This window comes from Cydia splendana, chromosome 23 (assembly GCF_910591565.1).
Source record: "Cydia splendana chromosome 23, ilCydSple1.2, whole genome shotgun sequence".
Classification (NCBI taxonomy): Eukaryota; Metazoa; Arthropoda; class Insecta; order Lepidoptera; family Tortricidae; genus Cydia; species Cydia splendana.
In genome coordinates this window covers 9672336-9792944 of record NC_085982.1, presented here as the reverse complement: position 1 = coordinate 9792944, position 120609 = coordinate 9672336, and the positions used below count along the sequence as shown (strand labels likewise).

The window sequence follows — 120609 nt, the reverse complement described above, 5'->3', positions numbered from 1 at the left end:
TAAAAGAAAATGATTATGAATTTATTTGACTTAGGGCTGGATTACACTATGTTTTAATGTTATCTAGTGTGGACATGCCCTTGGACTTAATTGTTACCAAATAGTTATTAATTGTAGATGAGGTGTTAAATCTCAGAAAAGAAAACGTGATGCCGAGCATAGATTACCGAATTGTGAACGAACAACTTTGAACGCAAAGCAAATCTGAAAGAGATTCAAATCTAAGAGTGTATTTTTCCTAGATTTTAATACCTCTTCTACTAACCCTTCTTATGTCTAAGCACTGATCAGTGCGCATGAATATATATCCAAATTCATTCGCACTGATCAGTGCTTTGACATGCTAAGGTTAATAACGTTTTGGTTACTACTAAATAATTATGTTACTGGATAAAATAAATCGGTGTTCGATGTTAAATGTTCGTGAAAGTAGACTGGGACCACTGTCAGATAATTTGCTGACAAACTTACAAATGGTATGTCAGTTAGTTATCTTACAGTGTGAAATAGAAGATTAATGTCGTATATCGATGTTAGTACACTGGTTACCTTCCGAAAACTATCAAATGATCTTAAAATCTTGCTTGGTTAAATATATTTTGTTGTTTTTAAATTCTAACCCGTAAGCCAGGAGACAAATCGTATACCATATTTCAAGCGTTACTCGGGGGTCATTCAAAATAACAAAAATAATGTCATGTAGAACGGGTTGCATCGTAGGGTGACGGCTATAGTAATTGGCCACTACAATAGTACAAGGCTTCAATTGCCTCGTTTCTTTCTGATTTGTTAAGAGTCAGACTATAGCAGTCACCCTAGCATATAGGTATTTGTCTCCATCACTTTGATTTTTGTGTTTGTTTAAAAATATGTATACGTGATTATATTGCCTTTGGTAGTTTTCGGGTGAACCCAGTTGACCGTAGTGCCCCATAATGCCAAAGACTGTACGAGATTACCCCCAGTCTTCCAAGTCCTATAACTCTATATATTCAGAAATAAATTCAATATTTGGAAGACAATTTTATGAACTATTAAAATATTGATTACTGTCAATGTTTGGTCGTAGAAAGAATTGAGTCTATTTCTCACGTAACTGCTTCACGATTAGCTTTTTTTATACACCTTTTATTAGCACATAATTATTTCAAGTAGCTATACTTAAAAAAGAAACTATTAAATTAGCATGTCTGTGTTTTTTAGTGTTCCGTACAAAACATTGTTCACGGAACACTTATGGGATCACTTCGGTCTTGCAACTCAGTTTTTTTTTAATTAAATGACTTCAGAGAGAAACTATGAATCTTATACATATATAAAATATAGATCTCGGACAGAACAGACAAAAAACATCTGGGATATGAATTAGCAAACAGTAGTAGTAGTAAAAACGAGAAAAGGGGATACATCATATGTACAGTCGCCATCAGATATATCGGAGCGGCCAGGCCGCTCACAAATATCTGAACACGCCTCTATAGTCAAGGCGTTAGAGCGCGTGTTCAGATATCGTGAACACCTTGGCCGCTCCGATATATCTGATGGCGACTGTACATACCGTAAAAGTAAAAAACTTTGCCCTTTAACATAACTTTACCTACGCATAGGTTACCGTTTTGGAAATTCACCACCCCCGTGGGAATGAAACAAACCTAATCCCACTCGGAAGGAGTAAGTTGTCAACATCCGTTTAATCCGAGACCTTTATTTTCCATATGATTTTTGGATCGATCAAATTTTTCGTGACCCAGGAGACAATTCATATAGTTTCTTAACATAATTTCATCTCTAAGGTAATATGCTAATGAAATGTCAAATGTGGCCTAATTGTAAAGTTAGACCGAGAAAAGTCTGCAGCGATTTTGACAGCACACGCAGTGCAAGTGTTATTTATGTCATAATTTCATAGAAGTTTGATGATTGATTTATGATTTAAAATAACACTTGTACTGCGTGGGCTATTAAAATCTCTGCAGACTTTATTGGTCTAACTCTAAGTAATAGTTTTGTGATCAAAAATAATGTAGAGTGAGCCAAGAGACATTAAACCAAACTAAAAATTTGATTGACCCATTAATGAAGAAAAAACGAAAATGTTAACTAAGTTTACAATAACTAACAGGCTAAATCGAACTTACACTGACATGTCAGAATGATGCCAATTAGTTATCGTGTCTCTCGCTCGCTCCAATGTATGTACGAACAAGTACGAGCGATATGCACGATAACTGAATGACATCATTTAGTTGTCAATCTGATGTCAGTGTACGTTCGAATTGGCCTGTAAAATAAGAAATATGTCTTATGAAAGCCTAAGTCCAGTGATTTGAAATTGAACCTTATACACGATATATAAAGATAGTTTTTGATTGATATTTTTGAAATCACTTTGTATGTCGACTGACTTTCGCAAGGTCTTGACGCTGTTGCGTTCCGAAAGTGGACTTTATGTTGAAGATATAAGGTTGGAAATACAGGAGTTTGCGAAAGGCAGTTGAATTATGTATTGATGTTAGCTACACAAATAAACAGGGATTATATGTTGTGTAAATAAATGGAAGTTTAAATGTGAATGATTTTTTTCTTATAAGAGCCACCCCACACTAGCGTCTATAGAGCGTCGGGTATTTCTTCTTCTTCTTCGTATTCTTCATTACTGAAGGTCGTGCCTGTCTTGAAATGCCTTCACCGAGGCCTCGACGAGCTGCTTCCACTTCACCCTGTCTTCGGCTTGTCTAAGGGCAGTAGTGACAGTAAGTCCTGTAATGTTCCTTACTTGATCGGACCAACGGGTGGGTGACCGTCCTCTCGGCCTCTTGCCATCCACTTTTCCAACAACAACCAGTTTCTCCAGGTTATCTGGCTGCCTTCGAGCAATATGTCCAAAATAGCGGAGGACTCTTTGGTAACAGATTGTGGATAGTCATTTCAGTCAGTCAGTCGGGTATTTAACAAAGAGTAAACAAAATCTCAAACAAACAAACATGATGGAGAAAACATCGTGAGGAAACCTGCATACATCTGCGAAGAAATTCGAAGGTGTATGTGAAGTCCCCAATCTGTATTGTATTGGGCTAGCGTGGGGACTAAAGCCCAAGCCCTCTCGCGCATGAGAGGAGGCCTGTGCCCAGCAGTGGGACGTATATAGGCTGACTTATTATTATTATTAAACAAAATCTTCCCTCAAATGGCTTCTTAAGCCAGTTGAGGGTAGAGGGTAGGACAAACAATAATAGTACTTTCGCTGTTACTCCTACTGAAAGATACATAAGACTATCCCGTTCTGTCACTTTGCCCCACCACTCATGCCAGATCCTGTTTAAATACTAGATTCATGCTCTCAAAGGAACCTTCACACTTTCGAGTAAGGATTTACATTAGCTCGCTTGCGCCCGGGATCTTGGCGTTTGACTGATGTTTGTGTTTATGACATAAAGCGTTTAAAGGGTTAAACTTTTTGCTCTTGACTACGATACAATGAGAATCCTCACCTCGTGTAGTATAACAGCACTTACACAGTATTGCTGATGGTGATATAGACGTAACGCAGTCGAACATGGCAAAAGTATAATTAATAAAGTAAGTACCTAGACTTAGCTCATGATATTACCGCCATGTGGGATGTTGACTCGACGATCATTGTTCCGATAGTCGTATCAGCGAACGGTCTCATAGCGAAGAGTCTCGACCAACACCTAGAGAGACTCTCGCTGGGTGGTTAGATCAAGGGTCAGATGCAGAAGGCGGTAATTTTGGACACGGCGCGTATAGTACGTCGGTTCCCCACTCTGCGGCCCTGACCACCGGCAGCTTGGGCCCTGCCCCGCTGCCGGCGGCACCATAGGTTAGGTTTTTTATAATGTGTTTATATGTGTTTTTTATTGTTTTGTAAGTGTTTTTATATTTTACTTGTATATTCATATTATAAATAACCTAACTTGAGAAGAAAAATAAATAAAGAGAATAATAAGGTATAATTTTTTGGGTGTATTCTCATTTGTCCCCGCCGGGCACAGGATTATTTTAGATGAAAAATGGTCTATCTGCATTATTGTGGTCTTACTAGTTACTACTATTGATCTATGAAACTTAGAGGCCTCTACCACAGTACACTAAGAACAGTAGTGAATCTAAGGCCGCTCGGCAAGTTATTTGCCTACTCTTGCGTTGGCGCTTAGGGTTGTCACTTTTATTTTTAGTTAAATATTATTTGCATATTATGAGTAGCACTACGTTTCTATTTATTATAATATAATGAAATGTTCTATCAATTCATAAATGAAGTATACATAAAACGCTTTTTAAATATTAACATTAGGAAATGGCAGTTATTAAAAAAATTATAAATTCGATACAGAAAAAAATCCCCCGGTTTCTGCATGTTCGGAACGCTTTATTGTTAGCGGTTAAAGTAAAGTAAATTCTCATCCTTACGTATAAATTTAATAAAAAGGTTTTAGGGAAGCATGGGCAAGTAGGTATTATGAAGAATGACAAGTCCGGGTTTGAGGAGTCGTTATTGAGACACTTTTTTTCTTTCTACTGTACGACTGTAATTTTTGAATTAAGATTTCTTATACCAAACTGCAAATGGGTATTTTTAATATAATATTCATTATATTAACTCAACTATAATATTCATTTCGATACAGTTTAGTCAACTATAATGAAAATGACCAATTACAGCTCGCCGCGGTCAAGAGGGCGAAACAAAACCATAGCTCAAATTAATTATTAATTTTAGGTTGTATAGTAGAAACAATTGGGTAATAAATCAGAAACGCGCGTGTGACACCCTTAATATAGCAACATCCATAGACTACGAAAACCACTTAGTGTTGCTTGTTAGTCTCCATAGGCTACGGTGGCCAAAATCGGGAAAACAACTGTCTAAAAATTGAATTTAGCGCGGAGAAAGTACCAGGGCCTCATGAGTGCGAGAAGGTGTCATTGACCAACCAACGCGGCGGCCGGGGCGCGTACCAGTATTATGAAGGTATCGCGGCTGCTCCCGTATCTTAGCTGTATACCAGTGGTCACCAATTAGTTTCTTCAGGGGTCCGATTTTTTAAAATAATGTGACCATCGCGGTCCGTTTCTACTTGAGTTTATTAAATATGTATTAACATTATATAGGTCGGCGGTCCGCATCCGGACCGCGGTCCGCCATTTGGTGACCCCTGCTGTATACTTTTGGTTTGGTTTGTTTGTATGATTCTACTAGTTTAAAGTATTATTTTTGTTGATTCGTAGAAAAAGTATTGTATACAATAGTGATATAATCAAGCTTTTCAATCTAGTACCTTACTTATACTATTGCCTCTGTTCATAGTCATGATCAAAAAAATTAAGGCGTACCGTCAGAGCAGACAAATGCGAGCGGGCGGGTAGCGTACTCGAATGCGCGCGATCACAGTCGCGGTACGGCCCACACTGCCGCCACCGTATTCCCCCGTATATTATGCTAATGTGTGCGTGGCAGCGCGTGCGTACACGGCGCCCGGCGCGCACGCACACATTCAAGCCGGCAGCGGCACATTTCTATGAAGATTCACTACTGTTCTTATACTGTGCCTCTACACTCCTTGAAACTAATCGCATGATGCGATTTTACTGATTTTAGACATTAGCCGGTAACCGGCTAAGTTGGTGCAATTCAATAGATCGATGAAATGCCGAAATGTAATGTATGTATCAGTAAGGTGTGTAGAGACCCTGACTGAAAAATCTACTTTTTCTGCAAACTTGGCTGGACACTACCGCGTGTATACTAGAAAGGTTGAAATAAAATACGAACACAGTTTGCAGTCTTTTATTTTATGTATTAAAAAAAAAACAATACATACAATAAAGTATGTTCTATTGAGTTGTACATAAATATACATATAACTTGTGTATATATTTCTGTTGTAATGATTTATTGCTGATAAGGCAAATTGTGAACTCATAACAATCACAATGGCTAGTTTCCATGCAAATTTCATACATTCTTTACTGTTTTGGTGTATTTCATATTTAAGGCTAAAAATGTTTCTAATTTTCGCTTTCGATAAATTCTAGCTTAATAATGACTAAACATTTTGAGATTTGCAATTTATTTAATAATGAAGGGTTTTAAATTAATATAATTAAGTTATAAAGGCATTTGATAGCAAAATAGATTATATAATCTATATAAGGTAATTCGCCGGTAACTGGCCACTTTTAGGAACTGGCCACCTTAAACTAAAATTGAATTCTATTCACCTATAAACAGAATTCATTTTAGTATAAGGTTTCAATAACTGGCCACCGTATACTAAAATGAATTCAATTTATAGGTGAATAGAGTTCATTTTTAATTTCGGGCGGCCAGTGGCCAGTTACTGGAGAATTACCCCTCTTCTATTATTCATTATACTTTAAATCATTGTAGTGAATTTTAAGCCTTACAAAGCAGAGGGAATATATTTCCGACCTGATTTTGAACTTTATTTCAAAGTGATAGGGTTCAAATTTGCATAATTTAATAAACGGTTAATACCTTAGAGCATTTAGTAACTGGAGATGTCATCGGTCATCGCTGTCATTTTGTTTACGAAACAGTCTACCGATTTTTGCGGGGGAGGGGACGTCAAATGTATTGCTATTACTACATTATATGTACGTAACGTACAAATAGCCATGTCAGTCCATACAAAAGTTTGCACAGTCAGCAGCAAAAGCTGCTAAGCGAGCGAGGTGTTCAAAATTACCTTGACACGCTCTTATTCTCTTAACACAAAAGTCGCGTCAAGATAATTTTGAACACTTGACCCGCTTAGCAACTTCTGCTGCTGACTGCACAATTGTGCAACTTTTTGGGCAGAGGGGTAAGGTAAAAGCACCAATGATCGACGCTGCACCAATGTTCGACATGGCACTTATGTCAAAGTAATAATATAGTTTAAGTTTGAACAACGATTTTTTTGCTTTATTCAAAATTAATTCCTGTCACTTTGACCTAAAGTACTTATGTCGAACACTGGCTAAAAGTGTCGATCATTGGTGGTTTTCCCTTAAGCACTTAAAGGCGACTCCAGTTATTAAATGCTCTAAGGTTAATACAGCTGAAAGATTATTCTACAACTTAAAAAAAGAAAAAACAAACAGTAAGGTAACGGTTGCTATCAGACACCTTGCAGTTAACTCTAACGCCGTCCCCTCCCCCCGTAGCCGCCCCTCCCTCCCCCACCCCCTCTCCTCTCGGTGCGGTCGTCGTGTTCGTTCTGGTACCCCCTCCCCTGTAACCCCTGGTTTTGGTACGATTGGGTTTGGTAGGTCTTGTAGCCGCCACCACCGCCTAAATAAAAACAAAAACTCAACTGAAAATCTATATCAGGGATGTTGCGGATGCACATTTTTTGACACCCGCGGATGCGGATGCGGATATTTAAAGGCTCACATCTGCGGATGCGGATGTCAGGATTAGGTACTTAAAAAATATTACATTATAGTATTTTTTATTTAAAAAAACGAAACGTTAACTTGGCCGACTTTTCTGGATCTAGATTCTAGACGATTTCGTTATAAGACTAAATTACCTAGCACTTACGCCGCCGCTAAGACGTTCCTGTACTGACTTGTTCGATATCCGCGTCCGCATTAAGCTCCGCATCGATTTTATGCGGATGCAGATGCGGATTTTGAAAATAATGCGGAAGTTCCGCGGTTGCGGATGCGAATATTCGCAACATCCCTGATCTATATGCGTAAGGTCAGCAAAACTTTAGCTTAGCACCCCTAAAGTAAGGACGCATAGCACCAAGAATTTCGTAAATTGACCCGACATTTTCTATCTTCATCGCACGCGCATAAGTACATCGCTGTCCTGCTCGCACAATGGCATTGACCGCCGGCATGACAGCGGGATAGCAATATATTATGATTATGTACGAAATTCTTCGTGCTCGGCGTCCTTACTTTACATAACAGCTTTTAAACAATTTAGTTGAGGTGTCTCAACATCTGTACTTGTGAACTTTTTTATTATATACTTGGGAAAAATACACCAGGCTAAAAGGGGGATCAATATTTTTAAAATCACACTGATTTTTTTTTTCAAGGACCAAAACTTGTGAGTTAGTAGGTAATACCAGGCGTGGCTCACTCCGCGATTTCGTCGCTTTGCTACAGGTAGCTAAAAGTACATCCGTTCCAAACCAATTTTGGGGAAAGCCATAAGCCGCGCGTGGCGCTGTCGCCACCTAGCGGCCACATCTACTTAAAAAAAATTACAATAGGTGGACGACATGCGGAAGATTGCGGGTCACTTCTAGATGAGATTAGCTCAGGACCGGGACAAGAGGCGTACTAGAAAGAGGCCTATGCTGAGCAGTGGGCGATAAACGGCTGATATGATGATGATGAATATATATTTTATACCTGAAATCTGTTCTTTTTTAATGTTTTCTAAGGTTATAAATAGATTCTATGTTGTAAACGCAGATTTTCCATACCTTGGTTCTGGTATCCGCCCTGGTTCTGATAACCGCCACCGCCACCGCCGCGGTTATCATAACCCCTCTGGTTGTCATACCCCCTGCCCTGGTTATCGTAGCCGCCTTGGTGGTTGCCTCCTTGGAAACCCTGGTTGCCCTGAAAATAAAAATGGATTTTATTCTATAGAATATAAGGACGATTTTACAAGTTTTGTAAGAATGAGTGTAAACGTAAGTACAGTTAGCGTCAGATATATCGAAACGCTCAGCTTTGCCTCGGCCGACAATTACATGTGACCTTTCTTACTTTACTGCCTGGGTATGTAATATAGGGTAATTGCGCTAGTTTTCGTCCACTTGACGAAATTTGAATATATGTAAATATTATTGCAATCCTTAATGTCTAAATAATATATCTATCTACATAAAAATGATATAACGCAAGTAGCAAATTAAAAATGAAATATATTATTCGCCAATCCGTCAAAGTGGACCTAAACTAGAGCATGGACGGAAACTAGCGCAATGACCCTACTATTTCTGACTCTATGGTGTATCTGTATCTGACCTGGTATTGGTTGCCCTGGTAATTTTGGTTGTTGTTGTAACCGCCGGGGGGGACCTCGTAGGTAGCGTAGTTTCGATTCTGGTTCTGGCTGAACGCTGCCGGGCTGGGTTGGGGTCTGAAATATAAATAGATAGATAGATAGAATAAAGAAAAGAACAATAGATTAAATGTAGAGGCAGACAACAGGCGGTCTTATCGCTAACGAGCGATCGCTTCCAGACAACCTTTGGGTAGCGGAAACAGAGAAATAATCGAAAAAGTAGGCGTTGCATAAACATTTAACTATGGAGCCTACGTTTACACACACAATCACATTGAATAAACATACACATATACGTCATACAAATAGACATACATATAAATATATATAAAATAGACCGGAATATAGCTAAATATAACAGCAGCATGTCAGCCACAGAGTAACAATAACTATTTATGTAAATATAATGACAGAATGAATAAATATTTGTGAACAATCTCAAGTAGATCGAGCTAGTTTTAACTATAAACTCCCGTGAGACTCGAACATATTAAAATTATTTTAACTCTTTTCCTGGCATAGTACGATTTATCACTGGCCACTGGCTGGTGGATTTATTTGATTTACGCGCCACTAGAATTTCAACTTTAGCATTCCGATTTAAGATTCAAATTAGATTGCACTTTCGGGAAATTTGAGTTGTCTTCAAATGAATCATCAAAGCTAGATTAATTGGAATATATTTGGAGTTTTTGGGAAAACCTTGTAGATTGGTGCGGCCTGGAAAAGGGTTAAACGGGTTATTCGATTCCTGCGCTCGACCAGTAAGTGAATGAATGAATGAATGGAAATATTTATTTTCAGGCAACTATTGGCCCATAGATAAATACCTTAAAACTAGCATACATATTATTACAAAATATATCTTAAAACTAAAAACACAATTATGGCTGCGATGCAGTTCGCAACCCCGCAGTGTCAGGGAGCCGGCCGCGGAACCGCCGGAACTTGACACCCTTCGGCCAAAACTCCTCCTTGGTGAAGGTCGCTAGATGTTCAGTCGGAACGCTCAGCACAAAAGAATTAAAATTCACACTGTGTCGAGATTCCAACTTCACGACCCTCAGGATGAATCCGGACTAAAGGCGTGCTGTCGGTGCTCAGCGAAGAAGATCCTCGAAAATTTGATATAGGTACACAAGGCGTGCGTTTTTTCGACATAAGAATACGGGAGTAATCCGTTTAAAATACTTTTTAAACTTATACTGTCTATCTAATATCAGGTTTTTTTTTCAACAGTCCAAAATGAAAAGTTCATTTGATATTAGCTCTATTCTCTATCACCCTAAGGCCCAAGGTCCAACCTATAGTACTTATTCCGTTTGAGGAAATTTAAATCATATTCAATTGGAACAAAGTCGCATTTGTTTTGTTTCGTTCAATTTTCAAACAAAACCAAAATCAACTCTATTGCCCTGCACTAAAGGTTCAAATTTCAGTGGCAAATTAGGCCAGGCTGGGCCTTAGGAGGCTATCTATATGTATGAGTAGTGTAGTACAGTCACCTGCAATAGTATGTTACTATTCGAAGGCCGCACAGAATATTCCAAGTAAGGCATGGTGACGCGAGATCCAGTTTTTATAACATAACAGCAGGTGTGCCGCAGGGCTCAGTGCTTGGTCCTACTCTCTATAACATATTTACCTATGATTTGCCTACTTCTGAGCAGGTGACCGTTGCTACCTACGCAGATGATATAGCTTACCTCTCCTGTCACAAACAACCTGAAATAGCTAGTAAGCAGCTACAGCTTGTGCTGCATAATACTTATAGCTGGTTAACCAAATGGCGCGTAAGAGCAAGTGCTCATAAGTCAAACCACATCACCTTTAGTCTAAGAAGAGGAGATTGCCCTCCCGTAAAACTTGGAAATGATATCCTGCCACACTGCGAGTGTATCAAGTATCTAGGTTTTCATCTGGATAGGCGCCTTACATGGAAAACCCACATAAAACATAAACGCAACGAAATGATTCTAAAATACAAAAATCTTTACTGGCTAATGGGACGCAACTCAACCCTCTCAGTGGACAATAAATTACTCCTATACAACGCAATCATTAAACCCATCTGGACCTATGGGATCCAACTATGGGGAATTGCTAGCGACAGTAACATAATGTGTCTTCAAAGAGCACAGAACGCCATCCTTCGTGTGATTGCCAATGCACCCTGGTTCACTCGTAACGATGAAGTACACGACTATCTCAGTATGCCCACCATAAAGCAAGAGATCAAAAAATTCACTAATAATTACATTGAGCGCCTTGCAAGGCATCCTAATCCACTGGTTTCAAAATTACTGGACAAGACTGAAACAGTGCAAAGACTTAAAAGGAAGCACATCGTGCAATATGAAAGTAGTGGGTAGGTGGGACGATGGTCTCCAAAACCCAAAATTAATACCTATATACAGCAAAACTGATTATAGTCATTACCGACTGATGGCAGTTCAAAACAGAACAAAAAAAAAAAAAAAAAATTCGAAGGCCGCAAAAATATGTGACAAGCTCGTATGGCTCTACAAATAAGATCGTGTCAGATATTTTTGCGGCCTTCGTTGTGTAACATAATATTGCAGGTGACTGTACCTGATAAATCAACTTCTTATAAACTTAAAAAATATTCTAAAATATTATAAATACATTATAGTAACAAAATACACAGAAACGCATGGGCACATATTTATTACGATTTTCTCCGAAAAAAATCTGTTTTGGTAATGTCAACAACATGGTTATGTATTGGCCAATCATTACGTTCCACAGATTGTACAATGTTACGAAATCTATAGATGGTCAAGCAAATCTTGTCAGTAAAAAAAGGCGCGAAATTCAAATTTTCTATGAGACGATATCCCTTCGCGCCTACATTTTTCAAATTTGCCGCCTTTTTCTACTGACAAGATCTGCTTGACCAAGTATAACAAACAGGATATAGATACAGCAAGTAGTGTGTATAAAAATGCCTTTGATATTATATTCTTATCAAGTTATCAATGATTGATATGCCTTATGATTCATATGCCTCGTCTTCCGAGGTATAGTTATGAATCATTGTGTTTAATTTATCAATAAATTACTATGTACAGTCTACGTCAAAGATATGTTGACATTTTAGCATTATACTTTGTCCCTTTACTGGGCTGACAGTTCAAAAATGACAATGGAATGTCAGTCTTACTCATCGAAAATAGGACAAATGATTGAAGTGTCGTATGTGGGAAATTAATATATATCCGTTAGCCTGGTAAAGGGTTAAGTACTACTACTAACTACCTACTCGAACAACCCCGCATCGTTCCCGGCGAAAAGGTGCCCATCACGCTAGCCGCATTTCCGCGTCGAACCGCGATAGACAACCTCTGCGCTACAAACAATATAAGTATTTATATTTTCTCAAACATGCAATGAAATATTGATGTTATGTTCCTTATAATAGGCTGCGAAGTATGACGTTTCAGGTGCGGCTAGGACAAAAGGTCGTTAATGGAATTTCATACACATCTTGCAGGCCTAGGCCGGCAAAGTCCTCTTTTTTAATTTTCATTTCACAGATATTTGTGACACAGCATCGTGGCATTCATCCATTAAAAAAAACTAGAGGCAGTATTTGCTTTATGGTTCGTAATGACACTCTGCCACTACGCCTATAAAACAAAAAACAATGTTTGCTATAATTTGCAGTATTATTTGTATAAAATCAACATGAACTTAATAAATAATACATTCTATAATTTTATAATTTTAAATTATAAATTTAACTACACAAATAAAAACATTTAAAATATTTCATCTAAACGTTAGCGGTAAAAAGGTCTACTCAAACACGCGTAGTTATATTTTTTTAATTGTTATGGAGGTAAAGTTGAAAAATATTCATTCTGTTTTATTGGATTTATGGTGCGTTGTTAATTTTTTGACTTTAATATAGGCGCTTTAATTTAGTAATCGTAGGCGTTGGAATTGGCAGCGTAAGCAGAATTGATTTTAATAACTTGCTGCCTCTGCCGCCAAGTCAAAGACGAAGTATGTATATGGTTGCTTATGGCAATTTTATTATTTGAGAAACTAAGAAAAATGGCTTACAGTTTATTAGAAACAGTTGTGTGGCATATTTTAAATGAATGTAACTACATATTCGTCAACACTGTGGAAGTTATACTTATTTACTCCGTGCATAAAGCAACAATGTATGTGAAACATGATATCAACATGAAAGACTATGTAAACTTATGTGACGAAAACGACAGTCAGACGGATACAAGGCGAAAAAATCAAAGATACATGAAAATATACGGCTAGTAAAAATACACGACTCGTGTAAAATATACGCGTGATAATGATATAGGTACGTGTTGGTTATATTTTGGGTGTACTTTACTTTTAGTTTTTTCTATAAATAAAACTTGGGTTTCGTGGATTTTTGGTTTTATTTATTTCATTGCATGTTTGAGAAAAGCACTATACATACCTCGGCGGGAAATGGGGTTGCCCGCGCTCAGACCTATCCGTCTATATGTCTTCGGCCGGCAACCCCTTTCGTCCCGGCCTCTGTAGTAATGTACTATTATATTAATCTTACCGTTGGTCGCCCTGCCCCTGGTTGTACCCGCCCTGCACGCGGCCTCCGCCTCCGCGTCCTCCTCCGCCTCCGCCTCCGCGTCCTCCTCCGCCTCCGCCTCCGCGTCCTCCTCCGCCTCCGCCTCCGCGGCCTCCGCCCCCGCCCATGCCGCTGCCGCCACGGCCGCCGCCTCCCTGATTAACATATAACTTGTCATTCATTTGTTATGTTCTCCTTATTTAATAATGCTACATACAATTTTAGAAATTAAATTAAATGGAAATAAAAACGTAACATCAATCAACACCAACTAACTTGTCACAACAATAGGGGGTATTACCAGGCGTGGCTCACTCCGCGATTTCGTCGCTTTGCAACAGGTAGCTACAAGTAGGTACATCCGTCCCACACCAATTTTGGTGGCTAGCCATAAGCCGCGCGTGGCGCTGTCGCCACCTAGCGGCCATATCTGTACTGATCGTAACAGACGCGTCTGGTTAGAGAATGAGTCTTCTGTACCTAGTACTATTATTTACTCTGTGACCATAGTTACATTCTCCTTCACTAATAACAGTCATAACGCTATATAAATATTAGAAATTAAATAAAATGGAACTAAAGACGTAACATCATCAACCAACTAAAGCGGGCATTGCATTATACAATTTAAGCGGGCATTACATTATACAATTTGCAGTGCGCTAGCTGAGTTAGCGCACTAATTTAGTATAGTGTAAAGACAGTTAGCCAGTTAGTGACCCAATCTAGTGCGATCGCATGTGCTCTGCCGCACTAACGCTATCTAGCGCACTAGAACGCATAGTGTAAATGGTTTTAGCGCGCTCAGCGCTTACTGTGTAAGGTCAGTTGTCGGCACGCCACCGACGCACTCGAACACGCGTATGATGGATGTTTCATTGTTTGAGTTATTGCATTTCAGTTCAAAATGACGCAGCCACAGACTAGGGAAAAGGAAGTACCTACTGCTAAAATCTTCTTCAATCATGAACTTTATAAAGACATACCATTTTTATGGGATAAAAAACATAAAGATTACAAAACCAAAGACATTAGAAACTGTGGTAACAAAGTGCATCTCGAAATGTACAAAGAATTCGACCGAAACGCGACCTTCGACCGAAACCCGACGTTCTATTCGAACGATGATCACTGCTGAAATGAAAATAAAGTGTAATGAACAAGCTCTTTTTTATCTCGCCGAGCAACACTTAATTAGCGCTCTGCAAATTGTATAATGTAATGCCCGCTTAACGTGTGACAACTATTGCATTTGTCACAATAATCCCAGTTGATTTGTTTACACATTACATTTATTTTAAAATATTTCTGTGATCAGCTAAATATTTTACAAAGAAAATAAATAGTAAATAGCAAAATAAATAAAATAAAACATAGTTTAACTCTGAAGGTAATACAATAGTTATTGAATAATTTTACGGTTTAGACTCACTTGTTTTTAGTCACTCGCTAAAAACAAGTGTTGTTAAAAACAAGTGAGTCTAAACCGTAAAATTATTCAACGTTAGTATGTCTACCAACAGTTTAAATTCGACAATATTAGTTATTTGTTTTACAAAGGGGCGAAGTTGTTGTTTAACCGCTCGTGCTAATATTGATACCCAAGCAGGAGAAAAATTCCAAAATTTAATTGCCCCCGAGTAAAACACAACATTTTTCACCACACCAACCCGAAGCAAATATTAAATGTAAAATATCAAACAAAATCAAACCAAATCAAATCCAAATCATCATTTAAAAGTCAATTCTACCAGCAAACATAAGAAAACAACTCAAAATTTGCATTTGAGGGGCATTCCACGAGACTGTCGCTTACATAACGCAATTCTTCTAATACTTCTGGAAATGCTGAGTAAGCGATATTGGGTCAGGTAATATTTCATGACTTGGCTAACAAATTGGCAGTATATTCTCGAGATTCACGTATTTTATTGAGGTAGCTGCCATACAAGGCAAAAGCGTTATGTAAGCGACAGTCTCGTGGAATGCCCCTTGATTACTTTGCCTCACATGTGAATACAATGCAACTTTGCTATCAGTTTTTGAATTGCAAAGTAAGCCTTTCCAAGCTGGTGTGGTGAAAAACATATTTTAAAGGTGGTGTGGTAGGTGGCTGGCCTAAATTTTTTCATGAATAATTTACAAACAAGTATCTCGTAATAAATTACTTAGATATCAATGTACAATAATTATTAATGATATGATAGAACAATTCTTGTAACAAACTTCCCCTGTAACTCCGTACTATTGTAAAACAGTGTTTGCAATAAATGAAGGTTTACCTGCGGTCCGGCGGTGCGCTGCTGCCACGACGGCATCTCGGGCGGCGGCGGCTGCGCCTCGTTGGGCCGCCCGCCGCGGTCCGGCACCTACAACATTTAATTATTCTGAGTATTGTAGGTACTTACACAACAATATATAATTTTAAAAATACTTAAATAGTCAAAAAAACATCCATGACTCAGAAACAAATATCCGTGCTCATCACACAAATAAATGCCCTTACCAGGATTTAAACCTAGGACCATCAGCTTCATAGGCAGTTCATAGGCAGCTTCATAGCAGGTCACTAGGCCAGATCCATCGTCAATTTTGATAGTAGGACGGAATTATGCATGGATGGAATGAAGAAGTCATGGTTGGATAAAATTATTGATGGGCTGTTGGATAGAAAGATGGATGTTTATGGGGTTTTCAGAAAAAATGCAACCCAAACGTTGATGGATTTTTGAAAAAAAGTAAATGGTACCTACACTTTTAAGTGAAAATGCTCATATATGGAGGGATGGACGAATGGATTGATGAAAAGTATTTCTTAAATATGTATAAGTATGTATATTTTAATTCAATTTTTTTTATTCAATATGTATATTTTATGTGGAGATCCAATGTACTTACATATTGTAAATAGTTTTAAGACCTCTTTGTAAACCCACTATTGACAAATAAATGATCAATCAATCAATCAATATACCTGCCCAATGATAACTTTGTTGATGTCGCTCTGCGTGTTTTTCCTCACGCTCGCGCTTGACGTTTTCTCTACTAGCAACAACGAGGTCCTGTCTGCTAAGAAGTCTGACAGTTTGACGTCGGGTTTGATTCTCAATTGGTCACATTTAGACCAGGCATGGGTTCAAACCCCGGCTCGTAGCAATACCATTGACTTTGAAGATCGTGGGTTCGAATTGATGAATGAAATTATCGATGGATCGATAGAATGATGAATAGATGAATGAAATTATAGAAGGATGGATGATATAATGAGAGGAATGATGGAAAGATGAATGGAATAATGGCTGCATGGATGGATAGAATGATGGATAGATGGAAGAATGGAATCATGTGGATGGATGGATGAATGGATGAATAATGGGGATTGAACTTCGAGCAACACCGGCTTCCGACACATCGGAAGGGAGGGGCCCAAGCGATATCTCACCGTACAAATCTTTCTGCCATTTTTCGCGGGGGGAAAGGTGCACACAGTCGCACTTCTCACACACTTACATACAAAATCCAATCTGTAATGACGACACAAATACATAGAAAATGACACACGTCAAAGACAAATCTAGCAAACCTCGATCTCTTTTTGTGTACGGACGAGTGACAAGTGTCACAACACGCACACTAACTCATTTTCGTTGAAGTATGTTATAGTATTCTGAGAGATGAGAAGTCGGATTTGTCGCTCGACCGATCCGCAATTTGTACTGAGCGAGCAAAATCGATAAATCCAACAATTACATGAGACTAAAATGTAATAATTGTGTTTGAATGTAATTAAACGTATGATATATATAAAAAAATTACATGTGAAATGTAACACTTTCTTTTTGTAAATTTGATGTCCTCGACCTCTTTTTATAACAAAAAACCGAGCAAACAGGCATTTTTGTGCAGCAGTGTTCACGCGCGCGTCTGGACTCGGTCTAGTGAAAAATCCAAGTGCAACTAGTTTTATTACCCGCGCTAGATTAGATTGACGCGCTAATCTTGTACCTCGGCAGAGGGGAAATAGTGCGAATGCCGCCTCCCTTCCGTGTTGCTCGAAGGGATTGAATGATGGATGGAAGGATGAAAAGTATTTTTTCAACATACCTGTCCAATAATAACTTTGTTGACGTCGCTCTGCGTGTTTTTCCTCACGCTCGCGCTTGACGTTTTCTCTACTAGCAACAACGAGCTCCTGGCTGCTAAGAAGTCTGACAGTTTGACGTCGGGTTTGATTCTCAATTGGTCACATTTAGACCAGGCATGGGTTCAAACCCCGGCTCGTAGCAATACCATTGACTTTGAAGATCGTGGGTTCGAATCGATGAATGAAATTATGGATGGATCGATAGAATGATGGATAGATGGAAGAATGGAATGATGTGGATGGATGGATGAATGGATGACTAATGGGGATTGAATGATGGATGGAAGGATGAAAAGTATTTTTTCAACATACCTGTCCAATGATAACTTTGTTGACGTCGCTCTGCGTGTTTTTCCTCACGCTCGCGCTTGACGTTTTCTCTACTAGCAACAACGATGTCCTGGCTGCTAAGAAATCTGACAGTTTGACGTCGGGTTTGATCCTCATCTGGTCACGCTTCGGCCGGTATGCGGATTGGATGACGTCTTTCTTCGTTTTGAGGCGGTCGGACCACTAGAAAAAAAGGGTTCATTGTATTATTGCCAACAAAGGAATAATTACGACTGATAACCAACGTAGTCAGCAGCAGAAGTTGCTAAGCGGGCGAGGTGTTCAAAATGACCTTGACACACTTATTCTTTTAACAATAACATTGCGTCAAGATCATTTTGAACACCTCGCCCGCTTAGCAACTTCTACTGCTGGCTGTACGGACTCAAGCATTGCGTTATTAACTTATTAAGCGATAACAACAAAGTCGCTTGCTTATTAATTTTGTAGTGTTACTTACTAGCTGATTTCTGTATTTTCGTCACAATCGAAGTGATCTGTTGCTATGCCTACTCAATGCCGACTAGAGCAGCTGACTTCTGTCTTTTATTCTTACAATCGAAATAAAAAGTGCAACATAAATTGCCATTTAATCCTTGACTTTTATCAGTTCTCGCCTCACTCGTAACCCTAATTTGCCTCGTTTTTCACAAGCCTACTAGCATTTCTCTCTATTTCACTCGCAATCGAAGTGAAATGTGGAGCCTAAATAGCCATTTAATTCTCGACTTTTACAGTCCTCGCCTCACTCGGCCTCTAAAACTGCCTGTGATTTATTTAGTCGTATGGCATTAATACAATTCACGGTCGCTTTACAAATTTACAAATTAATATCTAGGTTCTTCACCCGATGGGCTGCGTTTTCGCTTAGCTTAAGTAAGTCCAGAGGATCTCCTGGGTACTTTCTAATTGGGCACTCGTGGACAATGTGGGAGATGGACTGTACAGGTGCTCCACAGTCGCACTTCGGTCGGTGTATCTCACCACCCACGCTTAAACATAAATTCTCCGGATCGCCCGCTTTCAGTGCGGAGTCTATTCAGTTGGCACCATTCCCGTCTCGGAGCCGAAAAACCTCGCGGTTTGTGGGTGGGATCGTAGCTAGCATGGGACGCCCTGTGCAAGTTACTCGAACTGCCTGTGATAAAATAAGTAAACTATATTTGTAATAACATCTCACCTCAAAACTCTGCACCGTACACTCCAACCTAGTGATCAACGTTTCCCTCCGCAGCCTGTATTCATCATACATCTCTGAGAAGGCTGTCTCGAGTGTCTTCCAGTCTTTCTCCGTCATAGCTTTGTTGTATAACGGCTTGCCTACTAGCTGTTGACCTGTGCACAAAAAAAAACGGATAAGTCCGAGTCGGACTCGTCCACCGAGGGTTCCGTACTTTTTAGGGTTCCGTACACAAAGGGTAAAACGGGACCCTATTACTAAGACTCCGCTGTCCGTCCGTCTGTCACCAGGCTGTATCTCACGAACCGTGATAGCTAGACAGTTGAAATTTTCACAGATGATGTATTTCTGTTGCCGCTATAACAACAAATACTAAAAAGTACGGAAACCTCGGTGGGCGAGTCCAACTCGCACTTGTCCGGTTTTACATCATCTGTGAAAATTTCAACTGTCTAGCTATCACGGTTCATGAGATACAGCCTGGTGAGAGACAGACAGACGGACAGTGGAGTCTTAGTTATAGGGTCCCGTTTTTTACCCTTTGGGTACGGAACCCTAAAAATGAACCACCTTACACAAATTGACCTAGTCCCACAGTAAGCTCAATAAGGCTTGTGTTTTGACATCCTATAAATTCAGAATCAAATATTAGAAAAAAGGTAAACAATCTTGATGTGTCTTTTAAATGTAACAATTATGAATCTAATACAATCATTTATATTCTTCTGCTTTCATAAGTAAATTAATTAAACTGATTTAAAAAAAGCCTTTTTCATTTAAAAGACATGTCAAGATCGCTTTACCTTCTTTCTAATGCTAAAAAAGCAAGGGAAATTGGGGGTGGTCTTTGCCTTTGCCCAGAAGCTTAATTTAATATATACCTTCTTTCTGTATTGTGTCCTTGAGTTTCGACTCCAACTTGGAAAATAACATCTCAACAGTGATGTTGGGTGGCGGTTTGTTGAACTTCAGCGCTATCAGGATCTCCTTCAGGTCCTTGGCGGTGGGAGATTCTTGCTGAAAAGAGAAAAACACCATAAGATTTTGGCAAAAATTTCATTTTTGGTACACGCTTTTGTCGCTGACTGTACATTTCTTTCCACAGGCAACTAACACTCATCGAGACAATTCTAAAAACCCCAAACACAATTAGGTTGCGTTGTTTTATCACAGAGTTCCTATGGCTACCTTGTGTCTCCATCATCAGATCAGCTCCATCTTCTTCTTCTTTTGTCGCGACCTTTTCCCATCTATAGTTCGTTTTTTTTAGCATTAGAAAGAACTTGAAAGAAGGTAAGCGATCTTGACATGTCTTTTAATTGAAAAACGCTTTATAAAAATCAGTTACTATTACTTATGAAAGCAAAAGAATATAAATGATCGTATTAGATTGATAATTGTTACATATTTGCCGTAACTTATTTTTAAAATGTGATTTTCCATTAAGACACATCAAGATTGTTTACCTTATTTCTAATGCTAAAAATAACGAACTATACTTGGGGTCGGCCCTCTCGGCCCTCCTTATCCTTCTCTTCCACTGTGCTCGGTCTTGAGCTGTGCTGGCGTCCAATCCTAATTGTTTTAGGTCTTTCTCGACCGTCGTGAGCCAAGTGGCGGGTGGCCTTCCACGTCCCATCCATGTCATCATAATATTGCATTGTCATCCGACTTACATATTTATGCAAATTTTCAGATTCATTGGAAGTCAGGAAGTGAGTCAAATTTAACCTTCATCTAATACCTTTAAATGAGCAATTCTTGTCTATTTATATATATATTTCGGGGATCTCGGAAACGGTTCTAACGATTTCGATGAAATTTGCTATATATCGTCGGGTGACAAGCAAAGGTCACTAAGTACTATCAAAAAATTAAAGTAACAATGCACTTTATTACACTTGTAACACGGTTTATTGTCCAATAATTTCAATGGTGTTAGTTAGTGACTTTTGCTTGTCACCCGACGATATGGGGGTTTTCGGTGGCGATAAATCGATCCAGTTAGGTCTTATCTCTCGGAAAACGCGCATTCTTGAGTTTTTTTATGTTTTCCGAGCAAAGCTCGGTCTCCCAGATATTTTTAAATAAACTGGCAACTTACCATGACAATTTCCATTCCTGGTTTCTCTTTAGGCCGGTCAACGCCTACAATCCTGGCTGCCATCAGCTCTGAGATCAAGTAGTCGAGTAATAGGATTTTGTCTTCCTTCGTCTCCAGGCGTGAGGACATGTGACCTGGACAATAAATACATTTGTAAAGCTCATCACGATGGGCCACCGACGGCCACTCCACGGGACGCATTTATGCGTTAGAGGGAGTGATATTGCTATCTCATACTACCGCATGGCTGCGTCCCTTGGAGTGGCCGGCGCTGGCCCATCGTGTAGAGGAACAATTATAGCTATTTCCATATGTAGCGGCCACACACTCGACGAGTGGTATGGAAAGTAGTGAGGGAAATATGCAGGGCAGCATGGCGGCCGATGACGAGTAGCGCGGCAACACACAGCCTACTTCCCTCGCTTCTTCTTTGCCCTAAGGCCCAGTAGGGCCGGGCCTAGGGCGGCAACATATTAGGGACGGCAGTGAGGCGACAGTCTATAGATGGGTGCTGAGAAAGGGGCGGCTAGTAGTTACTACGGGGCCTGAGGCCTAGGGCGGCCAACACTGCAAATCCGCCACTGAGTATGTGGCCGAGATAATACACCGGACAATGTTTTGTGAGTGGAAACCAATTTGCAGGGCAAAAACATCTATTATTAATACAAATTTCTTAACTATTACGCGGGTCCACAGAGAATGAGCTGCCTCGCGAGGAAACTGCCGCGCGATGCAGCTCGGTCTTTATAGACGTGCCTCGCCCGAGGCATTGCGGCCGTTAGTGTATTTGCTTCGCGCGAGGCACGTTTACACAGAGCTGCTTGGCGCTATTTCTGCAGTTTGAAAAAATATATACTTCTTTATTTATCCAGGCATTTTTCCATGGCTCTTGGGAGCCTGGGGTCCGCTTGACAACTAATCCCAAGAATTGACGTAGACACTAATTTTTACGAAAGCGACTGCTATCTGGCCTTCCAACCTAGAGGGTAAACTACCTATTGGGATTAGTCCGGTTTCCTCACTATGTTTTCCTTCACCGAAAAGCGACTGGTAAATATCAAATGATAAAAATATATCCTACTTATCTATTGATTTAATGTGACCATCATCAAAACATTACACAGGAACTTTACGATCGGCCTGATTCGGTCGCCGCCGACATGTATATCAATTTAAACATACCTGTAACTAGATTCTTATAAGGACACCCCAGCTCCTTCAAAAAGGAACTAAGCTCCAGCAGGAAAGAACTAGATTCATCCGGATCATTCATCATGTTCACCGTCTCTTCAAGGTTGCATAGCTTCTTCAGCTCTTCGGCAAGGATGTGGATAAGTTTGGTGTATTCCAGGGATTTTGGGCCTCCTTCGAGCGCTTTGGCGAAGGCAGCTTCATCGGTGAGAGGGCCGGTGTAGCTGGGGAATAGATATAAATTTAAATGTATATTCTTTCTTCTAAAATAATAGTTTGTTTTCAGCAATTTGTTCAACCAAGTGTTATTTGTACAAAGTAAAGTATATAAAAAATAAATAAATAATAAGTAGCAAGAATTTAAGAGACAAAACAGGGTTTACTGATGTTACATACAAAATAAAACAACTGAAAGTGAAACTGAAATGGAAGTGGGCTGGATATACTATTTTTATTATTATAGCTTTATTTGCTCAGTGCTTTACATTATTTTATGTTAGGTTGTTTGCACTTTTGGTTGCACTGATCCCTGCTGGGTGAAAGCCTACCCTTTACCCTTCCATTTATCTCTGTTTTTTGCTGTTTCCATCCAGTTCTTTCCAGCTAGTTGTATGATAGCTAGGATATACTATTAGAGGAGATAAATGAAGCAAAATTGTAACACTATGGCACCCTAGAGGACATAAAAGAAACAGAGGCAATTTAAAAGATGGTCCGATGAAATCGAAGACATAGCTCACATGGCTGGAAGGACTAAAACATGGACCAGATTAGTGCAAAATAAGGAAGAGTGGAGAAGGCTGGGGGAGGCCTTTGCCCAAAGGCACACAGAATTGGTTATTGTAGATTAAGGAAAACTAAATATACCCCAAAAATCGTGGGTCCATAAAGTAAAGATTTACCCATATAAGTACAGATAAATTCGGCAAAAATGGATCAATGTTTTATAACCTGTACGATTGAGTTATTCGAGAATTTTGCTACTATTTAGCAAACGAGAACTTGTACGTCGATTATAAATAATTTTATCAAGCAAATACACATAAAAATGTGCTAAAATACACAACATACGGGCTAAAACTCACCCCAAATCGTTAAGAGAATCCAATATGTCATTATCCATCTTTACGACGAGTTAAACTTACAAACAAGCTTGATATTTCTGTAGATATTTGCAACTACTGGTTAAGACTAAAAATAAGACCTAATATTTATGATCAGCAGAGTTACTCTAGGACTATTGTCAGATTTTTAATCGGCTAATTTTTGCTGCTGATGCTGTAGGCTTTTCACACTTTTCTGCAGTCAAACTAAGTATTGCCAGGCTAAAAAAAAATATTTCATTTTCAGTAGCTGTCAGTAGTTTATCGTTATAATCTAGTCCGTAAATAGTTTCGTCACACAATATACTATCTATTTATTTATTTATTTAATTATAATCGCTTACTTATAGTATTTTCGTTTATAAATAATTTGACTACATTTGGACAGATATACAAATTTTAAAACTGGCAACAATAATAAACTGTTATAGAAAAACCCGCAATTTGCGTAGAATTTGAAATGATATCTAGATAATTTGCAAAACAACTTGCAAAACATTTTTTCACCTCAGCAGCTCGAACAACGGTACTTTGCTTCTTAAAAACAGTGAGCAAAATGCAATTTTGCTCACTGAGTGAGACAAAATGACATTCAAGTGACCTTTATAGTCAAATGTAATTTCAACATGCGGGGTCTAATACAAGTTCGATACTTGGGTTCTATTATCTCTGTCCCTCTAGGTATGTTCTCACTGCTTAGGGTGAAAATTTTTGTGTACTACACGAGATCAAAGTTATTTACATCTCGTGCGCTTTTGAATCCCTTACTACGCTCAAGATTCTAAATTAGATCTATTATAAAATCTTTCGCATGCACGGGACTCAAAATATGCACTCGAAGAAATATCAAACTTTGATCTCTTGTTGTACAAATAACTATTTTTTTAGTTTATTCCGTTGAGTTCTAAGTTAATAATTCTACTCTTAAACTTAACAGAAGATTTTTACCAAAGCATTAAGTGTGCGATAAAATAAACATTCGATTCTACAATCTACATTCTACACCAAAACCAGTTTGACTTGTTATTGAAGTATTTTATAGCAATTTTAGTATAAATAGTCATGTTTTTAGATTACTGCCAGTTATTTACAGCTCCTAATGGCGTAGCCGACGTATTGTTGATCAACAATTTTGTAGCCAAGCGTGAATCAGTTTAACAAACACGATGGTTTGATGTTTATAGTCGGTTGATAGCTGTTTAAATAATTAAACGATCTAGTAGACAGTAAGAGTAGGACATTATTATTTGAAACGTACCACTTCATCGACAAGGCATTTACTAAAAGGTTAACTGGAGAAAATTTGTAATAACCAGATAGGTAGCTGGGTAGTCAATAGTCATACCTATATGCCATAATATATTATACTATACCTACTACACACCTACTATCACAACATTTAAGGCCCCTGTACACAATGGGCCAGCGCCGGCCAGTCCAAGGGACGCAGCCATGCGGTAGAATGAGATAGCAATATCACTTGCTCCCTCTAACGCATAAATGCGTCCCCCAGACTGGCCCACGCTGGCCCATTGTGTACAGGGGCCTTTACAAGAAACAAAGTTAATAAATAAACATCAAGCTAGGCTAGGTGCCTATGCATAGTTGCATACGATACGCCTATGGTGCGCCTATGTAGGTTAGGTAAGTACCTATCTATACCTAACATTAGTTAGGTACATACCATGTACATACATGTACAATAAGGAACCCTAAAACACGCACTCAACAATGAGTCCTCATGAATACTATCGCCCGGGCCTTTTTACCTGTTTTGTATTCGAGTCTAATTTAAAAAATATTAATATTAATTTAAATACCAATCCGTATGTGTACGTCAGTGATAGTATAGAATACCAAATTAATTTTACCAACGTTAAAACTCTTATTTTTATTCCAATAAGGTTTAGTTTTGCTTAATGCGTATGCATAGATGCTTGGAAGCTGTGTGTAAAAGTGCGGATGTGTGCGTGTGTTACCTGCGCTTGAGTTGTACAGGTGTGGATAACCGTTAACTCAGCAGGTCCAGAAATATATCTAAATTTGACTTTTTCTGTAATGTCATTTTGGACAAAAACCTTCCAGTCTGGACATCAGAGAGAAGAGAATGCTTCCATATGCATACAGGGTTTTTGGTTCATCATTTGCCAAATTGCAATGGCAGACAGAGCTATCATCCGGATCATTAGCTATTTTCTCACAGCTACAAAAAATATGCCCACGAATTTGTTTTGTATTCTTTTTAAATACTTTAGAGAAATTCTAAAGGGTTACTAAAAATTTTAACTATTGGAATTAGACTGCCAGTAGTGCCTAGTGCTAATAGTTAGGACTTACATATTTTAATGGCAAAATGTAATAATTCTTGAAGCAACTAATAGTAATAAAGAGAGTTAACAAGATAATACAAATCTTATCCAATAGGTATACGGTATACAAACCTGTCATTCAGTGCAATCATCAATCATTTCGCTCCTATTTGTTTGTCCTACAATACAACAAAGGCATCAGTGTAGCGTAGGTCGTGACGTAAATAACTGGTACATATTATTTAGAATAGAGATAAGAATTTGCTGTGATTAAATACTCTATCTGGGTATGTTATGATATATGCTGGGTATATCATGACTGAGTTCCGGACCAACGCGCAACGCATCAGTTCTTGAGGAGCTTGGCATTAAAGAGCGGTTGCTTTCTACGGTCAAAACTCGGATCCTCAACTTCTTTGGACACGTGTCTCGGCGAGACGGAACATCCATAGAACGTCTAGTTGTGCAAGGAAGAGTGGGAGGTGACAGGGCTAGAGGAAGATCGCCAATGAGATTGACCGACCAAATTAAAGCCAGTGTGTCGGCCACAGTAAGCGAATGCTCACGGAAAGCAGCTCTAAGGGAAGAATGGCGACATTGGCGACGTGTCGTTAAACTAGTCGCTCAAGTCTACATAATGGCCACGACCACGACCACTCTGTGAAAACTGTAACGAAGAAGGAGAAGAAATATTCTATCAAATATTATATGCATATTTTCCTGATATTATGACATCTAACGTTAATGCATTGTTATCGCAAATTGTTGTTATCTTTCTTAACGCGATAGGTTCATATTCATACAATGAATTAAATAAGCACTAAATTATTCATAATTCACTTGCCGTGCTATTAAAATCGCTGCAGACTTGTCTTGGTCTAACTCTAATACTTTATCACTTAATCTTTGATTACGTCTTTCAAATGTAAGTGAAGCTGAAATCTAGAATACCTACACGTGATAACTGATAAATATTTAAATACAACAACACTGTCACCGATAAGGTCAAACAATTTTATCGATATCAAAGTAATCTGCGATATCGATATCAGGTTAATGTATGATTGTTTTCATTTCTTATCGTTGGTTGATTCAAGCAGTGGTGTTTCAATTTAATTATTTAAATTTTCAGTTAAGTGATTTTATTGGATTTTTAATGAGTGAGACAGCTGCAGTGGTTCCTCCTCCACCCCCTCCAAGGGTTAGAAAAAGCAGTATGTATTACAATAATTTTTTTTATCTCTTTTAATGTTATTAAGGGACTGATTTATTTATTATCCATAGTATTTAGCTGATTTATTAATCTGATTCCATGTTGCCATAATTTTGTTATTACATTGGGTGACTGTTCGTTAGTTTTTACAAAAGTATTTGTAGTTTTCCATCCAACATCCGTTTACCAGTACAGTTAAATTGTACCTGGACCTATAGGATTATATCTATGATAAGTACCTATTTCTAATAGGCATTCAATTTTATTCAAAGTCGTTATTAAAGTAAAAAATATATTTATATGTAGCAGCACTTAAGCATTTGTAAGTGGCGATCAAACCAATCAATGGTTATGTAAGAAGGTTTCTCAAATTTTTAATACCTACGTTTGTAAGTCCAATAAATAAAATACATTTATTTCATTTGTTAAAGCATCAGGCAGTGTGGAGGAGTTAGATATACAGGATGACTCTAAAGGTTAGTTATGTATCAGTTAGAACTTAGTCTTGTAGGACAATTTTAGTCCAGTCATATTCTCTCATCTATTTTTCTAGCTGTTTTTCTATCTTTCTAGTTCTCTCCCAGATTAAGGATGACTCACGCTAGACCGGTCCGTGCCCGGGCCGAGGCGTCCGACATGTCATTTTCTATGACAGCTGTTCGGTGAACACGTGGTGCTTTCCATAGAAAACGAAGCGCCGGAAGCTCCGGCCCGGCCCCGGCCCAGTCTAGCATGTCCACCTTTTTTCTGCATAGAAAAACCGTTTGTTGCAAAAGTTAGGACCTCTTCAATCTAGTTCTATCTCTCTTTCTTCTTCGGTGTCTTAATTTTTGGCGTTTGTTTGTTTTCTATTGTAAGTGCTCTTTTATCGAACACCGACAGTTCTTTGATATTTATCTTTTTCCCTTTCTCTTTGATATTTATCTCTTTCCGGCATATTCTTGTTTTGGGTTCAGGTAGTTATCTGTTTATGTAATTTAGGTATTATGAACTGGTTAAGGTTTTGCGTCCCTTTTTCTGTCCCTAATCTCGCTCAATTGCCTAGTTTTTTTTATTAAACTGTTGTTCGTCTGTTTGAGAAAGAATTTATATGATAAGAGATAAGAGATCTTTATTTGCATACCATAGTACAGATGTTATATACATGGACCCTGGAAAGGGTGTAGCAAAAATTGATGGTTCACAATTTCACAGTTTTGGTTATTATTACTACTGACTTATACTTAGGTTCGATATTATAATACTTATACATTTTCTAAATTGCACTTTTCTCCAAAGTAATACTTATACATTTTCTAAATTGCACTTTTAAGTTGTAACAGCCTCTTCTAACGAATACTTTTAATCTTATTACCTATAAACAAGGACTACTACATTACGTTTTAAGTACTTATTACTGTTTGTATTAATATAAAATATATTATAATATAATACAAACTGAAACTCTAGGTCCATGGGGTCCCAGCGCGCATAAGTTGTTCGCAGAAATCGCGAAGCGTCTGGTTGACGTAACTGGTGACCGAAGAGCTGGCGGCTACCTCGCACAACGTATCAGCATTGCGATACAGCGAGGAAATGCCGCCAGCATCCTTGGTACAATGCCTCAAGGGCCTATTTTAGATTTAAGCTAGTTATTAATTTCGTTTAGTAGTACCACTGTATATATATTGTATGTAAATAAATGTTTTAAAAAAAAATACAATTAAATTTATATTATATGTACAAGTTATTATTTATTTATTACATAGTATCATCCTCCATAAATTCGGCTATTGAGTAGTAACATTTATCCATCAGCATAGTTTTAAGGCGGTTTATGAAGTTTGAGTCTGTTTTTAAATATGTGGGGATTTTATTATAAACATTTATGGCTTTGTCGTGTGGTCCGTTCTTGTATATTTCTAATTTAGGCTCCGGGAGTTCTATGTAGTGTTGACGTCGAGGGTTTTGACAAAATTGGAATAAATGTAGGTTTTTTCGAACAAATGTAGCTACTTCCAAAATGTACAGAGAGGGGAGGGTCAGTAAGTTAAGATTTTTGAAGTGTGGTCTACAGCTGTGGGGTGGATGTATATTTACTAGGATCCTGATACATTTTTTCTGCATGATGAATACGTTTTGAATGTCGGTGCTGTGGCCCCACAAAAGAAGCCCGTAGCGTAGCCATGCGACTGCTTGCGAGTGAAACGCCGCCAGCGCACACTCTAAGTAGTGTCCGACCGAAGGTTCGGTTTCGGTTTCGGTTTCGGCCAGTTTCGGCCAAAAAATCATGTTTCGGCTGTAGTTTCGGTTTCGGCCAAAAAACGGCCGAACCTTTCGGCCGGGCCGAAACTTACGTAATGGTAATTCGGACATAGACCAAAAGTTGGGGAATAAGTAGGACAACAATATTAATACCTACATATACTGATTCATGTATAGGTACAGAAATTAATTGGTTTATTATAAAACACAATTCCACTAATGAGGGCGCCACTCGTCGACCGGCCAGAGCCAGAGCCAGGCCAGTCTTAAGAGGCTGTCAATACCTATAACGCGCACACTGTCTAATCGTATCGGAGTGAATGAGATAGCACTGTCGCACGTAGCCGTTGGCCGAGTATCAGTTAGGCCCGAGTAGAACGAGGTCTTTTTCGCTCTTATTCACTCACTTATTCAGTCATTTTCCTATCTACCTCTAATGGCAAATTTTAAGCGAGGCTAAAGGCTACGCTCAACTAGTGCCGCAAAGTTGATTTTCTCAATAGTTAATATTTTGCGAGGCTGAACAGCTGACTATTGATTAAAACGAAGAAAAATCCCTTAAAAGTGTCCCCAGTACAGTTTTTCATGCGAATGCTCGACCTTAGCCTCACTTTTTACACCAATTTACCTTTGGTTTGTGTTCCACATGTCCTCTACTTTAGCTTAGCTTTTGGCCTCGCTGCGCCATGCTCGCTTTTTAATACAATGGACATTGGTTGGAGTCTGTGCTCAACTACTTATCCTGAACCTGAAGCACAGCTTTGACTTCGCATGAAAGTTCGCCTCACTGGGGCACTTTGGACTTTTAGGCCCAGGTGAAGATCGGTACCCGGCCTTGCGATATTGTTAACATAAAATTTCGCGCTCGCTGCGCTCGCGTTTTTGGTTGGTTTTTTGGTTGACCCTGTATCTACATGTTAGCTTGACTGATGAATAAATAGAGTTAGACTGAGAAAATTCTGCAATGATTTTGATAGCATACGCAGTGCAACTAGTGCAAATGTTATTTATACGTCACCATTTCATAGAAGTTTTGACGTTTAAAATAACACTTGCTCTGCGTGTGTTATCAAAATCGTTGCAGAATTATCTTGGTATAACTCTAGTAATTTTCTTAAAAAACTGCTTAAGTAACATCAATTTCAAGGACATTGTGTGTTGACAGCCCCATAATATGCGTGTAAAAGCGGTTTTATGACATTTTTTCAACGATTTTAACAAGTCTACAAAAGTTTCGGTTTCGGTTTCGGCCGAAACTAGAGCCAAAGCCGAACATTCGGTTTCGGTTTCGGCAAAAAAACATGTTTCGGTCGGACACTAACTCTAAGCTAGTGCTACACTTCAATACGCTAAGTGCATACACAAATCGGGCAAGTTTATTTTTAATTTTTTCTACATGTTTTTTCCATGTCAAATGGCTGTCCAGTGTAAGGCCCAATAAAGTGCAGTCGGGTACTTCTTCAATATTTAGGTTGTTTATTACAGTGTTGAGATTTAGCGGTTGCTTTTGTCTTGGTCTGAATTGGATGAGGTTGTGATCGTTGAGCCAATGAGTTATTGAGTTAAAAGTGTATGTCCATATAGATAACATTTTCAAACTTCCAGTATTCGTATTCAACATACAAAGATATGCTAGAGTTAGACCAAGAAAAGTCTGCAACGATTTTGATAGCACACGCAGTGCAAGTGTAACCTATTGTAAACGTCAAATTTAGACGTACAAATAAATGCTATCAAAATCGTTGCAGACTTTTCTTGGTCTAACTTTATACTATTCTTTGGTCTAACTCTAACACTCGTTTTGTATAAGTCAAAGATCTTGTATAATACACTTTCTTTGACTTCGAATCGAACGCACAAAAACAAATTATTACAAATTCATGGAGTCCTGCTACCTAAACGGACACCATCCCGCTGTCCAAACAAGTTTTCCATACACGTTCTCTGTCCCACAATCAGAGCCTACTCACACACTCGCCAAAACAACCACCACAGCCACACTCCACCGCGCTGGCCGACGCGGCGCACGCCTACGTCCGCGCCGTTCTAATTTCAAAATAAAAAAATCAAAACGTCAAAGCATTCGTTTATTTTTAATTTTAAGGAATGTGATTGGTGAACGTTGGAAAAATATTATGTGCCATAAAGTGTAGTGTTTAAAAATGGGTTTCGGGAAATTGTTTTTGGTGTTCGTTTTTGTGAAATGTGTTTATGGTCAAGAGCAGGGCTGCTACGGTGCTGGTAGCGTTGCTGGTGCGGCGATAGGTGCCTTTATAGGGGCACTTCTTTTGGTTGCTGCGGCATATTATCTGAGAAAGTTGTATTGGAAGTCGCGCAAAGGTAAGGAATTTGCGTCTAAGTTATGTACTTCGAAGTTGAAAACAACATTCTATTCAAATCAGAGAACAGCCATACCTACCTAAATACTTATAAGAAGTTTAGGTACTTGGTCTATGTTAGTTTTTGTTTATGCACAAGTTGACGTTCCAAATTTGAAATTTGACTTAACTACGTACCTACCGTGAATACCGTGATTCACATTTCTTCTGTACAGTACTACACAGATGAAAGGACATTTTTACCTGATTTTGTAAACAAAGAAATCAAGTATGGTCACTACTACTAAAATTAGTAACATCTGCATTCCATATTATTAGACAAATCAAAGCGCTTTCGCTAAAATTTGCACTTCAATCGGCAAAAAATACGTTTTTTAAATTACATGAAGCCAAAAAATCCACTTATGATCAAGTAAAAGTGAATGTCGTAAAAAAAAACCACTTCAAATCGGCACCGAAAAAATACCTACCATATTTTTTTATCGCATCACATGTTCGAGCCAAATATTCCACTTGAACTTGGGTTTTCGAAAGCAATGACCTTAGCTTCAGGGAAAATATTTAAACGAGTCATCTCGATAGATTTAAATAACGCTCGATTCCTAAACTGGAAACCGGCTCCATCGAGTCGAATGTCTTACGACTTACACGGATTCTTTTTTACTCTTTAAAATACCTACCTTTTTCTTAAGTTGAGCGTCGGTATTTTTTAATTTTTGGGTTCATGTAATCATAGCTTTTCATTTTTTCGAATTAATTAGTGGGTTCATGTAATGTTACATTTTCTAATCTCCAAAACGTAATTCAAGACCAAAAAAAGTAAGAAAATGTTGCCACTGCAATAATTTGTTTGTAAAATAGTAAATTCCTTTTGATAAATAATCACACTAAGATAATTTATTTATTAGTAATTTTACTCCTACTATTTAAAAAAGTACTTACGCTAGTAAAAAGTGGCAACATTTTCTTACTTTTTTTGGTCTTGAATTACGTTTTGGGGTATAGTGATGTCATTAGTCGATATGCATTTGTCGATGCTTTTTATTTCCTCTGAGGTCATTCCTAATACGACTGTAGACTTCCCCGCATATTCATTCTTAATATCTTTGTCATCAAGAAGTAGGTACGTCTTATGTTTTACTTGTTCATGAGTCAGTTTGTAATCTTCCTTGATAAATTAAACTAATAGTCATAGGTACAGTAAAATAGAATAAGATAACTACGCAAATAACGTAAAAGATAACATGGCCTAGCGCAAAACGTGGCATTATTTTTACGATTTATTAAATACAGCCACCTTAGGTATTTTTTACTGCGTTGATAAAAATAAATAAAATAAGTTACTGACTTGAGTGACTTTGAATTACAAAGTTACACGTTTTCGTATTGCGCAAAGCAGTTTTTACAACGGAAGTGCAAAAGGAAATGCATTAAAGTAGTTCTAGCTACTACTTTGTACGTTTAATCACCTGATTTTTTTTTCCGCTTGCTAGTTAAATCTTTGCGTTAGGATAGCCACTAAATTCCGTTTAAGCACACTTTGCACCGGCTTTGACGTGACAAAGTGTGAAAAATCCATTATATACGTCATATTTTCATAGAAGTGAACTCACAAATTCCACATTCAGTTATTAGAGTAATGTCAGTGGAGAATACGCAGAATATAACACTGTCTTTTTCTTCTGCTTATTATATATAATTAGTTATTATAACCCCAAAAAGGGATGAGTATAATTTGATGGGATTTTTATAAATTTGACATTTACTCACAAAAAAGGTTTGCCAGTCTATAAGTTTTGTCTGGCTACTTATGAAATAAATTTATGTAGGTAGATAGCTATCTTTCATTTAATGAATATAGAAAATGAGCTAAAACACTCGTCAAATTATTGTAATATATTCGTTTTATGTTGACTGTAAATTACCAAGAATGACGGATTCCACCGATGAGAAGTGCATTCAACATGTTAAGTGGATAGTAAATAGTTATGCTGTGTCACAAGCACAGCTTTCAGCTAGGTATTAGTCAAGTTAATAGTTTCATTAAAGTAAACAGTTTCATTAAAGTAGGTAGGTTTAAAATTTACCTATTTGATTAAACATTTCTAGACAGAAGTTAATTAAATAAAACAGCCAAAATACTAAAGATAATTATATATGGTTGACCTTGATCTCGACTTTTATGTCTTAAGAGTTAATACTGCACTTACTACTTAGCATTCCAAGCACTTAAATATGAATCAAAATTTATTTGTTCAACTTACGATAATTCGTCACCACAAATTTGCTAATAAGTGATGAGTTGATGACAATGTACATAGGTATATTAAGGAGCGTAAAATTCGAATTGACGAATACACATACGAACACACACATTTTATATACTCATCAATAAAGGTGATATCGCAATGGCTAGTTATTATGTGAAATTAAAACATGGCTGCCTGTGCGTGCTTGGCTTAGTACTTACTTATACCTTCTTAAGATAAGACAGGTAAACTGACCTACTCTGGCGTACTATTACATAGTTCACATACCTGAACGGCATATTAACTTAACGCGAGTTGTAATAGTGGAAAATTCTGTACATATTTTTATAGTTAAGTCACATTTTCTGTTTGTTCTATGATTAGCAAATAAAGTGTGCACAGCGTAAAAGATTGTCAAAACAATCAATTTTACAGCTCCATTTTGTATCACTCAGTTCTTGAAAGTAGATAGTAAATCATAATACTTATAGGTATCTAACCTAATAGGTACATAATCTAGGTATGTATCAAACCTAAACCTTGAGCTTAGATAACATTTGTTAAATAAATAAGAGAAATAAATAAAATAATAAATGTAAGTAATCGCGTCTAATTTATTTTCATAATTTAATTTTACGTTTCGCAATAATTATAGATACGTACACAGTTAATTGCAAGGTATGTAATTAGGAAAATAACTTGATACCAACTTCCAATTTTTTTTAGCAACTAGGTAATAACGGACATAAAGGATATTGTTTGTCTGAAAGTTACAAAATACCTAATAAGTCTTTAATACCTATCTTCCTCGGGTATACTAGATCGATATCTATTATGATTCCTTTAAACGTAAGTTTTTGATGTAGTACGAATATTTAATAAAGTAGACTTAGGCAACGTAGGGTATTCAGATACATAAGTCGTTTAGACTTTAGACTATACCAATATTTTATTGTCTTTGACTATACATATAAAACCTCTAATAACTTAACCTCACACCGAAATATAAATGTAATATTTTGTTTTTAAGAATGTTTCTGTTTCCGTCTAAAAAATCTAAACTCGACGAGCTCCTTCCTATTAGATAACTATTCAAAAACCGGCTCTATTTGTCAAAAGTCGCATGCCGATGGCATAATAAACAATAACATAACACAGTGTATTCCAAAAGTACTTGCAACTCACGTATACACTTTCCCTAGTCACGTATATCTAATGACTGGAAGCGTGAGGCCTGGCACATGCCATTAGTTAGGGAAAGCAACCAAAACTAACTTGGTAATAAACTCCTACGCAGCCGTAACGGTTAATTTGGCGACGCTGATATTTAAATTGATTGTGTTAGGTTAGGTTGGTAAGATGTTAGTTTCGGTTACTGATATTGTTATTTTTTGCTGTTTCACGGGTAATTCTCTTGAATTTTATTGAATGAAATAATAAAATATTCATAAAGCTAACATTCGTCTCGGCTAAGTCAACTCTGCACTAACTTTGCAGCGACGAAGTGTGCAAGTACCTACCACTATTTGACGTTCAAGATGGCACTCTGCTCGGTAGCTTGTTCTGACTCAAAGAAAATGTAAATGTAAATTTAAAATTGTAGCTCGAAATAGATTGAGTATCTAATGAGTTAGTCAATTAATTCGGACAACTCACGATCGGCTGTAGAGGATAAACAATTTAATTACTGCTATCCATAGTCATGTACTAGTTAATTAAAAACGTAGAAGGCTAATTTAACAGAACAAGTAAAAAATGTGCTGTCGTCTCGCAGTAGGCTTTTGCTAAAAAGAAAAGTGAATGGCTGGTTATGTCGTGTTAGGTAAGATTTTGTTTTTACAACAGTATTTTGTCATTGCCATTAGTATTGCGGAACAGATGTCTCAAAGTTAGAGAACCTTTTTTTTTTATTGGACAGAAGAATTGGGAAGCACCCAATACCTAACAGTGAATTGTAGTAGAAATATTCTACGCTAAGCCAAACATATGGAAATTCTCTTAGAAATAAAAACTTCAATCACGAAGTCTTACAAGATGTGTGAGTAGAGTGAAAGGTGCAAATAACAGATAATAAATAGCACAGCAGAGTAGAAATCTCAGTAGCATCGTATACTAGATAATCTAGAGAGCTAACAAACTAGACACGGGTATCTTGTGTAAATACAGTAAATATACTAGACTACTTAAGATGAATGGTGAAACGTTAACGTTAACGTTATGTAATGTATGTATGTAAGTATAAGAATTACTTATGTGGTAGAAAAGAAATAATACACAGTTTACAAAGCAGCACTGTTTATACTTGTGTCGTCGTCGAAAAAATGACTTTAGGAGAAAAAAGATGATTACGACTACACACATTTGGGGTCATCCATTAATTACGTCACACGAATTTCTAGGTTTTTTGACCCCTCCCCCCCCCTTGTCACATTTGGTCACATTTGGCAAACCCCTCCCCCCTAGTGTGACGTCACATTTTTTCTACGAAATCGCCAAATCGAATTAAGTAAGTACCTAAGTATTACTAATATTTTATCAAAATATTTTTGACGATATAAATATTAGTAATTTTATAACCCAAAACTGCTTAGGAAAGAAAATTAAAAGAATAAAAACGATTATCGTTTTAAAAACTTGTTATTTAAATGTACAGCGAATAAAATAATTAAAAAAAAAATCGGTTACTGATGAAGTTAAAGTGACGTCACAAAGTTTGTGTCTCCCCCCTCCCCCATGTCACAATATGTCACATTTTCTTGACCCCCTCCCTCCCCCTAAACGTGTGACGTAATTAATGGATGACCCCTTTTGGAAATAGACAAAATAAATTAAAATCTAATTAAATTAGTTTAAAACATATACATATGTACATAAAAGTAGTTTAACGTTATTTACACACATTCAATGTCAGTTCAAGCACAGAGAAAAAAGGTTTGACGAAGTAACTTGAGGCAAAAAGTGTATAAAAACAACAAAAAACAAGGTAAGTACAAAGTTTTTGAAAAGATAAGTTTTTAACACTTTTTCAGCAATAATCCCGTTTATTCTATTGTTATCGAATCTACTGGCTTACCGAGTTTATAAAATCGATACCGCCGTTAGAAATGCGTAAACAGTTTGCCAGATTTTAAACCTGTCATTGTTGTTTGTTTAAAAAAAAAGTTCGCGTAAATAAAAATCCTGATCATCCGAAAATCATATTGTATGAACGCAGCGTAACGTAATTAAAAATGTGGAAAACAAAACGGAAGCCAGATTATTCAAGTTCCGATAAAAATGAATCGCATGTTATTCTAACTCGCTGGCAGGAAATTCTTCGGCCAACTGTCAGCATCAGCAAACGGTGAATGTTTAACACTTTCTGTTTACTTTTCATAAGTGGTTTCACTTGTCATATCCGCTGGAGACCCGTTTTGTGTCAACAGACGAGGTTCCTATACAAAATTATGAAAAATATTTGAAGCCAGATGTAGTGAAAGATTATCTTGAAAAACATATATTGCTTATAGGTGAATGGTGAAAAATCAAGATTTGGTTTTAGTGGACCAATATTAGTTATAAAAAGTTAATAAGTATGATAGTTCAGTTACCTACTTGGAAAAATAATATGAAAATATTTTTAATCGCTAAGCTTACTTTCCCTCTGGGCTACAAGGTCAGATGGCAGTCGGTTTCGTAAAAACTAAGGCCTATGCCAATTCTTGGGATTAGTTGCTAAGCAGACCCCAGGATCCCATGGAAAAAAAGCCGCGACAATGCGAGGACTACATATTATAATGATTGTTTAATCAGCGTAAAAATGGCGAAAAGCAAACGTTTTCATGTTTATTCATTAATTAGGTACATAATTTACGTTCAACGAACTTTGTTCATCTACTAAGTAGTCGTTTAGAACTTTAGATACATCAAATCAATCAGTTTTTATTAGATAATCAATTAATTTAATTGATTGGATTATTCCATAATATCGTGGTGTGGTTAGGTAAAAATATTACTTGCATAAAAAATTACAAAAGAGAAATCGAATACTGGTACAGTCGCCATCAGATATATCGGAGCGGCCAAGGTGTTCACAATATCTGAACACGCGCTCTAACGCCTTGACATTAGAGGCGTGTTCAGATATTTGTGAGCGCCTTGGCCGCTCCGATATAACTGATGGCGACTGTACTTAATAAAAATGATCACGCATTCGAATAATTATTATTTAGCACTGCTACTTGTACTACCTAACGGTATGTAGGAGTCCCAAAAAAACTAGAATAAATAAGTACTATAAATACCGATCACCTGCTTAAAGCGAACATGCCAAAAAAAAAACATACCAAATACGACTGAAATGGGTTTTAAATAACTTGTCATTGGCCAGTTACCTTAAACGGGGTGAGGTCCTATTTCATATGGCGATCCGGTTACTATACAGTTATGCCGGCTTCGGACCGGACTAAAACACCTTTCGAAGTTACGAAAAAATTACGCAGACGGAAATGTAAAATTCCGTCAATCGCTTAATACCTATATGGTTTAGTATGGCCAGACATCGGAAATATGAGGACAAAATTAATGACAGGTAGGGAGTACTAGAATACATTTTAAGCTAGTTAGCTTGAGTTAAAATAATAAGCTTAAGTTATGGAATATGATTATTTGTTTTGTAATATAAGTAAATAAAAAATAATAGCATTTTCTGTCACGGGGTAATCCCGGGGTAGATTTAATAATCTAGAATACCTATCTGTTACACCAAAATTACATTAATTATAAAATACATCACATAATTACATTACATTTACACAAGTTACATAACACAAAATCCTATCTGTTTATATCTACCGAAGATCACGCCATCGCCATGTAAAATCGTTTACCAATCGTTTAACAGGTCGTTTTGAAAAATTCTCGCATATAAAAACCAAACAAAAGGGTTTTAACACAAAGATTCTCTTATAAAATATTTTCTGTACAAGTGTAAATAATAATAACAACTTCAGCATTTGATTGATCTTTTTTGATACAAGATAAAAACTTCCTCTACTACGTAATTCATTTTTCATTTTGGATTAGCTAGGTAGTTGATTTAGGAATGACCCACAAAATAATATCAATTTTAGTCAAAACTTGAAAACTTAAATGGTCTTATTTATATGTTGTTACTAGTGATGTACCGACTATTGATTTGGCCGACTAGCCGACTAATCGGCGCTCGAATGGCCGATTAGTCGGCCGACTAGTCGGCTAGTCGGCCAGATCATTAGTTTCGTATAATTTCAGGTGAAAAACAATAGTTTTGCTCCTTTGGTTGCGCTATTCATCATATTAGCTTGGCTAAAAGGTGTTCTCTACATGTTCAAAGACCTATCACAAGAATCCTCGTTCAATTTCTGTCCTTCTTTTATTTTGCGATCCTGAGAAGACCGTGAGTACAACTTGTAGGAAGTATTTCCAATATTTCTAAGGCTCTATTTCCCGTACGTAGTCGACAGTTAAGAACCTATCCCCTGAGGTCAGCGTCTTTACGAAGCAACGTGCCCTGTTTATAAATCTCTAAATTTTGCAATAACGTTAACAGTTACCAATGGCTCCACCATTAAAAAAAAAACAAAAACTGAATAATAATAAAATCACTATAGAACTTAGTCATGAAATTACACGAGAATCAGTTGAGATCGACCTGTAGAGGAAAACACCAGCCCACCAACATACGGTAACGATCAAAGGGTCAATTATATGAACAAAAGTCTTCGTCTGCACCCTGAATAGCTAGTTAATAATAAAATAAAAATAAAAAATAAAAAAATAAAAAAGCCTTTTATTTCTCGCCAATATAACGTACAAACACATAAAATTTAAATAGTAAACACAAAAAGACGTGCTTAAAAAGTCGTAGTACCTTTTCATAATTATGTCCCTATTCTATCATGCAATGCATGAATAGCTAGTTATTTTGGTAAAATAGACATAAAGCATATGGCAAATATTGACTGTTGATTTCTTTTTTTTCTGTTTTCTTTCACTAATAAAGTGCCGACTAATCGGCCATTTTTGCCGACTAATCGCCGACTACAAATGTGGCCGGATAGTCGGCTTTCCCGACTAGTCGGCGACTAGTCGGTACATCCCTAGTTGTTACCCTTACTATAAATCCTTTGATACTGGTAAAGCCTGGCCAGTAATATAATATGATCATTTTCAAGAGGGCGCTGTTATTCTCATGTATAGGATGACAGTTCAGTTATAGTATGAAAAAATTAGTACCAGTGAAATTCCGCAACATTAACAATATATTAGCAATATGTATATTTTGTAAGCGTCCATATGCTAAACAATACTCAGGTGGAACACATAGCTACTTCAACTACTATGGGTATCGTAAATAGTAATTTCGTTCCACATAGCAATTTAGCATCAAGGTTATTCGCAGTCGATATTATGAATAAGTCGATTCCAAGCTAGTTTACGCAGAGTGAAAGTAAACTGAGATAAAAAATCTAGACCAAGATAACGTAACGTGACTGCATTCAATCTAATGAGATAAGATGGTGAGAATAGGTGAAGATATGTATTTGTTATTGTTGGAAAGAAGTTGTTATGATTGAAACGAAACGCAAGAATAGGTATGAATTGTCTGACAACCTAATTTTGTCAGTAGCAGTAGATTACAAAAAACTATCTGTCATAAATTTTTTGTGGTGATAGTACTAAATGTTAGAAAAAGACAGCATGATTCCCTCATGATTGTCTCTGCCTATGATCCACTGACAATCGACTCTTGGCATAACTATAGTCAAAATGAACTGCTGTTTTATCCCAGACTATGTATAAATTTTACAGGCAAAAACGAGTAGGTAGGTACTTGATAAAATAATACATCGATAAATGCACTATCGATAAGTTTTAAATTAACAAATAGACAACCATACAATGCGCTGCGGCTTACCGATGGAGATGTTTCAAAAATAAAGTCCTAAAATCACAGAAAACTACAAAGAAAAGTATCAATATCAAAAGAAGATAGAAAAGAAATACATACCTACGTCCTGTATTTCGCGGTAGCTATTATCTTCTTTAGTAATGTTACATAATATCTAAGATGTATAACATTTTGGTAACATCGATATCAGAAATGTCGATATTTCATTTTGTCAATCACTCGTTTTTATCAATGCTTAATTCAAATAAATATTTTTCAAAGCGCATATAGTTATTTACGATACAAGTGCAGAAAAGAGGAAATTCGAAACGTGTGGCGATAAATTAAAACACGACCGAAGGGAGTGTTTTAAATCGACATACGAGTTGCGAATTACCTATTCGCACGTGTATCGTACAACGTTTTACAGTAAGTACATATGGCCCTTTAAACTTTTGACATCGGACGAAAAGTGATTAAATATAATTTTTAGCTGCCTTAAATTTCAAGAAGAAGGAAGTTCCTGGAGCTTCGCTTCGACATTAGCAAAAAAATCAGTTTTCAACTTTGCAAAAACAATACTCGACAATTTATTGGCAGTTTACCGGCCGTCGATCAAAACGTCAAATTTAAAAAAACAAGAAGCTTCATAAATCAAATTCAGCGCGGTTCGAATTCCAAATTCAAAAGCGCGTCAATAATTTTGCCAGAATAAAAACAAAAGAGTCAAATGTTTTGGGAAGGGGAATAATCCCTGGAATCTGAAGGACGAGTGCTGACGTCACTGATACGATGCAGGTACTGGGGATTATAGTGCGGCTGCGTTAGATTGGTATAGTTCTACTATTGATCTCAGGCGGATGGTAAAAGAGTTGCGCGGTTGTTTTCTATTAATAGAAGGTTTTGGGATTGGGACTAAAACTAGTTTATAAATTTTTACTCAATGAACATAATACAAATCAACTTCAAGCAGCAAAGCCTTGAACCAATCCGTAGCTGATCATAATAACTTCTTACCAATAACCTCATTTATAGATGGTATACAAGGTCAAACTCAAAACATTTAAACATTTACTAACTTGGCACACGTTTGAATATTTTGATTTTGAGTTGTGTGTGTTTTAAATAACAACATTTATGTGGATATGGCCAGAGTAAGTAATTTCAAGAATATTACCTTGTGCTGCATGTAAGTGAACTCGTTATGAGTTTCAATGGGGATGGCGCCATCATAGCTTGCCCCTTTTCTATGAAATTTGGCCTAAAGGGCTGGCATCCATCAGGCCATAAAATTCCATTAAAAAAATAAAAAAATTACACAATTGACAGGGCTACGCTGGCGCCCGTTGCTAAATACTTCGACCGGCCAACCCCATTGATGTTTCGAAAGGTTAATTTGATTTGAGTATTAAAAGTATAGGTACCATATATACCATACCGTGCAAACAGATTACAAACTGACTCCTTGATCTCTAAGTTTTTATCATAGATAGCATCCTTTTCACGTATTCGCCAGCAGTTTTACGGCAAAAATAAAGACGTAAACACGTAAGGTTACAATTTTGTTTATCAAGCCTCTCAAGTGGATCGTATTACACTGGAATTTGCTAATATTTGAACAGCTAACTTGACACTCCGTGACTCACACGAACTTGAATGTTTGATCAAGTTTGATGATCTTAAATAATGATAAAATTAATTAGTAGTTACTTAGGACACGTTTCAGATCCGTATACTTAATTGTGTATTGGAAACCAGATTTCTGACAAGTAGTTAATGATCGAACGTTATATATCTGCTACTGTAGTAGAAACTATTCCCCGATTCTGGCCCCACCTCTCAGTGTAGTAGAAACTATTCCCCGATTCTGGCCCCACCTCTCAGTGGTCACCGATCCTGACCCCAGGGCCGATCCACCGCCCCCGGTGAACCTAAAAAAAAAAAAAAAAAAAAAAAAAAAAAAAAAAAAAAAAAAAACCAAATAGCCCCCCATTTGAATTGATTGCGCTAGGTCTCAGCAGTGCCCGGCACCTCCTTCAGGTACTTACGAAATACGCTAATTAAACAATACACCTTGCTCACCACGGTAACAATAGGCTTATCGACCCTTTTCTATTGTTCGATCTCGACTCGGGCGCGTTATTGTGTTACCGAGAATACTACCTGGACCCTTCACCCACCGACGTCTTCATTCATGCCTTCTTTATGTGTGTATTATACTGTAGGTGTTTGTGATAGGTATTAGCGATAGGTATTTGCAATAGGTATTAGCGATAGGTATTTGCAAAAGGTACTTATTTGCGATGCATTATCTTATTATCTTACAACCTCTTGGAGCTATTTCGATTTATAAGGAATACAGTTCTAACCTAACCTAACCTAATTAGATTTTACACAAGTAATCCGTCGGTAGCCTAAACTAACCTAAACCTTCTTTTACCAAACCTAACTTGACCAAACCTAACTAAAATCAACCTAACTTCTCATTTCAAACTAACCTGATTTCACCTAGTCTTCGTTCAAGTTATGTTTTAACCTAAATACCTAAACTTACCTATCCAAACTAAAGCATCCTACATATCGTATACATACTTACCTATATTGTGCATATTGTATTGTGTTATTTTATTTAGTTTTACCTATTTCTAACTCATTATTTTTGTCTGCGATAAATGCAATTCAACCTAATGTAGCCTTTTTTTATTCTTAAACTATTCTATCTTCTTAAACTTAGTATGTAAGTATGTCTCATTATCTAATACTATATATTTACTATACATTTTTATGTTATTTGTAACACGATAGAAAGTAAACTCGTAGCTACTTGTTTCTTTGTATTATTAAAATAATAACGAGGCGTGTGAGGCATTTCTTGTGCACTTGTTTTCATTGTTATAACAGCTTAATTGCTTTATTGATAGACGTGTATTATATTTTATGCTGACAATGGATTATTATGTGGATATAATTTGGGTTTGAGTACAGGGAGCGTCTGTTTAGATGAACTTGTTGAGACATGTTACTTTGTATGATTTTAAAAAAATAACGAGACGTGTCAACTGGTTTCAACATGATTTAGTCTAATACGTCGGCATTTCTTGTGTGTTGGTATTCATTGTTATAACAGCATAATTGCTTTATTGGTAGACATCTATTATATTTTATACTGACAATGGATTTATTGTTTCCTATTATGCTTTTGAATTTCGGTTTTAGTAAAGAGAGCGTCTGTATTAGATGAACCTGTTGAGACATGATTTGAACGATACTGTATCCTGCTCACTATCACAGTATAAAAGCCGAAGAGAAATGGCTTTGAGTAAGTATTACTGTCGTGGCAGTCCTCTGTATCAGAGCTCCTTGTATCTACTGCAGTATATAGAAATATAGTGTTAATTCAACAGTGAAGTGTTTAAGTGTTTATAGAAAGACCCAACAATGGATGTAAGTATGTCTTTTATTACCGTAACTTACTTTGTTTTGTTTTCACTTGTGTTCTTTGTGTTTTAATTATCAAGATTGTAGACAGTGTGTAAATTATTGTTTTATATTGTTTCAGTTCACTGAAAATACTTTCAAGAACTATTACTACCCGGATGATAATAAAGACGAATCAAGCGATGAAGAGGGTACGCTTGGTCTCAAAGTTAAACAAGCCATCGCAAAGAAACGTTCAGGAAACAATATCGATAGCTTCTTTGAACGACCTAAAAAGCAGTCTAAAGTTGTGAAACGGTCTTCAAATGTGAGCAAAAGTTCACCAGACGGTGTTGCAAACTTGTCATCCGGACAAGACGACGGGGCCTATGCATCACATTTGATTAAAATCGAGATATATGATATGCATAAAATCAAAAACGTCCCACCCATGGAACACTGGAAGCATGCGGACTTCAGATTGAAATATTTTGCGTTGGAAGACGATTTGGAGCTACAAAATACGCGAAATATTATTTATAACATAACAAAGCAATTAGCTTCTAAGGACAGTAGTGTGAAATATTTTATAGATAATAAGAAACAGTGATAGTTATAATTATTAATGATAGTAGTAGCTTAATGATTGTGTTAACGTATTTCTCATTTTTTACCTCTCCTTAAGTACATTTTCCATGTAACAGATTATTTTTATTGTATCACATTACAACAAGTTTTAATTTAATACTTCTCATTTGTAAAGATTGCAGTCCCCACTCTTAGAAATCTTATACCTGTAGTCAACTATTTAAATGAAAGAAAGCACTGTATGATTTCTCATTTCATAATGGACTCTTTGAGTTGTGATGTCTACGATCTTGAACTTATCAGACTCTGTGAAGAAATAGAAGAAAATGAAGATCTATGCGAGGCTGCCCGTCTTGTGAGCCAACTACATCGAGAGGCGTAAGTAAAAGTATTCCTGTTCATACATGTTTATAACTCTTAACCAGTACCTGTTTAACAAAGGATGGGTTCCTCCTAACTTGTTGTGACCAGAACTTATTGTTAGGATAAACGTGGGGTGGGAGAGTGCTGGTTATATAAGCGGGGTATCTTGAGTTCATATCATTCAGTGTTTTGGTGCCGTGCTTGTACTGTGATATCCTTTTCCTTATTATCATATAATGGTGTTTACTTACTATCATATTGGTCTCACTTTGCCTCGTGATAAGATTGAGGAATTAAGTAAAGAATTTATTTTAGCATATTTTCATAGAAATATAAGAATGTGGTATATATCAAACAAATTACCTCACTCGTTACTGGAAGATTCTGATATTATACCGTATTATACACCATGTGATGGGCATATCAAAAATTCCAAGGGGAATACTCAGTCATCAGATGTGATTGATGGAGTTTTGATGATGCGGGCCTATTGTCAGCAGTGTCGAAAAGACTTACGTTAGTATATACAACCAACCGTTTTAGTAATTATTTTTATTTTATCTGACATTAAGATATTTATGTTTATTATGTATTGTTATAGATCTTCTCAAATAGGACGGGGAGTAAAAAGGACAGCTGCAGTTTTGGAGACCGAAGAATTCTTGGTGAAGAAAAACCGTTCAGCAGCTGCTGAACCTGTAGCATCAACATCATCCGAACCAGTTCCCGATGTCATTGTGAGTACAAATAATAATCATGAAATTGAATGTTCTGTGTGTAATAAGTTTGTTTCTAAAAGATATTTTAAAAATCATTTAAATAGTAATCTTCACAAAAATAATGTTTTAAGGGCTGACATTGAATGGGTTAATGTTCAGTTAATTGAAAATGCTTTTAAGAATAGGGTGGCCACTTACAGAATACTATTAAATGAAAATGTTCACCAACCATTTACTCCCGAATCCATTTTACTAGGAAATAAAGATAAAATCTTTGCATTATTGGATCGTTCCCTCACTGATCACCATGCTTTAAAAGTAAACTTTATTTTGAATGCGGATTTTACTCAAGAGAGCAAACAAGTAAATAATACATTTGATTTCCAATTATGTAACAATGTAGTTGATGTTAGCAGCGACAAAGATGATATTTTCGAGTCAGTTGTTAAAGATATATTAACAAAATTATTTAACTTTGAGAGAAAAGACAGTGGATGGAGTTTAGTAAAATTTAATTATCTAGATGTCAATGTAAACAAATTTAATCCATTGCGTGGTTCTTCCTACATCGAATTACCACGTGATATTCAGAACAGAAAAGCAGTTATTAATGTAAAAAATAATGATCATGAATGTTTTAGATGGGCTGTATTGTCAGGCTTGTATCCACCTACAAGTCATCGTTCAAACACTACGAAATCGTATATAGCGCATAAAAATAAATTAAATTTTAGAAATTTAACTTTCCCACTTAAGGTTGGAGATATTCAGAAATTTGAAAAAATGAATGATATAAGTATAAACGTTTTTGGTCTTGAATACAATTCGAAAAGTAAAAAACATGACGTAGTAGGCCCATTACACTTAACAAAGTGCAAAAAAGCTACCCACTTGAATTTATTGTACATATCCAAAGACAGTAAGGGGCATTATTGCTATATCAAAAATTTATCTAGGTTAGTATCTAAACAATTATCAAATACACAGCATGCTGCACATATTTGTGATGGTTGTTTGTCGAACTTTACAACTCGCGACAATTTAATGAATCATCAAAGAAACGATTGTTTCCATGTTTGTACACATTTACCTTCAGAACAGGATAAAAAGAAAAACTGGTTCAATGAAAACGTTTCCTCCAATATACTTACTTTCGATAATTATGAACGTAAATTAAGGGTACCTTTTGTTATTTATGCTGATTTCGAGGCCTTTCTAAACCCGATTCAAACAGGTACAATTAATCCTACTACATCCTCAACAACAAATGTACAAAAACATGAGGTATATAGTTTTGGATACTACATTAAATGTTCTTATAATGATAAATTGTCAGTGTACAGAACATATAAAGGCAAAAATTGCACCCAGGAATTTATGAAGTATATGGAACAAGACTTAAAGGCTATTTGTAGGAGAAATACTTTTGTAAAAACTCCATTGCCTTTATCTAATGCAAATAATGTGCATATTGCTCAGAGTAGTACATGTTATATTTGTGATAAAAATTTAAACGAGGATTCAGTCATTTCCTATAATTACCATACTGGTCTTTATGAAGGAGTGGCACATAAATTTTGTTCTGAAAAATACAGGGCACCTAATTTTGTACCTGTATTTTTCCATAATTTGTGTAACTATGATAGTCATTTTATAGTGCATGGGCTTGGTTTGGCGGAAGGCGACATTGAACTGATTCCAGAGAACAAAGAGAAATACATTTCATTTTCTAAGAGCTTACAAATAAATAATCGCACAATTAAATTGAGATTTGTCGATTCACTTAAATTTATGTCCAGTAGTCTTGACAAATTGGCAAAAAACTTGTTGCCTGAACAATTTCATGAATTAAAATTGAATTTTTCATGCGAGGAGGATTTTAAACGCTTATTACGAAAGGGTGTCTATCCCTATGAACACATGTCATCATACGATTCTTTAAACTTAACAGCTCTTCCCTCTAAAGATGATTTCTTTAGTTCCTTGTCTGATAGTCACATCTCAGAAGAGGATTATGATCACGCAAAAGATGTTTGGTCTCATTTTCAATGCAAAAATATGGGTGATTATTCTGATTTATATTTAAAAACTGATGTTCTATTACTAACTGATATATTTGAAAATTTTAGAAACCTTTGTCTTAAGACGTATGGATTAGACCCCGCTCATTATTATACTGCTCCGGGATTAAGTTGGGATGCAATGTTAAGAACTACAAAAATAAAACTAGAACTCCTAACTGATATCGATAAAATAGCTTTTATATCAAAAAATATTCGAGGTGGCATATCACAATGTAGTAATAGATACGCGAAGGCTAATAATATTTTTTTGGAAGATTATAATCAAAATATCCCATCGTCATTTCTTATGTACTTTGATGCAAATAACCTTTACGGGTGGGCTATGTCTCAATGTCTTCCTACCGGTAAATTTGAATGGGTAAATACAGATACTGACTTTAATATATCTGATGACGCTGATCATGGTTTAATTTTAGAAGTTGATCTCGAATACCCTAACGAGTTGCATGACTCTCATTCAGATTTGCCATTTTGTCCTGAAAACGTTTGTTTGGGTAATTCCAAAGAAAAAAAATTAATTCCTAATTTAAATAAAAAAACGAATTATGTCATTCATTATAGAAATCTAAAACAGTGTTTGAAGAATGGTTTGAAATTGAGTAAAATCCATCGCATTCTTAAATTTCAGCAGTCTATGTGGTTAAAAAGTTACATAGATTTGAACACCCACATGCGATCACAGGCATCATCCGATTTTGAAAAAGATTTCTTTAAACTAATGAATAATTCAGTGTTCGGTAAAACCATGGAAAATGTTGCAAAACGCGTAAATGTCAAATTATTAAATCACTGGGAAAATCGAGGAAAAACGCAGGGGGTTCAATCTTTGATAGCGAAACCTGAGTTCCATAGTTTATCCATATTCTCTGAGAATTTAGTGGCCGTTCAATTGAATAAAACTAAAATATTTTATAATAAACCGATTTATCTGGGATTTTGCGTATTAGATATATCGAAAACTTTGATGTATAACTTTCACTACAGCTACATGAAAACCAAATATCCAGACAACCTTAAGCTTCTTTATACAGATACTGATAGCTTAGTATATCAAATTTTCACGGAAAATTATTACGCAGATATAAAATCAGATCTTAATTTATATTTTGATACATCTGACTATCCTCCTAACAATAAATATGATTTGCCGTTAATAAATAAAAAGCGATTAGGGTTTTTCAAAGATGAAAATAATGGTAGAATTTTAAAAGAGTTCGTAGGTCTGAGATCTAAAATGTATACTTTAGATGTTGAAAAATATGACGAGAATGATGAGAAAACTGAAAAATACGGTGTTTTATCAAAAGCCAAAGGAGTCAATAAATGTGTTACAAAAAAATTTACTCTTGACAATTACAAAACGTGTTTATTTAATAAAAATTTGCAACGCGCTCAAATGCTAAGATTTAAGTCTATAAAACATATAATATTCACTCAAAAAATAAATAAAATATCATTATCGCATGAAGATACAAAACGGTACTTATTAGAAAACTCTTCTGATACTCTAGCGTGGGGTCATTATAAAATACCGCAATAATGAAAAAGTTTCAAAGTTGTAATATAATCACACAGAACATTCGAATTCCAAATTATTGTTTGTACATTGTATATTTTTAAGGTATTACTTGTAAACATGTAAAAAAATGTATGAATTTTATTTTATTGTATCTTTTAAGGTATTTTTGTAAATATGAAACAAAAAAATAATGTTAAAAGTGTGATCATAAATAATAAAAAAAAATTTACGTAATCAATTTGTTTTGTTTTTTTGTCTACTATATCTGAGTTGTTTAAATAGTAATCATCTTTCTGAATATTACCATTTAAAGTCCATCCGTTAACATATCAACACTCACCCACACACATACACACATACACATAGATTACGATATTTAATAATGATTCACTTTTATCATCCTTTCACCACCATTGTCGCAGGTCCTAGTGGGTGTGGTAAAACGCAATTTGTTACAAACTTTTTGAATAACTCCAAAGAGATATGTAATGTTGAATTTGATGAAATTATTTGGTGTTATGATGAAATGCAACCTCTCTACAATCTGGAAAATGTAAATTATAGTCAAGGAATACCAGATTTTTCAATTTTTGATGGGAAGAAACCTAAACTTCTTATTATAGATGATTTGATGAGAGAATCGGATGGACGAATCGTTGACATTTTTACGAAAGGTAGTCATCATAGAAACTTAAGTGTTTTTTATATTACACAAAACGTATTTCATCAAGGTAGAGGTCAACGTGATATTTCATTGAATACAAGCTACATTGTATTTTTTAAAAATCCCAGGGATAAAACTCAAATACGCTACCTGTCACGACAAGTTTACCCAGAAAACTCAAAGTTTGTGGACGAAGCCTACAAAGATGCTACAAAGGAGGCTCATGGTTACCTCATGATTGACCTGAAACAAAATACAAATGACATATGCCGTTTTAAAACAAAAATATTTCCGTTTGATGGTCATTGCACAGTGTATGTACCTAAAAAGGGGTTTAAATATGATAAAAATCACCATATTTTAGTCAGTTCTACATGATGCATGCAAGAGTAAACACATATAAACATTTACTTGAAGCATTGCAGTTGCTTAAACCCAAATATCGTACTGCATTACTTAAATCTTGTGACGATGAAGAGATCAACATTATTTGTGAGTGCATTTATAACGTCCTAAATGGGAAAATTCCATTAGAAAAAAAAGAAAAGACGAAACTAAAAAAATATAAAGATATTTTAAGAAAATTAGTTTCGAAAGGGAAACATAAAATAAGAAAAACTGTTATAGTTCAAAAAGGAGGTGCATTTCTACCTATTATTTTAGGTGCAGTTTTAAGTGCTTTAGTGAACTCTTTATCATAAACAAAATGGAAAACACAAAAAAAATGTTATTAGTTGAATCAGATTTTATTGAAAGGCTGAAACGGAATGAGAGTCCACCCGAAAATTCCTCATCTCGGCTAGATGGAGAGATGCAAAAAATCCTTAAAAGTAAAATGAATGATCGCGAAAAGTGGACGTTATATTCTCAAGCATTACAAAGATTTCTACATTTTATTGAAACAGATCGAAAACCGTTTAGAATACCCATCGTGATGGAGGGGGTAGATCAAGTCATCAACGAAAGTAATGATATTATAAAAACAAAAGTGAACAAAAAGGAGGAGATTGAAAATAATGAGTCAGTTACAGATAATGTAACTGAAGCAGCCACACCGTCATCGTTTAATACACCACCTGGCGAAATAAATCAAGAACTAATGCCAATTAGTCCGTCAAAAATTATAAACATATTACCTAAATCTTATGAAAAAAAAGCTCGAACGTTGTTAGATTACATTGTTTCAAGTAAACCGAAAATTTGGTGGAAACAGACTGGTGAAGTTGTTATAAATAACCAAACCATTCAAAATAGTAATATTACTGATTTGGTAAGCGACACCGTTAGATGTCTTAAACGTCCTAAGCCAATTGGATGGGAAGTGTTTGCTTTACTTTTAAAAGATATCGAAGTTCCTAGGTCATGCATAGGTAATCCTACAAATTTAGCATTTATTAATGGTACTCCTTTGATTGAACCCTTTACCCCCTCCACATCTGTGAAGACGAGAGCCTCAACAGATAAAGATAATAACACTTCTACGCCTCTTGCTACACGGGAGCAAAAGCGATCCGGAAAGAAAATAGAGTGGGAAAGATGGACTCCTTATTAGATATTAACAGAATCTATTATGACGTCTCTAATCCAGCTGGCTATAGCAGTTTAAATAATTTATCAAAGGAAATGAAAGGTCAAATGAACAAAGAGGAAGTGAAAAAATGGTTACAATCTCAAGATACGCACACGCTGCATAAACCTATTCATAGACGATTTACTAGAAATAAATACATTCTCTCGAACTTTAATGAACTTTGGCAAGCTGATTTAAGTGATATGAGTACTTATAGTCAATATAATGATGGGTACAAATATATTCTTTGTGTTATTGATGTGTTCAGTAAATATGCTTTTGCAAGAGCCATGAAGAAGAAGGATTCAGCAACTGTTAAACAATGTTTTGAAAGCATATTTACTGAAGCCAACTCTGTTCCCCGTCACATCCAATCTGATAAAGGTACAGAATTTGTTTCAAAGGCGGTTAGAGATTACTTTAAGAGCAAAAATATTAATTATTATACCACTAATAACCCCGACATTAAAGCAAGTATAGTAGAAAGATTTCAAAGAACACTTAAAATGAAAATGTGGCGTTACTTCACTCATAAGAATACATATAACTACACAAATATATTACAAGATCTTCTACATTCTTACAACCATAGCTATCATTCTAGCATTAAAATGCGCCCAGTTGATGTTAGCTCTAATAATATTATGACTGTTTGGTGTAATTTATATGATCGCAAAAAAGATAGGCAAATTTCATTAGAAACTAAAAAACTAAATGTAGGTGATCATGTTAGAATCACTAAATATAAGCATGTGTTTCAAAAAGGTTATGAAAGTAATTGGAGTGATGAAATATTTATTATTGATTCGATTATTAACAGATCGCCACGAGTTGTTTATACAATAAAGGATTTAGAAGGTGAACCCATCATTGGTACATTTTATTCTAAAGAATTACAAAAGGTAACTTACCTCCCCTCCAACGAGTATAAAATTGATAAAATAATACGCTCGCGTCGAGTTGCTGGCAGAAAGGAAATACTAGTTAAGTGGCAAGGTTATCCTAATAAATTTAATTCTTGGATACCTGAATCAAACTTAAAGAAAATATGAGTGAAAATAGTTTTTATCTAACTTTGTTAAGTAATAGTTCATCAGATTACTACACGGATAACACGACTGCACATTTCTTAACTAAATTACCAAAGACCATTAAATTGGATGGAGAATGGGTAGTTGGGTTGGTGGAATTTCAATATCCTTGTTCCATGTATAATGTTCAAGAGCACGAAAACATCATTTATTTAAAGAAAAAGGTGTTATCACCCACCGATAAAACTACAAAAATAGTAGATATAAAAACTCATATACCAGCCACTACATATGATAATATAGATCATTTTCTTCAAGCGTTTAATGAAAACCCACAGTTAAAAAATAACGTAAAATTTCGATATGATGGATTAACAAAACTGGTTGGAATAGCAACAACAAATAAAGAAATAACATCTATCATTACAACTCCGATACTAAGTCTGCAATTGGGTTTTAAACCGAAAACAAATTTAAAACAAAATACATTAGGAAAAAGCCCTGCAAATTTATATTTAGGTTTACCATCTCAAATATTTGTTTATACTGATATAATACACCCACAAGTAGTCGGAGATGTTATTACTTCATTACTCAGAATAATACCTTTAGATCCAACTAAGTTCATTTATGGAGCTTATAAAACTCACATCTTCTCACCCGCTCATTATGTACCAGTTTTACGAAGAGAGTTCGATACCATTGAAATAGATATAAGAACAACGACTGGTGTCAGAGTACCATTTCAATTTGGATCTTCTTGCGTGAAGCTACACTTTCAACGAGTAAAATGATTTACAACAGATCGTCAGTCTCTTGTCCTTACGAACATTATTATTCACACCAAGCCGGCTCTGGGATAGGTATTGTCTATAAGGGAGTTCCATATCAACGAGGACATGGTATAGGCAGTTTTTTGGGTGGACTATTTAGATCAGTGCTCCCTTTGTTATCTAGCGGTTTAAAAACCATTGGAAAAGAAACCTTAGGGGCAGGGGTTGGTTTGTTAACTGATATGGTAAATTCTCGTCCTATGGATAGTTCCATTCGATCACGATTTAAGGAAGCGAGCGCTAACCTAAAAAGAAAGGCTGATGAAAAAATTGATTCTCTCATGTCAGGATCTGGGTATAAAATGTCGAATAAAAGAAGAGAACCACTCATTACTCGAAAAGCATCGCGACGAAGAGGAAGTAGAAATAATAATAAAAATAACGATATATTTTCAAGTTAAATAATGTCATTTCTACACAGTCATTCATGTGAATGTGCAAAATCTGAATTAGATATATTTGCCCTTCCATCAACTCAAACAAGTATTGAAAGCGGACATTGGATTCATTACAAACCAATTTCATCTTTAAGTGATGATGGCCCCATTGAATTTCAAGTACCTGGATCAGGAGATGACTACATTGATCTATCACACACAATGTTACATATTACTGCTAAAGTATTGAATCAAGATGGGACAAAATTAAAAGCAGATGCCGGAGTTGGACCCACCAATAACTGGCTACATTCCCTTTTCAACCAACTTGATGTATATTTAAATCAAAAACTCATATCACCCCCAAACAATACATATGCTTACCGTGCTTATATGGAAAATCTTCTCAACTATGGACCGGCAGCCAAAAAAACCCATCTTACTTGTGGGTTATGGTATGAGGATACCCCAGGTTTTATGGATACCGTTGATGCCAACAACAAAGGATTTCAGAAAAGACTAGAATTTATCAAAGAGAGTAAGGAAGTGGAAATGATTGGACATTTGCATGGCGATATATTTAACCAAGAGAAATTCTTGATAAATGGTGTTGAATTGCGTATTAAGTTAGTCCGATCAAAAGAATCATTTAATTTAATTTGTCATCAAGATAAAAAACTTAAAGTACAAATAACAGATGCTAGTCTCATTGTTAGAAGAACAAAAATCAATCCTAGCGTTTTGTTAGCCCATCAAAAAGTATTGGCAACAACGACTGCGAAGTACCCCATTACGAGAGCAGAAGTTAAGGTTCTCACAATACCAACAGGGGTCCAGGGTAAAACATTGGATAATATATTTCTCGGACAAATTCCTAAACGCTGTATTATTGGATTTGTATCAAATTCAGGTTTTAATGGAAATTTAGCTTTGAATCCATTTAATTTTCAAAATTATAATATGAATTCATTTAGCTTGTTTGTAGATGGTCATGAAATTCCTTCTAAAACATTACAACCGTCATTTAGTTCTGGTTTAATAGCGGCGGCATATCACACCTTATTTTCTGGAACTGGTATTCATTTTCACAACGAAGGTAATGGAATAAGTAGAACAGATTATGGTGGAGGATATTGTTTGTTATGTTTTGATTTAACCCCTGATTTATCTGCTAGTTCAACTTCACACTGGAATCTTGTTAGACATGGAAGTGTTCGGATAGAAGTACGCTTTGATTCGGCTCTAACTAGCACCATTAATTGTATCGTGTATGCAGAATTTGACAACATTATTGAAATAAACAAAAACCGTGATGTATCTGTAGATTATAATAGTTGAAAAACATAATTATATAAATACAATGTTTTCTTTCGTTTACTTTATTTTGTTGTAGTCATTGTTTGCAGCATCATCAAGACATAAATTGTTATTAATTAAGTAATTATGGATACTAATGAGATTCAATTTTGTATGAAGAAATTAAACCCACTTTTTGAATCAAATGTTTTTGCTGCTAACAAAATACCTATTTGGGTCGATCTACCTGTCTTTATTGTTAGTAATTTGGACCCTGACACGAAACCAGGCTCCCACTGGGTTGCCATACACATTGATGTTACTGGTATAGGAGAATATTTTGATTCCTTCGGACGGAAACCTTCAGGTTACCATAACTTATTTTTAAAAAGAAACACCAGACAGTGGTTTTATAACAATAAACCTCTTCAAAACCATTTTACTTCAGTTTGTGGTGAATATTGTCTAGTTTATTTGTATTTTAAATATCATGGAAAAACTATGACAGATATGCTAAGTTTGTTTTCTGATAATTCTGTATGTAATGACCTTATATTAAGGAATATGTTTAAAACATTTTTTGAGAAATAAAATAATACGTGTACTTAAATAAGATTTTTTATTTTTTCATATAATACAAAGACCTTTTAAACCACACATTTTTTTTTAAATTTTATTATTTACAAAATATTTCTTAACATTCTTTGTTACTTAAAAAACGAGACGACACAAAAAAATCTGTTACATGGAAAATGTACTTAAGGAGAGGTAAAAAATGAGAAATACGTTAACACAATCATTAAGCTACTACTATCATTAATAATTATAACTATCACTGTTTCTTATTATCTATAAAATATTTCACACTACTGTCCTTAGAAGCTAATTGCTTTGTTATGTTATAAATAATATTTCGCGTATTTTGTAGCTCCAAATCGTCTTCCAACGCAAAATATTTCAATCTGAAGTCCGCATGCTTCCAGTGTTCCATGGGTGGGACGTTTTTGATTTTATGCATATCATATATCTCGATTTTAATCAAATGTGATGCATAGGCCCCGTCGTCTTGTCCGGATGACAAGTTTGCAACACCGTCTGGTGAACTTTTGCTCACATTTGAAGACCGTTTCACAACTTTAGACTGCTTTTTAGGTCGTTCAAAGAAGCTATCGATATTGTTTCCTGAACGTTTCTTTGCGATGGCTTGTTTAACTTTGAGACCAAGCGTACCCTCTTCATCGCTTGATTCGTCTTTATTATCATCCGGGTAGTAATAGTTCTTGAAAGTATTTTCAGTGAACTGAAACAATATAAAACAATAATTTACACACTGTCTACAATCTTGATAATTAAAACACAAAGAACACAAGTGAAAACAAAACAAAGTAAGTTACGGTAATAAAAGACATACTTACATCCATTGTTGGGTCTTTCTATAAACACTTAAACACTTCACTGTTGAATTAACACTATATTTCTATATACTGCAGTAGATACAAGGAGCTCTGATACAGAGGACTGCCACGACAGTAATACTTACTCAAAGCCATTTCTCTTCGGCTTTTATACTGTGATAGTGAGCAGGATACAGTATCGTTCAAATCATGTCTCAACAGGTTCATCTAATACAGACGCTCTCTTTACTAAAACCGAAATTCAAAAGCATAATAGGAAACAATAAATCCATTGTCAGTATAAAATATAATAGATGTCTACCAATAAAGCAATTATGCTGTTATAACAATGAATACCAACACACAAGAAATGCCGACGTATTAGACTAAATCATGTTGAAACCAGTTGACACGTCTCGTTATTTTTTTAAAATCATACAAAGTAACATGTCTCAACAAGTTCATCTAAACAGACGCTCCCTGTACTCAAACCCAAATTATATCCACATAATAATCCATTGTCAGCATAAAATATAATACACGTCTATCAATAAAGCAATTAAGCTGTTATAACAATGAAAACAAGTGCACAAGAAATGCCTCACACGCCTCGTTATTATTTTAATAATACAAAGAAACAAGTAGCTACGAGTTTACTTTCTATCGTGTTACAAATAACATAAAAATGTATAGTAAATATATAGTATTAGATAATGAGACATACTTACATACTAAGTTTAAGAAGATAGAATAGTTTAAGAATAAAAAAAGGCTACATTAGGTTGAATTGCATTTATCGCAGACAAAAATAATGAGTTAGAAATAGGTAAAACTAAATAAAATAACACAATACAATATGCACAATATAGGTAAGTATGTATACGATATGTAGGATGCTTTAGTTTGGATAGGTAAGTTTAGGTATTTAGGTTAAAACATAACTTGAACGAAGACTAGGTGAAATCAGGTTAGTTTGAAATGAGAAGTTAGGTTGATTTTAGTTAGGTTTGGTCAAGTTAGGTTTGGTAAAAGAAGGTTTAGGTTAGTTTAGGCTACCGACGGATTACTTGTGTAAAATCTAATTAGGTTAGGTTAGGTTAGAACTGTATTCCTTATAAATCGAAATAGCTCCAAGAGGTTGTAAGATAATAAGATAATGCATCGCAAATAAGTACCTTTTGCAAATACCTATCGCTAATACCTATTGCAAATACCTATCGCTAATACCTATCACAAACACCTACAGTATAATACACACATAAAGAAGGCATGAATGAAGACGTCGGTGGGTGAAGGGTCCAGGTAGTATTCTCGGTAACACAATAACGCGCCCGAGTCGAGATCGAACAATAGAAAAGGGTCGATAAGCCTATTGTTACCGTGGTGAGCAAGGTGTATTGTTTAATTAGCGTATTTCGTAAGTACCTGAAGGAGGTGCCGGGCACTGCTGAGACCTAGCGCAATCAATTCAAATGGGGGGCTATTTGTTTTTTTTTTTTTTTTTTTTTTTTTTTTTTTTTTTTTTTTTTTTTTTTTTTTTTTTTTTTTTTAGGTTCACCGGGGGCGGTGGATCGGCCCTGGGGTCAGGATCGGTGACCACTGAGAGGTGGGGCCAGAATCGGGGAATAGTTTCTACTTACTGTAAATAGCTACATTTTTAAATGGTTAATAGTGTCGAAGTCTAGGTCCCACTTTGTCGCTTACCATAAGGACGAGATTTGCTTGTATGGTTATACGAATAACCTGTCAAAGCGTCCTTATGGGAAGCGACAGTGGGACTTTTTGCTCGAAAACGACACATTATAGGTAGTGTAAGATGTATCTGACAACGTGATTCTAATAAGGTCGCTGAGGTCATATAACACTAACAAAGTTACGAATTCAAATGTGTTTGTGTAAACTGTAAAGTCTCCGATCTGCATTGGACTAGCGTAGGGACCCAAACCATGTGTAATAAATAATAGAGAGTTAGACCAAGATTACTCTGCAACGATTTTGACAGCACATACTGTGCAAGTGTTATGTACGTCACAATTTCATAGAAGTTTGACGTTTAAAATAACACTTGCACTAAGCTATCAAAATTGCTGCAGACTTATCTTGGTCTAAATCTACTCGTTTCTAGCACTATTATATTTAAGCAAGAGCACAGAATAAATAATAGTACTAGGTACAGAAGACTCGTTCTCTAACATAACGCGTCTGTTATGATCAGGACAGATATGGCCGCTAGGTCAATTTGTGTAAAAAAAATATCCTATAATATTTATTTATTTAATAGTACGAACACGATTCCTATCCAATAGGCAACGCTATACGTCCGCACTATAGGCCCGCGATGTGGGTCAGCGGCGGAATGCGGTCCGGCGGGCCGCGCCCGCGCACCTGCGAGATGCGCGGGGTGCTGGCAACACTACCTGTTTATTTTTTTAAACTTTTTTTTTAAACCGTGGAATTCCACTTCCGTACATCTAAAATTGAAAAAATGTAAACAAATATGGTTGACATGTAATCTTTGAAACATCTAAGCACATCCCTAACCTAATAGGTACTTTTAATTTTAACTCTGTTGGTTGACACCAAAGATTAAGTAGTTGTTTAAACTGAAATTTTAAAAAATAACAGATATTTTCAAAATTATAACTAAAATAATGTTTCAGTGTGTAAATAATTGAAAAGGTGTTTGCCATTGACACGTTCGCTATTTTTAGAGGCGTAAATGCAAATTGATTTATTGTTACATGTTTTGATATTTTATTTTTCGTGAACACAATTTTGTTATATTTTTTGTTAAGTTTTTCTACTTCTATTCGTTTATTTACTTCTGTGATTTAAAATCTTTGTATTTAAATTAGGTCATGTGACAAACTGGCTCTTAGGGTTTCGTACCCAAAGGGTAAAAACGGGACCCTATTACTAATACTCCGCTGTCCGTCTGTCTGTCTGTCACCAGGCTGTATCTCATGAACCGTGATAGCTAGGCAGTTGAAAATTTCACAGATTTATTTATTTCTGTTGCCGCTATAACAACAAATACTAAAAACAGAATAAAAACAATATTTAAGTGGGGCTCCCATACAACAAACGTGATTTTTTTGCCGTGTTTCGCGTAATGGAACCTTTCGTGCGCGAGTCCGACTCGCACTTAGCCAGTTTTTTTTTCAATTCGCTGATCTCGGCTTCCGTAAGTTGATTGTAATGTAATCCTATTGGCTAAAAAACCGTACACATTTTTTTCTTCCAATATCGTGGGAAATATGACACGATTGTTAAGCCGACTATACTAGTTTTTTTAACGAGTAGAATGAAGAATTAAGGACTTATAGTAAGTACTAAGGGGTCATCCATTAATTACGTCACACGTTTAGGGGGAGGGAGGGGTCAAGAAAATGTGACATGTTGTGACATGGGGGAGGGGGGAGTCACAAACATTGTGACGTCACTTTAACTTCATCAGTAACCGAAAATTAATTTATATTTTTTTTTTCGCTGTACAGTTAAATAATGAGTTTTTGGAAGTAATTTTCGTTCCTAATTGGTTTTGTGTTATAAAATTACTAATATTCCTTTTACCAAAAATATTTATTCATTAAAAAAAATAATGCCGAGTTACTATTACCGATTTCGTTGAAAACAAAATTGCCTAAAGTGTGACGTCACACCAGGTGGGGAGGGATTTGCAAAATGTGACCAAGTGTGACAAGGAGGGGGGGAGGGGTCAAAAAACCTAGAAATTCGTGTGACGTAATTAATGGATGATCCCTAATCAGCTACTGAGTAGGTAGTTCTTAACTGTAGCTTTTAACCCCCATAGCCTCTAGGCTATGTATCAAGCATAGATATCGCTTCCGGTTAGTCGCCTCCCCCGTCACCGAGCGTTAGAAAAAATATTCGCAAATCAAGAATATTGTCAGGAAATCCCAAATTTGGATCTGGTAACCCTATAGTTTCCCTACAAGTGAGTAATAGGCAGAGTTTCAAAATGAAAGGCTGGTTCGGCTCTGACAGACTCTAGACTCTATAGTACGGTACGATACTAAATCGGGATTTACTCGAGCGTCATACAGACCTATTGGAATCGAAATATTAGATTAGATGATAAGAAGAAAAAAAGTTATATAATTTTTTTTCCCAGCGAGCCGGAAAGCGTCTATAATTTTTTTTAAATTTCGGGATGTTGGTAGGGTTAAAAAATCGTTAAGCAGTTTGTGGGTTTGGTCGTTTTTGTCCACGTTAATGCTATATTTTTTCTATAACTTAATATAACACTTATTTGTAGGCATTTTCTTAATCTGACGAACACAAGTTTGATGCCTAATTTTTACATCGTAACCGTCAGATTAAGGAAATGCGTGCAAATAATTATCAGCTTTAGTAATAGCACAATTATAGCGTTAATTTGGACTAATATGACCAAATCCACAATCTGCTTAATAATTTGTTGAACCGTCCACCAACCCCCCACCAACCAATGGCTCAACATAGACGGCTAAAAGGGGTAAAGGTAGACTACACCGGGTAGCAAGATATCATTCATATCTTAATCTGACGCGCTCGAGTAAACTCAAAAATCCCCTCTTGGGCTCCCCTACCACTACGAAGGATTTATAAACACGCCGTCCGTCATTGGTTACTCGTTAGCATGATCATTGATCATTGATCGCGTGTCAGTCAGGCCATTATTGCTCTCACCGGCCCAGTTGGTCATGACACAAAAACAGATCTGCGCTGATTCTCGATTTAATCATTCTGTGTTGTGTACAAACAGCACTCATTGAAACATTCCATGGGCTGTCCCGTACAAACACGTTTTATTTCGTGTACAATATTTTGATCCATTGTCACTAGGGAATGCAAAAAATATAACCGAATATTTTGACAAAATTTCATAACCGAATATTGGAAACTCGAATAACCGGTAACGGTTATTTTCGGTTATTTATTTATGACTTAAATTGTATGGTTTTATCATCTAATGACTACAAAATCCTGCCATTTTTGGCTGTGACGCCTGTGACTATAATTTTTGTCATTCGTGGACTTTAATAACAAAAATATGCCAAATTTACTTCCCTTATTTATGAAATATTTTTATTGGATATTTTATCACGTCCAAGCTCATATTTTACTTTTACTGTATTTGGTGTGTTTTATTAAAAAACGAAGACTTTTACTCACGTTCCCTAATATTGTAGGTACTAAAACAAAGATTTTTGTATTTTTTTAATTACTTCATTATAAATTTATAATTTTTCGTCGAAAATAACCGTAACCGATTATAACCGATATTCGGTTATTTTTGGGGCATAACCGTAACCGAAACCGGTTATGAAGTTTGGCCGGTTATTGCATTCCCTAATTGTCACAGAAAAAAAACCGGGCAAGTGCGAGTCGGACTCGCGCACGAAGGGTTCCGTACCATAATGCAAAAAAAAAAAACGAACAAAAAAAGCAAAAAAAAAAACGGTCACCCATCCAAGTACTGACCACTCCCGACGTTGCTTAACTTTGGTCAAAAATCACGTTTGTTGTATGGGAGCCCCATTTAAATCTTTATTTTATTCTGTTTTTAGTATTTGTTGTTATAGCGGCAACAGAAATACATCATCTGTGAAAATTTCAACTGTCTAGCTATCACGGTTCGTGAGATACAGCCTGGTGACAGACGGACGGACGGACGGACGGACGGACAGCGAAGTCTTAGTAATAGGGTCCCGTTTTACCCTTTGGGTACGGAACCCTAAAAATAACTCGCATTTATAGTGTCATTCAATTGAACTTGCTAACTATGTAAACAAAAGTCACAAGTAAATTCATCATTCTTTGACAATTTCAATATGGCGGTTTGTTTACATAGTTAGCATGTAGTTAGCAAGTTCCATAGAATGACACTTTAAGGTAAGGTGGGATGTGGGATAAGACTAAACATAACATTAATTTAAACTTTCACGATTTTTACACATTATTAAATTGTACAACGGGACTTTTTATTTAGTCTTGCCATTTGATATTTACGACTAAATAAACAACGGGACTTAATCGCATATATTCATATTCATATTCATTTATTCATAAAATTACAAACTTTAATTATTAACTCATGTCAAAAAATATTGTCATATTTAAGTATTAAGATTTACCTGTTGTACAATTTAATAAAGACTAACATAGTTTATTTTGCTCGGGGAAAGACAAACAGTATGAGGATTCATGCAAGTGATACTCTTACCCCGTTGATAGTCTTACCCCACCTTAACTACCTGGAAATATTCTGAAAATTCAAATTTTCTTCGCTCTTACATTTCTCATTAAAATTAGCTGCCTTTTTTACTGACAAACTGGGTGTGCCAGAGTATATCTCATATCTGTGCCAGTATTTTTACGATCCGATGGTAATAAAATGACTGTAGAATTATGATCGATAAAATGAATTTGTTGATATTAAAAAAAAATCGCGTCGGATAAAAAAAAATCGCGAATTGTTGCATGGTATGTAGACCTTAACGATTTAGAGCGAACGCCTATCTGGAATTTGTTGAGTGGTAAAAAAACATATTATTGAGCGCTGGTGGCCTAGCGGGAAGAGCGTGCGACTTTCAATCTGGAGGTCGCGGGTTCTAACCCCGGCTCGTACCAATGAGTTTTTCGGAACTTTGTACGAAATATCATTTGATATTTACCAGTCGCTTTTCGGTGAAGGAAAACATCGTTAGGAAACTGGATTAATCTCAATAAGGCCTAGTTTACCCTCTGGGTTGGAAGGTCAGATGGCAGTCGCTTTCGTAAAAACTAGTGCCTACGCCAATTCTTGGGATGAGTTGCCAAGCGGACCCCAGGCTCCCATGAACCGTGGAAAAATACCGGGACATCGCGAGGAAGATGATGATGATGGTAAAAAAAAAAACATATTATTAAAAATTTGGTAGGGCTTGGAAACGCTAGAATTTTCTGTCACTCAGTTGCAAAAAACCTAACCCAATTTCCCTTTTGTCCTACACTCCTTTACCGGTTATTGACAATGTTTCACAATAAGATAAGGCCACATTACCAACCTGTTTGGACAAGGCTGTGTACACACGGGTTTATTTACGTCTTATCTGATAAGCTTGAGGCCCGGTTTAAAATGCCTTAGACTTGGTATTTAAAAAAAACTCCTCTTTTTTAATATGAAGCATCCGGCCCTATTTTTTTATTTATTTATTAGATACTTTATATTACATCTAAAGTAATGAAAACTTGTACCTAATAGCCAACAGTAGAAAAGTGAAAACCCTGCACTTGTCCTGTTCTTATAGTTCGTTTTTTTAGCATTAGAAAGAACTTGAAAGAAGGTAAGCGATCTTGACATGTCTTTTAGTAGAAAAACGCTTTTTAAAAATCAGTTATTATTATTTATGAAACCAGAAGAATATAAATGATCGTATTAGATTCATAATTGTTACATATTTGCCGTAACTTATTTTAAAAATGTGTTTTTCAATTAAAAGACACATCAAGATTGTTTACCTTATTTCTAATGCTAAAAAAAACGAACTATAGATTAATTTATAGTAACTATACTAATGTGAGAAAAAGATGACCTAATTATTGGAAACATTGTTGAAAACCCTGTTTGTCACCGCGATTGCTATTGATAATGCCAATTTGGGACTACAACAATATTCAGATTGTATCCGGCGCTGAGAAATGAGAAACCTTACAACAAATTAAAAACAATACACTCTCTTTTTTTGGGCAGTCGTGTAAAAAATACAAACCAATCGTAACAATACCCCGAGGAGGTACCTCAAGCACCAACATGACGATATAAATCTCAATCAAGTTGGTAGTTGGCACATCGCACCTTGACCCGGGCCCACAGATTAGTCGCCTTAAAAGGAATTCTACGCACGTTGGATACGTGAGTCGCCTTTTAATTGTTTAGTCTGTGGTCGGCCACCATTTTTACGAGTGGGTGGGTATCAAAGAATATAATACTCACTGGTGGGTATGCATTTTAGTTGAATGCTGACTTTTGGTGGCTTTGGTATTAAATTGATATAATTTGAAATTAGTTTCTGATGTATCGGGTCAATATCTTGAATATATAGACATTTATGCGTTTCAAAATTTTATAAATTCGTTGTTTTTCATGCGGAAACCATGGGTGCCAAACGACAACTTAAAACCTCACAATAGGCGTTTTTTATAAACTTAAAAACGATATAGTAAGAAGTAAATAGGCATAAATGATCAGACGAACGTCGCCAACAATCCATAATAAAGTTATGGACAAAAACATTGTGATTCTCATTCTTACAAAAGCGGTTAGAGTTTTTTTTATATTCTGTCCCATTGAGGCGTTTTTGCAGTAAGTAACCAAGCCAAGGCTGTCGTGAACGAATGAGGAAGTATAAAATGCCTTTAAGCCGACACATCCGCCATTTTAACCTTTATTTTTTTTAATTCCGTAAAACCTAATCGTGAATGAATAGATTCTAGCTGTTTATCGATGCTTTGAAAGCCGTTGCAAACCAGCAACCAGACGTTTTTTCATTACTGTCTATCAATAGAATATAACGTTAACTTTTTTTTTAATTTCAACGTAGTTAACCACTTAACCAATCTAAAAGGCGAACAAATTGAAAACTGTTTCATCGAATCGGCTTAATAGTGTCGACGTCGTAGCGGCCACGACGCTCAAAAATATCTAAACATGCACTTTATCAACATCTTGATAATAAAGGATTTGGTTCAGATACAGATATATCTGACTAGACAGCGAATAGGTATACAAATGAGTAGATATCAAAACATAAGACACGTAGCTTCTACAGACCTTGGAACAATTGACATGCGATTTTGGATAATTGCTGCGGGCATGCATGTCCGTTCTAGCATACTAGTTAGAACGGATATGCATGGTGACAAGCGATAAAAATGCAACCGTGATCGCCGCTGGTTTTGTAACTCGCAAACTCGGCTCCATTCGGCTCAGCATTGCTCCGAGCAATTATTAGGGTTGACACAACTTGACGTCCCTGTGCGTGCACGACCACAGATTGGCTTGAATTTGGCAACCCTAAATAGCCGAAAGGGATAGTGCCATATATTAGAAAGGGATAGAATGATCCGACCCTGAATCGCTGTCTAACTTCGGTTTTGTAGGAAGTTTATTTCGGTATGGTAGTACTATTATTTATTCTGTGGTAGGAGCAACTAATATTAATTGAATCGATCTGTCAAATGCAGCAATGTATTGGAAATCGCATGCGATTAGAGTCTGTGCGGAAAGAGAAGAGCCGTGGAATGTATGGGGCCCAGTACGCGACTCTTCTCTTTCCGAACAGACTATCCGTGACGTTTCGAGAGGCAAAAAAAAACAAAACAGAACTAACTGCCCGATTCGAAGTTTGAGATACGTCAATTAATAGGTCTAGAAACGATATGGATTAGATGTGTCAGTGTCAACAGTGACGATTTTGTTTGAAGAAACGTCACATTTGACACTGACATATCTAATCCATATCGTTTCTAGATCTATTAACTGGTGTATCTTACGGCCGTATTCGAACAATGAGATATGTCAAATACTTGATATTGAAACGATATGGATTGGATATGTCAGTGTCAAACAAGTGTCAAAAGTGACGTATCTCATTGTTCGAATACGGCTGTTAAAGTCAGAATCGGGCCGTAAGTTAAAATATGTAATTGTAAACAATCGTCAAGGTCAAATGGAGGTTAGTATTGATTAAACATAACAACCTGCCAATTGCCAAACGTCTATTTTTGTTTATACATACCTAAACTTAATGGGTAAATTGAGGAGCTCATCGAAACCAGTTTGGAGATGAATGTAGGTTTTAATTATCAATGTTTTGAAATATTAATTGCTAGTAAGCTCATGTTAACTATTGCTACGCTGCCGGGCTAGCACATGATTGGCGGACAGTATCTCGCAAAAGACGGGTAGTCTATCTCGCGGCGAGATACTGTCACGCCAATCATGTGCTTGGCCTACTGAGTTTTAATTTTACATTCCATATTCCCATTACATAAAATGATGAGTATAGGGGTGAAAGCATTTTAGCAGAACTGAAGGAGTGAATAAAGATGGTCTATTTTTCAAGTAGGCATAGGTATTACAATGCACTTATGAACCCCCCCTTCTTCCTCGCGTAATCCCGGCATTTTGCCACGGCTCATGAGAGCCTGGAGTCCGCTTGACAACTAATCCCATGATTTGACGTAGGCACTAGTTTTTACGGAAGCGACTGCCATCTGACCTTCCAACCCAGAGGGGAAACTAGGCCTTATTGGGATTAGTCCGGTTTCCTCACGATGTTTTCCTTCACCGAAAAGCGACTGGCAAATATCAAATAATATTTCGTACATAAGTTCCGAAAAACTCATTGGTACGAGCCGGGGTTTGAACCCGCGACCTCCGGATTGAAAGTCGCACGATCTTACCACTAGGCCACCAGCGCTCCCCCAACAATGCACTTATGAACGTCAACTAAAATCACATAGAGTCAGACCAAGAAAAGTCTGCAGCGGATTTGATAGCCCACGCAGTGCAAGTGTTATTTTATACGTCATAATTTCATAGAAGTTTGACGTTTAAAATAACACTTGCACTGCGTGGGCTATCAAATCCGCTGCAGACTTTTCTTGGTCTGACTCTACCTACCATTTGATTTGATTTGTAGGTCTACAGTAGCTTTAACCATGGTATAATAATATACTCCGCCTGGTACTCCATTCCCGTCTTTTCTATAGGTCACCTAACTGACACAAGCCTACGTCATCATGCGACAGCGCTATATGATAATATGCGATAGCGCTATATATAGCGGCCATGTTATTGTGACGTAGGCCTGTGTCACTCTGGGAATAGAAGACCATGTTTTATTAGACCATGGCTTTAACTATCATCATGTGATGATAGTGAAGGCTTCTGTAGAGATTGACTGACGTCAATCTGTTTGTTTCTCAAACTGCACTACCTAAATACCTAAGCCCATATCTTGAATGTCACGGGGACACCTTACGGCCAGCCATAAACATAGAACAACAACCCATAAAGCCAAAGACAACAGCGGAATTAAAAATGACATCACCTCACGATATGCACGCTCGTATTACCTGTATATTAAGATCGGATTTCGCAAAACAATATTAAAAAATTCCCAGAATCTTATCAACATGAAATCAGTGTAATATAAACCTTAGGTGTTTGTTTTAAAGTTGTGTTTGCGATGGAGTTTGGAAGTTATGGGTGGTTTTTATGAATGGTTTAAGTTGACACGTTTTGTCTTTGTCTTTTATTTAATAACTGGCTTCACGAAGGATTCATTTTGAGGGCCTACCGCGAGCCACGTTCGATGTGTTGCCTCCCTGTCATACTTGAGTACGAATATACAAGAGCGACAGAGTGGCAACACGTCGTCGAACGTGGTTCGAGGTAGTCCCTCTGATGTCCCTTATTATTATTATAGCTGGCTGACTGAAATATGCTATAGAAATTCTTTAGGTGCGTGCGTAGCCTATAGACAGGGTGATTTTGTTACTTCTGACCATATTCTGAGTGATTTTGTTACTCGGAACAACTTTTACTATGGAGCCACCCCGAAATCGCGACAAATATCTGATGTGCCTTAGAAAACATAGGCTTCTCAATATTACTCGTTGTAAGAGATAAACATTGCAGGCGCAATAAGGAAAAAAAAAAGGTATTTTAGTAAAAGCCAAAAAGTAAGTGTTATTAGTTGTTAATATTTTAAAATTATACTAAGAACCTTTTACAATCGTTAGGTTCATCGCTTATGTATGTATAATATAAGTACCTATGCAATACAAATCCTCTTTATTGCACAACCTCAAAAAACATTCACAGAGACAACAAACAACAACATTTAAACATTTACACACAAAATACATGAAGACAGACGTAACTATTAGTGATCCAAAGGACTCGAGCCTTTTAGCTCTTTTTTAGGGCTCGCCTCATCTCTTGACGCCTAAAAGGCTAAAAGGCTATTTAGCTCTTTAGCCCCCGAGCCTAATTCTATTTAAGAGCCTAGACTCTTGGGGCTTAATAAGGTTATTAGCCCCAAGAGTTTAGGATCTTAAATAGAACTAGGCTCGGGGGCTAAAGAGCTAAATAGGCTTTGTTTTTAGGGGCTTAATAAGGTTATTAGCCCCAAGAGTCTAGGCTCTTAAATAGAACTAGGCTCGGGGGCTAAAGAGCTAAATAGGCTTTTAGGCTTCAAGAGTTGAGGCGAGCCCTAAAAAAAGAGCTCAAAGGCTCGAGTCTTTTGGATCACTAGAGGTAACAACAGGCGGTCTTATAGCTAAAGGGGCCCACTGATTAACAGTCCGCCGGACGGTATCGGCCTGTCAGTTAAAACAATTTTTTTAAGGGGCTCACTGATTAACAGTCCGCCGGACGGTATCGGCCTGTCAGTTGTTCGGAACTGTCAAAATTTTGTTCTAACTGACAGGCCGATACCGTCCGGCGGACTGTTAATCAGTGGGCCCCTTAAAGGCTAAAGAGCTATCTCTTCTAGACAACATGTAGCTTTAAAGTATTTACCCAATACTCAAAAATCTCCAAACAACATTATATTAAAATTTAAAAAAACCCACACAAATCAATGCCCCATTAAAAAAAAAACAAAAAAAGAATGAATAATTCATTGAATGCGCATCATTAGCTGTGACATTGAGGTATCGCAATGATGTCCGCGTAGTGTGTGTCATGTCATGAGACTCATGAGTAAGGTGCAAAATATTATGTTTACAAGATAAATTTAAATAAAACGCTTAAGATCCGGTTTCTTTTGACGTCTTATAAATCGATGAACACCGGTAGCATGCACGAGAAAGTGTCACGTTGTGGACAGATCTCCATGGTAACGTTGTGGACAGATCTCCATGGACCACGGTAACGTTACGGCAATTTTTCATCAATGTTTTCTTATGACGTTATCCCGCAAAATTGTCGTCCGTAAACCGACTTTACAGACAACCATATTTTTTTTTAATTTTTGCTGGTATGACGTAACCTTAAAATTTAATGTAAAGAACCTTGTTAAAAACACAATGCTTTCAGTAAACTTAGTTACCTTAGTCTGACCACAAGATGATATACAGATCAATCAGCCAAACAAAACGTCGTTAGAGGACAATATTCCATTATTTAACGCTGGCAACACAAGGTTACGCGGTTCCAAATTTAAATAAAAACAAATGTAAAAACGCCTTGTTTATGGTCTATAATTAGCAGATGTCATTCGTATTGCTTGTCGAGTCGAAAACTTTGAGACCCTGCGGCGAAAATCGAAAATCGAAATTTCGTTTTTCACGGTAGAGCCCCCTGGTAATTTTTTAACTATTGTAAGTCCGATTTGATTTATAAGTATGATATATCCCAAACACTAAGATTATAGGACGGTTACCCAGTCTACTACCCAGTACCCAATGATCTGCTTTTATCTGAATTTGGTCTAAAATGACACGTTCAAATCGAATTTCTCATTCGATTCTACGTAGATATCGGTCGGTTTCATCGATTTCATCAAATCGATAGGTTACGAAAATTGGAGCAAAGTGTTATTTCAGTATTCTAAGATACATAAACAAAGTTAGATTGGGGCAATCGAAGTGTTATTTAGGTACTTATATTTCATCATTCTAAGTTATAAAAACAAAATGGTTTGCAGTTTCCACAACGGAATTCCTGGTTTCGAACGCCGGCTCATACTTATCAATAGGTATATAATTTTCTTGTAACTTGAGTAAAGGAAAACATAATGAGGAAACCGAACTGATCCCATTAATGCCTAGTTTTTCTAGTTTAGGTCAGATGGCAGTCGCTTTAGTAAACACCAGTGCTTGCGCCAATTCTTGGGATTAGGATGTCGTACAATGAAGGACATTAGATTAGGCTCCTTTATTGTGCAACCTCGAAGCTAAGATAATCAGGTCGCAGTGATTTTCCTTAAATGCTAAGATGGGTCTCGTCACACTGGTGATTCTTAAGAACTCGACTCGCCCTCGCGCGTCAACTACGACTCGGCCAGTGGCTATTGTTTAATGATGGCCGACTTTGACAAATAGTTGTAAACTACGTACCTAACTACCTAACTACTAACTACCTAATAACGGATCCTTGAACCTGACGGATGTTGATTCAGAGACACTGACTGTTTTTTCCCTCGCAAAAAGATTTGTGATCGGATGAGTAACTTTACGATTGAGGGAGAAGCATTGTTATTTTGGGAAGTATGTAAACAGATTTAAAGAGACATCTAGAACGAAAAAGTTACGAGTAATAGAGTCTGTCTAAGCTAATTTTGCACTGACTTGAATAAAACAAAGTGAGAGAGTGTCATAAAATGACACGTCATATATTATTTTCATAGAAATTTTACATTAGATAATTAGCCCTTCGCGTGGCAAACCTCGCAGCGTGAATATCTATATGAAATTAAAAAAAAAAAGTTTCCTCCACCAACTCTGCCACTAGAACATCTGTACGGTTACCATCAGTTTGTCACTGACATAAACGCCGTCGAGAACGTAATTTACTTTCTATACATCCCGTTTGCACTAATATGCGAGTGCGAGCGAGATGTATAGAAAGTAAATAACGTTCTCGACGGCGTTTATGTCAGTGACAAACTGATGGTAACCGTACTGATGAGACATCGGTCAAGCTACTGTGTTTGTTGAATACAATGGTGGACTCCAAAGTATTTTACTACTAGTTCTAGTCTGTATCTTTAGGTATTTAAATAAATGTAAACAAAATCTAGCTTAAATAGTTGAGGGTAGATGAAAACATTACATGATCAAATAATGTAGGTTAAGAGCGCTCTTACAAGAAAAGTCGAAATAATGCAAAATTGATGATACTAGTCGACGAAATTCAGGACTTTGCGCTCATTATTAGAAACAATGAGTACTTGTTCCAGTAAAAGCGTCTTCTTATCTTTATAAATATCGTTATGAATATTAGAAAAAGGACTTCTTAAATTAGTAATGATTTTTTTTCTGATGGTCGTTTCCGAAAAACCCCGTGAAGCACTGAATGGCGAGCTCTTATTTGGAAATGTTGAGAATTTTACTCTGCTAAACCTGGCTATTTTGTATTACTAATACCCTGTACTTTAGGCATATCAAACTATATTTTTCCTACATACCTTTGAGAAAGAGAAAATCAAAGTAAAACGAACTCGATTTTCTCTCCGAAACAAGTGTCAATTCCTACGAAAATCTACTTAATATCGAAGTCATTTTCATACTCAAGCAATCTGCAACGTTTGCTTATACTGTTGGTATACATTAGTGTTTATGAATTTCTACTATAATTTTTTGGCAATTTTTTGAAAACTACTCTATATTACCGATGACGCGCGCTGCGCCAGCTCAGTGCCGCGGCAGAGCTTGTAGAGGCAGGACGTGTGTCGGTCGGCTCCGCACATTTTCAACGGCGACGACGAGGTTTTTTATCATTGTGTGCGGCGGGCGCCGTGTAAAACGCTATACTGTGTGCGTGTAAACCGTAACGAGAGACTTTGATCCTAGCACTGTTTTTATAGTATTATAATTTATAATGGTACAGTTTAATAAACTACCGGACAGGATTAAAAATATTTGAAACGACCTGACATTCTATATGTATTTATTTGACTCAAGATAGTACTCAGGGTCTGATGATGGAGCCGGAAGGTGGTCACCGGTACCAATCAACCATGCAACTAAACCACTTCGTGTTTAGGCTCGTTTTATTCATCTCAACAAGATCTTTGACACAAGATAGTACTCAGGGTCTGATGATGGAGCCGGAAGGTGGTCACCGGTACCAATCAACCATGCAACTAAACCACTTCGTGTTTGGGCTCGTTTGATTCGGCTCAACAAGATCTTTGACTTAAGATAGTACTCAGGGTCTGATGATGGAGCCGGAAGGTGGTCACCAGTACCAATCAACAATGCAACTAAACCACTTCGTGTTTAGGCTCGTTTTATTCGTCTCAACAAGATCTTTGACTTAAGATAGTACTCAGGGTCTGATGATGGAGCCGGAAGGTGGTCACCGGTACCAATCAACCATGCAACTAAACCACTTCGTGTTTGGGCTCGTTTGATTCGTCTCAACAAGATCTTTGGCACAAGATAATACTCAGGGTCTGATGATGGAGCCGGAAGGTGGTCACCGGTACCAATCAACCATGCAACTAAACCACTTCGTGTTTAGGCTCGTTTGATTCGTCTCAACAAGATCTTTGACACAAGATAGTACTCAGGGTCTGATGATGGAGCCGGCAGGTGGTCACCGGTACCAATCAACCATGCCACTAAACCACTTCGTGTTTAGGCTCGTTTTATTCGTTTCTATAAGATCTTTGACACAAGATAGTACTCAGGGTCTGATGTTGGAGCCGGAAGGTGGTCACCGGTACCAATCAACCATGCAACTAAACCACTTCGTGTTTAGGCTCGTTTGATTCGTCTCAACAAGACCTTAGACAAAAGATAGTACTCAGGATCTGATGATGGAGCTGGAAGGTGGCCACGGGTACCAGTCTACCATGTAACTGAACCACTTCGTGGTTGGGCTCGTTTGATTTGTCGCAACAAGATCTTTGACACAAGGTAGTACTGAGGGTCTGATGATGGATCCGGAAGGTGGTGACCGGTACCAATCAACCATGCAACTAAACCACTTCGTGTTTGGCTTCGTTCGATTCGTCGCAACAAGATCTTTGACACAAGTTATTACTCAGGGTCTGATGATGGAGCTGGACTGTGGCCACGGGTACCAGTCTTCCGTGTAACTGAACCACTTCGTGTTTGGGCTCGTTTGATTTGTCGCAACAAGATCTTTGACACAAGGTAGTACTGAGGGTCTGATGATGGATCCGGAAGGTGGTCACCGGTACCAATCAACCATGCAACTAAAGCACTTCGTGTTTGGCTTCGTTCGATTCGTCGCAACAAGATCTTTGACACAAGTTAGTACTCAGGGTCTGATGATAGAGCTGGACTGTGGCCACGGGTACCAGTCTACCATGTAACTGAACCACTTCGTGTTTGGGCTCGTTTGATTCGTCGCAATAAGATGTTTGACACAAGATACTACTCAGGGTCTGATGATGGAGCTGATGATGATAGACAGGTACCCGTCGCCACCTTCGCGCTCCATCATCAGACCCTGAGTACTACCTTGTGTCAAAGATCTTGTTGAGATGAATAAAACGTGCCTAAACACGAAATGGTTTAGTTGCATGGTTGATTGGTACCGGTGACCACCTTCCGGCTCCAACATCAGACCCTGAGTACTATCTTGTGTCAAAGATCTTGTTGAAACGAATAAAACGAGCCTAAACACGAAGAGGTTTAGTTGCATGGTTGATTGGTACCGGTGACCACCTTCCAGCTCCATCATCAGACTCTGAGTATCACCTAGTGTCAAAGATCTTGTTGAGACAAATCAAACGATCCTAAACACGATGTGGTTTAGTTGCATGGTTGATTGGTAATGGTACCTTCCAGCTCCATCATCAGACCCTGAGTACTGTCTTGTGTCAAAGATCTTGTTGAGACGAATCAAACGAGCCCAAACACGAAGTTGTTTAGTTACATGATAGACTGGTACCCGTGGCCACCTTCCAGCTCCATCATCAGACCCTGTGTATCTTCAGTGTCAAAGATCTTGTTGAGACGAATCAAACGAGCCTAATCATGTTACTCCATGGTTGATTGGTATCCGTGACCACCTCAATCATCATCAGATCCTCAGTACCAGTTCGTTTTTAAACCCTCGTTGATACAAACTTTACAACCTATAGGTACCAAATGCAATGACGAAACATGTAAATAAGCGAGTAGGTACCTATAATTTATTTCGAGTAATATACCTTCATAAGTACGAGTATGGGGCTATTCATAAATTACGTCGTTTCAAATGGGAGGAGTGGGGGGGGGAGGGGTCTGGACATCGGATGATGGTAACATGACGTAGGAGGAAACAGATTCATCCGAAGCTTGATTTTTGGTAGATTTGAGGGGGGGGGGAGGGGGTTTAAAAATCGTCAAAAATAGATGACGTAATTTATGAACAGCCCCTATGTACATTTGCACTGCATTTAGTATTTTCGTACTTACCAAATAACAGTTTTAGAACTTTAAAAGTTAAGTACAGTTAGTGTTGTTATGGTTGATTTCAATATGCTTCGCGAAGGATCAAGAATGTTTAATCCATCATTGTAGTGCGAGTGTGGTAGAAGGGATCGGCGTACTGAGCTCGCACGGCCTGCCGCAGCGCGTAAAATACCTAAACTCGCTCAACGCCGAAATGTAATAGCGCTCTTAAAGTCAAGACGTTCAGTGACTGATCCAGGCGGTTTTGTATTTGGTTGGTTAACCAATAAATGTTATAACTACCCGAAAATTTACAAATGTTTTGTTTACTTTTATTTAAATACCTAAAGATACAGAATATAGTTCTAGTAACTTCTACTTTCGGTTATATTGGCAATCAGTGACACCGTTTAACCTATCAAAGTAGGCTCGGCATGTCGAATACCGCGAAGCCCCGCAAATGTCAAGGTCGGAAAGGTAAATGGTTAAACAATTACCTTGCATAAGTTTAATTACGGTGACGATGACGCCATCTTTGTAACAGATGCCACAGACTAGGCAACAGTTGCATCGCGCCATTGTAAAAATAGTTGGGAAAGATTATACGCATAGATAAGTAATATGGGATCGTGTATTTTTTAATCTGTACGTTGTAAAGTTATGAGCCATGTCTTTTTCAATAAAAAAAGCGCGAAATTCAAAATCTGTATGGGATTGGAAGGTCGATTCTGCGCGCATATATTCCTGAAATTTGGCTCCTTTTTTCCTACTGACAAGCTGGCTTACCAGAGTATAGTTTGGCAAGAGTCGCTTGGCAGTGGAGCATAGACAGAGAGTATCATACTGTATTTTACTTATGCTAATCTTATAATACCTATAACCCCAAAATACCCCGCGGACGGACATGTCGGGACGCATGTTATGCCGACTCTCAAAAGAAGCTAGTAGGCATAGATTTATAAGGCCTAGTTATTAGTTTAAGCTAGTAGGTATGTCTCTTACAAGAATTTTTCACATTCGCGTTTCAATAAAGCGTGAACCTCAAAGTCACAAGAAAAATTATTTTATATAACTTTCTACCAAGTTTTCTCACACAAATTCTATTTGTTCTCAACTTAATCAATTAAAAATGGCCTTCGCCAGTCCATAATTGGCGAACGCTTGTAATTTACTCGAGCACTGGACGTTTTAATTACTACATTCAATGCATTTATTGCAAGATGCAGCATCAGCTGCGGTTGCAATTGATTTTTTTGCGTAGTTGTAACTGCAGACTACTTTTCAGTGTCATCACAGAATAAATAATAGTACTAGGTACAGATGACTCACTCTCTAACAAAACGCGTCTGTTACGATCAGGACAGATATGGCCGCTAGGTGGCGACAGCGCCACGCGCGGCTTATGGCTAGCCACCAAAATTGGTGTGGAACGGATGTACTTTTAGCTACCTGTAGCAAAGCGACGAAATCGCGGAGTGAGCCACGCCTGGTGTCATGGAAATATTCAATTAAAGCCTTACCAGTAATATATGATCACTGTCAAGAGGGCGCTGTTATTCTCATGTATAGGGTGACAATTCGTAGGTTCTGCCATCTTACATGCTACATCGGAAGCATAAACGACACTATTACACCTCGCGCCAAAAATCTCACGGCTCCTATGCTGCCCCCTATAATTCATGCACGGAGCCTAAAGCCTATAGAGTAACTCGCGAAACGTAATCCAACTTATCGTGTATTTTTGAACTCACCGTGCGGTATGTATGTTGATAAAAATAGATTTTTTGCTACATCTAAGTCACTTCTGACTCCTGATTGATTTATTACCTAAAATAAACTTTATGAAACATTTGAATATAGAATTACCTAATCAATTAGGCGTGACACTGACTGACTGCAATGTTGCCAATGTCAACAAAACGGCCCACTTTATTTTTAATCTCCTGACATTAACTTCCTTTTTCTTCTGCGCGGTGCTACCATTACCAATATTGCCCTTGTCATCAGAAAGGCCTATGTGCAAACGTCGGACTATAGGGGGCAGTTTGAGGGCAAGGTAAGGTTTACAAAAAAATCTTAACTTACGAGTATTATAATGTACCTAGTATTTGTAACATAGTTAATTAAATTAGTTACCCGTTATCATTTATTCATCTTTAATGTGTAAATACTCTTTGAAGTGATGACTGATAGCCCACTGAAGTCCAAGTGTAGTCCAAGTACGTTTATAAATAACGCAGTTAGTTGCTATGATATTTGGAATTTCACATTATAAATACTAGGTACCAAATACTAAGTACAAATACTCGAAAGTGAATTGATTGATTTGCGAACCTTACCTATCATTCTCACATGCCACGAAAATGCCCGCTGGAGTCCGACGTATGCCTATGTGTCTACCTTTTAAACTAACCCCGTTATTAATAAAACTTTACGGGCCTGATTTAGTTAAATTATGTTTTATCCCTTACTTATAAATACATAAATCAAAATGACAGATAAAGACAAATGATTATTAGCTAATTGAGGTTTGTAGCGCGTTTATGAATAAGGGTGTCGCTAGAGTAGGACCAAGCTAAGTCTACATGGCATTTACATTGATAAAGTGTGGCAACGTCATCATTTATACGAAAATATGACGTTTATAATGAGAAAATGGCACTTCTTTTGTGCTTAAGTCGGTGCAAAGTTAGTTTAGACGGACTCTAAGAAATTATTATTATCCGCTTCGGACTGGTTGAAGGCTTGCCTGCATTAAGCCATTTGTAATATGTTAGGTTCATATTATGGAATTTAAACTCAGCTATTATTCTATTATAAAATCACTACGCAACTTTTTTACCAACCGCCTGAGATGGTAAACCAATTTTTAGTTATTTCCTTCTGCTTCTGTACTGTGTTACAAAGGTTTGGCAACGCCATTGTGCGCGTGAGTTGAATCGATCGCAACGCGACCGGTTGAGAATAGGGCTGCAATTCTAAATTTGAATGATCAATTATGACAGACGTCATTTGGTACCGTTTTCGAATAATTCCATAATCGCGTATCATCTGTGTTTTACCTGTGGAATGTGGATCGCGAATGACAGCCATCTTGTTTGTTTACATTATGAATCGTTGCTATTTCAAGAGAAATTTCGGCTGTCACCATTAAATACCAATATATTAAATAAGATTGTGCATGAAATTAAGCAACGTCAAGGTGCCTACTATTAGGGAAAGAAGGGAAGTAGTGTCACCTAATGTATGGGACGTGCAAATTTTGGTATCGGATGAATTCACTTGGCACAGATGTAGTATACTACACGTAAAGCTAAGCCAATCCAGCCCGGTAGCCATCCGCCACCCCCTGGTGGGTAGGCAGGGGGCATCCAAAGTTACATATATTGGTATTTAATGGTGACAGCCGAAATTTCTCTTGAAATAGCATCGATTCAGAATGTACACAAACAAGATGGCTGTCATTCGCGATCCACATTCCACAGATAAAACACAGATGATACGCGATTATGGAATTATTCGAAAACAGTGTTGCGCGAATTGGCGCCTTTTGCTACTGACAAGATTTGCTTGACCAAGTATATAATGTTTCTTGCTTCAGTGGCGCCCTCAATTACTTTCTTTTGTCAGTCTACTCGCAACCCTATAGTGTCAGCACATTCTGTTAGTTTTGACGCACGCGCGTGCTTTTGACAGCCGCGAGAGACTGCTCAGCTGCGCTTGAGTAACGTGGCCCTAATTCATTGAGCTCTAGTCATTTGAATAAAAACCACGTGGGTTGGGTGTAATAGTATAACAATAGAAGACAGAGGTTGCTTTGGGTAAAATTTGGTCACAATGGCCTTTTGGAGCCTATCCACTGTACAGTCACTTATCCTAATATCTCCCACAATGGATCTCGCAAAAATTTTGACATGGCCTTAGATTTGGACCAAGCTGTGGAATGCCATCATGAATGTCAAATTTCTATTAAAATATGAGTTTTTAATGACTCTCCCCCACTTTGTTCCGTTCAAATCGGTGCAAAGATGGTACAGTATGCATAACAATAGTGGTTCTTTGGGTCAAATTTTGTCACAATGGCCTTTTGGCGACTGCACTGTAATGAAGAGTCAGACCAGTTAATGGAGTTGGTGACTGTCAAAGGTTTTTATAGATGGCGCCAGCATAAGATTTACCGGTCTCTATATCTATGAGATTAGGCTTAAAAGGCTAGCATACAGGGTATAAAATTACAAAACACCGGACAAGTGCGCGTTGGACTCGTCCCGCCGAGGGTTCCGTACTTTTTAGTATTTGTTGTTATAGCGGCAACAGAAATACATCATCTGTGAAAATTTCAACTGTCTAGCTATCACGGGTCATGAGATACAGCCTGGTGACAGACAGACAGACGGACAGTGGAGTCTTAGTAATTATCACGGGTCACGAGATACAGCCTGGTGACAGACGGACAGACGGACAGTGGAGTCTTAGTAATTATCACGGGTCATGAGATACAGCCTGGTGACAGACAGACAGACGGACAGTGGAGTCTTAGTAATAGGGTCCTGTTTTTATCCTTTGGATACCAAACCCAAAAAAAGATCAAGATGCTCTCCATTGCAAAGTGTAATTTTAGTTACTTAAATTAAGAAACATAGGTACCTGTACCTACATACTAATAAATAACCTAGACCTAGACATAACTACATCAGCTACACAATGCAGTGTAAACAAAATCACATTCAAAGACACAGCCGTTTGTCTAGCCGTATTATGACATACATAAAATAAAAAACCGGTTGGAAAGCAGGCCGGTTCGCACACGCCCGAAAAAATGCAAAAAATTCGCCATTCGTTACTGGGTCACTTTATTATTAGCGGAACTTGTTTTGATTATACCCGCTTTCTTGTGTCTATCAAGTGTAAATAGGGAGTATTACTGCAATGTTCTGCCGCCAGAGTGCAGCACTAATCTGTTTAGTAAACCATAGAGTAACTTATACATACTGTGCCTTAAACTGTTTTATGACAAGTTTTCACAGACAATGAAATATGACATTGATGCATCAAGGCGGTTTGTTAACAAGGGCCTACCGGGAAACGCGAAAATCGACACTTAGTTATCTGCCTCTTTATCGCTCGAATATGCAAGAGTGATAGAGAGGTTAGATGACGAAATTTCGATTTTCTTGTTTCACGGTAGACCCCCAGATTGTGACGGATAGTGATAGTGGCGCCTCCTACGCACAGTTTCGCGTAATATTCCCTATTACTTTGTTTAAAAAGATGGGTAGTTAGCGTCTAAAGTATAGGTAAACCATATTGTCAATAAAAAAAAAATACTAATTGTTGACGGGCCTAAATTTTTCAAACAGGCCGCCTTTTTATATTGAAAAAAAAAAATATTTCTAGACTATGTCTAGAGTTATCTAGACCAAGACTGCAACGATATTGATAGCACACGCAGTGCAAGTGTTATATTAAACGGCAAACTTCTATGACATTATGAGGTATAAATAACACTTGCACTGCGTGTGCTATCAAAATCGTTGCAGACTTGTCTTGGTCTGACTCTATGTATTCACCTCTCAGAGTGTGATCAGACTGAAGTAACAAAATCCCATCCACATGTGTTGGTCAAGCAGATCTTGTCAGTAGAAAAAGGCGGCAAATTAGAAAAATGTAGGCTCGAAGGGATATCGTCTCATAGAAAATTTGAATTTCGCGCCTTTTTCTACTGACAAGATTTCCTTGATCATCTTATACAGGGTGAAATTTAAATCACTGGCCATATTCATTCCAGGCACTAGGTTACACTTAAGGAATCTATTTAGCGAAAAAAAAGAGTACATTTTTTTTTAATTTTCATTTTTCAATTTTTAAATACTTTCCACGAGTCGTGGTCACCCTATTACCACAAATGTAAACAAACCTAATAGTAGGTTTTAACAACAACATCAGCAAAACCCTTATCTGACCTTCACTAAACCTTATAATCGTTGCAATAGGGTCCACCTAGTTAGTGTTGGCGATGGTAGGCAGGTTTATCAATTTCGAGGGTAGTCTAAACCATTCCGCGCTAGCGGTAAACATAACGGTTAGCATAAATGATTAGTCACTCGTCACTCGCCAACCTTAAAATAATAATCGCGCGCGTACTAAGGTTTAAAAAAATGTTTTCGAACCGGGGATATTAGGAAATGGAACGGTGTTATTTATTAAGTGGTGAGTGTTTACGTGGTGCACAAAGATTATACGAAATGGAATCAGTTCCACGCCTTCGCAGACAAGGATTGAATCCAAGAGTACCATCTCGTGGGACTTTCGTTAATTGCGTCGACTTTTAATCAAATGTAAGTACATAAGATGATTCAATTTTTTAAATACGCTGAATGCAAAGATTCCTGACCTAGTTTTTACTCATTGTTTTTAAGCCACGGACGTTTTGTTAATAATCATTAGTCAGAAATAATATTTTAGATTAAAAATGGGTTGCCTTTGTTTGCATTTTGACGGCTCTAAGCCCGTTAAAGTATGAAGGAAAAATTAGCAACTTATGTAGGTAAGCGTCTTATCTCGCTGCAATAGGGTTCATAATTGGTGACGCTATTGCAAACAGCGATGGGGCGGGGTGTCAATGACCTTAACTGATAAGAGAGAAGCGGGTGTAGTGGGTAGTTGTCGGTTCACCATAACGTACGAGGTTTTAGGACAACTTGATGATGAGTTATTTCGAAAAAAATGTACTGAGCGGTATTAAAAGAAAAAACACGTGTTTAATATTTTTTCGAGTTCTTTCGGGTGTTTCAATTTGGCCAGTGAATTAAATTTCACCCTGTATAAAACATTTTTTTAAATCGTTTTTTTTTTCGTATGGCTTATTGTGTTACTCTACTTCAGAGATTTAAAGAAGGGGGCCGCTACGTACTGTATTGTGTATTTTTATTTTATCAAACTAGTTTTTATGTTGTTGGATTCGTCGAACTAGAACCTCAAAACAAAAACGGCCGTTTTAACTTTGGACGCATAGATTGACGAATCCAGCAACATAAAAACTAATTTGATGTATTCAAAAGGTATAAATACAAACAAAATACAGTACGTAGCGGCCCCCTTTTTTAAATACCCATTATTTAGCAGTGGCGCTAGTGTGCACGTTGATAGTCGTGCAACATTGTAAAGTACCAACATTTAAAAAGTAATCTTTAATATGCCCGTGAGAATTCGCAACTTTTTTTCTTTTTACACCAGTGATCTCATCTCCAGGCAGTGTTGCCAGCATTCCTCTTGTAATTGTCGCTTAATTGTCGCCAACAGTTTCTTATTAACACTTTACTCGTGTAAACTGTTTTAAAGTCATTAAGAGGGGTGATTGACATTTTTGATGTTTCTATGTTTTTATTTTAACCCGGCCACAGAATAAATAATAGTACTTACTAGGTACAGAAGACTCACTCTCTAACAAAACGCGTCTGTTACGATCAGGACAGATATGGCCGCTAGGTGGCGACAGCGCCACGCGTGGCTTATGGCTAGCCACCAAAATGGGTGTGGAACGGATGTACTTTTAGCTACCTGTAGCAAAGCGACGCCTGACCAGGCTAAGGTTTTGTGAGAGGGTATTTTATTTAACTAATGTTTTTAGGGTTCCGTACCCAAAGGGTAAAACGGGACCCTATTACTAAGACTTCGCTGTCCGTCCGTCCGTCCGTCCGTCCGTCCGTCCGTCTGTCACCAGGCTGTATCTCACGAACCGTGATAGCTAGACAGTTGAAATTTTCACAGATGATGTATTTCTGTTGCCGCTATAACAACAAATACTAAAAACAGAATAAAATAAAGATTTAAATGGGGCTCCCATACCTACAACAAACGTGATTTTTGACCAAAGTTAAGCAACGTCGGGAGTGGTCAGTATTTGGATGGGTGACCGTTTTTTTTTTGCTTTTTTTTGTTTTTTTTTTGCATTATGGTACGGAACCCTTCGTGCGCGAGTCCGACTCGCACTTGCCCGGTTTTCTTGAGTACATGCCATATTCTATAGTTTATCAAAGGACTGTCTCATTTCAAACATAGACAGAGATAATCATACTATCTTTGTCTTACACTAGTGCTAGCACCCAAAAGAAAAGGATGAGTATAGTTTTTTTGTTCTTATTCACTGACAAATTTGGTTTGACCAACTATATAATTTATTGTAAGGCATCTGATCATTTATACATTTGACATTTGGCATTTGACATCACATACTAACATTTACAGCTTTTATAAGTATTAGTTAGAGTAAAAGCATTTATATATAGGTGTCGTAATACTTATTACATATGTTTTAATTTAAGTAGGTATCTATATGTTGTTTATTAATAATAAAATTGGAAAGTTAAAAGTCTTGAATAACAGATTGCATATGGAAACACTAAATCTTTTATCCACTAATTATGCAAAACTGTATTATAATTAGTTCAATCTAGAAACGGAAGTTAATATTGAATATTCAAAATTTAACTAAAAAAGAAAATCGCACTACAAACTCACGATCTCCGGTCAGCTATCTTCATGATCGTAATACCAACATACAAATATTTATACGAAAATTTACCTCCACTAGTCTTTATCTTTAAGTATTTAAATAAAAGTAAACAAAATATTCCCTTTAAATGGCTCCTTAAGCCAGTTGAGGGTAGATGAAAACATTACACGATGAAATAATGTAGGTTAAAGTCAGGTCGTTCAGTGACAGATCCAGGCGGTTTTGTATGTGGTTGGTTAACCAATAAATGTTATTATATACCCGAAAATTTACAAATTATTTGTTTACTTTTATTTAAATACCTAAAGATACAGAGTATAGCTATTAACTATCTGTGGAAAAGCAGGCGGAGGTCAGCTATGTAAGTATGTTTACATTAAGTTTATATGTTTTGTGAGTTTCTGTTTTATTATAATACCAACTTACAAATACAAACATCTACTACATTTGTACGACGGTTACCTCCACTAGCTATTACTATTTACTATCTGTGGAAAAGCAGACGTTCCACAGAGAAAGCCTGACCTAACAATCGGTGTCAAAGGTGAAATCATGACAATCCATATTAAGCCTTATTATCAAGCTGTTTAGAATGTGTTTCCTTTGTAGACACGTGTTTATGTGGTGGCTATTATATTGGTCTTTTTATCTGTCGACAGGTCCAATGTTTAGACACGGAGTGAAACCTTTGCCACCATTTTCATCAAAGTGTTACTAACTTTTTTTAATAATGGAAAAAAAATATATGTATGAGAAGGATTCTGACCGATTTTTTAAGTCAATTTATTATATGAGATTAAAGGCCTGTGCACACCGGCTGCGTGTGCGTGACGTGCACGTGCGCGTGCGGCGTTGTAGTATACAGATCCTTATGAGAGACGGCACACCGCTTGCGTGACGTGTGCGTGTGCGGCTCCAACATTTTAGCGCACACGCACGTGCACGTGACGCACACGCAAGCCGGTGTGCACAGGCCTTAAAAGCCACGATTTTTCACCACCATGCACATTAAAAAAACCGGTCAAGTGCGAGTCGGAGTCGCGTTCCAAGGGTTCCGTTTTTTCCTTTTGAGGTACGGAACCCTAAAATGGTTAACGTTACCCTGAAATTACTCTGTCCATGCCTTTTTGGTGATGGTTTTATTTATATTTATACGTATAGTCTTACGTTTTTTGTGCCTAAATTAGTACTTGAAAAACGCCGACATCAGACACATCAGGCTTCACATGCGCCCACGCAGTTCATTCACTGTCGCGGCAGCTTAAGGCTAAGCACCAGTTAAGCAATTATGTTTTAATTAAAACAGTACCCCTAGTAATTAAATATTTCATTCGATAGCGTGAGGTGACGTACGCGTTTGCGTTGTCATTTTGTATGGGATTTTGAGTTTCCAAAACGTCCCGCTTGGCGCGCTGTTCAATTTCCCATACAAAAATAGACATAACGCAAACGGGAACGCTCGTCACGCTTTCGAATGAAATTTACACTAGAAGCTCAGAGCAATGGCAAATATCTAATTAAAAAATCCCTGTTATTTTTCGTTTGTTTGTATAGTTTAAATTTTTTTTTAATTTTCTAGTCGTGTTTAAAAAAAAGTTATTAGTTTATTTACGATTTACGACATGCATGGTCACCCGAAAATTAGAATGCTAAACTACCGATATTCTGTGTCAAATTGAATGTCTACACTGTTATCACGGTCCGCTTACTTTTGAAAACTCGTATCTCACTCAAGTTTGACAGTTTATTTTCTTCGTAACCAAAACGCTGTCATTACCGTTAAAGAGGTTTTATGTTTATTAATTAGGCCTTGTAGGGCGACCATGATCGTAGAGAATTAAATTTGTCCTCACCAAAAAGGAAGAAAATAGGAAAAAGTGTGGTTGCTTCATCTAAATACGACGGTGGTCAATTCAATTATCAGTTACTTAGTGTGCAGGATTAGTCCTGCTCACGTCTGTTTGAAGTCGGTGCCAGGTCAATTTTGTTATTATAACTTAACAAACACACGGCCAGTCACACGGCACATAATTTTGAATGCGTGATGTAGAGATAATAATTTAGAGATGTTGGTAACTGTAAAAAAGAGAGAGAGAGATTTTTTTTATTTAACACCACCATTTAACAGTTTACACTAAAAAACAGCGTGATGCTAAAAACGGTCTCGACTCAGCATAGTGTTGCATTAAATTTACTGCCTGCAACGCTGGTTTTCAGTCGGTCCCTATAAAAAGAAAAAAAAAAGAAACATTATGTAAATTATGTATTAAGTAATAGAAGCATAATACTTAAATATAGAAAAGAAAAAAGAAACATTAAGTGTAGACCCCTTAAGAGTTTCGCATAAAAATTTGTATTGAGTATGAATGTCGCTTGTGTGCAAATCACTTGAAAGTTAACTTATGTTATGGTTGAATGTAAAGCTTGAATCTAAAGTTAATATAGCAATGGTCGAAATCAACAAATGGTTTTTGGCAAATGGCATGCTTTTAAATTTAGAAAAAACTAACATTATTCACTTTCAGTTACGTAACATCAAAAAAACCCCCCTAAATATTAAAGTAAATAATATTCTAGTTCCACAAGTGGATCAAACTAAGTACTTGGGATATGTCATTGACTCAGGGTTAACGTGGTCCTCACACATAGACCATGTTTGTGACTCACTCTCGTCAGCATGTTTCGCCCTGTCAAGACTCGCTCCAAGCCTATCTACAAGTAACCTGAAAAAGGCCTATTACGGATACTTCCACTCCATCCTTATCCGAGGCGTTGATATGTGGGGTCTGGCTGCAAACCGCGACAAGGTTTTCAAAATACAGAAACGAGCTCTGCGCATAATTTCCAACAAACCGTTTGATCACCCTGCCAAAGAACTATTTAAGACCCATAAAATACTAACACTACCAGCCGTTTATATATTAGAAGCATGTAGATACGTTAGGGCAAACCTTGAAACATACACAAAAACCTGTACCCGCGACGCAAACAGCCGCAGATTGCCCATGCTAGTCGCTCCTACGCAACGACTCGCGAAGGCCCGAAAGTCTCTCAGTATTATCGGGCCTAAAATATATAACAAAATTCCTAATGACATTAAATTTACAGATAGCGACTCAATATTCAATAAAAAACTCAAATGTTTACTTCTAGACCAAGCATGTTATTCTGTTGATGACTTTATGAAATAAATTATTATAAAATTTACTATATTAACAATTATTGCACGATCATTATTATCATATTTAGAGATTTGTAAACTTTGACTGATGTAGTATTTTTTATCTAGAATTGTAATAATTATCTTATTCTCTTATTATCTTATTTCAAATGTACCTGTGTGACCTGTAAAATATTTTTACCAATAAAGTAACTGAACTGAACTGAACTGAACTGGTTGAGCTCTGAATATAGGCTACGGTTACTGCGATCCACTACAATGAGCATTCTTGCATATAATATAGCATATGTGCAGTTTGTATCTCTTTATGCACTTTTTTCTGACCTACTTTAAGTTATTGTAGTTTTTGTTATTTAATCATATCGATTTTCACCTTGGATGCAGGGAGTGTCATTAAAAACGTCATATTTTCTTAATAATAATTAATTTGACATTTATGATGACATTGCCACACTTTGTCGTTGCAATTCTCAAAGTCTCTGCCTCTAGGTAATGACACAGAATAAAAATGCCTGTAATTAGTTTATGTAGCTTCAGAAAGTTAAAAATATTGTCATTGTATGTGCAACGTTTCATTACAGTCCAACACGTAGTTTTAAAATGAGAACGAAACTCCGTTTGTATGGGAAGGTGAAATTCGGCCGAGCTTGCTGGGGACTTTTAATCGCTCTTATATTAGTTATGACTTGTGTACAAATCACTTAAAGCCCCATCCAGTCGGAACAATTTTTCGCCAATCTGATGAAATTGTCCGATTAAATTGGGCCGTGCGGACTCAAACGACAATTTGGCTCGCCGATTTCGTCCGCCGATTAGGACCGATAAAATTGAGGTGGGGACGCAAGAACAGCAATTTGTGACGCTAGCTATTTTAGTTTGGGGGCATTTTTGTAATTTATAGGGCTCAAATATAATAAATCTAAAATTGGTGATTAAATTGGAGATTGACGCCAATTTAAATTCTGATCAAATCGGTCGATTTGATCATCCCGTCTTAACATGAACATTGAATATAGGTTATTATCTACAGCTATAACTACGTGCTATGAGCGTTCTTGCATAATTGAGCTATAAACTGCTTTTTATGCGTTTTTTTCTTAGTCATTGGTAATTAGATAGCAATGTGAGATGTTGCCATTGGTGATGATGATTATCTAGATTTTAGGTCATTCTATTAGGTAGGTATTACTATTTCTAATAATTATTTAGTAGACTGTATAAATTACAGATATTACTTAGGTATACATATGTTATTACTGGTCAGGCTTTACATAAATTTAAATATCTTAGCGGTTTGATCTTTCTAATCATACGAACATGATTTGTAAGATTTGTTTACATACCAGTAGCGTTTAACTTGTTACTTAATTACATATATAATTAGTAAGCGTTGTAGTAAAACAGTGTCACTGTATAAGTGTACATGTACATAATTAGTCGTGTGATCACGCAACATGCCATACATGGCAGATTGATCCATCGTGTGAACGAGGCTGATTTCACACTAGTGAAAACCGGCCTTAAGTATACACTAGTACGGCTACCACCGCCATTTTGAAATTTCCAATAACTGAATTGACACAAAAACACATAATTTGCTTATGAATACAATCAGGAATCGGTTCAGTAATGCGAGTTGTAGGAGGAAATGCGAGCTGGAACAGAGACCTTTGCTTCGCACGGTAAATTAGCTTTTGCGTCCGACTTCGCTCAAATAGCACCCGATTCCACCTGTTTATGGTATGATCATGGGATTGGGAGGCTCCCAATGGGAGCTTGGTTTGGTCTTGTTTGGTCTTTAGTCTGCTTTTAACCATAACATTGCATTTTCCTTCCCTTCACGCCTTCATTGGAGTAAAAGAGAATGATCCCCGCTATTTGCGAATTTCGGTTTTCGCGGTAGGCCCCCTGTCGACGCTGACCGGAATCGTCAAGCGGCCACACACCCCTGGTTCATATTAATTTAGTCGTCAGATCGAAACCCGAAATGGAACAGTTAATATGTGACCTTTTGCGATTAACTGGCAGACTAACATCATTCGGCGAACTAATAATCTGTGGGCCCCTTTACTCTGTCACTGTCTTCAGATCTGTTTTTAAAACCATAACATTGCATTTTCCTTCTTTGCTTGGGGAAGGTCCATGTATGAAGTCATCGTAAACATGACCAATTAACACATAAGACCTTCGCACGGCCGACATGGTCAGTCGCGCAAGACGCATATTGATACCAAAACACAACATTTAACGTAAACTTAATTTGTGCGTTAGTGGATTTAACAATTAATTATGGTAAAACAACTTAGTTCTAAATATTTCATTAAAATAATTACAGGATGCTGTGCAAGTCACAGTCGGAATTTATAATTATTAATTTCACATATCTCGCAGAATGCCAGTTTTCAATACTTTCGATTTCTAGAGCCGAAAGTAAGCGTTACTAACATTTTTTACTCGGTTCTGTTAATTTCTACCAATTAGATCTTATCTGTGATATGCTGTTATGTGTGTGACTTTATACCCGATGTGTTAAAATGAAGTAATACTTCACAGTATTCTCGTAATTATGCAAATTACTATCAATGTTAGGCAACGGTTTTGACATTTTGTTTTTTGTTTGAAGATTTCATGTAAAACAAAGGAATATATTTAATAAAATAAACTTTTCAGTTTATGGAATATTGAAATATATTGGAATTGAAATATATGTAAACATTATTTTAGTAGATAGTTGGGAGGTAGGTTCTTTGTCACTTTTATTAAATACGAATGCTAAATCACACTGTAGGAAGTACCTAAGTAGTTTCTTGAGCTAAGCAGCAGAGGAACTGGAAGACATACAAACGGACATGGCGAAACTAAATGGATTGATGTTAATTCCAAAACTAAAAACAACTTTCTGATTCGGTATACAAGCGACTTTTCTTTAAGAGGGCTTTTAGAAGTTTAGCATAGGTATTTTCGGTGTGTCAGGGACGTCAGGGTCATACACATTTTATAGAAATCTAAAGCTAATTTTTACGCGACACCTTTCCAGACGGGATACATTTTTTCAGTACTTGAGACTCAAATAAGAAAAACGATAATATTTATATATCAGAGTCGTTCACTTTTATTGAATTGTCCACAGAACTTTATCTAAAAACTCTTCTCTTTGTCCACAGGAAAGCACCTAGTCTTCTCCACCGACCCCGAATCAGTAAAAGATGAGTTCGCCTTCGACAACCCCGGTTTTCGCCAAGACGAGCGCGCGTGGCAACACGCCCCGACGTTACCCTTAAAGGGGTCGACGTTGCACGCAGAGTTCACCAAACCCGAACAGAGCAAGGACGATGAACATATTCAGGTAATAACTAGGTAACGAATGAATGATATATTAAACTACTCCGTCACTAGAGGACTCGTTCGCCTCGGGTTCAGACGAGACGAGCGCGCGTGGTAGCACGCCCCGACGTTACCCTTAAAGGGGTCGACATTACACGCAGAATTCACCAAACCCGAACAGAGCAAGGACGATGAACATATTCAGGTAAATACCTTGGTAAAGAATGAATGATATATTAAACCATTCGGTCAGTAGAGGACTCGTTCGACTCGGGTTCAGACAAGACAAGTGCGCGTAGCAGAACGCCCCGACACTACCGCTGAATGGTTCCACGTTGCATGCAGAGTTCACCAAACCCGAGCAACGTATAGATGATGATCATACCAGTGTTGGGCATTCAAGAATAAAATCATTATTTGAATAAGAATTCGTAGGAATAAAATCATCTCGATTTTATTCCCGTCAAAAATATTCAAATTATTTTGGTCGGGAATAATTCGTATGAGAAAAAATTGAATGAGAATAACTTATTCTTAATCAAATAAATAGAATCATGATTTTTAATTGAAATAATATTCCGCGAATAAAAATGTAGTTCGGGTACCGTATAGGTACTAATTACGTATAGTTAGGTAGATGTAATAGTAGTTAGTCTCTTGTCTAATTTATACCTATTTTATGGAATAAAATCTTACAAATTGACTGTCGCATAACGCATAGTTTCAGTAACCGTATTATTTTTAATTTACTAATCAAATCATTAGGTTCAATTTAACTGGTCTAGGGGCCTAGCCAAGATGCCAATCGTTTGCGCTCCGACAACGAAGCGCTTTGTCTCTATCACTCTTACATATTAGTGCGATAGAGAGACGGAGGTAGCGTTTCGTTGAAGTAGCGCAACCCATTGGCATGTTGGCTACGCACTCAAGGTGCCTAGCTAAGATGCCAATTTTTTGTTTTTATTTTAATAACCATACATTAGGTATAGCTGTTCTGGGGGCCTAGCCAACATGCCAATCGCTTGCGCTCCAACAACGAAGCGCTTTCTGTCTCTATCACTCTTACATATTAGTGTGATAGAGAGACAGAGATTGAGAGATAGCGTTTCGTTGTCGTAGCGCAAACGATTGGCATGTTGGCTATGCACCCAAGATGCCTAGCCAAGATGTCAATTTTTGTTTTTAATTTAATAATCAAATCATCAGGTAGATTTAACCGTTCTGGGGGCCTAGTCAACATGCCAATCGCTTGCGCTCCAACAACGAAGCGCTTTCTGTCTATCACTCCTACATATTAGTGCGATAGAGAGACAGAGATAGCGTTTAGTTGTCGTAGCGCAAACGATTGGCATACTGGCTACGAACCGTAGCGTAGCCAACATGCCGAACGTTTGCGCCACGACAACAAAACGCTATATGTCTCTCTATCGCACTAATATGTAAGAGTGATAGAGACAGAAAGCGCTTCGTTGGCGGAGCGCAAGCGATTGGCATATTGGCTAGGCCCCCTGAACAGCTAAATTGTACCCAAAGATTTGGTTATTAAATTAAAAACAAAAATTGACATCTTGGCTAGGCACCTTGGGTGCGTAGCCAATATGCCAATCGTTTGCGCTACGAGAACGAAACGGTATCTCTGTCCCTCTATCGCACTAATATGTAAGAGTGATAGAGACAGAAAGTGCTTCGTTGTCGGAGCACAAGCGATTGGCATCTTGGCTAGGCCCCCAGAAAAGCTAAATTTACTTAATGATTTGGTTATGAAATTAAAAACAAAAATTGACATCTTTGCTTAGCACCTTGGGTGCGTAGCCAACATGCCAATCGTTTGCGCTACGACAATGAAACGCTATCTCTGTCTCTCTATTGCACTAATATGTAAGAGTGATAGAGACAGAAAGCGCTAAAAACAGCTAAATTGTACCTTATGATTTGGTTACTAAATTAAAAACAAAAATTGGCATCTTAGCTAGGCACCCAATCGTTTGCGCTACGAGTGCTACGACAACGAAACGCTATCTGTCTCTGTATCGCACTAATATGTAAGAGTGATAGAGAGAGACTATGCGCAACTCTACGGAGCGTCAACGTTTGGCATGTTGGCTAAGCACCCTGATCGGATGATAGAACTAGATAGCGTATAGCGGAACTCTTCAATGTGTACCTATACCTAAACTAAAGTAACAAATATCAAATCAATCCGAATTAAATAGAAGGGTGAAAATCAACTTACAAAATTTAACCAATTGTACTACAAAAATTAACTTAAGTCTAAATAACATTTTAATTGAATAAAACCTTAGTTAGAATAGCCTCACTTCTAGAATAATTATTCTGTTTTTTATTCCGCATTTAAAATAAAAGTCACATGATTTATTCACCTTAATTTTATTCTAAAATAACTAGTGCAAGAATTATTCTAATTCAAATTGATTTGAATAAGAATAAAATTTCTGTTTTTATTCTTATTCTTATTCAAATATTCAAGTTAATTTTTGCCCAACTCTGGATCATACTCAGGTTAGGCAAAAAAGGTTGGTTTATAATTAATTTTAAAAAGAATACTCCTAGTATGCCTTCATCATCAAAGAACCGCGACGGCTATCTGTTTTACCATGTATCTTGCAACCGTGTGACTTAATATGTCCTATATGTCCCCTAGATGGGCCAAAAGCAATCTGGCTCGGTCTTGAGCTTCGTACTTGAGTTCGCTCACTTCACGTTCCCAATAGCCTTCGCCTCTGCAATAATAGTCCGTCACCAGCGGCCTATTTCACCATAGTCAATTTTCTGTGCATTTCTGGCTCGATAAGTAACGAAACGACGGTACATAGTGTCAATATTTACTAGTTGGACCAGCAATGTAGGGTCAATGGTCAGGTGACAACTGTCACCGTGGTGAAACAGGGCCCAGGTCTGCTTTGGTGATTTCAGTCGAGGACTTGCCTCGGTGTGTGGTCACTTGGTCAGGATCCCTTCAGAGTTTATGCCCAATCCAACTCCATTTCCGGCGATTGACCGACCTGGACTCTGGAATTGTAGGTTTTTTTCCAGCAGAAGGTCGCTTTGGGACTGTGTGACCAGCCTATAAATACCCACTTAAGTTAACTATCCTCGTAAATATCCGCGTATCGGCATCGCTATCTTTCGATAGCCTTAATGGGCCGCCCCTTAGGTTATTCGTATGAGGGGTACCGTTTATTATTAGGGTTCCGTTCCCAAAGGACAAAAACGGGACCCTATTACTAAGACTCCCATTCTTCTGTCTGTCTGTCTGTCTGTCACCAGGCTGTATTTCATGAACCGTGATAGACAGTTGAAATTTTCACAGATGATCTATTTTTGTTGCTGCTATAACAACAAATACTAACCCTCGGTGGCCTCACTCACACTTGTCCGGTTTTTGGGTAAAAGCGAGAGTTAAAGTGCACTGTCAAAATCTAAAAGCCAAAGGTCCTCGTCCCTATTCGTCAGTAATAAATGCAGCGCATGTTACAACACAATACAATACATGTCAAGACCCAGCATGCATAACGTATTATACAACCGAGGAATGCTACTAACTATGGAAATTGCTAAGGCTTTGCTGGTGCCTCGACCTTAAGAGAGATAATATATATATAATCTAAAGATTTGAGAAAAACTAGGGGCTTAGCTAATTGATAAATAACCGTTTATTACACACATATCATAACACCTTTCGTAAACCCACACTCTTATTTTAATGCCTTTCATTATGTGGCAGTCACAAAAAACTACTATTATACCCGTGACCAATAACTAGAACTGTTTCGTAAATTTTAATACTAAACTTTTGGTTTTTATGGGCGCCCTGCCATTGTTAACTAGGTCATAGAGAAATATAGAAAGAATAGAGTGCTCTCTCCATACATCAGTTTTGGTACCAAAACGACTATTATTTTCGTAGTCGACATCTCGCATCGAGTAGCGGAATTATCAGTACCGCTACTCGATACTAGATGTTTCTCGTGTGGCGACTCACGAAAATTGTATTGAACAATAATTTACAAGTTGTAAATTTAGTTTAGAAAATTGTTGAGCATTAGACTTTTCGGTCGCCGCAACATCTATTGTCAAGTAGCAGTACTGATTATTCCGCTACGCGATGCTAGATGTCGACTACGAAAATAATAGTCGTTTTGGTACCAAAACTGATGTATGGAGTGAGCACTCTATTCTTCCTATATTTCTCTACGACTAGGTATACATTTTTAATTCAATAATTATACCGGGTGTGGCCTGTAACATGTGAGCAAATAATTAAAACATAGATTGTACTCCTCAAACGGTGACACTTTTGTTCAACAACTTTTTAAAATAATGAAGTATTTAGACTCCCTATTTTTCATAGAAAATAAATATTATCTTCAATGGACGCCATCGCCACGCCATATCATTGTGATTGACGTTGCTTGTCACGCCTTAAACATAACAAAATTCGCAATACATTGCGTCTTAGAATAAACTTTAAAGTGTATTAAAAATCAAACCACAAGTTATTTTTAAAAGTCGCTGAACAAATGTTGGTCAGTATGACGAGTACAGCCTACAGTTTAATTTTTCGCTCATGTTACAGGCCACACCCGGTATATTCTAATCGAAAACATCCATGACGCAATTATAACCGCCTTTATTGCCTACTTGTACATAATTACATGTGCATTACTCTTATGTTATGCCGTCTGTCAAGTATACAAACATTGCCGTTCCGAAAACTGTCATTATGCAACCACTTTCACCGATGACATGTAACTTGTACATATTCACATGTGAAAACGTTTGATTTGTGTGGTAATCAATTTGTTTTGGTTATCCTTTCTTTCTAGACTTTATCATTTTTAACATACGTTTGTAAAGGATTTGTTACTATTTGTAGCCTGACGATGTCTCTTGTTTCTCGGTTTTTATCATATGTTACAAAACGTCCTCGTGATAGGAAATCACTGTTATATAATATTTTAGCTTAGTATTTTAGCAGTAGAGTCTGTGCGACATACACATTTCCGAGAAAATACGATGGAAAACAATTATGTACTACATCTGTATTGATGTATTCTTTATTTCGCCAGTCCACGGAACCCCTACCGGTACACCACACTCGAAACGTGAGAGGTAATTTCAAGCTTATTTAAAAATCTCATCGTAGAGTAAACAAGCTACGCGCCAAGATACAGATATTTCTAACTATCTGCCCGTCGCAATGTTCTAGCAAATAACCGGTCGCAGGCATTCGATATCGCAATGCAATTCCGATCTAGTCCTGTTCATATTGCTTAGCAAGCATTCGACTAGCGTCAGGCGTGGCTCACTCCGCGATTTCGTCGCTTTGCAACAGGCAGCTACAAGTACATCCGTTCCACACTAATTTTGGTGGCTAACAATAAGCCGCGCGTGGCGCTGTCGCCACCTAGCGGCCATATCTGTCCTGATCGTAACAGACGCGTTTTGTTAGAGAGTGAGTCTTCTGTACCTAGTACTATTATTTATTCAATCCTAATGAAACGAAGCTCATTGATCGACTTATCAACTTAGCTGGTTGTACCAACCACAGTTGACGGACTGACTGTGACTAACATGATAACATCACTCAGCATCAACTATGAAACTTGCCATACAAAAAAAAATTGTGAACTCTTTAACGGTGACAGACGGTTTGGTGCAGCACCCTTGTTTGATCGATACAATAGAAAAACACACTGAAAATTTCAACTGTCTTCCTGTTATAGGCAGGAAGTTGAAATTTTCATGTTCTGGAGATAGTGGAGTGTGCTCAAGCCATAAAAAGGTCAAATACGGCGTTCACTGAATAAGAGATTTCCTTTGGTAGAATCAATCTTTGTGTTCCTAAAATGTATTTAAGAAGTGGAGCCACCCAGATTTTTGATGCAGGTGGGGGGTGGGGGGTTTTAAGGGTCAGTGACGTCTGAGGTTAATATTTTTTTAAGTATAGGTTCTATGTCAAGTTTAGTATCATTTTCAACAAAATCAAAGATGTAGACATATATTTCATCTAAATCGGTTCAGCCGTTATTGATTTCCCATACAATCTTACACCTTCCTTTTCACTTTTGAGAGATTTTTTTTTAATAAAAAGTATCCTATGTTCTTCCCTGGACTCAAAATATCTCTATACCAAATTTTATCTAAATCGGTTCAGCGGTTATTGGATCCCCATACAAATTTCCACCTCCCTTTTCACACCCTTAAGGGATGATTTTTGAGATTAAAAGAATCCTATGTTATTCTAAAAACTGAAACTATCTCTGTACCAAATTTTAACTAAATTGGTTTAGCGGTTTAGGCGTGAAGAGGAATTAAAAAAATAGGTTTTATTTTCGTATTTTATGTGTTTTTACTTCGGAATGGTGTCATTATGATATCATAAATGAATTCGGCATCCCCGATTTATACGAAAACGATACCAAACTTGGCCTAGTAGCTTAAATTACATAGATATCAAGATCAAGTTGAGAGCCCCCCCCCCTAAAAATTTACATCAAAAATCTCGGTGGCTCCACTTCTTAATCCATCCTTGGGTCCTAAGGACCAATCCTGCCAAAGGAAATCTCTTGTTCACGCAACGCCGTATCCCACCCCCAGCACCTTCCGCTAAGATACAGTCCGCTGACAGAAAGACGGAACGACAAGCAAGCGTTGGGAATATCCAGCCCTGCATTCCAATCTTATCCTGACGATTACAATGCTAATGCGAATCTTTCCCTCTCTATCACCACCAGTGTGAAAAGGACAGAAGATGTGGTTAACCACGTAATAGCTAGATCGATTCGATTCCTTGACCGTAGTGAAAATTGTTTGTAGAAATTTGATTATGGTTGAAAATGGCTGACATGCTTTTATAGTTCTTGCTTAATGTTACGTGTTACGCTCAATTTTATAGTATTGTTTATGTTTAGGTATGTATTTCGTATTGAATTATTTATACCCATTTTAAATGCATAACTCTATTTCTTACTTTATGTGTAAATTTCATTCTCGATAGCGCGACGTTCTGACGTCACGTACGTATGTCTCATTATGTATGGGATTTTGAACAGTGCGCCAAGCGGGACGTTTTGTAACTCAAAATCCTAATATACAAAATTAAACATAACGCAAACGCGTACGTCACGTCACGTTATCGAATGAAATGTACAATAGGTACAGAACAGATTTTGAACAATTTCAGAAATTTGCCATGAAGACAAGTATAAGTTGTGCTGGAGATGGACTTACGCCACTCAATTCGTAGGAAATCCCACGGGCTAAGCCGCGGTCTTAGGGGCTATTCATAAATTACGTCATTTCAAATCAGGGGGGGGGGGGGTCTGGACATCGGATGATGGTAGCATGACGTAGGAGGAAACGGGGTCATTCGAAGCATGATTTTTGGATGATTTTAGGGGGGGGGGGGGTCAAAAATCGATGACGTAATTTATGGACAGCCCCTTAGCTATAGTTCGTTTTTTTAGCATTAGAAGTAAGGTAAACAATCTTGATGTGTCTTTTAATTGAAAAACACATTTTAAAAATAAGTTACGGCAAATATGTAACAATTAAATAAATAAATAAATTATATAGGACAATTTTACACAGATCAATCTAGTCCCACGGTAAGCTCAATAAGGCTTGTGTTGTGGGTACTAGACGACGATATATATAATATATAATTTATATATAAATACTTATATACATAGAAAACATCCATAACTCAGGAACAAATATTTGTGATAAACACACAAATAAATGCCCTTACCAGGGTTCGAACCCGGGACCTCCTGCTTCGTAGGCAGGGTCACTACCGACTAGGCTAGGAGGCCGTCATTATGAATCTAATACGATCATTTATATTGCTCTGCTTTCATAAGTAATAGTTACTGATTTTTAAAAAGCGTTTTTCAATTAAAAGACATACTGTCAAGATAGCTTACCTTCTTTCAAGTTCTTTCTAATGCAAAAAAAACGAACTATAGTATCCGGTGTTTTTCGATTTATTCTTATTTGTTTTAAAACAACGGAATCTAATGGAGAAAACAGTAAAATACCAAAAAGCGATTCAATATTCAATGAATAACTTAAATGTTTACTTCTGGACCAAGCATGTTATTCTGTTGATGACTTTATGAAAGAGATTATGTAAATCTTTATTGTATTAACAACTATTGCACAATCATTAATTCATTATTTAGAGATTCGTAAACTTTGACCAATGTATTTTTATCTAGAATTGTGTTTAACTATCATATTTCAACCTGTGTGACCTGTAAAATATTTATTTACCAACATAAAAACTGAACTGAACTGAGTTGATTTTACTGTCGATTGTATTTCTTTTACCGACTTTTAAACAAAATCTGTGTGAATTTCTATTACCTAGTATGAGTATGTAGGTTGTTTTGTTCCTAATAATATTGTAAAATATACGTAAAGCAGTTAACCGTAATATGTTAAGTATATAACTAAATATCAAATCTAAAACTAAATATTAGGTCACCAGTACCAAACGTCACAGAGTAGGTCTTAGCTTAGATTAACCTTCTTGCCTAATTAACTATTGCATTAACTTTATCTAAGTCGAGCAAATTCCTTACAATTCCTGTATCGGAATTTGAGTCTTATGTTCATTGTTTCAGAATTGATATTCGTAGTAAATCTGAGCTGCATTTGTAACCTTATTATTTCAAGGTGTTGCCTAAATCTTAAATATTACAAACAGAACAGACTTAGTTAAGCCGGTCACTATCATCGTCTTAAAGTACAGTGTCCGTATAGATATGGACCTTCTAAGGATCTCGACGACGCCTCTTTTGCAGCTTCCTTTGACTTTGGCTTTGTGGCGTGTTAATACTTAGCTTAAACAGTTTATCTAAGCCTTGATCCCTGGCCAGCGACGGGAAAGCTTCATCTAGCTACCTTCACCAAGGAGGAGTTTTGGCCGAAGGGTGTCAAGTTCCGGCGGTTCCGCGGCCGGATCCCTGACACTGCGGGGTTGCGTAATGCATCGCAGCCATAATGTGATATGTAGTGTTTAGTTTTTTAAAGTTTAGTTTTAAAATATATTTTTATATATATGTATGCTAGTTTTAAGGTATTTATGTATGGGCCATTAGTTGCCTGAAATAAAGATTTTCATTTCATTTAAGGTTATATGGTCTTACCCCACATACTTTATTTTACTCGGGGCAAGAGTAACAGTATGAGGATTCCTTACAAGTGTTACTCTTGCTCTTGCTCCAGTGTTTGTCTTACCCCATCTGACCTTAGAGCCTCCCACTTGTCATTAGGAATTAGAAATTTACAGTGGCCGTGGCACTTCCACACTTTGTCACTGCCCTGCAAAGCCTATGCAGAGTAATCTGACTCTGTATGTCTCAGTGTCCCTATTGTGTCAGTATCTGGATTTATTTTGCCGACAAACAAACGAATTCACACAAACGACTGTCAAGTGACAATTTGATCACGAGTTTACACAGCCACACATTTAACTGACTAATGTGGACCTTATAACCTTCTAATAAGGTTTAATTTTAAGTTAACACTGTTAACGATGTTACAGATACCGAAGGTCATTGCAAATACAAAGCGTCGTGTCATCTGCTGGCTTTAGTAACTTACTGACCGTGGACTTTGTGTCGTTGCAATAAAGTACATAATAGATCATCAATCGTGTTGACACTGACAACGACAGTACTAAATGATACAAATACAAAAATTGCCAACAACTATATATGTACTTACTACAAGCTTTATGAGTATTGGAACAGGCACAAGCGTTAGACTGCAGGAAATGGATGTAACGTTAGTCTCCAGAGCAATTCTTGAAACCAAACATGCATAGGAATAGGATTGTACAAGCTTTTACGTATTTAACAATTTGTTTGGGGAAACAGGGCTCATAAAAATAAAGTATTTAAATGGATGCTAAATTGCATGCAGCCCTCGAGGAGTTGCATGCATCTAAACTTTAATACTTGCGCTAATTTTTGAAATTATGAGGTGGTAAATGCGCCTTGACCCTGACAAAGCTCCCACTCCTTTATCCTTAAATGACTCACTCTAGAACGGTCCGGGTCCGGGTTCGGACCGAGGCATCCGACACTTCGTTTTCTATGACGGGTCATCGGTGATCACGTGATGCTTTCTATAGAAAACAAGACTGGAAAAAACCAACTGCAAAATCGCTTAGATGTGGAGTTGCAAGCCTGTTTTTGCCCTTCTGTTTTTAGTATTTGTTGTTATAGCGGCAACAGAAATACATCATCTGTGAAAATTTCAACTGTCTAGCTATCACGGTTCGTGAGATACAGCCTGGTGACAGACAGACGGACGGACGGACAGCGGAGTCTTAGTAATAGGGTCCCGTTTTACCCTTTGGGTACGGAACCCTAAAAACAAGGCTATGCCTGTCTCACGGATGCAAGCATGATGTCATGATGACTTAAAGATCGTCGATAAGGATAATGGAATTATGAAGACCTTGTTATGCGTAAGTGGCGGGTACATGGGCAGAGGTCGCTAATGTTTACAAAAGCTTTAGACGCAACATTCCGATTCATGTATATGTAAAACTACTTATAACATGGGAAGGATACACATACTGCTAGCAAACTTTAAATTTAGGAAGCGTAGAGGACCTAAAGCGTTGCCTTGTGGTACTCCGAATGAGGAATAGTAGGGGGCCTAAAACTGTACCTTGAGGTACATTGACTTAGATAAGATGCAATCTTTGAAACCTATACCTTCATGCATCATTCTAGTAGGTATAAATCTAAATAGGTAAATAATACGTTAGCCTTATAGTTTGCAATGAGGGAATTTCCGTAACCACTCCTATAAAGCGGCCATTAAGTCTTAACTACGTGTTATAAAATGCTGTCTGTTCACTGTAATCAAACTTTATTATTCTAGACATTCTAGTAATGCATTAACTTCAACTGTTTTGTTTTATATCCTCAGGAAACTGATATTATGTTCAATTAACGTTCTAATGCTATGTTGGTAATGGTATCCACGTGCAGTTTCACTGAATGCTGTACGAATATGTCTATAAGCTCCCTTCTTTTATGTAGGTGTGAAAATGGTTGATTATCTATCCTTTTATTCAGACATTATTATATTAATTACTTTAGTTTTAGTATATTAGCTTTTAATTTTCTAAGTTTAAATGTTTTTGTTTACGTGCTAGCGGTACTAGGATAAATCACTGGATGGGCTTCATTTAAAGTTAATTCCATGCATTAATTGTACGACCTGCCCTCCGTCTGACAATCGAACAGGCGATTTAGCTCCTTCATATGCAGTCATATTTGTCGTCAGAATGAGAAGAGTTGAAGTTAGAATGGGTGTATTTTGCCAATGCTGTTCCTTAGTTCCTCTTAGTTTTACTTAGCTTAAACTAAACTAAATTTAACTAAAAACTGAAACAGATATTAAAGATAAAGTGTCTAAGCCCTTCAGTGGCGGAGGCCGGATTCGAACGGTCATCTTCAGCCTAAGCCGTCCAAATTTCTCGAGTTTATGCAATCTTTACAACTTACTTATTTATTATTAATCTCTTAATATAACAAGCTATGGAGCACCAAGTTCAAAATAAAGACATTCCATCTTATCAATTAATTAATTTATTGTTCCAGCGAGCCAGAGTTCGGCGGGTGAAGCTATGGGCCCGCGACTTCACGGGTCTGGGTTTCCGGTGCTCGGGCGGCGCCCGGGATGGTGTGCGAGTGCATTCGGTTCTGCGGAGCGGCCCGGCTGCTGCTGCGAAGCTGGAGCCTGGTAAAACACTTTTAATTTAGGAAGAGTAGAGGACCTAAAACGTTGCCCTGTGGTACTCCCAATGAGGAATAGTGGTGACCCTAAAAGGTTGCCTTGTGATATTCTCTTAATGAGAAATAGTAACGGATCCAAAAGGTTGCCGTGTGGTACACTGACTTAGGCTAGACCCTTCGGGTTCTGGTTTGTGTATTCATTGCTGTGGAGCGGCCCAGCAGCGGGTGCCAAGCTGGAACCTGTTAAAACTTTACATTATAATAAGAAAAAGTAGCGGATAAGAGAGATAGATGTCTTTTTGAGGAAAGGTAGCGAGCCTAAAAGGTTGCCTTGTGGCCTAGGCTTAGAGTGTTCTTTAAATTCGGTAGGACGCTTTTCGGGTGTAGGTATTAGGGAACGGTCCGACTGCTGTTGGCAAGGTACAACACTTACAACAATAAGGATTAGTTGCGAACCTAAAACGTTGCCTTGTGGTATGAGGAATAGTAGTGCATTAAAAAGGTTTCCTCGTGGTACTTATATACTCTATATGAGGAATAGTTGCGGACCTAAATGGTTGCCATGTGGTACTCTCCACATCTTTGTCCTCCTTCATAGCTTAGTAATATCAAACCTTTCATTCATATTTTTGTTTATTTCCAGGGGACAAAATCAAGAGCATCAAGATAGAGTTCTCCGGAACTCCACTAGAGGACGCTCTAGCGATCCTGTCTCTCGCCTCCCCCTACCCTGTGGAGTTGGAGGTGGTTGAGGGGGGGAGGGTCAGCGGCGCGGGGCGGGGGGTGCGGCATCCGTTGCTGAAGAGGGCTGGCTCTACTGGAGATGTTAGCACGGTGAGTCTTAAATTCTACACGAGATTGATATTGTTAATGCCAAAATCAAACCAACCGAAACTCCCTTAAAAAATCATGAAGTAAAATTGCCGTGAAAACTCCAATGGACTTAATGTGTCTATTGATCTTTTTTCTGTGAGAAAAAATGTCGGTGAAATCTCTCCCTAGATTTCAGGCCATCCCGGAAAGCGAGAGTTTTCTCGTCGATGGATAATTGGCCTCGTGAGGAAAGTGTCTTATTGTTCGCTGCTTTCTACGCTTTTTTAAGACGAGAGCCTTACACAAGATTTTCTAATACTTAAGTACAGTGCTTTGCGAGAGCATGAAAAAGCACTTCGGTTAGAATTGAGTGTCTTACTTATTTATTACTCCCCAATGCATTTTCTTGGTTGCATTCTAACCTAAAGGGCCGAGAGGCCAAATATGTTTGATTTTGGTAGATTTAGTATACTTACGGAAATAATTTACCTACTACCTAACATCAGCTGATTTGATGATGTTAGGTTAGAAGTTAAAGGAACTCGACGAAAACCAACCACATCGAGTTTGGCTTGGGTGTATTAGAATTGTCTTGAGGAGTAAAAATAGAAAAATGTGCTAATTTAAGAACAGGAATAAAACTGTGTATACAAAAATATGAAAACACAAACACAAATCTTGAAAAACCCAATCAGGGGAAAGTAGTCTTTTATGGGATTTGTCATTTGTTTTGGCCATTGTACTTACTTTAATTCTCTTCCAAATTCGCCTCTTAAAGTGAATTATAAATTGTGTGTTAGTCTTTCCGGCCACTACTTTCTAGCTAAACACCAGTTTCGTACCCATTTACTTATTACGTAACACCAATGACATTTAAAACACTAAATATTCATATCACATTTCTAATGCTTTTTCGTTCGACATTATGACTTTCCAAAACTATTAAAAGTAGACCCAAGCCGTCTTAGAACAACCTACTAACAAGAGATCTCTTAGAACTGGTTGATAATTCACTTCGAAATTATTAAAACGTCATAATGGTTATAAAAAGATAATGGAAATACAATTTTGTGCATAGAAAATAAGGTTCTGTTTTGTTTGACGTGTCAGTTATTATAGATTTGAACAATGACTGTTTTCCATACCAGAGACAATATAATACGTTTTGGAATGCGCACTATTGTTCGGTGCAAGGATGTGTTTATGTCTGTGTGTCGTGTTGACTTTGATCTGGAATGATACTGTCTATGTTACACATAGTAGTTTGTTTATAGTTTCTTTAGTTGTATGTTTGTCAATATCTTAGGATAGCTATGACATGTGAGAACAATAGTGTGTTTAACTAAATATAGAGTAACATGGTTAACTTCAATTTGTTTGCGTTATTTATGATATGATAGAGATCAAAATTTAAGACCTTCTTAGGTACATATTTGCACGAAATTGTTGGCTCTTAGTCACCGTAGTATACAGGGTTGGGCAGATTAAGTGTCCTATTTTAAAATAGCCATAAAATTAAAACAAAGCTTCAAATCTGAATATTAAACTTGTTTTTATTTTAAGCATACTCTATATTTACAAAATTAATTCATTAGCTCAAATCGCTCTCCTTTAACCTGTATAACTTTACGCATTCTACCATAGAATGAGTTGCACGCGGCACGCACTACCTCATCTGTTATATCGTCCCATATCTTGATCAACCGATAATTGAATGAATTTAACACATTCGCTGCGTTACGGGAAGCATTTGGCCGTATTTGACTTTCCGCTGGTGCGGCAGCTATCTGCGCTTGTCTTACCCCCGGTGCGGCGGTGGTTTTTATGTTCTCGTGTGAGTCAGAAAAAGACGAATATACTCCCGATATTCTTACTTCAAGTATATTCTATTTTAAAAGAAAAAATGTACGGGAAGTATTTTTGCGTAACGCACTGAAAGGTATTTTTTATTCTTTAGCGCGGCACGGGTACTATTTGTCCGTACTCCATCACCCCGTACCGCACCGAAAGGCGGGTACGCAGCGCTCAGATTGGTCATAGTGCTTCGCATTGTTCACGTTTCCGCATCGATACGACATTTTATTAATGCCACAATTCAAGACTATGACATCTATATTGAAAATTACCTACTATAAACACAGTAATTTACTCTAAATATAGTAATTTTTCCACTTTTAAATTTATTCTAAGCTTAATAGCATCGTACGCAGACGTTTCTGCTTGTTAAAAATTAAAATTACCTACTCTAAAAGTCCGATCCCTTTTTATATTATATGAGGATGAATAATATTTGTTTTGAACACGTACAGACGCGATGACGATAATAAATATTTTGTCGATTATAAAAGTCGTTATCGATTCTTTAGTATCCCATCACTAGTGTTATATGCGGCCTGTGCGGCAAAGGAAGTATATTCCCGTAAAATTAAGGGTCTTGAAAGTGCCTATAGCTTTTGTAATTTTACACAGATCCGCGGGCGACGGCAGCTGTATATACACAAGAATATAGTCTATTGATTAGAATGACTTTTAGTTCAAATCGATAACATTCCAGGTCTGTATGGACCTTTAAAGTCAGGACATGGTACGGGAAAATGCAGGTCGTGCCGCAAATTTGGCTTTCACAATACGGGAAGTATATGACTCGTAAAGCACTGGCGGTAAGTTTGAGTTTTGCGCTGCCGCACCGAATGTGTTAAATTAATTCCCTGTGTGCTGCCAATCCTGCTGAGCATGTATCCCCATATAGAAAAGTCCAACGGATTCAAGTCTAGTGAAGATGCAGGCCATTCTTGCCACGGTATAAAACCTGTCAAATTTGTTCGACACCAGTGAACAGCAGTGGTAGTTTGCCCCTAGGTGATATGGCATCCCATACCATGACAGCCGACGCACTTTGAAACCGCTGTACGGCTAATTTGTCTACTGGAATATCCCTCAATGAAGCACCGTAAACGCGATCATTTTGTTGATTGTGGCTATCTTGCAATTGAAACATCTTTTCGTCGGAAAAAATAATTTCATCGCCCTCATGCCAAGCCAGCAAGTCCCTGCATTTTTTCACTCTAGCTTTTTACTGGGCTTCTGTTAATCCACGATTTTTTTATTTTTTGAATCCAAGATCATGTCGTAATATACGCCTCAGTGATCGTCGGGATATTTTCATATATTTAACGAGTTTACTAGCACTTTGGGATGGATTTCGCCGAATACGCTCACGAACACTTTTAATTATATTTTTGACACAAACAGATGGTCTTCGACCAGGTTTGGGCCTGATTCTTGAAGATCCCGATTTTTTAAATCGCTTAATGGTCCGAGATGTGAACCTTACATTAATATTCTAAATGTTTTAGCTTCTTAAATATCTCGCACGGTCGGAATTTTTGCTTGCATAAATTTAATGAATTTTCATATTTTGATTGGTCTTGAACTCTTGACCAATAAACTGTATCTAGTAAATCTGTCTGAAGTCCCTATAATGCAGAATTTACCAAAAATGATTTTTTATTTCCACTGAACTGATTATTTTTTTCTTTTAATTACAGCTCGAAAAGGAAGGGAAGCTCCTCCACCCACCGCAGTCCCCCAACGCGTCTCACTCCAACAACTCCACGCTAGAGACCAAACACAAGGGCATCAAGAAGATAATCACAGAAAAGATAGTCCCCACGACCCTGGAACGAAACAAGAAGGAGAAGAAAGACCTCCCCACAACGCTAGAAAGAGAAAACGAGAAGAACATTAAACTGAATAAGAATAGACATTCAGATGTATTTCATACTGCTAAACCTGTCGATTATAAACATGAAAGGAACAAGGTGAGGCATTCAACTGGTGATGTCATTATTCAAGCAGAAAATGGGACGGCTAATCTAGAACACGCTGAAGTGCAAAAGAGAGAGTATGATCCTAAAAGAGGTATGAAGTTTGGAATTAGAGTATTGCCGCCTAATGTGCCGGATGATGGAGTTTTAAAACAGAAGAATGTCGAAAACGGCGTCGTGGCGCATAAAGTTGAGAAGAAAACAGTTGATGAACCAGATAAACCTGAACCGCAACGGCCAGCGCCTGCTTCACATGTTAAACTAGAAAGTGAGACAGAAGTAAAGAAACCTGTAGTTGCTAAAAGGAGAGAAAAGATGGCACCTCCAATTCCCAATGCTAGGGTAAAACCAGAAGATTTAAATACAAGTGCTGATTCTAAGACGTCTGACAATGCGCCGACTGCTTTTGTTAGAACTGATCTTAACTCAAGTGGAATTAAACGGGACGAAAATGGTATACCACAAGAATTACCTCAGCACATGTTCGATGCTGCCAAAGCGGCAAGAAGCAACAGAAAGAGTTCATCAGAACTGCTTTACGAAAAGGATAATGACAGAAATGAACACAAGAAAGATGAAGCTCCAAAACCAAATAAGAAATCTAAAGGCAAAGCACCTTCACCACCTGAAGTTGAGAAGAATAAAACAGATGACAGCATGATTGAACAACTAAAAAATGTAAATGACTTCCTGAAGAGTGAAAAGCAATTTTCAAGTCTATTGCATGATTCCATGACTTCACCTAACACTACTACAACATCATACAATACCTCGACACCCAAAGCAATTAAAACCAAACCAGCACCCCAACCTAACGTTGAAGAATCAATTAACTTCAGCCAAGATGACATTGACGATATTGTTCACAGACCATTCAAACGGGAGAGTGATTCTCTCAACAATTACTTCGAAGATTCCAAATCTAACCTTTCTTCTAACCAAGACGGCCATTCGGTTGTTTCTTTAAATCATAGCGAGAAAAGCGACAAAGGATCGACAACTATTGAGTTAAACAACAGTGATGTCACGATCCACAGTTCGCCGCTAGATGACACTCTCAACTCTGCTTCAGACGATACTTCGATTCTAGACGAGAATGAACGCAAAGCCGCCTCTCTGGGCGACTTATCGCGATTCGAATTGAGAGTCAAAACAAATATGCCATCTACTGGTACTTTAGAGAGAGCGCAAAGCTTAGACATATCTGCTGAAGATGCTGAAATAAATGAAACGCTGTCCCCTAAAAAGAGGAAAGCTATGTCCGTTGTAGAAACAACGTTCTTTGATTCTACTACAGAAGATACACTACCTGATATGAACCCAGAGAAAGGAGTGACAATCAAGCACAAGGAGCCTAGACTTAGCTTAAATATTGCTAAGACTTCTGCTATGGAAGGGCTTAATACGTTCCAAAGAAATCGCTTGAAGAAGGCTTCTGAATTTGGAAATTTGGAGGATGCTATTGTCAAAGGTTCCACCAGCTCAGTAGACTCTGAGAAGATTGAACAAGATGGTCAGAAGAATATTAAAGAACCCGAGTCACCTCCTTTAGTTGAGAGTGAGCTTCATGAAACATCAGATCATTTAGCAAGGAGGATTATGGACGAAAACATGAAAGTGCACTTAAAACTGGTATCAGAATTTGCGAAATCTACTTCGGATGGTAGCAACATGAGCTCTTTGGAGAGCACTCATGATATGAGTCCTAAAAAAGAATCACCTGTCAAATTTGATGAAAAACACATGACGTATGATACTAATATTCCGGATGACTTGAAAGTAAGTCGTAATACTTACGTGAACAGTTTGGAACGACCTAAATCTGACATGATGAAAAAGTTATTAGCGAAAAATCCAATTTTGAATGTACATATTGATCAAAAGAATGAAGCTGCTACAAGTAAAGAGACTCCCACACCAATGACTGACGCATCTAAATCAGCTATCAGTCAACATCAACCAGACATTGTCAATTTTAATTTGAAAACGGCTGACACGAAATTAAAAGACTACGATGAGTTCGTAAGTAACATCAGAGTCGGATCTAACAACAGTATGAAATTCGATAAGAAACCTCAAATGGAAACATTCTCAAGCGAATGGACAGATCCAAGACAGAGCAATAATGTGGTTACAATAACTACGGAAAACCCCCAACTAGTTGAAGAGCAAAGGAAATCTTATACAAAAAGCATAGAAATTGGAGAACCGAATATAAGATTAATACCAGATATTGTTGAAGGTATAAAGAGGAAAACTGAACACAAAGATGGTCGAACATTATACATGGAACCAGCAAACATGTCAATAACAATGACTCAGGAGCCGGTTCAGAAAACTGTAACAGTAAATGTTGCTGAGGATGAATTTGGCAACAAAGTCATCAGACAAAACATTGAGAAAGTATCTACGCAATACATAACGGCTAAAGGAGATGCTCCTTTACAGGTGGAACAAGTCACTTTTGGTATTTCTAAAAAGGGAGACTTAAATGAATTAGACTTGGAAGAAGGAGATGATGCGGACATTGACAAGAAGATTTTAGACGAAATAAAAAGGCAGAACCCTAACATGCATTTCACAAGTGAAGAACCCGCGTACACAAGGACAGAAACTATTATTTTAAATACAGAACTAGACGAAGAACAAGCTAAAGCATTGATGGAGAAAATAACTAACGACCCTAGTTTCATGGCACAAAAGACACCAGAGGAACTATCTAAATTGGGAATAAGGATAATCAGAGAGTTAGACGACGTGCAAGATAAAAAAGACGATACAGTTGAAGTGACCAAAACACGGTACACTATTAATCCTGCAGCCATGTCAGATTCGCAGAAACAAAGATTAGAATGTCCTCAAGAATCCGAACAAAAGAAGGATCATATAACAGAAATCCAAGTCGTCACACCAAGAACAGAAAAGCAACAACAGAAAGATAAAGTATCAAGTAGGCAAAGAGTGCCTCCCTCCGAACCCCCACTTTCCTACGAACTGGACCCTGAAATGCTAAATGACTTCATCTCAAACGAACGACACCATTCAGCCAGACAAGAACAACGAACGAAAACGACACAAGACGAACCAAAGAAACGACATTCCGACTTCGATTTACCAAGAAATACCACCATCAAATTCAGAACAGCGACGTACGAATCTCCAAAGGGAACTATTGTTACAAGCACCGATTTGGAGAATAGGAGATTGTCACAACTCGACCAAATGCAATTAAGATCGGCTGAAACTGTAAAGCCGGTAATTTTAGCTAAACCAAGCAGTATACCGGTGAAAGCAGCTGAAAAACCTAAATCTGTAACGGTGTCTTCCAAGATTCCTGTCTTCATGAGTCAGAAATCGTTAAGTCAGGAGAATTTGACCGATAAAACGTTCTCGGTGCCGAGTTCGCCGCCGCCTAAACTGGTAAGTAGCGGTAGTTCTGGAAACATTTCTGTGACTTCTATTAAGTCTAGCTCTAGAAGCCCTAGTGGTGGTAAATATTTGTAAAAACACTAAAATATTTACAAAAGTGCTGATACAGATTTAATTGAGAAATTATCTTTAAACTTATTTGATGTCTATCTTGTAATGCTACTTGGCAATCTGAAACTTTTTATTTAGAGGAAATCTAAATAGCAATTTTATGAGTAATTTTCTTACTGCACAATGTCCGGATAGCACGTCAAACTATAAATTTTTAATGTCTTTTGTTATACAATGCTTCGTTACTATGTGACACCATGTTATTTATATTGTCGTAACATTTTAAACTAATAACTGTTATTTAATTCCACTAAAAACTTCACAAGCAATTTCATTAACTTGTAAACGATAATTACAATCAGGGGTGCGATTTTTGAATTACGGTCACTCGATTTCGTCACACGAAAATCGGTGAAAAACGGCGAAATGCTAATTTTTGACATACGAGCGATAGAAATTGGGAATCTAATATTATTGACCACTAGTGTTCAATTCTATTAGTAGAATTTAAATGCCTAGTAGTGGAGATATTATTGATCGAAATACACGAAATCGAGCGGTCGAATTTCAAAAATCGGCCCCCTGTATCAGAACTTATGTAAGTGCAATTAGATTTAAGTGAAAAGTGTAAAAATCATCGAAGGAATACGTAAGTGCCTTATTTTCGGATAAAATTATGAATCTTATAACCTTAACAAAATTTTAAAACATGTGCCTTTATTATTTTACATTTCTACTAATGATCTTAGAGTATTTTGTGAATTAAAAATGTTAAGAATTATTTTCGGTTGTGAGCGCAATTTTAATGTTCGTAAAATAGTGTTAAGGACTTGTCACAATTAAAAAAAACAGTTTATTTGACACACATTCCAAGTACCTAATATCAAATTCATTGAGATTATAATTTATTAGATATTGTATTGTTTTGACATTCCGTCCTCAGTTTTTACCACAATATTTTAAACTGTAGATTTATCACTATTTTGAAATGTGCAAGCATTTCAAGGCCATTTTATAGAATAGTTAGACTTATTTATTATTAACATTATTTTTAAACATGGCGGCAAATCGCCAAGGTACCTTTTTATCTAGAAATCGGACATTTATCATTATACGAAGTGACCCAAAGGATAAAATATACAAAGATTTCATTTCTTAGTGGCAATAGTTTAATCCATTATTCAAATTTGACATTTCCAGTAGTTCAAAATAAGTACTTAAATGTGTAAGTTTTGAATTATTTGACAAGTCTGGTCAGAAGTAATGTCTTCCACCGATAGATGTCGCTACGGCCTTGCATTTTTTGATCAACATTCAATATAGTCTTGAGATGTTGGAAAAGAATAAAAAAAACATAATTATTATTATGAACCTTTCAATAAATAACCTGAATAAAAGCACAAATTATTCCTTAAGTCACCTACATTAAAAACCTAAACACGCCTACGATATTTATGTACTTAGTTATCATTTTAACGAGTATCTAAATTCACTTTGACACGATATTTCCATAATTATTAATTATTACTTTTACCACTATTGTATTAATTTTATATAAATTCTGACCAGACTGCGTTTAAATAACAGTTACAATAAATGTATTATTTTGTTATAATAAAGGAATAGTTTTTTGTTGTTGGTTAAGTCTGTACGAGCGATGTATTTACCTACAAATTAACAAGTTATTATGCAGTTATACAATTAGTATTTTATTGATGTATTATAAATGAAATAAAGACAATTTTAAAATGTTTTTCTTTTGATTTATTCTTAACCTTATACAATTTATACTTACTTCTGTATCTTTAGGTATTTAAAAAAAGTAAACAAAATTTATTTAAGCCAGTTTGTGGGTAGACGAAAACATTACATGATCAAATAATGTAGGTCAGGTTTGTCAGGTCGTTCAGTGACTGATCCAGGCGGTTTTGTATTTGGTTGGTTAACCAATAAATGTTATAACTACCCGAAAATGTACAAACTGTTTGTTTACTTTCTTTTAAATACCTAAAGATACAGACTATAGCCGTAGTAGGCTTGGCCATTTCTTTAGCCGCCCAGAAGTCTAAAAATAGTCCTTCTCTTCCATTGCATTTTGAATCTTTTTTCTTACAAATAAAATTGTATTTTTCTTGATAGGTTTTGTTTTCTGGGCGGCTAGAGGATAATTAATTACCTACTACTTTAACACATGTTACCTCAGGATTTAACTGAAGTTTCACTGCAGCAGTTATACCTTATATCTTTCTCCTTTTTAGGTGGCACTTTTAAGCTGCCTGTACCATTTTCGACACAGTTATGTAACCGAACATCCGTAACTCATTGCAACGAGATAACGTCTACCAATGTTTAATTAGGTATAATCATAAGGCCCGACGCGTATTCTCAAAAAGTTTGTACATTTCGATCACATCTTAGATATCTATAAAAGAGTGATTCTCAAGAAACTGGCATCGACAGGTTAAAAATGATGAAAAAAATTTTTTTGTATTTTTTTACTTTTAAGAATGAAAAATATGTTTTACTACTTCAAGTACCTCACCTGACGATTTTTGACAGCTGCGATATGTTCCTTAACTGTTTCTGCTATGGTGCGCTTAGTTTCTCCGATATAGGAACTACCACAACTGCAATCTATTTTATAAACGCCAGGTGAGGAGGTGAACAAGTCTGCCGTGGCTGAGCATTTGCTGGAGTCAGGACCAAACCACTGGATTGAGCTGCATAACCCTAAAATCCTTTCCACGGATCGCCATTTCTACAGTAGAAAAGTGCGGGAAGCCATTGAAATCAAAAAACATTGCAATTTTAATCGGGACGAGTGTTTTAACATCTCATCCACATGGAATCCAGTCATTGGTAAATGTAAGCGGAAACGAATATCGACAGTCGATAAATCGAATATCGTTAGTGTTGTGTGTTGACAGAGTAACATCTCTAGTGCGCAAAACGTTCAAACTGATAAACAAGACCAAGTGCGGGTAGTTCGAAAAACTCGCGCGGCTAGAAGATGTTGATGTCAACTTGAGCCAGTCTTCTCCGAGACCACGGGGACAACGCCGTCCTCGAAACGTCGGAGGTAAATATAAAAAAAAAATTAAACTTAAATACGCGATTAAGTCCCGAGTGCAGTTTGATAAGGTTAAAGTTAAGCAGGTTACAGTGAAAAATACATTCTTCTTTATTTTTTCTCTTGAACGGATAATAATACGAATGACTCAATTTTAGCGTAGATGAATAAACCTTCATACAATATTGAGATTGATTGAGATTGAGATATTTATTGATAAAATTATAAATAATTTTACACGTCACACAGCAGAATATGTACATAGTTATCACTTATTTAAGTTATTAGTTACAATGACATCAGCAGTTCTCAACATAAATTCACTTATTGAGTAACAAGCTAAATTAATTAACATTTTCTTAAGTCTACTTACAAAAATTGCCTCACTAGCTGAGTTAATGACCTCTTTCGGAAGTGTATTGTTAAGGCCATAGTCGGTTTTCCATAGTAAGTTGGCCCTTAAGTCAATTTGATTCGGGTTTTTTTGTGAGTACCTCTTATGGTGAAGGATATTTTTGCTGAGTATCAACATCCTACTGGTGACAGTTTTTGACTTATGATTTTATTAATTTTTTTCTTTAATGTATTGTTTTTCGGGATGTATTCAAGCGATTTGCTTCAATTTTTTAAATAGTGTTCTTTATTTAGGTATGCATCGATACTCAAAAAACGAATACCAGTTGTCATATAAAAAAAGGGAAAAAAAGGAAAACAAAAATAAAACATTATTTTTTATGCCGTGGTGAAGTAGTGACACCTCTAATTATTTTTTCTAGTTGTAGGCCTGATATTGGCCTACTACTTGCCTAAATATCAAAATTTTCCAAACGGTACTTCCTGTCAAAAATTAGCAATGTGTGTGGTCAAGTTCTGTTCTCAATCGGTGTTTTTCAATGTAGTATACTTGGTAATTTTTGACAGGAAGTACCGTTTGGAAAATTTTAATATTTAGGCAAGTAGTAGGCCCATGTCTGGCCTAGAACTAGAAAAAAAATTAGAGGTGTCACTACTTCACAACAACATAAAAAAAAATGTTTTATTTTTGTTTTTTTTTATTTATTTTTTTTATATGACAACTGGTATTCGTTTTTTGCGTTTTTATAAGCGGTGGTAGCCGAGTGGATATGACGTCCGACTTTCAATCCGGAGGTCGCGGGTTCAAATCCTGGCTCGTACCAATGAGTTTTTCGGAACTTATGTACGAAATATCATTTGATATTTACCACTAGCTTTTCGGTGAAGGAAAACATCGTGAGGAAACCTGCATACATCTGCGAAGACTTTCAAAGGTGTATGTGAAGTCCCCAATCCGCATTGGGCTAGCGTGGGGACTATAGCCCAAGCCCTCTCGCGCATGAGAGGAGGCCTGTGCCCAGCAGTGGGACGTATATAGGCTGAAATGATGAATGATGATGATGATTCGTTTTTTGAGTATCGATGCATACCTAAATAAAGAACATTATTTAAAAAACTGAAGCAAATCGCTTGATCATTATCATTCATTAAAGAAAAATAAAAATAAAATCATAAGTCAAAAACTGTCACTAGTAGGATGTTGATACTCAGCAAAAATATCCTTCACCATAAGAGGTACTCACAAAAAAAAACCCGAATCAAATTGACTTAAGGGCCAACTTACTATGGAAAACCGACTACGGCCTTTTTAAAATGATATTATTACATTAGGCCCCATACCAAATTCGTAAAATAATCGAGGCAAGTTAAAGTTAACATTCCGTTACAAAACCCAAATTTCTGCCTTTTTAACCACTTGTCTCTACGAAACTACGACACTTGGGTCATGATGGTACCCTACGGTGGTTAGCTTGATACTTACCTAATATTTTGCCTTAGTATGATCTAAATAAAACTTTCTGTGTATCATGTGTATGAGTCAGATGCAATACCGCGGATGTACAGGTTACAGTGAACAAACTTGGACAAACTTCGTGCGTGAATATTGTTGTAAAAAAAATATATAAGGCCCGTGCAAAGCGTGCAATGCACATTTTAAAAGTACTTATTTAAGTTATGTTATTATATAATAACATAACTTAAATACTTTGCTATATAGCATAATATTTTTTTTACATAAATTGGTGCTTATAAAATCTAAAGAACCAAAACTGGAAGAGCGATGCTTTTGGACAAGACAGGTTACAGTGAAGATAAATAAATAAATAAATATTATAGGACATTTTTACACAAATTGACTAAGCCCCACGGTAAGCTCAAGAAGGCTTGTGTTGTGGGTACTCAGACAACGATATATATAATATATAAATACTTAAATACATAGAAATATTTAAACAACCATGACTCAGGAACAAATATCTGTATCATCATACAAATAAATGCCCTTACCAGGATTCGAACCCGGGACCATCGGCTTCATAGGCAGGGTCACTACCCACTAGGCCAGACCAGTCATCAGTGAAGAGTGCTACTCTTTATTTTAAATAAATATAAGTATTAAATAAATAAAAATAATGACTTGGCCTCGATAAACATTGTTTTAGTTTATCTAGATACATTTTTGTTTCATATGAAAAAGAGCAAATAAACATACATTCAATTCAAAAACTCGATGACAGGTTTTGATACTTTTTTAAGAATTACTCGAAAATTGGTATGCTGGTAAAGTTACCTAAAGCTGAACAACTTCCACCATATTTCCCAAAATGTCCCAGAAAGTTTCTAAGCAACATATTTTTGTTACCAAATTTGTAAGGAAATCTGGTAACAAAAAGGAATGTTTCTTAAAAACTTTCTGGGACATTTTGGGAAATATGGTGGAAGTTGTTCAGCTTCATGCACTTTACCAGCATACTAATTTTTATAGAAATCTAAGATGTGATCGAAATGTACAAACTTTTTGAGAATTGCTCAGGTACATTACAATGTTTCAATCTAAATTAGAATATGTATTTAATAATTTTCATAAATCAAATAAAGTAAATTTATATTGTTTCATTCCAGTCTCAAACGAAACTCATCCCAATTGACTACAAGTTTCACATGAATAATAGGAAAATTTTGTATGGCGAGCCTTAGAGCGTTTTCACACCGCGAAGTCAGGCCGCGGGGGCGCGCCCGGGCGCCGTCTTTAGCGGCCACGCACACTACAACAAGCATTATGCATAGACATATTATATAGACATACGCACACAAATAAATATTATCGGCCCGACAGCTGACGGGGGGCTTGGCTGAATTTATCGGAAGCGCCTTTCCGATATCGGTTGTCGGAAGGCGCCTACGACAAAAACAGCTGCAAAAGAGTGCCATTGGCATTAAATCCGCCTTTTTGCGTTATTTATCGTCTTTTAGTAATAATGATTTATTAAATGCATAAATAAATACAGAGAATGTAAATTTTTTTTGCAATACACTCATATCTTACATTTTACTTCCTTCCGACATCCGATATCGGGTCGAACAATGTGAAAACGCTCTCACGAGATGCTGATAGTTTACCACCCGCCTTTGAACTCCTCTTTACACTCCTTCTTACAAGTCTTCTTTAATTTCTTTTTCAACTTCTTTTTACACTCGTACACGTCACACGCGCTCTTCACCGCCTCCTTACACGCGTTCCTACATTTCTTGACCTCTCTGCTTTTGCACGATCGTTCTATACTTACCCTTAAAGCGTCTAAACCATCTTTACTAATAGTTTGTATTGAAGATTTACTTAAAGCTGTAGGGTTTTGACTTTTTAGTTTGGAGTAATCTTGAAGTGTAGGTATGCTTTGTGGTGATAGTGGGTCTGGTTGTGATCTCACTGGTGGTTGCTTTGGTTGTTCGGTTGTTGGTGCTGGTGGTTCAACTTGTTGGGTGTGTTGTGACGCGTTGGGTGTTGAATTTGTGTCTGGCTGTAAGTAATATGGTTGAATTATAGTGCACCGTCCGTTTTGGAACCGTCTAAAAGGGGTTTAAGTTTTAAGCCCGTCACAGACGGAGCGATAATATAACAGCATCTTACGACTATCTTTTACGTACTATTTGACAGAGTCCACACACGAAGCTAGAATATATATTTTGGTATCTTACGATATCCTATCGCAAGGCATCTTAAGATACCTTAAGATGTTATAGCTCGGTATATTACGATAGATAAATAGACAATGTAGGTGTTAGACAGAAAGCGATATATATTTTGGTATCTATCGTTGGTGTGTGTCGTGCTTAGCGATACTCTAAGACATCAGTCGGTATCTTACGGTATCTGCCGACATATTATCGCTCCGTCTGTGCCGGGCTTTATTGACATGTAGGTGGTTTAGAATACTTACTATAACTAGATAGATGATGTTCGTCTCATCGCTCTCGCTGCTCGACTCGACGCTGTCCCGACGCGACGAGGTACGTAGTGTGTCTTGCAACGAAGGGTATACATCCATTGCCTGGGTCAGATCAAAATCTTATCAACAAGAAAAACCGTCATGTGCCAACCGGTGAAGAACTATTTTGTGTATTTTTTTCAAAATTTTAGACCCAGTAGTTTCGGAGATAAAGGGGGGCATGGTCGGACAGATAGACAGACGCACGAGTGATCCTATAAGGGTTCCGTTTTTGTCCTTTTCAGGTACGGAACCCTAAACAAGTTAACGTTACCCTGAAATTAATCAGTCCATGCCTTTTTGGTGGTGGTTTTATTTATAAATACGTGTAGTCTTACGTTTTTTGTGCCTAAAGTAGTACCTAATACCTACTTGAAACCGGCCAAGGCGAGTCGGACTCGCGCACTAAGGGGTCCGTACCCTTACGCAAAAAAACGGCAAAAAATCACGTTTGTTGTATGGGAGCCCCACTTAAATATTTATTTTATTCTGTTTTTAGTATTTGTTGTTATAGCGGCAACAGAAATACATCATCTGTGAAAATTTCAAGTATTTCGACTACACGGTTCATGAGATACAACCTGGTGACAGACAGACAAAGAGACAGACGGACAGATGAGTCTTAGTAATATCATCATCATCTGAGGCATTACAGCCGCGGGTGGGCCTTAGCCTGGTCAAGCAAGTCTCTCCATTCCGATCTATTTGTGGCCTTCCTTCTCCAACTTTTCACTCCTATTTAAGGTCCTGATGTCCCGGTAAAAAGATAAGATACTCGTACCTGCAATTTGGTCAACTTATTGATGGTGTCCAGTCGTTTCCGGTTGATCTTGACGATGGAATTGAGCAGCTTGTTGAAGGCCGTGGCGTGTTTCTCGTCGTTTATCTGAGTCTTCAGGAACGGGAACTCTTTTGGACTGAGAGAAGAGACCTGGAAATCGGTGAAGTAAGGAAGTCTTTCGTATTTGTAGATAACCACACTCCTCTTCATATAAAGCTTATGCCTAAGTATAAGGAAAGCGTTGTAACTCCATACATCAGTACGGTTACCATCAGTTTGTCACTGACATAAACGCGAGAACGTAATTTACTTTCTATACATCCCGTTTGCACTAATATGCGAGTGCGAGCGAGATGTATAGAAAGTAAATTACGTTCTCGACGGCGTTTATGTCAGTGACAAACTGATGGTAACCGTACAGTTTTCTCACCAAAACGCGAGTTATTTTGTAGTCGACATCTAGCGTCAAATAGCGGAATTTATCAGTACTGCTAGTTGACAATAGATGTCGCGACGAACGAAAAGTTCGTCTTGCTCAACAATTTTCAGCTAATATTAATAATAATAAAAAAATAATAATAAAAATGTTTATTTATCAGCTCACAAAGGATTTGTAACAATTTCACAGTATGATAACAAAATTTAAATTCGAGATGACGTTGTGATCCTTTGTGAGAGACTGGAGTCTGAACTAGGTATAAACCTGTATTACAGTTCACCAGGCTCTCACCCCGGAGAAAACATTAAGTATACCTATATATTTATATAGGTTTTGGTACTAAATCTACAAGTGTACAACAGAACTGATAATAAAAATAGAACTAAAAATATCGGAATAATACATAGTATGATAAACAAAGAGTTAACACTCACAATGTCTATTAGTGTTACACAGGAGTTGAAAGTGTGATTAATTTGTAAATGTGCTCGTGTGTGTGTGTGTGTGTGTGTGTGTGTGTTTGTGTGTGTGTGTGTAAGTTGCTCGAATGATATTTTAATAATGAGAGGCTAGGCAATCCTCAATCTCGTTATAAATTAGCGTTTGTAGCCAATCAGTGACTTTCTGCTTACATTCTCTTAGTGTGAGAGCATATATATCGGTAAGGTCGTTAACCTTATTGTACAATTTAGAACTAAGGTAATCAACATGTCGTCCTGAAACTGCCAAGCGAAATTTCTGTATACCACAGACACGAACTCGACGTTTATTTTTCGTGAGATTTTTATCAAAGGTTATGGTCTTATGTTTTTTTTAAATGACTTGGCGGAAAAATAGACTTCGTACCGACAGCACTTTACTCTCCCTATAAAGATCAATGGTGGGATACCTGAAGGGTTTCTTGAAAATTACCTTTAAGACTGCACGTTGCGCTCTTTCTAAGCGCAAGAGTAAGGTTTTCGCAGCACCACCCCATACACTAATGCAATAGGTTAGCAGTGATTGTGCCAAGGCAAAGTACACCATTTTTAATGTCATTTCATCAACCAGAACTCTATCTGCTTGTAATATTAGTTGTAAATTGTTTCAGGCCGATTTTTGAATTTCGACCACTCGATTTCGTGTATTTCGTTAAATAATATCTTCACTACTAGGCATTTAAATTCTACTAATAGAATTGAAATCGAGTGGTCAATACCAATAGATTCCAAATTTCGATCGCTCGTATTTCAAAAATTAGCATTTCTCCGTTTTCCACCGATTTTCGGGTGACGAAATCGAGCGATCGAAATTCAAAAATCGGCCCGCAGTACATTTTTCGTCAGTTGCGACACTTGTGACATCTGGTGTCAAGTAGCGGTACTAATATAAATCCACTACTTGACGCTAGATGTCGACTACGAAATAACTCGCGTTTTTGGTACTTTCTTATACTTATATTTCTCTATTGCTCTTTGGGCGAGTGAAGGTATTAACTGGCGGTTTTTCCCTACTGGGCCTGTGCCTAATAAGGCAGTCAGCCGGTCGGATATTATTAGGAGCTGCAGTCTACATGATGGGTGCTGAGAAAGCCCTGGCTAGTAGTTATTACAAGGCCTGGAGCCAACACTGCAAATCCGCTGCTGGCGCCGCGTGCTAACTTCTGCGGATTTATATCCAATAAAATAATTAGTAATACTTACTATAGGTCCAAAAATGATTGTTATTAATATAAAATGAAGCACAACCATTTTCCACCGGCCTCACGGCTAAACGAGAAATCAAATTGTCTTTATCAGACTTAGGAAATTGATTTATAATTGGAAACATACTTGATTGCCGATTCGACATGCTTTGATGTTTACAAAGAATGCGTTTGAACTACTGTTTGTTAAATCTAACTTAATTATGATGTAATATAATTGGATTATCTTGGGCAACGCGGTAAATGTGCTTTTAAACATAGGCCGTGGGTTCGAAACCCGGCTTGTACACTCAACATCGAAGAAGTTAGGACAACTCTACAAAAAAATCTGGCATTTATCCAGATTCTCTATAGAGTTCTTGGTCTTATCTGCTACACTAATAATTTTGCAAG

The 120609-nt window shown here is 37.0% G+C and overlaps 3 protein-coding genes across 3 annotated transcripts; 1 reads left to right on the top strand and 2 right to left on the bottom strand.

Annotated features, from left to right (window-relative positions):
- Positions 1 to 7169: 7169 nt before the first annotated feature.
- Positions 7170 to 23916, bottom strand: LOC134801722 (protein FAM98B-like). Its single transcript, XM_063774319.1, has 11 exons — positions 23705 to 23916; positions 22611 to 22843; positions 21429 to 21562; positions 20206 to 20341; positions 19325 to 19479; positions 18127 to 18327; positions 15953 to 16039; positions 13653 to 13825; positions 9028 to 9142; positions 8478 to 8616; positions 7170 to 7321 (listed from the first exon to the last, which is right to left on the bottom strand). The coding sequence occupies exons 1-11, from the start codon at positions 23740 to 23742 to the stop codon at positions 7170 to 7172; spliced, it is 1563 nt and encodes a 520-aa protein (XP_063630389.1). The 5' UTR covers positions 23743 to 23916.
- A 7572-nt stretch (positions 23917 to 31488) lies between these two features.
- LOC134801791 (uncharacterized) lies at positions 31489 to 111652 on the top strand. Its single transcript, XM_063774389.1, has 5 exons — positions 31489 to 31828; positions 89834 to 90015; positions 101645 to 101786; positions 102423 to 102613; positions 106141 to 111652. The coding sequence occupies exons 1-5, from the start codon at positions 31651 to 31653 to the stop codon at positions 109921 to 109923; spliced, it is 4476 nt and encodes a 1491-aa protein (XP_063630459.1). The 5' UTR covers positions 31489 to 31650; the 3' UTR covers positions 109924 to 111652.
- A 4347-nt stretch (positions 111653 to 115999) lies between these two features.
- Positions 116000 to 120333, bottom strand: LOC134801859 (uncharacterized). The gene is made up of 4 exons (XM_063774499.1): positions 120215 to 120333; positions 118094 to 118243; positions 117265 to 117375; positions 116000 to 116844 (listed from the first exon to the last, which is right to left on the bottom strand). Exons 1-4 carry the CDS (start codon positions 120260 to 120262, stop codon positions 116443 to 116445), a joined length of 711 nt encoding a protein of 236 aa, XP_063630569.1. The 5' UTR covers positions 120263 to 120333; the 3' UTR covers positions 116000 to 116442.
- Positions 120334 to 120609: the final 276 nt, after the last annotated feature.

Coding starts and splice junctions, on each gene's coding strand:
- LOC134801791 (XM_063774389.1), top strand. CDS start 31,651: ATGGGTTTCGGGAAATTGTTTTTGGTGTTCGTTTTTGTGAAATGTGTT. Junction 90,016..101,644: donor AGGACGATGAACATATTCAG/GTAATAACTAGG, acceptor TTATTGTTCCAG/CGAGCCAGAGTTCGGCGGGT. Junction 101,787..102,422: donor TGCTGCGAAGCTGGAGCCTG/GTAAAACACTTT, acceptor GTTTATTTCCAG/GGGACAAAATCAAGAGCATC.
- LOC134801722 (XM_063774319.1), bottom strand. CDS start 23,742: ATGGATAATGACATATTGGATTCTCTTAACGATTTGGG. Junction 22,844..23,704: donor GATTCTCTTAACGATTTGGG/GTGAGTTTTAGC, acceptor TCTATTCCCCAG/CTACACCGGCCCTCTCACCG. Junction 13,826..15,952: donor AGCGCACCGCCGGACCGCAG/GTAAACCTTCAT, acceptor TATGTTAATCAG/GGAGGCGGCGGCCGTGGCGG.
- LOC134801859 (XM_063774499.1), bottom strand. CDS start 120,262: ATGGTTGTGCTTCATTTTATATTAATAACAATCATTTTTGGACCTATA. Junction 117,376..118,093: donor ATAAGTTGACCAAATTGCAG/GTACGAGTATCT, acceptor GATCTGACCCAG/GCAATGGATGTATACCCTTC. Junction 116,845..117,264: donor ACATCATCTATCTAGTTATA/GTAAGTATTCTA, acceptor TATTACTTACAG/CCAGACACAAATTCAACACC.